The 141828-nt window shown below is 44.5% G+C and overlaps 6 protein-coding genes across 22 annotated transcripts; 2 read left to right on the top strand and 4 right to left on the bottom strand.

Annotated features, from left to right (window-relative positions):
- Nucleotides 1-6751: 6751 nt before the first annotated feature.
- Nucleotides 6752-34422, bottom strand: CFAP221 (cilia and flagella associated protein 221). Of its 4 annotated transcripts, none has more exons than XM_054070704.1 (24): nt 34231-34422; nt 29313-29497; nt 28761-28861; nt 27670-27756; nt 27468-27563; nt 26560-26660; nt 24130-24233; nt 21887-22046; nt 21243-21360; nt 21055-21166; nt 20725-20833; nt 20052-20139; nt 18262-18351; nt 16798-16893; nt 15254-15344; nt 13862-13989; nt 13340-13420; nt 12229-12336; nt 11909-12085; nt 10312-10470; nt 9785-9879; nt 9147-9236; nt 8829-8948; nt 6752-7481 (listed from the first exon to the last, which is right to left on the bottom strand). In XM_054070704.1, exons 2-24 carry the CDS (start codon nt 29449-29451, stop codon nt 7370-7372), a joined length of 2562 nt encoding a protein of 853 aa, XP_053926679.1. In that variant the 5' UTR covers nt 29452-29497; nt 34231-34422; the 3' UTR covers nt 6752-7369. The 4 variants fall into 4 exon arrangements, with proteins under 4 accessions (XP_053926679.1, XP_053926680.1, XP_053926681.1 ...); XM_054070705.1 differs by having other exon boundaries at nt 21055-21151; XM_054070706.1 differs by lacking the exon at nt 11909-12085.
- A 2603-nt stretch (nt 34423-37025) lies between these two features.
- Nucleotides 37026-58140, top strand: SCTR (secretin receptor). Its single transcript, XM_009571520.2, has 13 exons — nt 37026-37110; nt 40717-40843; nt 44972-45082; nt 49226-49329; nt 49612-49709; nt 50659-50791; nt 51497-51650; nt 51742-51802; nt 52342-52411; nt 55490-55581; nt 55676-55814; nt 56023-56064; nt 57080-58140. Exons 1-13 carry the CDS (start codon nt 37066-37068, stop codon nt 57254-57256), a joined length of 1353 nt encoding a protein of 450 aa, XP_009569815.2. The 5' UTR covers nt 37026-37065; the 3' UTR covers nt 57257-58140.
- Nucleotides 58141-61734: 3594 nt separating this feature from the next.
- On the bottom strand, nt 61735-67249 carry TMEM37 (transmembrane protein 37). Its single transcript, XM_009571517.2, has 2 exons — nt 66814-67249; nt 61735-65799 (listed from the first exon to the last, which is right to left on the bottom strand). The coding sequence occupies exons 1-2, from the start codon at nt 66832-66834 to the stop codon at nt 65227-65229; spliced, it is 594 nt and encodes a 197-aa protein (XP_009569812.2). The 5' UTR covers nt 66835-67249; the 3' UTR covers nt 61735-65226.
- A 13980-nt stretch (nt 67250-81229) lies between these two features.
- DBI (diazepam binding inhibitor, acyl-CoA binding protein) lies at nt 81230-85800 on the bottom strand. Its single transcript, XM_054070334.1, has 4 exons — nt 85672-85800; nt 85006-85123; nt 82255-82317; nt 81230-81520 (listed from the first exon to the last, which is right to left on the bottom strand). Exons 1-4 carry the CDS (start codon nt 85678-85680, stop codon nt 81447-81449), a joined length of 264 nt encoding a protein of 87 aa, XP_053926309.1. The 5' UTR covers nt 85681-85800; the 3' UTR covers nt 81230-81446.
- Nucleotides 85801-86036: 236 nt separating this feature from the next.
- C6H2orf76 (chromosome 6 C2orf76 homolog) lies at nt 86037-96276 on the top strand. 7 transcript variants are annotated; one of them, XM_054070330.1, is made up of 6 exons: nt 86037-86062; nt 87849-88001; nt 89690-89740; nt 92801-92838; nt 92966-93047; nt 96064-96256. In XM_054070330.1, the coding sequence occupies exons 2-6, from the start codon at nt 87869-87871 to the stop codon at nt 96138-96140; spliced, it is 381 nt and encodes a 126-aa protein (XP_053926305.1). In that variant the 5' UTR covers nt 86037-86062; nt 87849-87868; the 3' UTR covers nt 96141-96256. The 7 variants fall into 7 exon arrangements, with proteins under 7 accessions (XP_053926305.1, XP_053926306.1, XP_053926308.1 ...); XM_054070331.1 differs by having other exon boundaries at nt 86048-86070; nt 96064-96257; XM_054070333.1 differs by lacking the exon at nt 86037-86062 and adding an exon at nt 86082-86259 and having other exon boundaries at nt 96064-96257.
- An 11599-nt stretch (nt 96277-107875) lies between these two features.
- On the bottom strand, nt 107876-135221 carry STEAP3 (STEAP3 metalloreductase). Of its 8 annotated transcripts, none has more exons than XM_054069772.1 (5): nt 127283-129903; nt 117706-118189; nt 116718-117245; nt 114996-115160; nt 107876-108501 (listed from the first exon to the last, which is right to left on the bottom strand). In XM_054069772.1, exons 1-5 carry the CDS (start codon nt 127312-127314, stop codon nt 108211-108213), a joined length of 1500 nt encoding a protein of 499 aa, XP_053925747.1. In that variant the 5' UTR covers nt 127315-129903; the 3' UTR covers nt 107876-108210. The 8 variants fall into 8 exon arrangements, with proteins under 8 accessions (XP_053925747.1, XP_053925748.1, XP_053925753.1 ...); XM_054069773.1 differs by lacking the exon at nt 127283-129903 and adding an exon at nt 134974-135221 and having other exon boundaries at nt 107877-108501; XM_054069778.1 differs by lacking the exon at nt 127283-129903 and adding an exon at nt 130307-130397 and having other exon boundaries at nt 107877-108501.
- Between the last annotated feature and the right edge of the window lie 6607 nt (nt 135222-141828).

Raw genomic sequence — 141828 nt, 5'->3', positions numbered from 1 at the left:
AGAGAGCATTTAACAGCATTTAACAGCAGAACAAATTAAAGGCTTTCCAAGGAAAGCAGGCTACCGACGGGCCCCAGCCCGGCAGGATGAAGTGGTCTCTAAGGCACCAAGTTCCAATCTATCACCTTAAATATAGGGTTATGTCAATGGCAAATGTTTAATGTATCAAGAAACATCATTGCCTACGAGGGCTAATACTAACATCATTGATGTCAGTGACAAAATGACTGTTTTCCTCCAAGGTTGATCAAAGCCAAAACTCAAAACTTCCAAAGAAAATTCAGTATGCCACTTTGGCAAAACTAACTTTGCTATTATCTGCTTATTGGTATAAACAGAGTCTTCTAAATTATACATCAGGGTAATGAATCCGACAATGGCTAGATATAGCCACAATTATCACACGAGCCTAGATGTGATCAGGAATTTCTTCCGACCAACAGAATGTCCAAGTCTCCAAAGCAAATGGCACAAAAGTAGTTTTAATGTTAACACAGACTCTGCTGTTTACAGTTTAATTCTTATAGAGGTATTCTGCAGAAGTTTTCTTGAGGCCTGCTACTCCCTTATTGCACACTCTTTGCACCAGAGAGCATCAAGGATGACAGTCCGTAATTCCAAACAAGAATGGCAGCCAGAAAGAATCAACTGTATCTAAACACGGTGACTTTTCAGAGGCTCGATTATTGCCTTATAAACAGGATCAGAGCCTAAACCAGTCTTCAGGTGAAGCTGATTCTTCTTTATTGATATGATTTAGGACACCAGCAGTAACAGCCTGAGCTCTCACTCTGATGCTGTTAGAAATAACTGTTTTGCGGATGATTAAGCAAAACCTGGAGCTCAGAAACCAGAAGCAAAAGGGAAAGAAATGTAGGTTGATCAAAAATAATTCAGACATTCTGGAGATTCGGCTCAAGCTTTAAATGTCTGTGTTTGGCACCCTGGCTGAAGATCTGGCCAGCAGTCTTGCCTTTTGACACACATTCCCACTGCTGAAATTGTATGAACCTCTTCTTCCCTCACTTCCTAAACATGAACTACAAACAACACAACATCAAAATTCTATGTGTTCTCAGGAGACAGCCGTATCAGTTTACATTGGGTGAAGATTCATGTGGATACCCAAGGGTGCTCTTTGAGATCTCCACTTTTTTCCCTGCTGGTTAATTGAGTAATCAGGATTACTTATTATATCTAATTGTTATTTTTATTCACTGTTAACTTTTAGTTCCGAAGAAGTAGAGTTGCAGGATGTCTCTGCTGAGGTGGGAGGTTTGGTTTCAACACAGAAAAAGTCTGTCCATGCTAGTTTTAATCAAGGTGGATTTAGATGTGGGCACTGTGAGTCTCCTTGGATGCTGGACACCGACATCAGTGATGAGTTTGCACTAATGCCTTTTTTGCTACCAGGATTTGAACTCCCCAGTTTAGCTTAAGTCACTCCTCCCCGCAACTGGGTGAACACTTGTATCAGTAGCATGAATAGAAGCTCACAGCTTTTTTATCACCTGCTTTTAGACTATACTAAATTGATTGATAGCAAAATGATGGATGACGCATTGGAAATGGCACTGAAACCCCCCTGTTTCCATAAGCCAGTATTTCTAGTGGTGTAGATTAAAAGGAAAGGCTGCGGACAGAAAACCCTTGCTAGGATAGGACCCCAGCACTGTGTTTCTGGAAGGCAGGTTTGAAAGACAATCTATTATCTTCAAGACTTTCCTGGAGGAAGGATCCACTGAGGAAGAATGCATACAAGCAGCTGGAGAGGTGCTTGCAGAAGGAACAAATGAGTTACCAAGGCAGATATTGGTGTCATAACAGACATAGCTGCTCTGTTCCTTTTCAGCTGTTTGACTGTGTGACCAAACAGCTACAGCAAATTATGCCGTGTTCCAACTGCGGATGGAAATACTCCTCTCATTGACATTGTGGGGTTATTAGCGGGAAGAACTGAATTTCAGAAATTCGAGATTCCCTGTTCTGTTAGCTATGAGGGGAATCAGAAACTTTTCAGCTACCAGCTCTGGTGGTGGACATGGTTCATTAATAACACTCTGAGCAGTATCTGCCCTTCCCAAACCAATATATAACTGTCTGTGATTGCTGTCAGTACCTGCACGGGGACAGCTGTGCCTACTGTGTCACCAAAGTAGAAAGTGTGTTGAAACACAATGCTGCCTGCAGGGAAAAGTGCTTCAGAGGCAGAGAAGCAAAGAGAGAATTGTTTGAAAGCAATTCTGTCTTGATGCTTGCTGTCCATTTTTGGGGTAACACACAGAGAACTAATCATGCAAATCCAAACTCAAGGGAAATAAGCCTTGGTTTCTTCATCTGGTGCTCTGAAACTCAGCCAACGATTCATAAAACCAATATCCCTGAGGTGACAAAGTGCATTGTTGATTTTTAGGCAGTGCATATTGGATTACTGGAGACTCCACACTGTGAAACGATTATAAACTAGTAATTAGTTGGTGATGGAGGTATAATTTGGTTCAGAATTCTGAAGCCAGACAAAAATAATGCACTGTTAACTCAGCCACTTGTGGATTAAAAACTCATAGAAGCCGACTGAAGTAGTTAGAAAGGCCTTCTAACAGCAGCAAAAACTGTAGCCATTTAAAAAATGCTCTCAATGAACAGTAGAATTGAGTCTTGGAAAACTGATTTCTTTAAAGACTGAAGGACGTGCTATTGCTTTTCACCCCAGAGAGCGCTCTCTCATTTAGACACAGTTTAATCTTTGGATGGTAAAGCACAAACTGTGCCTGGCACAAGTGAGCAGCTCATCAGAAGATGTTTTCTGATGTATCAGTGCTTTGGAAAAATACTTCCTGCAGGTGTTCTGAAATCACCTGGAGTGTTTCAGGAGCTGCTTGATTTAATTTTCAAGTCCCTACTGTGGTCATACAGACATAATCTGGGAAGTTCCTCATGACTAATTAGCTTCTACAGGTGTTAAGCGGCACCAGATAGCCCTATCAGATGTGTCTGGCTTTTTAAGGCCAAATTGTGTGAATTTTGGATCTTCTTGAAGTTATTGCCATGATATTGCACTGATTTGGGTTTTAATGAATTCAATTTTCTTAGGGGGATATAGCCAACGAAAGGACAGCTCAGTACAGCTGTCTGGAATTCTGACAAATTCCAGCTTTGTAGAAATGACACGTGTTTCTCAATATGCCCATAAAAATGAAGAATCACGAGACAGTTTTGACCAAGTCCTTCAGAAGGTGGGAGCGGTATAAATGGGATGCATGCCTGGGAAGGGCAGGAGGTCTCTTCGGAACACAGGCTGAGACCCTGCTACTGACAATACGGAACACAGAGCCTGGAGAAGAATTGTATGTGACTGTAGCACTGCATTCTTGAGGGATCTCCAAAGCCCTGCACCAAGGCAGCTACTGCTGGCCATCCTTTGGCAGCAGGCAGAGCTAGAGGAGGTCAGAGAGGTTGCTCACGCTAGAAGAGTTGAATCCTGTGCCACCAGACCAAACAGCTGTGGACGCTTCTCACTGCTTTAAAAACCTGAAGTCTCTGAAGGCTTTTTGCATGTCAGAAAAATAATCCCAAAGATTTTGAGAAGGCTGTATAGCCACAACCACCTGAAGAAGAAGACTGATTCAAAGGAACCAGTGTTGTCTCTCGGTGCGCAGGATGAAGCAGAAAACAGAGGAGGAAAAAACAATTTTAAACCCGATTCTGCTTTAAAATAAGTTCTACGCAAAAGCTGGGTACATTAGTGACAGCTCTGGTTTACTGAGGTCATAAAAGCCCTCAGCACACCGCTTGTTGGTGTTTCTCCAGGAACTGTAAAAATTATGATTGCACAGCAGCACTTCACAGATTTACAAAGAAATTTACCCACACCACTGCACAGAGAAGTCCTCATTCTTTACCTTCATCCAGATTTCTAAGGAAAAGACACTGTTTGTGTGCACCTCAGCTGATAAATTCTAAACCTGCTGACTATTTCCAACCAAACTGAAGGAGCAGGAGAGGTCTCAGCATGAGTTAAAGCCCTCCTTGGTTCAATAGGTGGAACAAGACTTCACAGTATTTCCATAAGGCAAAGGATGCGGTGAGTGATGCAAGAAGTAGTTACTATTGCAAAAGTGGTTTGAGATAAGGTAGAATCAGTTTTCTAACTTCTTGCTTTCTAAAACTCCAAAATGGGTACCGGAGAGTTTATTTGCCAGTATTTTCAGTATCATTAGTGTAGCTCTTATCAGACACAAGAAAACCTGTGCAGGAGAGACATCAAAGAACTACTCAGACCACAAGAAAAACTTCAACTGGAGCTTGGAATTACTGAACCTTGCCTCACATATCCAAAGGTTTCTTTAGTTGTGGCTTATGAAACTATTCTTATAAAATGAAAATGCAATTTCACGTATTTATTTACATAGGCACATATTGCTGTTTTTCTCTCAGACTGCTTATAAATTATAATTAATTTACATTTTAAAGACTATGCTGGGTTTTCTCTCATCATGGAATGGTAAGTGAGATTAATAACCCAGTTACTGAGCACTTAAGCTCATGGATCATTTCCATATAAAAACATTAACATTTCCTTCATTGTTAAAATGTATGTTCAATTTGATTTAGAGGTTAATGCTAATTTCTTGAGTAATAAAAGAGAGAAAAGCTTAAGGGTGAGCCAGTGTTTATTAACCTTGCTAATAAGACGGGCTTTTTCAGGCAAGGTGGATATATCTTAATTAGTAAAACTGTTGTATCATCATTTAGCCAATTAATCCTTTCCAAACGAGGGAAGCAGCAGCAATCTTATTTGCAGTGAATGGAAATTAACTTGTCACATTCTGCATATCAATTTACACATTCTTACTTTCTCACTTAAATCAGCAGAAATGCATCCCTTTGATTCACAAAATAAAGCATTCCACAAATTAACATTAGAATGTATGGAAATATGGTTATAAATAACATATTAATTGATCTTAGTTTGCAGTCTGTATGTGAACTCGATCTGTGTATTCGTGGATATAATCTAGAACTGAATGCTACATTTCCTTCAATGGAGGGTGATTTGCATCTTTAGAAGAGGCATAAATAAGCACACTAAAAGATGCCTTAATAAACTCTTTTCCACAGTCTGTAAAAACACAGCCTGAAGACTGAAGTTTGCACTAATGCTGTTTTAAGTAGCACTGGTGTTGAATGTTGACATTTCACACAATTGCTACTAAATCCTGCCAGCTAATCTTTAAAAAAGACCCCTATAAACATCCAAGTGTTTATTAACAGATATTAGCAGTCTATTAGAGACAATGATATCTATGTCTTTTATATATAAAAACACACTCCGAAATTTATTCTTTGGCTCGATACATCATAAGCGATAATCCAGATCAAAACAACTGTCAGGAATATTCCAGTGCACTCAGTAATATTACACCGAAAGCACAATTTCCATTACATCATTCCTTTTTATTCCAATTTATTTTCTGACATACCCCAGTCCTTTTCATGAAACACTGAACAGACACAGGACTGTGAATAACCACCAGGTGCAGGTTATAATTCTTATAGTTTATGTCCCAGTTCTGAAGGTGTTCAACAATAAACGAGGAGAATACTGAAATGGCCTCATATATGAAAATGTAAGACCTCCAATTATTTAGCTAAATTTCGTGTTCTTAGACACAGCTGCATTTCCTCTGATGACCTTGAGAAGAGTCGGCGTCATATTACGAGGTATTCTGGAGGGATATAATTCATAGAGATTTGTGCACTGCTAGCTGTTCCTTTGGATTTTAGGAGCAATTTAGGGCTAGATAACAGCTTTTTCTTCCCTTCTCCACACATTGAAACCTGCCCCATAAAAGATACAGAAAGGAGAATCACTTAAATAGAAAGGAGGTTCATTTCTCTGAAAGTTGATGCCTGTCACTAAAGAAGGGAGAAGAATGACTGATTTCCATTGGGATGACCAGGAAACTGTGGAGGAGAAGGGAGACAAGGATACTGCTGTAAGAAAGAGAGCTCAGCCTTGGTTAATCACCATTGTTTCTGAACTCTTACTCCATCTTTACATTTAGCTGATGGATAACAGTTCCTAAGAATTATCTAAGTTTGATTTAACCTTAGCTGTGAATTATGAACTGCGAATGGTTTCACTGTAAACTGTGAGATCGTTTCTGACATGGTCATGTTAAGAAACTTGCTCAAGTCTTAGTGTGCCCCTTAAAAGATCAACTGCTTTCCTCAGGACTTGCGGAACAAAAAAGCAATGTGTACTCATTTAAGCAGTTGTTTGCAGGCAGAGAAACTCTGCAGATACCCGGACTGCATTCTGAACACTCTCTTGCCAATTTGACACTTCACAGAAACCTAACAGCTTTTTATTTCTCTGAAGTGATCAGAGAGAGTATGTACACAGGGTATTCTGTAGCTTTATTTTCACCCTACTTTTCCCACTTTCTAACTTCCTGGGCTTTTAACAGTTTGTTTACACTGATCTCCTCTCCCTAAAATAAAATTCTTTTCCTAGGGGTTTTAAGTATGTCTGTAAAGAAGTGTGGGTCCTGGGAATGTGGTAAGTATTGCCACATTCCCCATGCTTTTTAGGATAGAAGATATGATCTTTTCAGCACAAACAGCTTTGACCACTCTTCAAAACAAGCCATCAACTCACTATGGATAAAACCACATTTACCTGATGTCCAGCTTGCTCGAAAGAAAGGGGGAAACATCTCAGTTGAAAGGTGATATGCCACGAAATCTCCTTTCCTAGGGAATACACCCCCAGCATTACACATCTCTTACAAAGCTCTGGAACTCATCGACTCAATCCACTCTTTTGCCAAGAGAGCTGTGCATTGAATTAACCCCCTGAACAGCCAATGTGATCTGCTTGGACTTTCTCTTTGTGGACAGTAACTATGTTCAAGTCTTCACTTTCATTAAATATTTCAAGTGTGTCGTTTACAGTCAGGTCTGAGATTTAGTGATTTACCTGCAAAAAGTCAAGGACAGGTCACAACTGAAAAAAACAAAATCAGAAGAATTTGGTCATGAGGATTTTTCAAATTTTATTTGAAAATAGTGGACTGTAAATTAATTACCAAATTATTTACATAGGTAGTACTGTGCTTTTCTGGCCCTTCACTCCAGCACAAAATGAGCAGGTACGTGGCTGAGGATTCTCATTGGAGCAATTACTGTGCTCGAGGCAAGGGTCACAGAGTCCTTGACAGGCGTGGCACTACCGGTGATTCTCTTCTCTTTGCATAAGAAGTCGCTGACCTCACTGAACATAAGTACATGTAGCTGGGACACAGAAGGCCTCATGGATTAAGGGGATAAGCAGTGCCAAGGCATGGATTTTGTACAATTCTTCTTATCCCAGAATAAGGGTTTTATTTAGGGCTTTCAGCTTAATTTCTTCCACACGTTTTTGAACCTTCTCTCTGAGCTCACTGGTTTGGAGTTGAAAATGTCCATCTGGGTCTCTGCAAGAAGTTTAAATGTCATTTGTATTAATAATAGCCAGTGGAACTACTCAGGAGCACTGACCAAAGCAAAGGAAGAGACACTTGCACATAATTTCTCTGTTTTTTTATAATGAATACAGAGGGTATTCCACTACTTAAGCAGAACTGAAAAAGGAGTGAGACTGCGAAAGAACACTCACTCTTGCCTTGGGCTGTTAGGAAAGCTAACCATCTGATAGGTAAACATACATTAGACTGAGTTTTATGTTTTATTTGTGAAGGAACATATGCTGTAATGGCCGGAATGGGAGCATCTGCATGAAAAATTGATTTGCCTAAGGATAAAATTCTGAAAGTGCTGTACAGAAGCAATGTGTTCTCTGTCATCTTGTGAAACACCATCCCTTCAGTAACAACAAAGAACTTTCCAGTGACAGGATAAAGGATTGGGACATTATTGTTTCCTAGCTTTCTTTTTTTCCCCTTCTTTACAGAGCCAAAAAAGTAGGGAAGCTTTCAACAAATAAATATCAATACTCAGAGGTGTTTTATATAGAAAAGTATCTTAATTTTTTAAGAAAACACCTAAAACTTCAAAAACAAGAACCTTATGTTTATAAAACTACTTATCCATGAAAACCATCATCCAACATTGTATCTCTGCGGAGAAAAAGGTCACTCTTTAGTTATATAAGCTATCCTGAAGCCACATGTTCTGACAAAGAGATTGTCATAAAACGCAAAAAGCAGCACTGAGTCCAAAACATCTGTGTTTTTACAGCAAATTCTTTTCAATCAAAGCTGTAGTAATCACAATACAGCAATCAGCGTTTTGTCAGAGAGCTCATAATACACAGCACTGTTTTAAAGTTTAATGGCTGGCAGTTGCACAGGATTTCAATGTCAATCAAATAATTTCCCTCTAAAATTAAAGAAAATGAGACATTCAAATATCTTGATAGCTCTGAAAGTTTCAGGCTATTATGGACATTCTGACATCCAGGTCACAATACGACTAAAGAGGGAGCAATTGTTGACCAAAAGGGTCACTGAAAAGCAAAAGCCACTGGTCCAAGGACATTGAGTATCTCTTCAAAGGCAAGAAAACTGCCTCCGGTGTTAGATCATATTGATAAAACTGAAGTCAGAGCCATCCAGGCCTCTGTGCTATGTTCACAGCTGCTTTCCCAAATCCAATCCAGAGATTGCATTTGCAGTGCAAATTTGCTCAAAGTACCAGATCTGCCTCCCACTCATCATGGAGCCCCTAGAGCACCTCATTGTGACTTTCCATGTAACTCTGAATGGGATGCTTGTCTTCAGATTATTTTCCATTCTTCTCCCATAATTTCAAATTATACCTACCTTTCTTCTTTTGCTGGTTTTTCTTTGCCTTCTTCTGAAAGTGCCTCTCCAATCTGTGGAAATTCAGCTCTCACCATCTCTGGAGTAAGAAGCATTTCGAACTCAGTTTCGTCTGTCTCACTAAAAATTAGAAAGATGAAAAACAATTGGGCTTTATACTTTTAAAAGTATTTTTCAGCCAACAAAAACAGAAGTATGTCTCATGCAAGAGGGATGTTGTGCTTTTGTCTTTGAGGATTTCTTGGGACAGATTTAGAGACATCCATACACATGGTTAAGACACAAACAATCACACTGAATACAAAATAGAGGACTTACTGATCAGTTATGTTCTCCCTGTCTCTCTCAGGCAAGTCATGCAGCACTGGTGGAACATCTCTTGGAAGCATATCTAAACTATATGGATCCCTGTGATAGAAATAGCATCAGTTTAAGATGGGCAGTGATTAACTGCACTCAATGCTTATATTTTGAAGCTTCACAGTAGTTGTAGTTAAAATGAAGCTGATGTACTTTTAAATATGGTTGGGAAGTCTGACTATACCGGAAACTGCTCTGATATGCAGGAATGTGAGCCTGACAGATGCTCGCTGCCACTGGGTGCAGGTGCCCATATGTTAAAGGTTATATTATTCATATTTCTGTAGGACAGACAGAGTTTGTACCTCCCAGGGTCTTCTGGCAATGAACGAAAAAGCATTCAGGAGAGATGTTATTGAAAGTCCAGATTGGAACTCTCCTTTCAGGGCTAGGTATTCCCTCTAATGATATTGTACTTAACCAGTCTTTCAAGAAGGTCAGTAGGGGTTTTCCCCACTGGTTTTGGATTTCTGAGCAGCAATTCATTCCACTCATAGGCCCAGTTTTATTTGTGGGACTAGCTACTGGTCACTGTAGTTACAGAGAGCAGAAACTGGAGCAGGGTAGAGGTACTGGATATTCAAATTCTTTCTTACCTAGATAGTGTACTTGTCCGTGTGGGAGTGTTAGAAAAAGTGGAATAAACCACTGGTAAGAATCTTCTCCATTCCATTACTCCACAGATCACTTCCTGAAATGACAAGTGCTACAGTGATCAGACCAAGAACACATAATGCAGTGGAGAGAAGGACTTGCAAGACAGAGCATCTGACTTCCTGGCTGAGAACTGAATCTGGGGAGCTGCAGTTCTCTATATTTAAAAGATGATTCCTCCACTGCAAGGTGATGAAAATACAATAGACAACAAAAAGAAGGAAAGAGCAGGGAAATACTCAGAGATAAATAAAAAAACATAAAACTGAATCAAAAAAATCATGGATAAAGCCTAGGAAGAACAAGTTTATTCTAACCCACACACTGACTACTTAGGTGTCTGCATAATTTATCTTTGAAAATGTCTTCTGTCCAGGACAATTCTTCATCTTTTTGATTCCTTGGAGCAAACGCTCTGCAAGAACATACCCAAGCCAGGTACTCATACAATAAGCCCAAAAGGCTGTACCTCATGATGCAGAAATTTCTTCTGTGTGACTGGAATACTGGATCCTTTGGGGCATTCCTTGGTAAAGGTATATTTTGGATGAGGACAAAGATGATATTCAATATTTGTTTCACAATAGGCCAAAGGAGGTAAAAATGGAATTAATCCCGGAGTGGGGTTCTAAAAACAAAGAAGAGATTATTTTTAAAAAACCGTTCTGAGCACTGTAAAGAGCTAAACTGATGAAAATTCCCTCCTTAAAATTGGTGTAGTCTCTCAGATTCACACCTTTGTCTCATTGTGACTGTTCCGTTCAGTGTGACCCTCCATTTGCTGTCTCTTCCTCTCACCACAGACCCATTATTTGATGGGTTTATTCACGCTCTCTGCTCAACAGCAATTTAGGTGTTTGGGAGAAGAAGCTATTGCCTGTTTACTCCAAAATCCATTGCTGATTCTCTTACAGTTCGGAATCCAAGAATGGGAACTGGCCGTGCTGTGGGGGAAGCTAGAGAGCATTTTGCCATCTATTTCACTGCACCAGCATCTGTTTCTGAATGCAGCCTAGCCCTGGGTCATGCGATATCAGACTGTGCCTGACTCTTAAGCTGACATGACATGGGGATTAAAGAAATGCACAGAGGATCTTATCAATAAGTCCACTGAAGTCCTGGCTGCGTGCAGTGAGGACAAGTTTATGTTGTGTATGTCACGCCAAGACCACCAGATGAGTTTATTTGGCTCTGGGCCATTGCAACTAAGACATACTGAAAGACTGAGCCACCCAGGCAAGGCTCAGGGTCATGGTGGCTTGGAGATGCTGCCTGTACCCATGCACAGCACTTCACTGAGCTATACAGCTGTCTGCTGGCTCAGGGACACCTCAGGGTCCTCCAGGCTGCGCTGCACTGTGTGGGAAACACCTTCTGTAGCTGGCTCCAAGTAGCATAATTTAAGTGACAATTAAGTAATGTGTTTGTGAATTTTTTTTTAATGCCTGTACCTAGTAATTTGGAAATGTGGTTTGGGGATGCTGCGAGAACTATTGGAAACTCTAAGGCAGCAGGACACAATGTAAGCAAAGAGTTTGACTTTCCTTTTCTCAGTTTATCTACGCATCAGGCAGAACTGCAATCCTCTAGCTGAACATAAGAAAAGACTGCACCTGTCATACCTACCTGTGGGAGAGGAGGTTTTAGAAGGACCGAGATGCCAAGACCATGGCTTTTCTTTTAACATCCAAGGGATGAAACAAATGGAGAAGAAAGGAAGGGCCTCATGGTGTTTCAGGGAATCCTGGGATCAGTGACCATTTGTGGACTGTGAGACTGGAAGGGTCTCCAGTTCTCTCCCATCACTAGCAACTTTGCCTTGTTATCCCTCTCCTAAACTGACCAAATTCCACCCTGAAGTGAAATTGTGCCACTCTCAGTGGGATGAGCTCTGTGACTCCTACCTACCAGGGCCTGCACCTTGAAGGATTACTCTCACTTTGGATAGTTTTATACATCGATCTACTGAAGAAAATTGCCCACCAATTCCACATTAGGCTTCTGATGAAACAAACACCTTTTCCTATCCTTTCTTAGGTTCTTTCTGGAAATCAACTTCTACTTACAAAAATGCGAAGTGGGTTGCTCTCTGTAGGGTAGACTAAAGCTTGGGGAGGAACCAGTTTTAAAAGGCTGATATCTCTTTCTGCTACTTCTTCGGGGGATGTTTTGTGAAAATCCATCCTCTGGGAGGCCAGGTTAAGTTGCCCCACAGGAGAAGCAATTACTTGAATCAACTCATCCTTGAAAAACACAGACATCAAAGATTTTCAGAGTTTCGTAAGCCTTGTGATATAAAAAGCAGAGATAAAATTCATCAAATAATTGTAGGAATGTAGGGTTGGGAGTGACTTCATTACAGTTTGCATTTGAGATGATTTGTTACCTGGGCTCCCTGACGCAGTGGTCGGGAAAGTTTTCGAGGTTTGTAACTTGTGGCTGCATGGTGCGTACAAAATGGCTTGTACTTCATAATGCTGAAATGCTGAGGAACCTAAGCGCAAAGAAAAAAGTTTGCTGCAGGAGATGACAAAACCCACTTCTGATTAACCCACAGACGGAATGGAACATTCCAGCTTTGTCACAGGCAGTTTTCATCTCTGAGGTAAAAGATACTTGGATCACTATTCTGGAACATGGTATATGACCAAAACCTTGAGAAGCCATACCTCACCAGGACAAGCTGAAGGAGTGCATAAAGGAATATTTCCATTCTTGCTTTTCTGTCATCAATTTAACAGTTTCTTGATCAAATTCTTTGAACTTAATGGGGTAAAGAAAAGCTAGGTTAAGTAATATACATAACTGATAAATGAACCAATGTGTAATAAGGGGCAAAGACACTACAAGAAAGCTTCTAGACTTGTTACAGCACTTGGAGAAAAAAAAAAAAGTGAACATTGAGCCAAAATCTGCATTGACTTGAACCTGAGGATATATTTTCACTTTGATAGGGTGCAGCATTTTGACCTTTTTTCTGTCCAATAATTGGAGAGAAAAGGGTTTAGAAGTCAGGAGAAAAAAATGTTTCTATACTTACAAAGTTGAAAAAACACCACATAGCTCAATAAGTGTTTGCATGTCATATTCCAGAGTGAAGGAACTAAGCACGCAGAACTGGATGCCAAATAAACAGAAGACCACTATTACTTTCAAAAAGGAAGGACACTTTAATAATGTCACTCTTAAAAAACTGTGTGGTATGCAGGGCTTGCAGAACCCTCATTCGATGGATTTTGTTGTTTGAGATATAATAATTTCAGCTGAGGTGATTCATTCCTCGCTGAAGAGAGGGGACTATTGCAGATTATAAGCTTATTAGTTGTGGAAACAGGTGAGATTTGTTTTTAATAAAAGAATGCTGATCACACAGTCATATCAAGGCAACATTTCTACTGGGCCACACACTGAGGCCACTGAATCAGACAGAAAACGTGTCTAACTGGACTAGTGAATGAGAGAAACTTTATACAGCTGAGGGAACTGTACTGACTCACCTTCAAGTCATAAAAAGGAAGAATGTGTCTGACTTTCACATCTACAGATTCGATAGGAACTAGGCCAAGAGCATCAGGTGCCTGTAAGAATACAGTATTAAAAATCTAGCTGTATGATGGGCATTTTGTTCTGTACTGGCAACAATCCATCAGCACAACTACTTGAAAGCATACAGAAATAATTATGCAAACATCTTCTTTGATATTTCTCCTGTCCTTTCTTCGACTTCGGTATTTCAGTTATTTTTTATTTCTTTTCTTCTGCAAAATTATGGATGTTAACTAACACTGTTCATTAATGCATTACTCAGAATTTTAGAACGCAATTAAGAGAATGCGAAGATTTTTTTTACTGTTTTCAGCAGCATCCTTAGCAAATCTGAAGTCCTGAATTAACTTGTCAGAACCCCAGAACCCCATTCACAATGTGAAAGTTTAATAAAGGCAGTATCAGGCCTGGGGCCAATGTCTTAGGTAAAATTCTATCTTGATGTTGGCCATCATTTTAGTGACTATACTTACCAAATCACGGTGCAATTCATGGGAACTGCAAAAGGGGAATTCAAAAGGCAATAAACGATCTTCAGATATCCTGCCAGAAATGCCCTTATATTCTTCATTCTCCTCTGTTTTGCTGAAAGTCCTATTTTCTGTCATAAATGGAAAGCAAATATTAAGATTTTTGTAATGTATCTTAATACAATATATCTGTTTCAACAACAGAATCAAGCCACAAAATACATTCCTAACATCTTCCTAAGACAGAATGTATCTAGTAATTTTAATATAAAAAGTAAGGTAATATTTCCTAAAGGTTTTAAATGCCACATCTACAAAAGAGCAGGCACAATACTTTGACTAGCAGACAGATCTAATTTCCCTTTTGCTAAAAGGACATTACTGCCCCCTCATTCCAGCATGGACCTCTACCTCATTCTGCTCAGCAAGGCAGAGACAAGCCAGAAGTCCTCTCTTACAGCAAATGCCATTATGCCTTCTACTTGAAGCATCCCTGCAACTCCTGCATACTGGGAATTAAAAGTGCCCACTTGCAGAAGCAGGAAAAGGTTCGATATGGAAAAGTGTTTCATCAGTTCTCAAATGTGTGTATGAGGGGGTGGGAAATAAGAGACACAAATTCTCTTCTGTCCCCAGTATACCCAAATGTGACTCCCATCCAAGGCACAACTGACTTTTCAAGGCCAGCACTTTCATTTCCCCATAAAGTGATTTCTTGAAAGCACTTGTAAGGGGAAATGATAAGGAGGAGAACTCAGACCAGTACTGGATACTTAGCAATGTATCTCATGGTTCCTGCCATCCCACTTCACTGAGTTCAGATATCTTGCCTTGATCACATTTCGGTGTCTTTCCCTCTTCCATCTCCCATGTGATAAGCTCTTCTTATCCTATGTCTCTAACTTCGTGGGCTCCACCTGGTCTGTTTACACACGCGTGTTTTTCATACAGTCCCACGTGCCCTTTCCTTGTTCCTCAGGCCTATAGGCAGAACCACAGAATGGCCTGGGTTGAAAGGGACCTTTAAAAGATCATCTGGTTCCAACCTTTCTGCCAGGGGCAGGGACATCTATCACCAGGCCAAGTTGCTCAAAGCCTCATCCAACATGACACTGAACATTTCCTGTTATTAGGTACGTAACCTGCAAGACCCCTAGGGAGAGTTAATCACATTTTTTAAATCTGCTAAATAATGTGTGTGAAAAAATAGACATATATTGACTACAGCTATTTCTACCTTGTCACACTTCTCTTTTTTGTTTGAAGACTCCTTTGTAGGGGCTCCTTCTTTATGTTTACATGTCAATATATATGCAATGTACTTGACACACTGCAGTACAACCTGAATTATCATAATTCATGGACAAAACATCAACTTGTTCTTCTACTCCTTACCAGACACAGAGCCTTTCTCCAGACCCCTGGCTTCTCTGGTTAGCCCACGCAACAGAAGCAGCAAACGATTTAGCCGAATCTGCATCACAATCTGAGAGTATGATACTAAAGTTTAATATTAAGCTGAATACTCTAAGATTTACAGCCATAGAAACATGCATCCATTAAAACTGCATTTATTCTACACAGCTCACTCAGACATCTCTATTTCAGGTTTTTTTGCCGTAGTTTTCTGTTTAGGAGGGAGAAAATAGGGAAGAAGACATGTAGAATGGATCACAACTCCACAGTGACACTTCACAACTAAAACAGTTCAAATCTGCATTTAGTCTTAAAAGTTAATTAGATGCGTTTTGGCTAGGTCTTAGTGTCTACTGTGTCTTCACTTCACTTCAGCTGTGTCTACTGGCATATACGTATTTAACAATGGGTGAACAATCAGCTGCCCATATGAGTATGAAAGAGGAGAGTAAGTAGTAAACTGCACTGTGGAATTTGCCTGGTGCCAAATATCACAGGGCAACAGAGAAAAGTCCTAGATTTTAATTTTGGAAGAGCCCATTTAGCCACATCTTTTGTGCAAAACAGGAAAGAGCATGTTGTTTCAGGACCTGCATATCAAACCTAATATTGTGGGTTGTGGGAAAGAATAGATTGGAGAAGAATATCCAAACTTAACCTAGGAGAGCAGGAAAACTCTGTATTTCTTGCTGCATTTAGATTTGCTGGGAAATGAGCACTGAAGATGCAAGATGATATTTAAACTCAATGAGATGAATTATTTTACTGATTTAATCTTTAGCTTCCAAGCTGGAAGGGATCTTAGGAGGTCCCAACTTCCTGCTCCAAGCAAGGTCAGTGATGAGGTCAGACCAGGTTGCTCAGGGCTTTATCCAGTCTGGACTTGAAAACATCCAAGGATGTAGACTGTACAACCTCTCTGGGCAACCTGCTCCAATGATTGACTGTTCTCGTGCTGAAAAACTCTTTTATTATGAACAGCCCACACCTCTCTTATTTGAATCTATGCCCACTGTTTCCCATGTTCCCATCACGCACCATTGCAAAGATCCTGGCTCCATCAACACTAACTTCCTCAGAGGTGCTGGAAGGTGCTGCTCTCCTTCCACTTTCCCTCTCCAGGCTGTGTCTCTTCACTGAGATTCCTCACAGAGTAAATGCTCCAGACCTTGATCATCTTGGTGGCTCTACACTGAACTCACTCTAGCTTATGGATGTCTAGGGGCCACGTATTCTATATGCATTTTGAAATCTTCTCTTTTTTATGCAAAAGTATTTCTTACTTTTTAAAAAAACTAAATTCGTCTGGTTTTGTTTACTATTGACTGAAATACTAAGCACCACCAGAAGCACCAGCTGAATACAAAACTTACTCTTTATTTTCTGGTGAAGTAGGGAGGTATTTATTAAACTATCAAATCCCTGGATAGCTATGAAGACTCCTTACATTCTATTTTGCATGTTCTTTTGGCCTGTTTTCAAAGCATCATGCAATCACACTGCATTCTTGTTATTCACATTACCTTGTATGCTGCTTGTTGGAATTGCCTCAACATCCTGTTTCTGTTGTCCCAGGGGTCATTACAGAACAAGTCAAACGTGGGATGGACGCTTGGATGCTGCGTGGTATTTTTTAAAAGAAGAAACAGAAAAGAAAAAGGACACCCCTTTTACAACTAGACAAGGGAGAAATATTCTCCATCCCAAGCCGCTCCTTGGCATGAATCCATGTGATTTCTAAACACTGAAATCGAGTCAAAACATTCGCAGTATTGGCATTTAACCAGAAATCCCCGCTGTAAGGCTTAATGGGAGGTAATCACCACATATTTGCAGATGCAATGTGGGGAATGCAGAGATAACGTAGCATGGTCTGCATTCACACAAATGACAACCACATACTATGACTTAAGCGTAATACATGGGCAATCGGTGGAGAGGAAGGACTAGGTGTCTACCATACACTTCAACTTGCACAGATGTGAAGTTGAAATAGCTCTAAGGGCTCAAATCAAGGACCCAGCAAAGCAGATATCTTGTGTCCAATAATGGCTGATAGCACATACCTACAGAAGAAACTTACTAACAGAGTGGTAGTTTCCCAGAATAACCTCTCCATATCTAGTGATCTCTGGCTTCAGTCTTACTTGAGGCAGAGGTGATGCTTCTATAATCAATGCCTTAAATTGTCAGAATACTCTTTGAACACAAGTAAATCTCTTTCTTGATGCATTAATCTCTTCTTCAGTTTTAATTTGATACGACAGAAGAATGTAGCACTGGAAGAGACTCCAGTGGCCCCAGAGTGCAGTACCTCTCAGTAGCAGGGAAGCTACTCAAACAACATTTAGATTAGGAAGGTCTTCAGGACACTAGCTCTACACACCCTCATGCCAGGCCTCACCAAACAACTTTCAGCCCTTTGTAACGGGCATTAAGAGCATATAATAGCTTCCATAGCTATTATGTTCCTCAAGAAGGAGGCAGTTTATGTTGCTAATATTCAAAGTTCCTTCAGTATCTCTACCTATAGGAGGATATCTATTAAAGAAAGCTTCCAGTAGTTCTAGGAAATGGATTTTAGGAAATACCTCACACCACAGAGATGGACAAAACAATCTAAGTACCAGAAAGGTTCCTATCAATCTACCCTGTAGGTAAAGATTGCAAATCTTGTGATATGCTTAACCTTACCTTTAGGCATGAGAAGCTACTCCTGAGAGAACTTCCAGAAATAAGCAATATGAATCTGAGGACAGGCCTACAGATTTCAACTTGTTCTCTTATTAGATCAGAACATCATAAGATGAGTTGTACATGTAGCACAGTGCTTGCCCTACTGCACTGAAAGTAAAAAGGCAAGTAAGACATTCACACAGAAATAGAAATATTAGGAGGAGAAGTATTCAGTGCCAAATATCTATGATGTTTGTTAGCTTAGTAGGTGATAACAACACATAGCAGGTGATAATAACATATAAACAAACCTGGTCAACAGGCCGGATAACACGTCTGAAAGAAACTTCTAGTTCATTCCTTTGAAACTCCTGTTCTATGATAGGATCTCCTCTTTGGATCTAATTTGTCACCAGGAAGAACAATCATATTAGTATAAAACATTCAGTGAACACTTTCCTCCCTTACAATTAGTGGAACTCATTTACAGTGTAACATCCTGGACATGCTTAACAACACTCTGACTTCATTCCTTTCTAAGGAGTGATTATTGCAACCCTTGAGCAAGTCAAACAAAGTAAAATAATGTCTTCTGGGGGCTGAGTTTCAATCAGATTTCTGCCCTGAGGAAACATGGCTTGCTTTGCACAGCCACCATCAGCCAGAGAGACGTTACCAGAAACAACACCATAATTTAGCACCCAAACAGATCTTCACAGATTCCACTTACAGAAACTTCATGCAGCTTTCCCATGTTCTGTCATGGTTTCCAATGGAGCCAGCTCTTTAGTCTGTTCATGTGCAAACCAGTTTAGTACTGAAATCACTTCACTTCTCTGAGATCCTCTCAAAGTGTTCAGAAATGCTGGATGAACACGAGTGCTTCTTTTCATTACACCTGTTGCATCCTGGTCCTACTTACCTATTGTCTCATTACCAGGATACCATCATGTCTTAAACAAAGACCTTGGGGTTGTTTTGCAGAGTTAAATTCTCATGTTTTTCATGGACTGAGGTTTCAGTTAGCATAGAAGACCAACCAGTCAAAGGTCTCCAAGACAGCCACTCACAGGCTGTATGACATAGTGGCTATGTGAGCAAATGATGGAGGGATAATACATACTCTGTGCAGCCTAATGACAATCAAAGTGAAGAAATTGACAGCATGAGCTAAAATATTCCTTTGTCAGAAAGTCATGGGGGCAACTGTGAAACTAGCACAGATCTCCACAGACCAACAGATAAGGGAATAAATGTTTCTAAACAAAGTTAACATATATATATATATATATATAATTCAGTGATAACAACAGTTTCACAGTTTGCATCCTCTTTTTACTCACTTTGTCCTTTGTTAACATTAAATATGTTTGAATTCATTCACAGTGCCTAATTCAGTCTGTAAATTAAGCCTTTATCGTATCTATACATAATTTTATTCCCATAAAGAGCTCCTTGGAAGTCAGTGGGATGTCAGAAAATATTTGAATATCCATCAGGCAGGATAAGAGGGGCAAGTCTCACTTCTGGAGGGCTGTGCACATGGGGAAAACTATTTCCTGCCACCAAGTATTGCTGCAGTCACCTCCATGGAAGATGACCTGCAGTCTGGGGTGACTGGAAAAAAACAGAGTGGGAGAGTGAAGGTGTAGAAGAACAAACTGATGATCTCCCCTTGGCTCTGCATGAGAGTTCCATCTGGGTTTAGCTCTCAGACTGTGAGCCACTCAGGACATCAGCTCTTCAGAGAGGTATGATATAAACAGAAGGCTGGATGCAGCCATAACACTGACAGGATTATGCTGCAATATTGCACTGTGATGTGGCTGGGAGCAAATTTGCTAGTCTGGGCAAATATCTAGTTACATTTCCATTAATAACTTATCCTTTTCTCTGTGTATCTCCAAGATAAAATGACCTCAGAAATGGTACAGGAATAACAGAGACACAACTGCAGTAAGAAGTACAACTTGTACAGGTTTGTGTTGATGTATGAAGAAAACCTGAAGATGTAGAGAGCTCAATATAATTCACTATGCGCTGCATAATCTGAAAGTATAAATTTGTTTTTAAATCTATAGAAAAAACAGTAAAGACTAACCTTGTATTGCTCTTCTTCTCTTTGTCGGTGTTCAATAATCTCTTTTTTACATTCCACGGAAATTGGATCTTTTCCTTTATGAATTTGCCTGCATTTACAGTGGAGGCAAGAAAAATGCTTTACTTAATATACAGTTTGCTTTACTTAAAGGCTAACAGACTTATTTTTCTCTTCCTAAGGTACCTAGTGGTCCATAACATTCAGAATAAGAGCAGATCTGTGGATTGCAAATGAAGCCATGCTGTCCTTACACACATGACTATGTGTTTTGCTTTATTCTATTTGATATTCACATGCCATTCTGTCCACTCTGTTATATATTTTAGCTCTGATTTACAGACAACCATAACAAAAAGCTTCCTTTACCCTTAAGGGCACAAGATGAGATGCCTGAGAACAAAGTTAGGTGAACAAAGTTTTCAGCAGGTTTCTTTCTGAATGCAAACATAAGACAACCAAAGATCTCATTGGGTACTTCCATGGCTGAGTATTGAGACTGCGCTCAGGGAGAAGAGAGAAAAATAAAAGTAAAACTACATTAACTCAGCTGTAAAGCAAACCTATCAGGACATGCAATGGCAGTGTTATGCACTAATGGACATTGCATACATCATTCACAGAGGCCTTAGCTAAGCAAACCCCAGAGCTGTTAATGTGGATAACTGACACTTACCACTTCAGATGATTTGCTTCCTCTTCCTGAATATTTTGTTTAACTTTTAGTTGAAATATGGCTTCCTTCATCTGTCTTGTTTTTATCTCTTCACTGCCTGGGCAAAGGGCTGCAGGAATATCAGAAAGCCACATCACACCTCCAAATAGATTGAATTTTTAATTGGGAAATCCACCCGCTATAATAACTGAACTTATTAATACACAAAGCTAAGGTGAGATTTCTTACAGAAACTATAGTCACATCAACTCAGCAATTCTGAAGCCGAGTTCCTCATCAGAAATCTACAAATAATGCTAAGACCAAGTTTATCCTGCTCAATTACATTACCTTTTTTCAAGTCCTTCATCTTCAATTTGCCTGGTTCCTGGTTCAAAACAGTGGCTACAGCATACGGATTTGACAAGTCTGTGGGGAATCTGAGGTTCTGGTATTCAATTTCCTATGAGATATAAATTAATAGGAAGAAATAGAAACAAAAATTTTCAGCCCAGAAAGTGATTATTATCTCTTCACACCTTTACTTTCTGAATAGGCCTCAGTCGTGGTTGGATGAACGGGTCTCTTCGCCACACCATGGATTTTCTTGCAGCTTTTTTCTCTGAATGACTTCGTTGTTTGTCAAAATGTTCTTTTCTAGGTGTCAGGAGGACAGATATTGCTCTTGTAAGTACTCTGTAAGTGGCACACGAGTCTAGTACATGCATTTACATCCCCTTTAGATATGCAAGGAGACCGGAAATTTCTCTCCCAAATTACAACTGGAACCAAACTTTCTAATCTTGTCAGCTTCACAGCTCATGAAAAATCAGGTACAGCCCAAAAGACCTTATTGCTCAAAACATCCTGTATCGTGCAGTGCCTCGGCAACAACAGTAACATAAAGCAGGCATGATAGAAAGTCAGGATGTTCAATAATTCTTTAAGGATGTGTAAGTTCTTATTTTTACTTTGATATGGTTTCGCTTCATACAGATTAAGAGCATTCTGAGCAAATGATGAAAGAGAGCAGGTACATGTATTAACACTTGAATGACATTAATGCATTTTAAGTCTCCACAGATGCAAATGCTCAAAATGATTACAGCAAAATGGCATGAAATACAACAGTACTTCTATAGAAGCAAATAAAAACGCTCAAAGATCAGTTGGACGTACGTACATGAGACCCAGACGTGGTGTTGATGTTCCAGTGAACACACACATGTAGGGTTTTGAGTGAAACTGTAAAATCCGTAACTGCATTGTCATTCGTGCTGTTCCATACTCAGTTGGGGAATATTTCACAGTGACTTCCACTTTCCCGTTGCCTGGAATTATTCCTGTTAATAGAGGAGAAAAATAATAAGAATTCATGTAATGTGAGCCTGCTTAAGTATGCTGAAATTGATTCTGCCATACATTTCTTTCAAACGACATTCATGTTTGAAGAGGTGACAGTAAGCATGGAAAATATTTCAGGTCTCAAAGTACCTTTCAAGAACTTCTGGTTGCCAGATAATGGGAGATATTTTTCAACAGAAGAGAGTCAAGAGCAAGACTATAATGCTTGCTACTGATGTGAAATAATTGACTGTTTATATGTAGAAATTCTTCACTTGCATCTGCCAGTCTTAAGTCTCTGGCACTTCCTGCTTCCACGAGCAAAATATTATAAACATAGTCCTCTGTGCCCTTCAAGGTTTGGGGAATCATCTGGGTTTGATGCAGTACTTGTCTGTACTTGAACTTATTTCCTTATTTACCTATCCTATTATTTTTTCAATCAATTTAAGACCCTTTATATCCCCAAATATTCAGTGCAATCCCAGGATACAGACACTGATGCTCCTCGCCATTTCTGCAACAAGAAGCTTATTAAAATCATCAGTAATATTAATTTCTTAACTCTGCCTGGTTTTCTGTAGTTTTAAGCACCAGTTATCTTCCTTGAGAGTGGGGTCTTTTGTGTGTGTAATTTGTTAATAGCATGTCATCATTACTGATCTCAGCGCATAAGGGCTTGAGTAGGAGCTGGAACTTCTTAGTGCTTTTTAGACGGCCCTTGGTGACTCAGAGTCGCCTCTGATAGCTGCCACAATTTCTGACTCAACTTTTACTGGGTTGATGTTTTTTCTGGGGTATTTTTTTTCCACTCTCTACTAGGAATGAAATGAACTCAGAAAGCATGAAATAGTTCCAGCCACTTTGTCTATGACTGTGCAAAAGCCCAAAAGCTTCTTGATTAATTTTACACCTTCTTCATAGTTTTACTCAATTGTCATATTGTTCCTTTCCTCTCCTGATACATCAAAACCTCTTTAAGCACAGTTAGAAAGAATATTATTCTGAACAAAACAAGGCAGCAGGATGGTTCACCTCTGGGAACAACACATCTGATATAATCCAACTACTGCCTCTGAAGAATGAAAATCCAACTGACAAGACAGGGCAAATTCATAACAGTGTACACAGAGGAACAACAGGTACTTTTATTGAAGGGCCATAAAAATTTAAAGTTTAAATTCCAGTGTGACAAATGGCACTAGGCTCCAGATTTATGAAGGTTCTTATTTCTTTATTTAGATATTAATATATTTCCATGGAATAATTCCAAGTGACTTTTGCAGTCAGGTCTCACTCATTCACACAATTTTATCAGACTACCTGGGCACGTACATCCTTCTGCTGGCACCTGGCAAATGTCACAATGACAGCGGCCGACCTGTCAATAGTTAGGTCTGCCTTAAGATAGAGCCCTCTCCAGCATTAGGCATGAAAATAGCCGAGCCAAAAGCAGACAAAAGTCCCTGCCTCTTGTAAAGCCCACACACAGAGGTCTAGACTACATCTGACCTCCACTGGTGCCCCCCCATCTGCAGCGCTGTGCTTTGTGCCCACCACTGTGCCAGCTCCTGAACCAACAGACACAATTCTATCAAATTCTTCCAGACCACTAAGGAAAAACAGGAACAGGGATACGTTTGATACAGCAGAGGTCACCTTTTATTTCCTTTGTGCTCCCAGTCAAGTAACATCATGCACACTTATCCCACAAAGACAGATGCCTGTTCCTTCAATGGGGCAGGAGCCAGACAGTCGGCGGGGAAAGGTGTGATAAAGTGGTGAATTCTGGGCTTCCTCCCCCTCTCCTTTCCAAAGGAGCAGACAAAGGCCAGGTGAATTGTTTGGGATGCTCGATATTTTGCCAGAGGTCTGCAGCTGGGCATTGACAAAAGAAATCTACCAGTCACAGAGCTCTATGTGCCATGAGGCTGCATATGGCTAATAGTTATCAGCCTGTGCTTACCTGCAAACAGTCTGAGGCAAAGGCTTTTTCTGCGTAATACTGAATACACTGTCACAAATAACTACACTTAATAAATGCAGATTTAATGCTTAAAATTTTAAATAAATTAAATCTACCAGATGTTGGCTGGACAGTGAATGCTCTGTGAGGCTGAATAAAATCAATGTGGAATTCAAAATCTATCGGACAGCTGCACTGCAACAGGATAACATATTCCTTACTGAAAAGAAAGGACAGAAATTAATGAAACTACAGTTAATCATCAATTACAAGCTGGAAAATTACATTATACACAACATGCACTGAATTTATCTGTGTTCAGAGGGATGGGTTATTTATTAATATGAAAGCAGTCATTTCGCATCGTTCCAAAATAATATTTCAGATCTTCTGCTCAGTGAAGAAATGAGAGCTAAATCTTCATTTGAATGCTGATTATTTTACATCTTGACTTACTTCCTCCTACCCATACAGAAACTGATTACAGAAAAATTTATAAAAACTGTGTTTTAGAAGTTTCTTACATGTATCCTCACATTCTTATGAACTGCAATATCTAGCACAAAAAATCCAGACTGGAGGAACAGTAAGTACAGCACCACATATCAGCCTCCTCCCATGGTCCTCCTCATGGAAGACAATGAGAAAAGGCTGTGTAGTTTTCAGAATTGTTGAAAACTCCAGCACATCAGAATGACTGGACATTAACGACTATAGAAATAATGATATCATGGCCTGATTTTCATAAAAAACCTTTAAGTCTCATGTTGTGTGAGGGGTATTAGCATACATCTTTTCAAGCTGTCTTGCTTTTGTATGCAGCTATGTTCATGTATCAAATTGAAACACAAAAGCATTGGTGTACCACCATCCATCATCCTACAAATCAACACCAACTTACCCAAGCTTATTTCTGTTTCTTGTAAATTGTTTGACCGAAATCCTATCCCACTGATTATCAAAGAATGCACATTATACACAGTGTGCCTTTGGAAAGCACATTTTGAAATGCCTAAGGAAATAAACAATCATAGCAAAGTCCTTTTCTCTCTGCCTTAATATGACCTGTTCATGAAGAAGATGTACCAGCAGACTGGGGAAGTAATTTGTTTTATGGAATAGTGCAGCTTCTACAGTAACCACAGGGCCTTAAAAACAAGAAAACTTTACCGCCTGTTGCCTGATGGACTTTCTCCACACTTAAGGAGAAAGCTGGGTGGTAAAACATAGGTCTTATCCTACCTTATGGAAGCAAAAGGCGGCTTTTCCATTGACCTCAGTGGGTTATGGACTGAGCCCATAGTCCCTTTGGCTCTGTAAAGTACCAAGCACCTCAGAGAGCTTTCATTTTTAGGAAAGTATTTAATAGCCTAGTGATTAAAAATGCTGGTAAAAAATATAGTCTGAAGCCATCAGTTTTCTCTTCAGGAACTCTTCCAAATTCCCTCAGGGGCATCTCTAAGCATCCCTGTTGTGGTGAAAAACTTTCCCATTATTTAAAATTGTTTTTTGTACTCTATCTAATCTCTTCTCTGTATTCTGAGACTTTGACAATTGTGTACACTTTATCACTTGTTATAAAAATGGAGCAAATAAACAGAAACACATCATGTCTGGAGGAAATCAAGAGTTATACTCAGTCCTGTGAGAAAGTTGTAACATAACTTCTGACAGATTCACTAGAGTTTAACACATGAAGGTGGATTAAGACACAAATGTTCATTCTACAAAGCTGGCCTCTTTTTTACTGCAGAATTTTGCCTTTTCCTTGTATGTGCCTTGCCTATTCATATTTCTGTATTTCAGTAAAATTCATGAGTTAGTTACTTCCAACTCATAGGCTAAGACAAAATGCAGCTGCCAAGACCTTCAGTTCCTAGAATTCACTCAGATTTTTACAGTAACACAAATCACTATAATTACAACTAATAGTCCATATACTACAGAACTAGACCCTAATCAACACAATCTCCCATCTTGTTTTCCCCTTCCCAGTTCCTGCTAACAGTTACCACTGATTACTTCATAAGAACAGCCAGCATTATACCTATGCAACAGACAAAGTAAAGATGAAGCCTATGCCATTTAGAGCTCCAAATCAAAAGCTCACTTTAAATGAAGAAAAAAGAAGCAAATGTAGTGACTGATCCATCTCTAGACTGATGTTAACTATTTGCTAACGCTTATCTTTACCACTTCATAGCTTCATTTCCAGGACTATTCATCTTGAAGGGAAAATCCATTCACTTAGGACTATGAACAGCAGACATATTGCTTCACCATACAATGAATGAAGTGAGTCAGCACCAATATAGACTAACTGAAACCTCAGTTCCATCTAGGTATATGTTTAGTATGCACAACATTTACTTTCCTGTGAATGTGTGCTTTAAACGGTTCATACATGGAATTAATTTGCAGTCCAGATGATATCTCACTTCTTTAAAGCTTCTAAGACGTGAAGTTGCACAAATAGAGGAAAATGAGATATTTCAGATTTTATGCACGTCTCACAAAAAGTGGACAAATGTCTGTTCTTATCTCACCTCTTACCAACTGGTACATCGGGCAGATTTATAAATGATGGAAATTCCACAACATTCACAGCAGGGTAAGCATGTAAAGGTACAACTAATGTATCTTCTCCCTGCAGAAAAAGCGGGTAAATATTTCTCTCTTACAATGAATAAATGTTATGGAAAGAAGCTTCTGTAGTAGCAGGCCAGTAAGTGGGCATAAAACCAAGACCATCACTGTGTCGCCCCTTAAGATATTGATAGTCTACGTGCTTTCAGTATCCACATGTCTTTCCATACTTTCAGCAGCTATCTAGAGCTCTTCCCAGCCTGCTCAGCTATGACATTACACCAGTGTGGCACAAAGACTGATCTACTGGCAATGAATAACAGAAAAAGGAAGATATTCTACCCACAGCTCTGAGATGTTTAATTTTAAATGCTCCAATCCAGACTTCCTGGGAATAAAGCCATGTGGCTCTAGGAGATTAACTGTACCTTTACAATTAGCATTTCACTTTCTTATCACAGCAAGGCATGCTGTTCATATACTGGGCTTTACGTGTACAGTGTCATTAAATTCAAGGAAAAGAAAAGTCTTACGTGGAAAACTTTCAAGGCTTTTTCAGAAACCAATATTACCTGGTAAAGAGTATACAGGTTTTTGAGCCCTGTGCTTTCGTTTGTCCAAGAGCTGAGGCAACTCAGCACCTCTTGGGTGCTCTTTTAGGTTCTTTCAAAGCTGTCTGGATATGGTCCTGTGCAACTGGCTCTAGGCAGCCGTGCTTGAGCAGCCAGATTGGTCCAGATGACCTCCATAGATTCCCTCCAACTTTAGCCACTCTGTGATTCTGTGATTTACTTTCTCATTATCATCATGTCCTAATCTATTTTTCATTCCATTGTAACTGTAAATATATTTTATAATACATCCTCACCTGGCAGTGAATTCGAACGCAGTCATAGTAATATCGCCACTCATCAGGACAGAAATCGACACTAACCGTATATGATAAGCCAGGGACAAGCCGGTGCTAGAAAATGATTCAAAGTAAGATAGAATGTGTGTGAAAGCTGCTTATATGACACAAAAATCAGCGGTGCATGCAAAGAGCAGTGTGAAGGCTTTCTGACACTTACTGTTTTGTTGTATTTGATCTGAAAATATTTTGTCTGGGGTGGTATTATGTGAAGGTTTGCTACATCACCAGAAATATTTATCAGCTTCTGTAGAACAAAAGAAAAATAAAACCACAAAACACTTTGTAGTACAAGAAGTCAATTAAGAAGGCCAACTGTACTTTTTGTGTGACTATCTATAGCAAAGAAGCTGTATGAAACAAGGAAAGAATAATTTTTACTTTAGTAGAAATAATTCTGAATGTGTTCCGGGTTTAAAAGAAAATTATGTAAAACTTGCATTTTTATTCTTTGGAACCAAGTCTCAATTAATTCCTTACCTAGGAATAACAGTCTTGCTAAAGAAGACGCTACTGTTGAATCAAATTCTGTTCCTGTTTTGCTGTTGTGCAAAAGGAATAAAAAATGACACAACCTATGGACTTAACTTTCAGAGGTCTGACACAACAGGAATCATGTAATAGTCGATGGTTTTGCTTTGAATCACAAGGCAATAAACCCTTGATTAGTGACAGTTCAACCCATAAAGCATCCTGTATCTTCTTTACATTACATTCTTGTTTACATTACACCTGGAGGACCTAGTCCACCATAATCACCCAACCTCCACCTCAAAGCACCACATCAATAAAGAATGCAGACAAAGGGAAAGCAGAGGGAAGAAAAGGAAATACCCAAACTATACACAAAGAAAGGTAATCAAACCTGTGACAAGAATTGCTTTCCTTAGATCAAATTGCTCTTGGCAGAAGGCCAGATGTGCTTTCAAAGTTTTCCCAAAAGTGAACATATTTGCAGACACAGTGATGATCCAAGTACATTTTAAAAACAGTCTCTTAAGGAGTTAAAGCATGAATCCTTCAGTCATGACTTGCAAGTCACATATCACTAATAGGAAAGTAAAATAGCGACTAAAGGACAGGGATGCACACAGCATGGTACTCGTCTATTTTGGTACCACAGGGCCACTGGCTTTAAGTGCTGCTTTTTACAGCACTCCACAGAGCAAAAGGCCTCAAGACCACAAGCAGTCTACTTGGCTTCTGTCGTCCACTTACGAGCCCCCGGAGGATCGCTGCTCTGAGACTTACTAGTGTCTGTTGGTGATGTTTTCCAATCTCATATCCTCCATAGTGTAACACAGCAGGCTCAGCCTGTATAACCTTGCTCCTCTGATGTTCTGAATAAATCTCTACAGAGACACATAATAAAACAGAGAGACAAGGAGACCAGGTGAAACACACATAATACTTGCTACTTACATTGATTAAGTATATTTATGTTGCACCCAACATATAACAGAGGAAAAAAAATGAGAGAGAGATTATTTGTCCTGTTAAGCAGACATGATTCTTTAAATGGAAGGTTAAGACAGCATCCACTACCCCAGCAGATCCATCATCAGTTTATCTCTTGGCCCCATGGCTTCAACAAACCACCCCAAAACTTTAGAGTCACTCAGGAGCTGTACAGCCCCTATTTTTTCCCCGACTACCTCTCCTAAAATTTAGGTTCACAGGAAGATGCAATTTAAGCAACAGGATCGAAGTTTTGCCTTCGCGTTGTGAGGGATAAAAAAGAAAAACGACATGCCTGCTAGGATTGCTCCAAGGTTCGGGAACAGCGAGAGAACAGAAACTTACTTGATTCCAGCAAGTGATGAGGGACATAATGGCTTTTTTTAGGTTCCTCCACTAGGCTGTCCAGAAGGACACTGGGTATTTTCTTGAAGGATTCATTATTGATCGTGACTTCTGTGGACGCTGATTGAACCATGTCCATGTTAGGAAAGAAATGGAGTCAGAATGGTACTAAAATTCCTCAGTACCTGGGGGTGAATCAAATTAACATAATGATGATCAAAACATCTCCCCTTGTACTGGTAACATCTGTTGCATAATACTGCCTAAAAACATTCAGGTGTGGGAGTTACCTTCTTTTTTTACTAAAACAGATTATTCTCTGTGTGTGCTAAGTACAAGGACAGAGTGATTGCAGGAAACCTTGCTCCCACCACATGCCCTGTCTAGGCATGTTCATCTGTTCTAGAGCTTATTGGGGACATTTGGCTTTCAGGACCATGTAAAACATCTTTCTCTTCCTTCTTTCCCCCCTGTACAGAAAAGGAGAGAAAGTTCTTCTTATAACTACAGAATCACAGAATTACTTAGGTTGGAAAAGACCTTTAAGATCATTAAATCCAACCCCTAACCCAACATTGCCAAGTTCACCACTAAACCATGTCCCTGAGCACCTCATCTACCTGTCTTTTAAATACCTCCAGGGATGGTGACTCAACCGCCTCCCTGGGAAGCTGGTTCCAATGCTTGACAACCCTTATGGTGCAGTAATATTTCCTAATATCCAGTTTAAACCTTCTCAGTGCAACCTGAGGACATTTCTTCTTGTCCTATCACTTCTTACTTGGGAGAAGAGACCAATACCGGCCTTGTTACAACATCCTTTTGGCTGATTGTAGAGAGTGATATGGCCTCCCCTCAGCCTCCTTTTCTCCAGACTAAACAACCCAAGTTCCCTCAGACACTCCTTACGACACTTGTGTTCCAGACACTTCACCAGCTCCCTTGTCCTTCCCTGGACAAGCTCCAGCACCTCAGCATCCTTCTTGTACTAAGGGGCCCAAAACTGAACACAAGATTTGAGGTGTGGCCTCAGCAGCTCTGAGTGCAGGGTTATGATCACTTTCATACTCCTGCTGGCCACACCATTTCTGACACAAGTCAGGATAGGATACTGTTGACATTCTTGCCCACCTGGGCCGCTGCAGGCTCACATTCAGCCTGCTATTGACCAACACCCCCAGGTCCTTCTCTGCCAGGCAGCTTTCCAGCCATTCATTGCCAAGCCTGTAGCATTGCATCAGGCTGTTGTAACCAAAGAGCAGGTTGGCTGGCACTTGGTCTTGTTGAATCTCACACAATTGATGTCAGCCCATGGATCCACCCTCTTCAGATCCCTTTGCAGAGCTTTCCTGTCTTTGAGATCAACACTCCCACACAACTTGGTGTCATCTGCAAACTGATTGAGGGATCACTTGATTCCGTCATCTAGATCACACTAAGCCCTGGGGAACACCACTTGTGACCGGCTGCCAACTGGATTTGACTCCATGCACCGCCACTCTTCGGGACTGTCCATCCAGCCAGTGTTTCACCACTATCCAGACTGATTTCTGCAGAGATGTTCTTCTAATCTCTCTTGAATGTTTGAATTGTTAACTTACATATTTATTTTTAATTTTTAAATATTAATGTGAGGGGTAAGAAAACTGGCATTTGAATCTTTTGTTTGGATCGCATCATCTGGGTTATTTGTTTAGTGAAGATGTCTGGAAACATAGAAGACCACGGGTATTATAGGTCCTGTGTTAAGTAAGCACAGTTATCAGAACATAAACTTCTCTAATGACAAGTGCAAATATTACACAATAAGCAAACCAGACAGAAGCCACCTACAAGAAATTATCTTCATAAATATAGCACGTAGCCCTTGGCTCTCCTACGAATCAGACAACTGCATGGAGAAAAAGACAAGATACTTTGGGAAAAAGTACCAAGTTCAAAAGCCATATTAGATTTTTCAGCCTTCAAGAAGGGAGATGAAAACACCTCATTTAGTATTTGATCTTTTTTAATGGGAAAATGGGCACACATTAGCTTAGGATGGTGCCACATTAAGATCCGTGCACACTTGAACTGACTCAGTGCCAGACAATATACACCCTTCCTAGCAGGGTCTGGTCACAAGGCACCTTTCTGCTCCTGGAGCACCAGCACAAAGGCTGATTAGATGCCTAGAGTTTGGTTGTATGATCCACACTATGGCAACAGTTTAAAATTCAATAGTTGTGAAGTTGAATTCTTAGTACCAGGAGTGGTATTGTGTTTGTTTTGTTGTTTTAACACTCATACTGGCTTGTATGACCTTAAAGGGCACCAACCTAAAATGAGAATCATAGAATCATTAAGGCCAGAAAAGACCCCTAAGATCATCAAATCCACCTGTCATCCCTGCACCACCATGCCTACTCAACCATGTCACAAAGTGCCGTATCTACACATTTTTTTAACATCTCCAAGAAAGGAGACTCCATCACTTCCCTGGGCAGCCTGTTCCAATGTTTCACCACTCTTTCAGTAAAGAAATGTTTCCTAATATCCAATCTAAACCTCCCTTGATGCAACTTGAGGACGTTTCTTCTCATCCTATCACTTGTTACTTGGGAGAAGAGATCAATGTCCACCTTGCTACAAGCTCCTCGCATGGGGTTGTTGTGGCCCAAGTGCAGGACTTGGCACTTGGTCTTGTTAAACCTCATACAATTGATCTAGACCCACTGATCCAGATCAAACAGAGATTAACACTGATCAATAAAAGTTTGAGGGAATAAGGGCAGAGAGGAGTGATACCCAGTGTATGTGGATCAGCATTTTTGAGGACTGAAAAGGTCCACCTCCCCCATTATGTTTTATGGTCCCATCTCTGGTATTTGTCTGGTTTTCTAGTCTGTTTTAGGTCTTTTAGGCAGAAGCTGAGAGGTGCTTCTAGCGCATAAAGTGCTGCTTTGATTTATGGTCTTGTGCATTATTAAATAATAAATAAGTAAGTAGTTTAAACTAATGTACTACCAGTACCCTGGCCACAATAATATTTTCCATTTCGTGGCTCCAAGCACATATATTCTACCTGCCACAGAAAATCTGTAAGGACTGTGTTATTGTGCACAACAGTGAATTTCTCCTGAGGTAGTGAGACCACCCGACTTGGACAAAAACATGCTTAAGAAATGCTAAACGTAGGGCTTACATTCTTTCTACTTGTGCTGTTCAACTTCAATTTACACAACTGCTATCCTCCTTCTCTTGGTCAGCATTGCCCATCAGGAATGCAAGTTAGAAAAGCTGTAGACAGGTTTATATTAGCAAAAGATTCCTTGTGTAATCTTACCATCAATTTAAAGTGATGCTATCACTATCACTCACCACTGCAGTGTTCCTCAAAGGGCTAACACAGGACTAATGTTTACATGCCAAGGTCCTGGAATCTCCAACTGATAGACTGGTCTTCTTAAGCTTTACAGGATACCTGTGTCTATCTTTAACACAACTTTTTCTTTGTGCAAAGCCACAAACAGGAGAAGTCTGGGGCTGTAAAATCCTGCTTCCATTGGAGGCAATGGCAAACCTCACTCCAAATCCCCTCAGGCCAGGGTATCACCTTTGTTCTGGCTGCATGTGGGATTTCTGATCCCTTGGTGCCTCACAGTGCTCCTAGCACACCTCATCACCAGAAAGGGATGCAGTACTATGCCATTACGTACTGCATGAGATCTGCAACAGCATTGACGTGCTCTAGGAGCAACGGAAGTTGTGCTTTTCAGGTCCACTCTGTGTTAATTAATGTAATCCCTATTCTACTCAGTGCTTGTCAGGCCACACCTGGAGCACTGTGTTCAGTTTTGATCCTCACTATACAAAAAAAGATGTGGACAGGCTGAACAGGGTCCAGAGAAGGGCCACTAAGATGATCAGAGGACTGGGAAATCTACCACACAAAGTAAGGCTGAGAGAACTTGGTTTGTTCAGCCTGGAGAAGAGAAGGCTTAGGGGAGACCTTGTTACCATGTACCAGTACATAAAGGGTGTCTACGAAGAGGATGAAGACTCCCTTTTTACAAGAAGTCACATGGAAAAGACAAGGGGTAATGGGTGTAAATTGCTCCCAGGGATATTCCCATTGGATTCCAGAAGAAAATTTTTCAGCCTGAGAACAGTTAAACACTGGAATAATTTCCTCAGGGAAGTGGTAGATTACTCTACACTGGACACTTCTAAGGCTCCTGGAGTACTGTATCCAGTTCTGGAATCCACGACATAAGAAGGATACGGAGCTGTTGGAATGGGTCCAGAGGAGGGCTGTGAAGATGATCGGAGGTCTGGAGCACCTCTGCTCTGAGGACAGGCTGAGAGAGCTGGGGTTGTTCAGCCTGGAGGAGAGAAGGCTCTGAGGAGACCTTAGAGCAGTTTCCAGTACCTGAACGGGCCACAAGAAAGCTGGGGAGGGGCTTTTTACAAGGACATGCAGCGATAGGACATGGGGAAATTACTTTAAATTGGAACGGGGAAGATTTAGATTGGACATCAGGAAGAAATTCTTCACTATGAGGGTGGTGAGGCACTGCCACAGGTTGCCCAGAGAAGCTGTGGCTGCCCCATCCCTGGAGGTGTCTAAGCCCAGGCTGGATGGGGCTCTATCAACCTGATCCAGTGGGAGGTGTCCTCCCCATGGCAAGGGTGGAGCTGGATAGGCTTTGAGATCTCTTCCAGCGCAACCCATTCTATGACCCCTGAGGACCCTTCCAACCCGGCATGCTACGATTCTACGTCTCTAACCCCACCGACAAAGCTCCCCCCCGCTTCCCCCCCGCCCCCGCCACCGCTCTCCCCCTCCCCGCTGACCCCGCTGCTCCCCTCGCCGCGGCTGCGGGCGCTGCAACCGGACCCCCCCACCCCCACCCACCGTGGTGCGGCCCGGCCTCACCTCAACGCCGCGGCGGCTGTGCCGGTTGCCGGGCAACGCGGCGGCCTGACCGGGCGGCACCACTCGCGACTCGGAGGGGGGGGAGCATTCCCGCAGGGGCGGTGCGGGGACATCGCTGCGGTTCAGTGGGGGCTGACTGCGAAAAGAAGAAAAAAATACACTTATTTTTTTCCCCTAGTACGCTTCCTTCCCTTCCAGAGCTCAAAGGGGGCTACGGGAAAGCTGGGGAGGGGCTCTTTATCAGGGAGTGCAGGGGTAGGAGGAGTTGGAACAGTTTTGAGCTGAAAGGGGCGAGATTTACATGAGATAGTAGGAAGAATTTTTTTTGTCTTGGATGTCCCATCGCTGGAAGTATTCAGACCAGGCTGGAGGAGCAGCCTGATCCAGCGGGAGGTGTTCCTGACCGTGGCAGGGGGGTGGGGAAATGGGCTTAAATGTCCCTAAATAAAGATTGTGAACTAGGATTTAAATAGGTGATTCTCACCTCGGTTTTATCTCTGTTTTCCAAATATCAGGTGAAAAATAAGTGGCAATAGAGGCATGATAGGTAATAGAGGCATTGCAAACATTTTAATGATTTAGCAAAGGAGGGAGAACAATTAATCATTAGACTGAAGCACTGATGCAAATTTTAAGTATTAATAAACTCCTAACATCAAAGTTAGCGTTCGATAAGTAAACAATCCTACAGAGTAATACAAATTGGCTTTATTTACTCCTAAAGTTACAAGTAAAAGTCTGTCAAGATTGCATGAATAAATTCTGATGTTTCGTTTCTGGTTTAGATTACAGACTTGAAAGAAATTCCAGCTGTGACAAATTTATATTGGATATACTGAGAAGGAATAAAGGTAGATAGACACAGCCAAGTGCAGTGCTATGTTGTTTGATTAAACAAACAGCTCGTATAAGGATATGTGAATTCTTGCTAATACATCTCCACAGTCTGCTGGTGCTCTTAGCTTTCCCATCACACAGTGTCCGTCCTGCTGTGCCGCGAGTCAAGCTCTGCACAGGTGAGAATTTTCCAGGTTTTAGTTTGGATCTTCTTTCAAATGCTCAGCCTGCACATGAATATAATGGAAGGGTGACAAAATGTTAGGCTCTTCATTCACACCGTTGGTGTTTAAACCAAACATCGTCTCTCCAAAACTCCTCAGTAATCATTGCCTATTTCTGAAAACGCCACGGATTCAGAAGTACGTTCAGGGGTGAAGCTCCCTTGATGACACAAACAAGAGTAAGAGTGGTGGCTTTCAGGGGAAGCTGTTACGACGTGAATGGAATAATAAAATATTCCTTCAGCCAAAGGAAGAGAGAGAGAATGACTTGGCACCCCACTGAGATGGTGCAGCATTGCCAATGTGGTTTCTTCAGACTACTGTAATGACATTGTCTGGCTGTGTCTCAGACCCCATTTTAAGAATTTGTTTAACCCTTTGACCAATTTCGACCAAACTCTGTGGAAAAGCAGAGCTCTTCAAGAAATGAAAGTTACTACAAGTTTAGTGTAGGCAGGGGCAAGGAACACTGAAACTTCTACCCTTTGCTAAGGGAAATGAAATTCCTGTGTGAGTGTGGCAGCTGGGCAGTCAGGACATGCAAACTGGGTGGCTGGGTAGGACAGACATAGCATGGGGTTAGAGCAAATGCTGCTGCTTGCCTCAGTCCTGCTCTGGGGATGTGGGGAGAAACCAGGGAGATGTGTATGGAAACAGAGAGCATTGCAATTCAACTGTCCTAAGGAACGCGTATAGAGATGAACAAGTGTTACTGTGGTCAGACTGGGCACAGGAAAGGGCAGCATTCGCTAGCAAACCCAGATCCCTTCATTGTGCTGTTCAGTGGGTGACTTGCTTAATCCAATGGCTGGATTTTCAGTGCACAGGTATCAAGCCATATGTTTTATGGCTATAGTCTTTGATTTTATTGGTAGATCTGGAGCACACCTGCATTCTGGGCATTCATATTTGACCAGTCTAGGGTGGTGGGCTGTGGAAAATTGGAGTAGGTGGTAAAAGATGTTTTGTGACACTTTGCCAAGCTGAGGACTGCAGTGCTTTGAGACAGGGCACAAGTGCACAGAGCAAACTTTGGCTCTTTCTTAAAGCCTTATTCACTATTGTGCTACAAGTGAACTTGGTAAGCAGGCACCTGCTTGGCAGCTGGGAGCCCACACCCAGGGTAAGCACATGGGCCCTTCCCAGGCTTGGTGTGAGGCACAGGTAGCCAACTGTCCTGCCGCAGACTCTGCCAACCTCCTGATTCCTGGCTCTCAACAATGTTTACTTACTGCGGGAGGCATGTGCAAAACTATCGTGAGCAGAGGCAGTGCAGGCAGCCCGAATCACATTCCTCCAACCCTGTTTCTCAGCAGGGCACTTATTTCAGGGCTGTATTTCCCTTTGATTGATTACCTGTGCCATTATGGGGCTGACGTCTTGCATGAGAGTCCTGCTTGGTCATTTATCGTAGGAGCATGAGGAATTATCATTCCTCAGCAACACCCATCGACAACGGTGAAAAATAGCCAGGAAGGGAGCCAGACAATAGTAGGAACATGCTCGACAGAGGTGCTGTTATTCTTGGGACAGGAGGTTTCTGCAGAGGAGGAGGAGAGCTTGGAGGATGAACAGGGGTCCTGTCATTGCTGATGCTCTCTAGCGCTCAGCAGCTGGAAAGAAACATTGGCTAAAGACGGTCAAAGCTGGAAAGGAAAAAAAGTGAGGAGGGAACAGGATGAAGTGAAAGGAGCTAGGAGCCACACTGGAGAGCATACAGACAGACTGGTGACCTCTGGTGCCTGAGGATGAAGGAAACAGACTGTGACTGACTATGTGGACCATCTGGATGATCATCTTCTGGAATTCAACTGTCCTGGTAGGTGCACAGAGCTATTTATTCCCAATTGCATGGAATCACCTGTTGCGTGAGTAAGCACACCTCTATTCCATGAAGTCACGGTGTTTTTGTTTAAAAGGGTGTGTGTAGAACCAGGGATTTATTTTATTTTATTTTATTTTATTTTATTTTATTTTATTTTATTTTATTTTATTTTATTTTATTTTATTTTATTTTATTTTGTTTTGTTTTATTTTATTTTATTCTTGCTTCTACGGCTTCCTGGACTAATTGACAGGTGGCTAGATGGCTCAGTTTCCCCACGTAACTTATTCTGAGTTTGAAAGCGTATGCAATCAAGATTGAACTATGTCCAGCCTGGGTGTGAGAAATTGGGAAAGGATCAAACTCAGCAAATGTAAAAAAATCATTGTTTTGTTGCAACTAAAGGAAAAATCAGTCTATTTATCCCAATAGGCGATTTGGGACAAACTCCGAGAAAACCTGAGCTCTGCTTAGACATTTTAATCACAAAGTGAATACGCTCTGTAAACTTTTTTGCCTTTTGATCATCTTCCACAATAAAAAATATCTTTGTGGTGGTTTTCTTGTCATTTTGGTTTCTTGTTTTCATATTACCTAAAGGACTCTGTGAATAAATGTCATTGCTCAGAATGCCACTGAGAGCATCTTCTTCCACTTTTTCTAATCCTTCAAAATACCTATTTTTTATTTTACCAGGCATCTTCCATTGTCCTTTAAATCCTCTCATTGAACTAAACCAACTTACTTTCAAATGGCAGTGAAGTCTGTGACTGCAAATAGTATTTATATTATGTAGTGTTTAGATCAATTCGTACATTCATATCACAGGTTAAATACTATAGTTGGCTGTTGCAATCGATACCACAAACCGCAGCTTTCTGCCCTTTCTGGATAATTAGTTATCATGACTATGTTTTATGTCTTATGTTTTCTTTAAACAAAAGATGAGGATGTCTTGCCCTGTCATCAAAATCTGACTGCCCATGAGCTGGGAGCTGTTTCAATGAACTGTTTAGGGAGAGACAATGAAAACGCATATAGAGGAGCACATTTTCCTCCTTGATTTAAAAGCGTGAAGGCAGGCTGTTTGCTCCCAGCTGTGGAAGGTAAACATGAGCAAGACTGAGCACGGTTGGTAGCGGAGCGGGGTTATCTGGCTGTGGCATGGGAAGCAAAGTTTTGCATTGCTCCATAAACAGCTGTGATGGACCTGTGGGTCTCGCTCGCACCAGCCTGCCCTGTTGGATGCTAGTGTTGGCCAAGACCAACCAAGGGATGGTGTTTGTGGAACAAGGTCTTTCAATCAGCACCTAGAGGCTCTCTCCTTTCTTTGGGTTTAAATTCCTGTTACCTGCATGTCTATTACCAGGCAGTGGTAACTGATCAGAAGGATAGGGTGGACACCACTCAGTAAGGTAAAATAGTAATTGCAAGGGATTAACTATACCATATTCCCATTTTATGTAAGTCAAATAGTGCTGTATCAGATCATCAGGGCAGTCTCCACAGCTGAATGTTCTAAAAGCATGTGGTCTCATTCTAGCTATAAAGAAATAACATAGGATTTAAATCTCCTTCTAGAACAAAAGCTTTCTTAGGACCTACAAAGAAAGCAGTGCCGAAAGATGTATAGGCTTATTTATGAGAAAGATTTTTTCTGTTTCTGAGGTCATTACTAATGTGATTGCTAGGATTTATTTTTACTCATGTTTTGTATTATCTTGAATGACCAGCATGCAAACCAGATTCGTTCTGCTGGCCACTTCAAATGCTCAGCACTAATATTGTTTCTTAACATTTTCAGGGCAACTTTTGGACAGAGATACCACAGCAGAAGTATGTTGTAGGTCTTAACTGTCACATTTGTACTTGTGAACTCTGAAAATGTACTGAATTGGTTTACTTTTGGTACTCAAATAGATAACAACAGTGATAAATAAGGCACATTTGAAAAATCTGTCCATGTTTAGAAATTACCATATTCGGCCTTCAGCTAACAACTGAACTCATCAAATGCAATTGTATGTTTTACGATGTGTTGCTCTAGTTAGACATTTCTCTTTTTTCAAATATTAAATGGATTAAAAATGCTTTTAATCCTGACATCAGATGATAGTTTATTTTGTCTGAATTCTTTGCCTGTGTGATTCCAGCAAATTCATTGCATGACATAAACCAAAATGGTTTTTAGTTCACTTATTTCATTACGCACAAAGACAAGGGAGGAAGATGCTGTAGTTAAACACAATCGACCGACTAGATAAGGCATGATGAAAAGATCAAACTTCGCTCATAAGTACAATACGCAGAATACGTCCAGACAAAATCGGTAGAGTGTAGTCACTGATGTCTGTTAGGCTAAAATTTAATTGTAGAAAAATAATAGTTCTCATTACAATGTTTTTCAGGGATCATTCTCTCTCCTAAATCTAATCTGAAAGTGATCAGCAATGTTACAAGATTGATGAGGTTGCGTAGTAATATGATGCTGTGGGGTTAATTTTTCCTGCACAAAGTACATTAAAAAATTCTACCGAATACTTCCCAAATAATACATCTTCATGAGTTGCTTTTAATCTTTTAAGTATGTGTGTGTGTATACTTATGCATAGGTACATATAAGTTTCATAATGGTGTCCCTGCCGAACCCAAACCATTCTACGATTCTATGAATTTATAAAGATTTTTGAGTTTGTTCATGAGAGAGGAATTAACTAATCTGTTATAATGAGAACTCGCTTACATTCAGTATTTTTCTTGTCAAAAAATAATAGAAACTGGTAAAATAATAGAAATGGTAAAAGTACTTTTTTTACTGCAAGGCGTAACAACTGGGACCTTGTCCTGCAAATCATTTTGCAATGATTTTTTAATACATGCCATTTTCATGGTCAGTAGCTGTTTTGTACATTCATTTTGGTCCAGCTTCATATAACAAACTGCACATTTAATTGCTATATCAGGATTCAGTTAAGACTAACATTTCCACACCACTTGGTGGGAAAGGCGTATAGGCCAAGATGAGAAGGTGAGAAAATGACTTTAGGACAAATTACCACTAAGATTCTTGCAGAAATCTAGATGAGATTCTGCTTTCAGGTTGGCTCCTGCAGCTTCCTGATCAATAGCAGTGAAACAGGCTTGGGTGTTCTGCAAACAGTGGACATATTTAGATCACTCGTGCCTGGGGAAGTGACCCGTCAGGTCTATGGTTTAACACTGCCACGGGCAAGTAATTAATTCTCTGTTGCTTTAGGAGAGTCCAGCAGTGTCCTGGATGTTTCTGCAGTCTTTTGGAGGAACATCCTGCTTATGTACTTAATTTAGCAGAGCAATACGTTCATTTTTCTCAATAACAGTAATATCAGCAAAAGGGAGAAGGCAGAAACTCAGTCTGTGCTTGCCTGCTGCTACCACAAAAAAACAGATTTAATTATGAAATTTGACTGTATTTCAAGGAAATTGGCTGTATTTCGGGGAAATACTGCCCGTGATCAGTTGATAGCACTGTGTGGGGAATACGAGCATAAGGAGGGTAAATCCTGTCAAGGGGATGTAAGTTTTAAGAGGAAGTGATTCTACTGCTTTTAAAATTTGCAGATCGGAGCTGTCCCACCTGTCTGTGACCTCCTGAGCATCCTGAAAAAAGAGGAGGAAAATTGTGCTGAGACTCTCTCCCTGGAGGCAAAGAACAGAACTCCTGAAAATGATCTGTTCTTCAGCTCGGGTAAGGGATGAATGAATGTGCACAAAGAAAACTGCTCTCAAGTGAGCTGGGTGACCCATTGTTTCCTATAGGAGGCATGCACCTTGTATGTGTCTCTCATTTAGGTGCAGAAAACTAGGTAAGATCTGTTATAAGGCTCCAAGAGTGGGATTTTGACCTAACTGTGACAGCAAGAGTCATAGGAGCCTTCTACCTCAGCTGCTCAACTGCAGTTCTCAAAGCTGGGGAGCACTTCAGCAACAAAAGCTTGCAAAATGCACAGGATTTAGAGTTCTTCTCATCTTAGATAAAGATCTTTCATAAAGCCAGCCCAGTATGTGCAAATTTACTTAACTATATTTCCCTTCAAAATCAATGAATACCAGCAGCCAGCATTTAAATCACGTGGCCTGAAGGTCCTCATTGCTTCCTCCTTGCTCTAACTTACAGTCACATAACAGAACTATTGCATTTCAGAGAGAGTTTATCATCATATAAAGGAATTGTTTGGCCTGGGAAGGTTTTGTGGTACTGAGTCGTCGACATGTTGACAGCGTTCCTCTCACAACTGAGCAAGTGTGTTCATGTGCAAGGAGTCTCTGAGAGGTTACTGCAAGCAATTATTGAAGCTCGCATATGAACTGAGTGTTAGCTCCCCCCAGGGCAGCAGCTGGGTCAACAGCTCACAGAGTATGCTGGATGGAGGCAACAGATATGACTATTTTTTGTGTATGACTAGCCAGCACCACTATGGACTGGGTTTGTGTCATTCACGACATCTCACAGACTGAACTGTTTCTGGGTGACTTTTGAGGACCACGACAAGGCAACATCCTCACCAGTTTTGAACGTGAAGGAGTTGCTGTGAGATGTGCTGTAAGCAGAGTGTCTGGCCAGACATAAGCTACAGCAGGGAGCAAGAGTTGAGGCTTTTTCTTAGTTTCAAAGCCTTCCTCTCTAGCAGAGAGCATGGGAAATACAGAACTGTTTCACTATGACCTGGCCCTAAGGTAGGACTCAGAAGGGAGATGTCTGGTTGCTTAGCATGCCTAGCGTTTTTCTCCATATCTGTTTTATCCCTGTGATCCTTGCAGACTGATAGGTGTGAGCACAGCTTCAGGGCATTACACCCATGTAGCAGTGACAGGGTATACCATATGGCAGGTTGCCAGATACTCTAATTGCATATAAGAAGTTTGATTATATAAGTAAGTCAGTATTGTTTCCTTCCTTCCTCAGTGCCCTTCACAGAAGAGGAGAGTGGTTTGACAACCTCCACCTCTATTCTTCTGCTGTGATCCTGTGACATGGCTCTAATGTTGAATTCTGCATTCTTCTTTGCACCAGGGCTCCAAATATGCAAACAAGTTAAACTTCACAGGACCGTGCAGCTGTGGACCAGCACTAGCATGAGCAGGCAGTACCATTTACAGATGGTCTTATTTTATCTCAGTCAAATAGTAGGTGCTCAGCAGAGACTTAATCTAGTTTTATGTTGGATCCAGATACAGGATAATTCTACCCCCTGTGCCCCTCTCCTCAAATCTTTGAGAAGAAAGCATTTCCAATGGCTGTCAAAATTGCCCTTTGAACTCTACAAAACAGATCACACCTGGCGTACTGCCATGGGCTCAAGGATACCCAGGTAGCAGAAAGCTTGGAGTGACTAAACCCCTCCCTGTCTCTGTAACTCTGCAAACACACTTCCTCCTGGCAGTGAAACCCCAGAAAAATGAACAGTGGTAAATTGCACATCTTTCCTCAAGTAATGTTTCCAAAAGATAGCCCAGGAATTTCTTCTGATGGTTTTCACTTGAAGAGGGTTTGTTACCTTGGTAAACTATGGAGTAATACTTTTATTCTGGGAAATAATGCACCTGAAAATACCTCCAGCCTTTGATTATCTGCATGTGTGAAGTCTGTGTGCAGAAAATCCCATACAGGGGCTTTAGTTTGAAGAAGAGAGAAAAAGAACTCTGGGAATTCAGTGCATGCCCATGGTGATTCATGCCAGGGAGAGAGAAAGGTGGATTTGCAGGTTTGGGTCACCTTTCATACCCCATCTGTCCTGCACCAACCCCAGCGGCTTTGACTGCTGCAGGCAGGAAGAAGGGCAAAGCAAGGGGAATTCTTCCACAGTGCCATGTCTGCTGTGGTGCTCACATCTCTTTGAAAATGGCACAAACACACAGGACTAGTTGCAGGTGAATCAGGTTACATTATATAACCCAAGTCACAGTTACGCTCATTTTTGTGAATGAACAAAGATGGGATAATTCTCTCAGGGGCAGGGAGCAGGGGAGGGAAGCCGCTGGAGGTCTTTGACCTCTGGTCATGGTGACACCGTGTATTGCTGTGAGGAGAATGTTCTATTTGCTACTTGAGGGAGGTCCCAAAGAATACAGGGATGTCAGGGAAGTGCTGCCGTGCTCTGCCTCCATGAAAAAGGCTGTTTAACTAGATGGGGGTGGGTGGCACTGTCTTTGCTCCATGAAGAATGACAAGAAGACCACCTGCAGGAGGAATGGCTCAGACGGTTGTTTTCTCTCCCTGGGTGGACACCATCCCAACATAATAATTTTGCCAGGTTTTTCTCTGCACCGAGTCTGGCTTAAGAGGCTTTATGCCAATAGTGTTGGCATAAAGGTTTGATAACTGAAAAAAAATGAAGCACAGCTAGGCATAACTGTCACCCAAGATGAGTTAAACTGTTGCTTGGAAGTAAATGGTTACCAAGTCTATAAACATTGGCACAGAGAAGACACTAATGTTGAGGTGCCCTGGCTGTGAAAAGCTCTGTATTTCCAGGTGCTAGGACTGTTGTGCAGGAGGAAATCAATACATTTCTAGAAATGTAAACATTTTTGTCAGGCTAATGGAGGCTGGCCTTATAAAGCATGGAGCGTTTGAAGAGAGTGCACAGGATATCCTCCCCTCCACTTTCAGTAAGTGTACTGGGCATTCAGCACACATCAGGACCCACCAGGCATAAGGTGGTCCTGGCATGTTCCAGTGGCTTCTTTTTCTTGTCATGTTACAAAACTCACAGAAGAAGCTTTGTTAAAATGGTTGAGAGTGAGTGAAGGCAAAAGGTAAGCAGACTAATTTATTTCAGCCTATATCTGGAGAAGAGCAAAATAAGAAAGGCCAGGACTGCAGTTTCTCTGTAGCATAAAAGGTATTAACTGTAGGTCTTCTCTATTAACGCTCTGTACTGCAGGCCAAAATTCATCCATGCCAGCGTCTGGCACCTAAGCAACACATCTAAGTTGAGATCTCCATCACGCTGTGCACCATTGACCATTGACTCCTTGATGCATCCCTACCAGCCCTGCTAGAAGGCAGCGTAGCTAAGGACACAGCTGGAAAACTCCCCTTGTACCCTGACTGTAGGAGGTGACCATGACAAGCTCAGCCTCAAAATAAGTGGCCCCTGCACCTAACTAATGGCTATTGAGACCCGCGGCCAAGCCCAGTGAATGCTCTGTTGGTGCTACTCACTCCAGCACAGGCTTGGTATAATAACAGAGATTAACAAGCAGAGGAATATTTATGGTGGTACAAGGATGATATGGATACTATTCCTCTCTGCCCTTTCCCCAGTATCATTTTGAAGCTGTTTAAACTCCTAGTCAAGATGTATCTTTTTCTGTTTACAAAAGGATTCTGTAAAGAGAACATTTAGAGTGACTCAAAGTGAAAGCTTTAGAAAGACTGGAAAGTAAGCTAAAAAATTAACATCTGGTTTCCTTCATCTTTCCAGAGCCATTCAGTAGTTACCAGAAGACTGATGGGTAGCCAAGGACTTGATGCAAAATTCACCATGGCCCAAGTTGTTCTTTGGCTGGCTGACCAGTGGAGTCAAGGACCAGAAGGGAATGGGCCTGGAGCTTGCTGGAGCTGAAGCAAGCAGAATCTGTTCTGTCCTGTCTAGGTCTCAACCAGTCTCAGTAGGACTTGCTGTGTCTCATCCAGCTTGCTTTTCAGAGTACTGAGCGTCTTTATTCCTGTAGCTGCCTTGGTCCTTGGGAGATATTTTATGGTGTTTCATTGCTTGGAGATGTTTCATAGTGTTTTGTTGTTGGGAGAAGTTTCACGGTGCTTCATCACTGGGAGATGCTTCATGGTGTTTTGTTGTTGCTTCCCCAGGCACATGCACTGGAATGTGGGATAACATGAGCTGCTGGCCTTCGTCTGCTGTAGGACAGACTGTCAATGCTCGCTGCTCTGAATTCTTTCAGATGCTGACTGGGAAAATAGGTAACACTAAAAATATGCTCTTCTTGCTCAAGTGATTTTATCAAATGTGTTGTTTGCAAAGGTGCCACTGTCAGGTTTGAACTCAAAGTGAAATTGTGTCCCTGCTTCTTTTAAGGACCAGTGGTCACTTATCAGCATCAGTTCCAACACTAAGCTAAACGTGGGGAAACCTGGAATTAAAGTAGCAAGATGTTTTACATGTTTATTTTTCTTAGCAAGGTGGAGAAAAGTGCAGCAGATAAATGCTAGCCTGAAAAATAGGGTTTATAAGCATCTTTTCTTAAGGGAAAGAGTTTTCTCCACTCAGGCTCTGTGTTTATGTTTTTCTGTCTCCTCCCCCTTCTATTAACTCTTAAAGCCAGTGGCTGATCTCAGCTGAGTTTGGTGGAGACAAAACTTCACACAGTGTTAAGTTCATACAAAACAGTGAACCAGGTGGGGGGAAAAGTTAATTTTTTTTGGCTTCCATTGAGAGGAAATCTGCATTGGGGGTTCATCCATTGGCTGTGACAGGCTCCACACAAGTGGCACAAATCCATGGGAACTCAGATTTCATGGCTCATCAAGAAACTCAAAAAGAGATAAGCTCAAGCAATGTTTATTGTCCTTTACCGGGGGTAAAAGTGATAGAAGTGAAGTGAAGTGAAATTTATTCCCAGTAATTATGAGCCATTAACAATGAGTTTCTGCCTGCTTTCTCTTCAGTTCTGCTTTTCAGCAGTGCTCAAGAAATCTGCTTACATTTCTCTTTAGCGAGTTAATGATTCAAATCAAAAGAGGGTTTTGCATTCTTCAGTTATAGGACACAGATTAACGAGATCCAGCACTTACAGAGAAGCAGACATTCATTTTATGGAGGGAGCAATGGGAGACAAAGTATTAGATTGTCTAATAAAGATTAGATAAGTCAGAGGAGAAGACTTAGTACTCTTTAAATAAAATCAGACATGAGCCATTCAGATGAAAATAAATGCCGTACTACTTTCTGTACACACAAACAGTAGCTGCCCACCAAATCCTATAATCTGGTTTAAAGACAGGGGATAAATTACACAAAGACAAAGATCACTGAGGAAATAATCCGTCCTGCATGCACTCATGAATCTTCAGCGTTGTGATACCAGCCTTTAAGTGTATTAAATGAAATTCCTGCTGGTACAGCCACTAGAGGGAACTGCTCCCTACCTCTGGCCGTCGTATCAGGGGCAAACCCAGGAGTTTGTACATCCAAAGGTCGTAATTACATCTTAAATGTGCATTACATTATCTTGGAGATAGTCTAATAGCTTTAAACTTTAGTTGCCCTCCTTATCGAGCTGAGAGCTGAACCACTTCTGATAAGCGATAATCAGAGTGACTGTGTTCCAAAGAGAAACTCAAGACATGGTCCACTGGCATTTGCGTCTTATTTTGATCTGGCATTTTGGGTCAAAGTCAGCAATAGTTTCTTCTCATTCTCATAGCCACATTCTGCTCTGATTTTATACTGTGGTTGGCTTGTGACTCGTGTTTAATTACTGCTACAGCCCTTGCTCTGTTTGAAGCAATTTTGCAAAGGAAAACCAAAGATCTGTTTGCTTGAAAAAAAAGCAAAAGTTTTCTCTCCTCACCACTTACAAAGCAGATGGGCAGCCACAAATGCCAAACACCCATACATTAAGGGATGCAGATCCCTCTAACCTCTGATCTGGTCTCCCTGATGTTGAGCTTTGTGCCAACATCTAGATTTGTGCAGCCCAGACTGTCTGGCCCCTTTCAATATAGCAGACCAAAGAAACAAAATAATCTGGAAACAAGTAACCTAAATTCACATCCAGACCTGCCCATTGTGTCTCAGACAAGGAATGAGGAAAGCTGTAAGGACTTCGGGGATTCAGAGTCAGAGGAGAAGGCCACATCGAATGTCCCCAATTACACAGGCCTTTGCCTAGGCAACTCCAAAAGACTCCAAGGCACCAGCAAACACCAAGCACCTTAGACAGACTGCAGACCCTAAGTCTGCTCTGAGTGCGCCATGCTGCAGTTTCCTCAGCGTCTGTCACCCATAGACAAGTACCATTGTTGAAATTGTGCTCACATCCACTGATATAATATGCCCTGCATAATCTCCCATGCTTTGTATATAACGCAGTCGCACGCACACAGCCACACAGAACTTCAGTTCTTCTTGTATGATCTACTTTGACATAGAATCATAGAATCATAGAATCATAGAATCATAGAATCATAGAATCATAGAATGGCTTGGGTTGAAGAGACCTTAAAGATCATCCAGTTCCAACACTGTTCGCTAGACCAAGTTGCTCAATGCCATGATCGTCCAGCCTGGCCCTGAACATCTCCAGCGATGGGGCATCCACAACTTCTCTGGACAATCCCAGTGCCTCACCACCTTCGCAGTAAGAAATTTCTTCCTAATGTCTAATTTAAATGTACTCTCTTTCAGCATCCTCAGGAAAAAAAATAGTTACAGACATCTTTACAAGCACAACAGTCTGCTCTGAGTTAACTACTTGTGTCTTAATAATTTGAGCTGAAGTAGAGAATTTGCCACCATACCAGTTCCTTGCTGGCTGCTATGGCAGGTTGAGGAGAACTGTTGGTGAAAGTTGTTTATCTCCTGTTCTTGCTGCACTGCAGCATAGCATAGAAAACCTGGCTTGAAAAGCAAGGCTAGCCCTTCCAAAGATGCTAAGCTGGAACAAGATTTTCTTAAAAGCATCAGAATAGTAGTCTGCTACTGATACACCCAGAGCTCTTCCCCCTCTAAGATCTCAGCATGTTTGCTATGCCTTGCAGTTTTGCGGAGGTGAGTTCAAATCAAGTGCAGACATGCTGTCAGGTCATCAGAATTAGCCCAGAGGTAGCAGGAACTGACTCTGTCCTGACAGTCCCAGCAGGGCTCCAAAGAGCATAAACCAAGGCCAAACACTGCTCCACATGCATCTCTCTCTGTTCCCTCTCCAAAACTTTGGGGAGGTTTTGCAGGAACTGGATGCCCTAGTGTCCTTATGACTAAATGTGTGGGCAAAAATAGACTTTTATGATGCCTTCAGGCAAAGCTTCTGCTAAGAAGGATTGCTGATTTTATGTCCTCTCCAAGTCCATGCTAGTATTATTTTTACTGCGGCAAAACCAGGATTTTATTCCATGTTTCTGAAGTGTGGCTCCTACCTGACAGATGAATGTGATTTGGGCAGTGGGCAGTGGTTTTACCTCTTTGGAAAAGTTTCTCTTCAGCACAGGCCTCCTAGGGTCATTTTCTTTGTGTGAGTTTGTAACGTGTGTAGAGCAGGACTTCACTCTTCCACTTCAGTGCCAAACATGAATATGGACATGTTCAAACCTGTCCTGTTGAACCATGTGTAACTTGCTGGGGATCTACCTCACTCAGCTTTAGAAGTCTAAGAGTGAGATAGCCCAGCAGAAGTCAGTCAGACAAACTGCCCTCTGTGGATATCTATCTGAAAATTAGATGAATTCTGCAAATGCCTCTTTCTCTACACTGACTAGAAAGACAGCCGTGAGGGACATGGTTGGACTCAATCATTTAGCTTTCAGAAGAATAACTTAAGTGAGGGGAATCCCATCCTAGCCTTTAATTTGCAAGTAAGCAAGGAAATCAACAGTGTAAGATAATCTCCAGACCTGGCTGCTGGGACAAAGCTTTCAGTTTTCATTTAAATCTTGCCAAAAAACTGTGACCATCTGAAGTTTTGTGTTGTCTGCAGACCATGACAAACCATAGCAAGGAGGGGGAGCATTCAGGAAAGTATCAGGTTTGCATAGAGTATGAATCTGTGACTGAAAAATTCATGTGTTTGCTGATCTTGGAATACTGGCCAAGAAACACCAGATGTACCAAGCAATATTATTTATATTGCAATTAATAAAAACACATTCATCACAGTCATTCTTGAGTTGGCAAACAATACTATGACCCAAACAAGTACACTGGGCAAGTATCAACATAATTAGCTCAGCAGTATTTCACCTCCAGCTATGCAGATTGCACTGCCTGGGGAAAATATTCTTTTTGCTCTTGGAGCAACGCTACACGTTGATAACTAAGCCCCGAGGAGACCACAGATACAATTGGAAATGATCACACCTGGTTTTGTCTTCTTTGTTGTTACCACACAGGTTTTGTCTACCGAAACTGTACAAGCAAGGGTTGGTCAGACCCATATCCAAGACCCGATATCGCCTGTGGCTACAATATCAATGATACAACCAACGAGGCAAGAGTGAGTCTGAGTGCCTGTGACCACAGGTCTGCTGGTCTGGGGCCCTGGGGGAGGAACATGTTAAAGAGAGATTGAATGATGTTGTGGGGTTATTGTTTCAGGTGTTTTCCAGCATAAATGCTTCCTCGTAATGATTAGAAAGGGTTGCTCAGGGTAAAACTTCAGTAGCTGATTTTACAAGAAAATTTATTTGTTAAATAGGAGGAGACATCTTTCTCTTGGTATGGTCTGATTTCTAGCAGACAGTCAATGGTAAAAATGTGAATGTATGTTCCCTTGCAGCGTTCCTATTTCATGACTCTGAAGACCATGTACACTATTGGATACTGCACCTCCCTCGTGACGCTGACGATAGCCTTAGCAGTCCTAGGCTCTTTTAGGTGAGGAAAAGCATCTCTGGTTTACATTTGGCCAGGACTTCTGGTCATCTCGGCTGACAGAGATCCTTCTGTTGGCTTTCAGGGCAAGTTAAAAATTGAAGTATTTCTGAAAACCTTCACAAAAATTCTCTCTGAGTCTTGTTTCCCAGGAAGTGTCAGGGCTGTTCCTCATATCATGTTCTCCTGTCCTTCCAAGATGTAGCTGGATGTGCTTTGCACACTAGTGTTTGCACCACCTCCCTGATGAGTTCTCTCCATGACTTCAGTGTTCCTTGGGCAGTGTCTTTCCCCCTGTTGTTCTTTTCCCCAGTTGGGACTGTGGCTAAAACTTTGCCCTAAGTGCTGCTGCACTGACTTCTGGGAAGGTGTTTCAGATCTACAGCAGCAATCTGACAGCTTATCTTCATGCATTCTTATAACCTGGTATTTGTACTTTGCTGCTTATTCAGTGAAAAGAATTTCCTTTACAGTGTCAGGGTGGCATCTCCAGATAGAACGAACCCAACTACTTTGCAGATTCATCTTCAGACTGCACAGCCTCTGGACTCAGACGTTTAATACAGAAAAAGTTGCAGGCACAAGTGCACTATGCAAGCAAAGCAAGTAAATCCATGTAGGTGTGGCTAAATACCTTAGGTTTGTATTATTCCAGAAAGAGGGAGGGAGGCTAGACAAAGCATATTGGTGTGAAATAGCAGTTCTAGCAATATTCAGCTTGTTTTAGTGCCTGAGAGAAACAGATGTGACTTAAGCTTTTTGAGGTCCTCTGTCCTCTCAAGAATATCCCTCTTTGGAAATGCATTAGTCTTCCTTTCACAGAGAGAAAACCAGTGTTCTTAATTTGTCTGTTTAGCATTAATAAGGATTGAAACCTTCTGTTTACAGCCACGAGCTACCCACATTGGCTAGAAATGTAACTTCACAGGATCTCTTTCTCTTTTTGTAACAGAAGACTTCGCTGTACAAGAAACTACATTCACATGCATCTCTTCACTTCGTTCATTTTGCGAGCCTCATCCAACTTCATCAAGGACGCTGTTTTGTTTTCCTCTGAAGACACGAATTACTGTGGGGCATATACGGTAACTCTCTGCCTTCCCGCTTGCCCCATGTTTCAGGTTCCCAGCAGGATCTCAGCAGTAGTTAGTCTGCAGGAAAGCAAATCTCTGTCCCAGCCTTCCATTCAGCTTGAGGGGTTATTAGAGAGGAAAGGTATGACTGGTTCCTTCATCGCTTGATCCTGCATGTTGGTTGTTCCTGGCTCAGATTTCCCTGTATGGAGGAATTCTGTGACAGTGACAGTGGCATGAAGACACAATAGCAGCCCAGGCTGGAGCATACACACAGAAACCCAGGTGCAGTTCCTCCCTGCTATAGATGCCCTTGTAGGTGTTGGAGAAGAAGGCATTTTGAGCAAATTTTAACTTGTCTTTATCAACCCTTTTTCTCAGGAAAAAAGACTGACAAATGCATCCATATACTTCTCTAATATGATGTTAATGCTACTGACACTAATAAGGTAGTAAAAGTGGAACTCCGTTAAGTGGGACAGTAAGCCAGACCCATGTGTCCGTGACACATTTAGTTCCTGCTAGTGAGGCAGTTGATTACTGCATTTATGAGAGCCAGTGCTGTTTTCTTGTCATGTGAACACCTGTCTCAAGATCACCAGTTTAGTCCCCTAACTGTTATAAAATCTCTGTTTGCCAAGATTTATTGACAACTCACTCCCTCTTAGAAGGTAGATACAAACTCAAGCAAAAGCTAATTATTCTCTCTTTCCTCAGGCTGGGTGTAAGCTCACCATGGTCTTCTTTCAGTATTGCATCCTGTCTAACTACAGTTGGCTCCTCGTAGAGGGACTGTACCTCCACACTCTCCTGGTTATTTCTTTCTTCTCGGAAAGGAAGTTCCTGTTGTGGTTCATCGCCCTCGGATGGGGTACTGGTTCTCCTTTCAGTAAGAATAACCATGGGTATGTTTTGTCTTTGGGATGGACTTGTGGAGCAGTAACCAGCTTTTCCAATTGCAGGTGCTCCCACTGTGTTTGTGGCTGCATGGGCGACTGCTAGGCAACTCCATGAAAATATTGGGTAAGTTGCATGGAGGGGAGAAAGATCGCATGCCAGGGGAAGCATGCAGCCCCCGTACAGGCTACCCCACAGGGTCCTGCTCATTCCTAATCACTGGCAGCTAAGCAAGCCAACCACTACCTTCCTGTGCTGCAAGCCTACATCCTCCCATGGGTAGGAGTAGAGATCCAGCTGAGCAATCTGAGGAAGAGCCTCAAATTTCATTCAAGCATTTTCAAGAGTACGGGGTAGCCTTCAAGTATGAATTTGGCCCTTGATGTTTTCTGCATCTGTATTCTGCTTTCTGATCAGTGAAACTTTGTTCCTTTTCTTCTTCTTTCCAAAACTTTGAACAGTGGTTGTACATCAAGGGCAGGATGCACTTTTGTCCTGTGCAGGTGGGCAGATTTCTGTCAGAAATGTTGTGCAGCTAAGTGAGAACAGAAATGAGTTTCATAGAAGGGAATAGGGGCCTATCTGAAGTACAAAACACACTGAACTGCTTTGAAAATACACCAGTGTTTTGATAACTGACTGCACCTTCTCTTCTATTTTCACAGGTGTTGGGACATTAATACTGATGCCAATACCTGGTGGATCATTAGAGGCCCTGTAGTTTTGTCTATTTTTGTAAGTCTTTTCTGGGACAAGCAGATTCAAACTGTATTTTCAAATATTGTGAAGTCAGAGATCATCTACTCACTATGCCTTAGAAGTGTGTTAATGAACTGATCTTAGAAATGTGCCTGAACTGGTGTGACACATGAATTACTGCTTAAGCAACTTCTGCTCAGCAGGATTTAGTCACTAGCTAATGCCCTGAAGCCAAGTTCACAAGGAGAGCTAGAGTGTCCTCCCAAGAAGCAAGAGCCTGAAGAAGATCAGGTTTCCGCATCCTGTTGATTTCATATGAACTTGGCTGGCTTGTGGAAGCTTGTTTTGGACTGTTTCAAGGAAGGCTCCAGAGGAGAAACAAAGTGGCTGTACATGTCAGCACAATCGCTTTTTTGTCTCCCGGTCAATGCCCCTCTCAGCAAAGCCAAAACCAACTTGCCTTACATGACCATTAGCTTTTGTTTTCAGCAATGAAAGCAGCTCACAGGCTGTAGCATCGTATGTTCATGGACTGCAATTACACTATTATGGTGTTGCGCACTCAAGTAAGGTGTAGGCATTGGAGCCCAGTGTGAATCTGCCCAGTACAGGGCAGCAGCAATGTAAGGTATGGTCTAGTACAGAGAATACTGAACACCTATGGTTTGAGCATTTGCTGGTGCTCACCTTCAGAGCCTTAGGTACTAAAGGGCTGGAGCTGCTTCTTAGAGACAGTTGTACTGCCCAACTGAGATATTCTGGGGCAGATCAGCCTGCAACGGTCAATCTGATACACTAGTACAGAAACACTCGAGTGGCTCTTTACCTTCAAATAACCTACTGACACTCTGAGTGAGAACCTAAGAGTTTGTTGAGGTTTTTGTTTTGCCGGTAGGAGCCATTATATTTGCAAAATACAAATTGCAACACTTGCACGCTGTCTTGGAAACCCAAGCAGCAGAGAGGGTGGGTTAAAGTTCTGCTCCCGTTTACCACAGAGCAATCCCTCACCTCCTCAAGACAAGCAGAGGACCGCACGAATGATTCCCGATCAGCTTAATGAGGCCACAGCATTTATTGTTCTTACTGAATCAACCCTTATGCTCCAGGAGCCAATATTTAAATAGCAACAAGGCCCTGGCATTCTGCAAGGTGAAAAGCCCAATCTTATCTTTTACGGGCCACCCTCTATCCCCTTCCAAGTTTCCTCAAAATCCTGATCACATCCTGCTTAGCCAAGTAAAGGCAGGAGACGCCTGCGTGACTCTGCCTCTTTACCTAAAAGAGGCTTTTCTCAAGGCCGCAGCCACAGACAAACAGCCAGCCAGTCCTTCACAACTCAGATCTAATCTCTTCATCCCTCACAGCGCACAGTCCTTAGCAGTTCAAAGGGCAGAAAATCAACACCGATAAACCCCTTTGTGCTCCTAAACTAACATTGCTGTGCTGCCCTCGGGCAATCCCAGCAGGAATCACCAGCCTACACTGCTCATGCCTGGCCTAGTGGGTTAAAAAAGCAGAATCCCCAGAGCTGAACCTCCTTTTCCCCCTCAACACAACCAAAATATTTCAGTCTTTCCTTTGTGTTCCTCATCCCTACCTCCTCCCAGCTCTGCTCCTTTCCTCATGCTGCCCCAGCTCCCCTAATTTCCAGACACCCGCAGCAGCACAGACCGCGCAGCCACAGTCGCTCCCTCTTCATCCAATAATTTAGGGAACCCAGGGACATCCTGGGTCTGTCCCATCTACAGTAGACCCGCTTCTCTTAGGGAAACCCACCCGCTCAGCGCTCTGCTCCAACACCCACGGGCACGTACAAGCCACCATGAAGAGGGTGCACGGCTGCGATGGTGTTTCCAGGTGCAGAGTGTTGCAAAAGGACTGTGGGTGCAGGAGAAGCGCAGGGTGATGTTGGGAGCCCTGATGCCAAGGGCGGATAAAACCAAGGTGGTTCCCCGGTGCTGTGCCCTGGCTGTGGGAGAGAGGCACGCTCAGGCCGGCTCTGCCTCCCATGCTTCTCCAACTCTGCCGGAGGGCAAAATGAGCAGAAACAGCTATTGCTTCACTTTGCCCAAACTGAACAGCAGATCAGCATTTTGATCTGATATCCACCCTTGGAGAGGGGGAGAATGAGAACTTCAGTGTAGACTTTCTCCTATCCCCACTTTTAACTACTTTGCTTCCATCATGAGGAGGGCTATAAAGATGATCGGAGGGCTGGAGCACCTCTCATATGAGGACAGGCTGAGAGAGTTGGAGTTGTTCAGCCTGGAGAAGAGATCTTGTAGTGACCTTCCAGTACCTGAGGGGCTACAGGAAAGCTGGAGAGGGACTATTCATAAAGGCTTGTGGGGATAGGACGAGGGGGAATGGGTACAAACTGGAGAGGGGCAGATTTAGACTGGACATGAGGAAGAGTTTCTTCACCATGAGAGTGGTGAGGCACTGGCACAGGTTGCCCAGGGAGGCTGTGGCTGCCCCATCCCTGGAGGTGTTCAAGGCCAGGTTGGATGGGGCCTTGGGCAGCCTGAGCCAGTGGGATGTCCTTGCCTGTGGCAGGGGGGTTGGAACTAGATCATCTTTAAGGTCCCTTCCAACCATAACTATTCTATGGTTCTATGATTCAGTGAACATCCTAAACCATGCCGTGCCTTTTGGCAGGGAACAAATGGCATTTGCAGTCCTGTTTAGCAACTGGTAGCTCCAGTGTTGCCCCTTTACTGGCATCCCAAGTGGGACCAGACTGTCTAAACTCCACAGTCAGAAGAGGTCTTAGCCATGGGCCTGGTCTCCCTGCCCTTTCATGATTACTCAGATAATAAGCCTTGAACTTCCCCATAACTAAAGCTGCAGCAAAATGGCAAGGAAAGCAGCCAGCACCCAAGCCCAGAGTGGCCAGGCAGGCTGGAAAGGCAGGGACTGGGACTGGGATGGGGACAGGGACGCGGGCAGGCCAGCCCAAGCTCCTCTATTCTTCCTGCTCAGCCAAAGCCCCCCAGACTGGATCTGCTGATACCTGGCAGTTCGTGGTTACTGGGCATTTAGTTTTGTTATTTGCTTTTTTCCTTTGTTCTTTTCTTCATGTCCTTACTTTTGGTTTTGGGTTTCTTTCAGATTAATTTCATTCTTTTTGTCAACATTTTAAGAATCTTGATGAGGAAGCTTAGCTCGCCTGAAGGACGGAGCAGTGATTTCAATCAATACAAGTATGTTCTTTATATTGTGACTTTATGGCACATGAGCCCACCCAAGCTCCTCTTGCTTCTCTACACCAGCTTTCCCCTCTGTTTTTGCTATCAGGAGACTTGCAAAGTCAACGCTTCTCCTCATCCCTCTCTTTGGGGTCCATTACATCATCTTCGCTTTTTTCCCTGAAGATGCCAGCAGCGGCACAATGGAAATTCAGCTGTTTTTCGAATTGGCTCTTGGATCATTCCAGGTAATATTTGACAAGCTCTTATTTCTTTAAAATAAGAAAAAAAGGTAAAACTCTGCAAAAGAGGCATAACTCTATAATACAAATCTCTGCAACAGAGCAGTCCCAATGGCAAAACTAACCTGTCTGATTTTCCTTGAGATGCCTCATTCCCATTCAAAAGCTGAAATTGCAGTTCTAATTTTGTGACCACAGTTCTTTTATCTTTCAGGGATTTGTCGTGGCTGTACTTTATTGTTTTCTTAATGGCGAGGTGAGTTTTGTGTATATAACATTCTTCTCTATTGCTCAAGCATGCCTCATTAATCAGTAGGATACGTTCTGCAATGAACAGCACATTTTATCTGTGTTTTTTTTTCTCAGCTACCTAACGTCACTCGTGAAATGTCCCCTAGACTTGGCAAGCCTGAGTAATTGTATGCCAGTTGCAAACTTCACCTCTTGAGTGTTGCAGCCCTTTCATAAATCATTTAGCATTATTACTGTCTGGGAATGGAGGGTGGGAGTAGCATCCCACAAGGGGTCACACTGACAATCAGTTGGTTCTGATGTGCGGTGCTATTATCTGCCATCCTGTGGCTGCTTGCTTTGCTTGATCCTTGGGAGGGAATTTATCAAAAGCTGTATCCAGTCCAAGTTTATTAGGACTCTCATAAGGCAAAGCTTTTTGAAGAGGGAACATTTCCTTTGTAATTGTATAACTTCCGGCCTTTTGGGCTACAATTTGCTCTCTGAAATGCTGCTGCTGGTAGAGGTGGTGGTGGAAATGGTATTCAAACCTGGGAGATCCTTAGGTTATTGGAAGGAAAAATAAAAGCCAGCAGTGCCTAAAGGTTGAAAGAAAAAGTCACTTTGAAGTGGAGGATGGCTTTGAAATACTTTTACTGATCCTTTAACAGGGTTCAGAAAAAGTTGTTTTGAAAAGAAAATCTGCATTTTTTTACATTAGAGTGCCAAAATGTCCCATTTTTATAACTAAAATAAAAATCTAACCCAAACTTACTAAGGCCAGCTAGACTCTGTGAAGAATTCCACTGCAAACAAACAGAAAAAACAGATTAACAGAAAATTGTGGGGCTGCAACAACGGTATCACTAGAAGTGACAAGAAACAGGCCCTACCCTAAGCCCTTAAATTGGGCGTTAAATAAATAGATCCAAACCTTGGCAAAGGTAACCCACTCTTCTTTTCCTGTTATACCACTCTCCACAATGCAAGGCTCCAAGATAAACTAGCTGAACTAAGTGTTTTCTGACCTTTCTACCTAGGTTCAGCTGGAAGTTCAGAGAAAATGGAGGCAGTGGCATTTAAACAAACACTTTCGTCAGCATCTCAGCACCTCAGCAAGTAATGGAGGAAGTGGCTTAACTCAAGAGATGCAGATGGTGAGGTCAAGCCCATCAGAGCACAGGAGAGGAACCCTCCAAAGATCAAGCGTGCTTTAATGCTGTATGCCTGGAGGATACCTCCATGCTCAGATGCCCATGGCTAAGTCCCATGGTCCGTGCTGGGAGTCTTGTGTATATATCTGAAAGTGAGACTTGGCTGTAGATCAATGGTTCTTGAAGCACATCTGTTCATCTATATCCTGTGTAGCACCAGAGTTATTTTGCAAGGCAAAATGGGCCAAAAGATTATGCTCTTCCTCGCATTTCTGGCCACCACCATTTGTCTTTCTTTCCACACCAGTATTTTTCAGCTGCTGTTTCTACCTTTAATGTGACTTTTTGTTTTCCAAATGGCTCTCCAACATGTTCCTGTCTAAACCAGGCTGCTGAGGAGGGTTTAGATGTTAGATTTAGATGTTCTCTATTTCTTCTGCTGTTGAAGCTGGGAGGACATTCAGATTTGTATGATGAAGGTTCTGTGCCATCCTTTAACACAACTCATAGATTTGAAATACAAAATTAATTCTTCCTTAAAATTTACCAAGATTCAAAATCTTTCTGTTGTGGTGATGGATGATGGACACTAAGAATATAAAGCATGGCTGAGCAAATGCTTCCTATCCAGCTGCGTATCCATTGCTCAGGTATGCTCCAGTGATGGTGGCAGGTTCAGAGTTTTCTTCCTTTGCCTCTTCCAACAGTGGACATCTCAGAAATAACATTGGTCCAATTTGGAGTTTTGTATGGTTTTTTTAAATGGTAATAAAAACCATTAAAGAGTATCCCAAGGGTGGCCAAGAAAACTCTAGTGTCTGTACTTCTGAGACTTTGCTACTAGCCTTTGAAGGGAAGCAATGAAAACCCTTGGGACATTTAAATCTCAATTGAAGTGGATAGTACAAGGTATCTTGTGAAAAACACCACCATTGTGGCTAGCAAAAATCTCTTTACAGTTGATGATTGCTCAGTGTGCCGAAATCTGCAAGACTGTGCACTACAATACACCGTCACAAGGTATCCAAGCTTCTTTTACAGCTTTATGTTTTCAAAGATAAAATTGCTAAGCAAGTATCTCTAGTTTGATTTCAAAAGGGATGAAATGATTCATTCCACAAATGCAATCAAGCCTCCTACTTGGTTTTGTATCTGCATTTCCCTGGCTGGGGCAATTCTTGTCTGGTTTTCCTCAAGGGCAAATATGACTCAACAGAAAGCAGGTGTCGTTCATCACACTTCTCCCTCCCGCTGGTCCCCTACAAGACATTGGCAAAACGTGCATGGTATGTCAAATGCTGACTGATGGGCATTCCCCAACCACTCTGCCAAAACTGCTCTAAAGAACTTTAATTCACAGCAAACCATTATGGTAGACTTCTGCCATTTTACCAGAAGGCAAACATGGAAAGGAATTCAAAAGATGCTTTCAAAGTTAAATTCCCTGTGCAGAAGCAGGGTTTTGAGTGCTATTAGCACTGTTTCAAGCCCCAGCTTTCCGGAAAACTGCCTTTTTTTCTCTGACAGTGCCAACAGACTGCACAGTTTGTATCTCCCCTGATAAAGCTGGCATTGAGGGCAGCAGCACCACTGATGGCAAGCCAGGCGATGAAGGGCATCTGGAAGGGCACCTCGGAGGAAGGTTCACTCTGGCCTCCCATCCCCAGAGTCAGTTCTGTCTACTGATGCAGGTCACCCAACAGCGAGAGAACTGAACCCCCTTTCAACCAGGCAACAAAAAAAAAAAAAAAAAAACAAAACGGTGAACTGGCAAGGGTTTCCAGAAATTAATTTTAAACCCATGTTTTTTAAAATAGCAAGGTTTTGAGTTGCCTTTGTCCTATAAAACTCAGCCAAAGGAGAAGTAGGATCAGTCCTATAACCAAGGGAGGAGTGAAAGCCCCTCCATGTGCATTTGGTTGAGAGATCTCACTTTTTGCTCACTTACCCAAGGCAAAGAGTCTCCAACCTTCTCGGGGTGGGGTGGGGTGGGGGGTGTCAGTCTGTCCTGGTGCATTTGGTAAGTCCAAAAAAAGCCATTTGGCTTCCAAAAAAATAATAACCATTAGCCTGATTTTCTCTACAGCCTTCAAGTAAGACCAAGAAGAGTGCAACAACTTGTATGTTCCCCATCTGAGAATTAAACATTTATCATCCAAACCAAAGCAGCTGTTTTGTTTTAAATGCAAGTGCCTTCTTCCGGCATAAATGAAGAAGTACAGATTCAGAGATACAATAACATGGCATTAAATAGATCTGATGAAATTATTTGCTGTCCCACGAGTCAGTGTAAGAGCTCAGCTCTGGAGTGTGTAGTTAGGACCAGCATCGATGGTACAAGGTTGGGTGGAGCCCAGACTGAGCGCAATACCAATTTTCACCAGGGAGGCCTGGTGAAACAGGGGCAAACCACATGCCCTGAAAAAAAATAGCACTCTTTCTTGTATTTAAAAAAATATATGTTTTACATGGCCGTATTGATATTTTTTTTCTTGAAATAACAAAAAAGGAACTATTCCCAGATTCTGTATTACGTTTGCTTCAGGCATTGGGTACTGGCCTGGTTTGTATTAAGAGCTGAAGCTCCATAAAACTCCTTGGATGTCAACTGGTGCTTGAAGTCTTCTACTCTTTGGGAAGAGCAAGTTCACTGGGGCAGGTGTCAAAATCAGACAGCCCCGAGGCACTGCAATATTGTCACCTGGTCATAGAAAGCTGCTGCCGAACACCAACACCATAGTGGGATGGGTTCTCACCTTGCCCATTTTCTGCATGGGTGATGCAACAGCAGCCTTCCCTGCTGGGGATCTCTTTTGATTAACTGTACTGAAGAAAAGAGATACTTAGCTCTGGGAACGCTGACATGTTTATAAGCAGATGAAGATGAAGAGGGAAGTAAAGCTCAGCAAACAAGCTGGAGCTGAACAGTCAGAAGGCACACAAAATTAAGCACCAGTGGCCTGAAAATACTGACACAGGCAGAACAAAACTCCGTATCCAGAGTTCACCAACTTCCCCTTCTCTATACTTGCTCCCTGGTATTCAATGTAAAGCAGGCATTTGTTATCAGTAAACAGGACTTCAGTACCATCTTTCAGACAAGTGGTTATCATTGTTCAGGGGCACTGGTGACAGCTTCTGGCTATTCACTCCAGGTCCCTGAGAAGCCAGCTGCGACTCTGCACGCCAGCATCTCCTGCAGCTTGAACATCAGGGGTCTGAGACCTCAGGCTGAATATTAAGAGGAAGTGATTAATGGATTTTCTCTCCCAACACAGCAACGAGGAAGTTCCCTGCAAAACAGTCAGAAGCAAAAAGCAGTATTTTTGAGCAGCGAATAATTACATTGTGCAATGCTTCACCGGGCATTTGGGAGCTGACATGAACTGTTTCGGAAGGGGGTGCTGCCAGTTTGAGGAGTTGCATCCATGTGAAGGTGAGAGGCTCAAGGAATCCAGCCAACACCCCTCTCAGGACAGTACCCCATGGCAGAGCTTTCTCTCACCCAGAAACAAGGCCCATCTTACACGTGCAAATAGAGGCTGGAAAGTTTAGAAGGGCCATTACTGGCCTTCCACAGGCCCCAGCAGAGGGAGAGAGAAGGCAGGTGAGGGCAAACACCTTCCTGTAATCATGTTCTCCTGACTGACAAAAGCAACCAAAGCTCAACCCCCAAACCAATGTCCCTTGGAGTACTGCTGTTGAAGGTACTGTGACAGTAACAATCCAGGACCTCCCCTAGCTAGCGTGCCCTGTACCATTATTTCCTTTTTCTTATCCGCAAGCAATGGTTTGTGCACAAGTTTCCAATTAAAGTTAGTGACTAAGCAAGTCTAAACAGCTCATTAACAAGAGGTGATGTTCATTACCCTGCTTTTAAGACATATTAAACCATCTGAGACAGGCCAATGACCTCTCCCATCAGAAAGAGAACACCAGGTGCTAATTAACTTGCTTGAGATTACATAAACTAATTCAACGGTGAAGCTGGAAATCTGTTTTCCTGACATTTAACTGAAGTTTTTAGTACAGTGAGCTCAGGGGAAAAACTGTATGAATAAACTTGTACCCCTGCAAGCCAAACAAGCAAAGCTGAGGAAAAGAGCAAGGATGCTTCAGACACAGGGCGTGGTGTGGGAAAAGGGAGGTGAAGGACACAGGAAAGAGCTCTTTAGCTGGTAAACAGAGCATATGCAACAGCAGGAAATCATTAAGAACCTACAAGGTTATCTCTAATTCCCACCAAGCAGCACAGCTGACTGCCTCTCTTGTTTTGCAAGACAAGAAAGCTTGTTGGCTGCTGGGGCTGGTGTGGACATGTTGGAGGGGAAAGGAGGGGGAGTATGCAGTGGTTATGCAGCCTCGGCTCCCTTGGTCAGAGCTTGGCAAAGCACCAAGCAGTCATTTCTTCATTGGTCTAGCTGGGTAAACACACAGAACTGGTGCCTGGGAGATTACATAAACCCCACTCATCCCCTTAAACCAGCTCCCCAATATCTAAATATAAAATGAGAGAATTACAGTTCTCATTTGAAAGAAATTTATTTAACAAACTTCAGGAATATTGCTTGACACTTCCGCAGGATTCAGAAAGTAAGAGTTATCCACTGCTGCACAGGTTGCTGTATATAAGGACACCTCTGAGACAATCGAACTTGTTTTGTAGTATTCTGCCATCAAACCCCATCTTCTCCCAGCATTAGTAAGTCAAGCAGTACTATACAAAGCCAGCTGGAAAAAAAGTGACAGTATTTTCCCTAGAGGAGTCACTAATCCCAACAAAGGGCCTCTTCTTCAGCTAGCAGAGGGCATCCCAAAATCAGTCACAATTGCACCAAGTCTTGGGTGAACTCAATGGCCAATAGTCCCCTTCCTCCCTCTCACCCGAGCTGGAAGCGCAGCCTGGGACTCAGTCTGCCTAGAGCTGCCTTCCCCCAGGGAAAGGGCTGTGGGCACAGCCTCCCGTTAGCATGAGGGAGGGTACATACAGAACTGATTTCCACTTTTGGATGTCACCACGAAGGCACTCTGTAGTTAATCTCCACGTTTCTAGACAAGCTATGGACAGCCTTGACTTCATGTACGAGAACTGTCCTGCCTGGCACAGGCACCCCTAGGCACCGTAACTAATTTATTGGTTAGTTAAGGCACTCTACCATCAGGTAACACCAAAGTGCAACAGTTTGGGACTGGATCTTGCAGACTCTTTCTGGACTAAGTAGTTCTGCTAAAGCAAATAGCACTGTTCACACAAGCATTTGCAAGTTCAGATCATTAGAACATCTTTGACAGTGCAATTCAGCAAATTCAAAGCACCTTCACAAAGACAGGCACAATCACAGTACAGTTTTCCAGAGGTGGGTTAAGGGCATAAGTCCCTGTCCTCAAGAAATGGCCAATAAACCCTAACCAAGCCCCAAACATTTCTTAAGGACTTTGCTGGGCAGTACAGCTCCATGCATTATCTCACCAGAAAGATGGGCACTGTCCAGAGCAAGCCTGGTCTGGAGCTGCATCACAAATCAGGCGCTTAGGAGCATTATCCTAAGAAGTTATGGAAATCTGAGTGGAAATGGAAATTGTCCTCATGAAGGCAAGTGAGTCTACAGCAGCACATTCAGCAAGCACTCCTGTATCATAGCAGTATGATAGTATAGTTAGGGTTGGAAGGGACCTTAAAGATGATCTAGTTCCAACCCCTTTGCTATGGGCAGGGACAACCCACTAGATCAGGCTTCCCAAGGTCCCATCCAACCTGGATCAGGCTGCCCAAGGCCCCATCCAACCTGGCCTTGAACACCTCCAGGGATGGGGCAGCCACAGCTTCCCTGGGCAACCTATGCCAGTGCCTCACCACTCTCATGGTGAAGAAACTCTTCCTCATGTCCAGTCTAAATCTGCCCCTCTCCAGTTTATACCCATTCCCTCTCGTCCTATCCCCACAAGCCTTTATGAATAGCCCCTCTCCAGTTTTCCTGTAGTCCCTTCAGGTACTGGAAGGTCACTACAAGATCTCTCCTGAGCCTTTTCTTCTCCAGGCTGAACAAGCCCAACTCTTTCAGCCTGTCCTCGTAGGGAAGGTGCTCCAGCCCTCCGATCATCTTTGTTGCCCTCCTCTGGACTCGTTCCAACAGCTCCATATCCCTCTTACACTGAGGATCCCAGAACTGGACACAGTATTCCAGATGAATTCTCACAAGAGAGGAATAGAGAGGCAGAATCACGTCCCTTGACCTGCTGGCCATGCTTCTTTTGATGCAGCCCAGGATACGGCTGGCCTTCTGGGCTGCGAGCACACATTGCCAGCTCATGTCAAATCTCTCATCGACCAGAAATGCCTGTATGATCAGGGAGGACTTGCGACTCTTGGCTTTCAAACACAAAGCTGTTTACTTGTGGCTCGCCTACACGCCCTTCTTGGCCTTTGTGTTATGATGCTTTTATTTCAGGTGAAAAATTGTTTTAAACTGGCTGCACAGGAAATGAAAGCCTTGCTCAAGAGCTATCATACAAACTACAGAGATGAAAACATGTAGAAACATTTGTCCTAAAACAAAGATACAAGCAATTTTACCAGCAGATACAAAACAAACATTACACCACAAACCCTGAAATACGCTGAAAGACATTTTTATCTGTGGACAACTGAGTGCTTGTATGTTGGACAGGGAGGATACACGTAGGACAATCAAACTCTGAGGTTTCCTGCTGAAGTCTTCTCTCTTTTTGCACCAGACACAATGGGGGACTTCAAAGCTGCAGCAATTTTAGAGATCTTGACTTAGGCATTGGCAGGAGGAAGACCAGCCTTAATAAAATTTCATCCAAGTCTCTGTATTTCCACTGGCTGCAACAGATTAGAGCTGCCCCATCAGCTCCTCCTTACATAATCATGGGTGGCTTCTCCTTCCAGGCCTACTGTTAATCCAGGGATGAAAAATACTTGGACTAGTCAGGAGGATTTAGAACTTTCTCCTCCCAGAAGAAATGCTATAGGACATGCTTGGCAACAGCATGAGATTTCCCATTGCCTCACCAGGAAACTCTGACAAGCAAAACAAACACTGGAAGGTGCAGTTGTCTCAACAAGGTCCACCCAGACAAAATTCCCACCTAAAACCCTTGCAAGACCTTGTCCTCCTTGCCCCAACAAGGCAAAAAAAAGAATCCTGGACAAGCAATGCCCCATTACAGAGAACTTTGCAAGGGCTATGAGGGAGCCAGTTTGGGTGGCTGATTGGCACGTGTCCTGCAAGGGGTGGCAGAGGACAGGCAACAGCAGGTAGGTGCCATGAAAGTGCAGGAACATGCACTGCTACCCACAGAAGGCATCACAACCCTTCCCTGTACACCAGCATCACCCAACACCCATCCTTGGCCCCAAGACAGCTACATCTCCCTGTGCCTCTGTCAGAGGAGCCTCAGAATAACTTACAGAAGAAAGGATGGGCCCAGAGAGTGTGCCAGCAGGAAACAGAATGGGTGACCGGATCAAGACCTGTGTGCCTTCTCTTTTTAAAGGGAAACAGAAGAGTGAGATCCAGTAAGGAATTTCAGTACTCCATGCCAGTGAGCATGGCCAGGTACAAATCATCTGTCCCTGAGACAGAGCAAAGCCCTACGACACACCACAGTTACATCACTCTTCACAGGCTCCAAAGTACGGGGAAAAGCCCAGCAACACCAAACCCACAGGAGTACAGGCTTTGTGTAAGCCTCAAAACTGAGCTTATGCGTAGCTCACAGTCACCCATTTAATGGCATACCCTCTTCTTTAATCCACTTCTCCAGAAAAACACATTTCAGTGGCAGCCAGTCTCAAGTCTCTACTTTGTTCGCGTTGCGCAGCTCTTTATGCTGACCACTGGGTGGGTATGTCTTCTACAGGAATCAAGACTGACTCATGCTTCCCCTCCTTGCACACAATTTAAGTCACGGTGTCCTGGTGTCCTTTTCAAACTTCATTAGACTCCCTTTTTTCCAGTCTAATTGGCAAAGCTGATTACATAAAGGCAGAGGTACACCCTTTGCACTTAGATTTTGCCTACCCTGTTCCTGGGGTGCGTAAGGCTATTGATGTGAAGTCCACTGATCCCGTTAAGGAAGAAGAGAAAGGCAGCAATGAACTCACACCAGTACGTCAGCGTGAAGCCTGTGAAGCTGAGGTGATCTTTCACAAGGATGGAGAAGCTCAGAACCCCAGTAGCCGACAGCAAAAATGAGACAAGGATGAGAATCGAACCCATTGACCATTTCCGCCTTGCGTTGGCATCCTCGCAGACTTGGGACACCATCAGCAGCTCCAGGCCGAATATGGCAACCACAACAGCAAAGGACACCAGGCTTCTTATGGGGATCACCCCTACACTGAGCCCCTCCACCTGGGCCAGGCTGAGGTCCGTGACGCACTTCAGGATGCTACTGTTGCCAATGGTGCAGAAATGCCACAGTCCAAAGAGCTGCCCCTTCGCGAAGAGCCAGCGCCCATCACAGATGGAGATGGACGACAAGACCACCGCTATCGCCACACACAAGATGATCAGGCTCCTGATGAGCGTCTCAAAGAAGGATTTCTGTGGCCTACGCTGTGCCAGCAGCCTTTGCGCCTTAAAACAGAGCGGGAAAAGAGAAAGAATTCCTGAGTTAGCAGCATTACTTTAGGGTGAAATGAATCCAGGGGGACAAAGCTGGGGGATTCCAGCATTTGAAGTCAGCTTGTGCAAATCAGCGGCCTTGGGATTTTGAAATGATCTGGATGATATTCCAGGTGCCTTCCAACCCAAACCATTCTACGCAGGAGGATGAAACCCTTAGGAGAGATGGTGAAGAACTATTCATAGAATCATAGAATAGTTTGGGTTAGAAGGGACCTTAAAGATCATCTAGTTCCAACCCCTCTGCCGTGAGCCGGGACAGATCACTGACAATAACAGATCTGAATCTATAGTTTCAATAAAATACAAACATTGACAGCGCACGACAGAAAACTGAAGGTGCTGCTCTCCTCACTAGGCAAAGCCCCACATCGTGGAGCTCACAGGAGTCAGACCCGCAGCACTCCTCGGTCACTCACCCACCTGTGGTCTGAGATGTCTATTCAGTGCTTTAGATGTTCTACATAACCATAGAGACAGCAGCTCGGGACATGAACTGATACAGGCGGACTCCGAAGCGATCCGGATGATCTTTAAGGTCCCTTCCAACCCAAACCATTCTACGACTCTGTGCTTCTAAACCTCCCCCCTTCTCGCGGGGGAAGGCAGGGCGGTTACAGGCTGTGCCAAGGGGAAAGGAAGGGTGGGTGAAACTTTCCCGGTTCCTCGGCTGCACCAACAATGCCTCCACGTCAAGGACCGGGTTCGGGATGGCGAAGGCTCCGGGCTGAGCAGGATCCGCGCGGCTGGGGCAGGGCTGGAGGAGCCACCCGCTCCCAGCACGGCTCTCCGGCTCCTCGCCCCGCAGGACCACCTTCCCCGGGCTGGGGGCTCTCCGCAATGCGCCCTCCTCCCCATCCTAAAACCCCTCCGACACCGCCTGAAGTTTAATCCCAAGCCAAGCCCCGAGTAGGCGGCGGGGAGAACGGCTGCAGCCCCGTGGCGGGACGATGGGCGCGCACGTACCTGCGCCCCGAGGGCGGTCATCGCTGCCGGCAGCGCCGAGAGGCTCTGGCGAGCTTCGGCAGCCCCTTTTTATCGCCCCGGAGGGCGGCGGGCAGCAGCCACGCCCGCGGGGCAGGGGCGCCCTCCGGCCTCCCCGGCTGAGTCAGCGCCGGCCGGCGGGCGGAGCCGCGCGGCTCTGCTGCCCGCGGGGATGCTCTCCACCGAGCGTCTCTGCTCCCCCCGGCGCCGCTCCGCTCCCCCGCGGGGCTGCTGCCACCCAGGCTGCTCTCTACGGAGCTTCTCTGCTTCCCTCCGGCACTGCTTTCCTCCGGGCTGCTCCTCGGGACTGTTCCTCTCGGGGCTGCTCTGCTCCCCTCGGGGCTGCTTTGCTTTTCCTCGAGCTCTCTGCTCCTCCCCAGGGCTGCTCTGACCCTCCAAGGGCTGTTCTGCTTCCCCCCAGGGCTGCTCAGCTATCCCCAGGGCTGCTGCCACTCAGGCTGCTCCCCACCCCCAAGCTTCTCTGTCCCCTCCCCTGGGGCTGCTCTGCCCCTCCAAGGGCTGCTCTGCTCCCTCCGGGTCTGCTGCCACTCCGGCTGCCCCTCCTCGAGCTTCTTTGCTATCCCTACCAGCTGCTCTGCCCCTCTAAGGGCTGTTCTGCTTCTCCCCGGGGCTGCTCCGCTATTCCCCGAGCTCCTCAGCTCCCCGCGGGGCTGCTGCCACCCAGGCTGCTCCTCCCCGAGCTTCTCTGTTCCGCCCCCGGGGCTGCTCCACTCCTCCCTGGGACTGGTTCCGTCCAGGGGTGCTCTGCTCCTCACGAGCTGCTTCCCCCGAGGTTGCTCTGCTGCCCTCCCGGGGCTGCTCCTCACTGAGCTGCTCTCCTCCCCACGAGCTGCTTCTCCCCCGCAGCTGCTCTGCTCCCCCACGAGTTTCTTTGCTCCCCTCCCCGAGCTTCTTCGAGGCGGGTGTGACACGGGGTCCCGGCGCATCCCCCCGTGCCCGTACCCACCCGCAGAGAGGCCCGTGGGCGCAGTAACAGCCCGTCCTGCCCTCCCCCTCCTGCTCCCCAGCGGTATCTGCTCCTGGTGTTTGTGTTTCCGAAGCCCCTGGACACGGGCTCCCCTTGGCACCCTTATCTGCACCAGCCTCAGCCCCAGGTACCGCTCCTGGACCGTCAGCAGAAACGTCTGCTCAGAAAGTTTTATGCCCTTGCTCTTTTTCTTGCTCATGTTTTGCCACTCTAATTAATTACTAATTGCTTTAAATTTTTTGGTAATAAACAGTTCTAAAAAAAAAAAAAAAGCCCAAGGAAGCTGAGTTTTGCTGTGTCATCAGAAACTCTTGTTTCACTGCCAGATTCTGGTTTTGATTCCAGTGGAGAGGTCTGCAGTGACTCCACAGGCTCCAGGGGATGGATTCATGGGTCGTTTGTTCCTGAGCCTCCCTCCTATGTAGCTGGGGTCACAACTGAACCAGTCCCTTTTGCGCCGACAGGAGTTGGAACCATCTTCTTCTCCAACGTGGGGTAGTAGAAACGATCATGACTTTATCCTTTGTCCAGCTTCCATTTCTGAATTAATCAGTTGTCTGTACAGATTGTCTCATTGTTTTCATCTCTAGGGAGTGTTACAAGGGCTTTCCATTTTTCCTTTAAAAATTCATAGATATCCATACCTGCTACAATTTGGCTGGGGATGTTTTCTTGCAACACTGCTTTTTGTATTTTTTTTCTGGAGAAGAGTGAGTGTTCTGAATAAAACAGTTACTTAAAAACAGGAGAGAAGCAGATTTAGTCTTGATATAAGGAAGAATTTCTTCACCATGAGAGTGGTGAGGCACTGGCACAGGTTGCCCAGGGAAGCTGTGGCTGCCCCATCCCTGGAGGTGTTCAAGGCCAGGTTGATGGGGCCTTGGGCAGCCTGAGCCAGTGGGATGTCCCTGCCCGTGGCAGTGAGGTTGGGACTAGATGATCTTTAAGGTCCCTTCCAACCCAAACTATTCTATGATTCTATGATTTTAACAATAAATTCTGACCTTTTTCTTTCTCTCCTTCTGCAAAGTCTTTTGCTTAATTGTTTGCCTTCAAAGTCGCATATATTATGTTTATATTTCTATCAAACACTGAATTGGGATTTTCCACTTTTGCAACACATGGCAAATTTTTGCAAGATCTGTTGTTAATACTTCTTTTCTGGTTTTGTGGTCTGCAGCATTTATTTTTTTTCTGAACACATTATCCAAACTCACAAACTTGATGCTTGCCACATTCTTTTCGTTTTAGGTTTCTCAGATGATAGAATACTATAATGAACATCCAGGGCTATTTATTCCATGGGTTACACAGTATTTCTGTCTCACAGCATTCAGACTGATCACAGGCATTTGCTGTTACACCCTTCCACTTCTAAGTTCCAAATTTAATAATATTTATGTGTTTTTGGCTCAAAAAGCACAAGCGGGTCTTGTTTTCTCATTTGCTGCACAAACTGAACAAGCGCTGCTTGCACCGCGCTAAGCAAACGTAGGCTCGGGCCAGACAAAATACACCAGCTCTTATCTGGCAAAAACCTCACATGACTTACGCTTTCTGTAACATAGGCTCAGTCCTGCAAAGCATTAGGCAATTTGGCCCCCAATTAGCAAAATTATTAAACATCCATCTGCCTTTAAAATGTGTGAGTCATCCTCACGGCCTCAGCGATTTGAAAAACGTGACTTTTGAAAGTGAGATGTATCCTGCTGAACGAGATAATTTTTTTTTTTTGCCTGTAAAAGCCTGTGGTAAGGCTCACATGAGTAAACACGTGCATAAAAAGCTTCATAGAATGAGGAACTTAAAAGTGGTTACTTTTGAAACCAAAACTGCTCCCTGTCATACTTGGATCCTTTAGCAGATACACAGTTATCTGCCAAGCATGGAAAAGGATGGTTTGGGGATAGTAATTTTGCAGCAAATATAGTTGCTTTAATATTTTGTAGATAACTTAGTTGTCCCAAATATAAAAGATAAACCAGAATTAAACTTGACCTGTAATTAATGTCAGAATTTAATGGATACTTTCAGATTCACTCTTTACTAAATCACAGAGTCATAACCATTGTGTTAATCAACCAGATACCGACAGTGGATGAGCTCTTTGTTTCCACTGTTGCTTGGCTGGAGACACCTTCTGGTAAAGATGCCTGGATTTATGAAGTCTGTTAGAATTGTGCACCTCTTTTAAATGGAAAAACGAGTTTATTTTCACTGTCCCATAACAAAACAAGCCAAATATATTTTCTATCTTTTTAATTTAACATAACATAATTGATTGAAGAAAAGACAAATTGTGGAAAAATGCCTCAAGATGATTATTATTTTGGAAAATTCTATGTGAAAGCAGTGTTTTACAATAAAAAGCTCAGTACTTTAAAAGGAAAAATATGTCGGGCTTTTTGCCTGAAAAATGTTACCTACATCATAACAACATGGTAACTGACCTTTGAAGCACTTCAGATGTATTTTTGGTTCAGCTGTGTTAATTCAGAGTTCTTGGTATATCGCCAGTTTCATTATTTTATTTAGAAAGTCCCTTTTCTCTATTGTTTAAGTGGGTATTTAACATCCTATCCCTGGGGAGAAAGTTTTCAAGGAAATGTGTTCATAAATAATGGAAATTACCAGAGACTGTTGTGAAACATAGAAATAGTTTCATGTGGTTCTTTTAAAAACGTAAGAATTTTAGCACTGAAGAATCTGTTCCAGCTTTTCAGAAGCTCAGAGAAGGTTCAGGACTGAAGTTGGAGAGTCACCTGGGGCTTAGGGAACAGTTATCAGATGAAGTATTTCAGTTTGAGGTAAAGCAGAACAAACGACTGAGTCACCACCAGTCCAGGTTTATCAAATCTCAAAGTTGCTTACTTCTGGAAATGCATTTGTGTGTTGAACGGAATTCTTTCTGATCACATCTGATCGCATCACAACTCATCTGGCTACGCAATTAAACCCTCATTTTTATCAGATCCCTGTTTCAAGGTGGCTTTCCAGACGGAAGTTGACCTGATTTTGGAGACAAATAGATCTTCAGCATCTTGCAGACCGAGACTTTGGGAGGTGCTCAAGGCCTGCGTGAAGTGGAATATGATTTTCTTTGTATCTTCCCCCAGTCTCGGTGGCATAGAAAATGTAATGAGGAAGGGGCTAGCTGTCTCACGTCACTGTCCTCTGACAGGTTTTTTTTTCCTAGCAGTAGATTAAAAACCCAAACTGAAGAAGCTGCATGTGGCTCCAGCTGGATTCAACCTAGCTGTACCGAAACAGAACTTCTGGAATGGGGCAAAAAGTCAGCAAGTTGCTGACAAGCTGCTCAAGACAGGCAGCTTCTGGGAACATAGAAACCCTCAGTGAATAGTGCCCCAGGCAACATGTGTGACATAAGGTGGTTTTAGGTTATATGAATGCCCTGCACAGCTCAGACCAACCCCTTGTCACAACTGCTTTGGCTCACGATTTTCCTCCCATGTCTGCAGTAACCAAGTGGACAGCCTCGTCCTAGCATGTAAAAGAGATGCTGTTAACCAGTAAAGTGGAGACGGCACCTGAGCCAGATGGTTCACTTTGCCTCCTGCCTGAACACCTCTCTGGTTCAACTGGAAGGCAGACTGCTCACCCAGCCAGGGGCCACCACACGTCCCTGCGGCTCCCGGCTCTCCCACCCACTGCTGGACGTGTGCAGGGGAGCTGCTGCACATGGCAATACCTGCTGCTGCAGAGGTCTGGGATCCTTTTGTTCATCCAAATCAAATGGCATTAAGGCACTCATGGATGGGTTAGAAACATGTTTATAACGTGCCAGTTCATTACAGTGACTTTACCCCCTGCTCCAACTAACTCTAAGAACTGGGAGAGAGACTTTAAGCAGAAGGACAGGTTTAAAGGAATTCATTTGGTATCCTGAAAAAATTGGGTTTTTTTTCACTTCTGATCAGTTTCTGGACCTACCTTTGCATCTGATTGCAGTGTCCCTAGGCATGGTAATTGCTGGTTCTGCGTTGGATTCAAGCCTTTTCAGGGACCTCTGGCAATAGTTACACTGGCTTAAGACTTACCTTGAAGTATTTGCATCCATCTATTGTGACAAATAGATGCTTTGAAATATGCATTCAAAACAGAAGATAAAACTTTAGCCCCTTTTAGAACTACTAGAAAAATTTGGGTCTGTATTTCAACACTACATTAGCTGGGGGAAATCCTGTTATTTTCTCAGCTGTCATGTGTATGTTTCTTCTCTTAGTAAAACCACAGAACAATGAGGCTAAATATTCAGATTTAAAAATAACAAGTACTTTAAACTGGCAAGTGCACCTTTTAGATTCAGAACTTACTCAAATGAGCGGTGTTTGCTAGGAGATGGCATACCACCATCTCAGCCTTTTGGGGAGCATGGTACAAGTTGGTGTCTTGTACACGTTGGCAGAGACAAAATGTGTCCCTGGCTGTGTCAGCCAACTAATGTCATTTGCCTTCTTTCCAAGGTGTGGAATCACCTGACCAAAGCAATCTGGATCTGCAAACAGGGCAAGCTCCCGGCTTAGAACTGACTGTGCACAATATCCCAATGTGCCAGGGCTTTGGGCTCTTTTACATAACGATAAAGAACATTGCGGTTTAGTCCCAGCTGGCAACTAAGTACACACAGCTGCTTGCTTGCTCCTTCCCCTGTCCTGTGGTGGAATGAGCAGGAAAATTGGAAAGAAAATGCTAAAACTCACGGGTTGGGACAAAGACAGCTTAATAGAACAGCAAAGGAAGAGAAAAATAACAACAACATTAAAAATAAAAGAATATACAAAGTAATGCACAGTGCAGTTGCTCACCACCTGGAAACCAATGCCCAGCCCATTCCCAAGCAGTGATCTCCCAGTCTATGCACTAAGCAGGACATTACATGGTATCAAATGTGGCCTTGGCCACCCTGGGTCTGCTGTCCCAGCTGTGTCCTCCTCCAGCTTCCCATGCAGTCCCCACTCTCTCCTTGGCAGGCCAGCATGAGAAGTTGAAGAAAATAAACTCTATCCCAGCTAAATCCAGGACAGTATCCACCCCCTATGCCATCTATGTCATGCCCAGATTCTACACTTTTCAATTAATCACCACCACTTTTCCTGTCTTTGACACATTCACATACAGACATCATTCCTTTAGTCCATGGGCCGTCCTTCTGCAATGCCTGTTGAGTTCATTTAGTCCATGACTTTGGGCTCCACCTGTCATAACAGTCTTTCAAGGCAGGAGGGGTGGTGTGGGTGGTGATGGATTGTTGCATGCTGCATCTGGAGCTCGCATCTGACATATCTGGTGCAGCCCATGGTCTGTGAGCTGAAGATGTCCATTTCAAGGAGGCTGCTGGGCACTGGCTGCTGAAGCTAGTTCTGGTGCCATCACTGCTGCATTTTGGCCAGTTTATCAAAGTTCATTATTCATTAATGTGGGTGATTCTTACCGTAATACCATTGATATGGCACATAGCAGCTGTAGTAGTGACAGAGAGTGACAGGGTTATTTGGCACTTAACATCTTACACTGCCTATTCTCACACAAAAATCAAATTTCCTTCTTGACTGCAGAACATTTCACATTCATGGATAACCTCTGCAGCGGTGTCAATGATCCACCTCTTGATCATGAGCCCATCTATATGTTGTGTCTCTTCCTTGGTGGCCTGAAGCGTCATGGGCCCACCGAGCTAAAAATAATTCACTTTTATGCTCCCAGTCCAGATTCACCTGAATCTCTTCAAGCTTAGCAACCTCATCCACCTGCTGGTTGCTTTGATGTTCTTCAGTGGCCCAGCTCTTGGGTATGTGGGCATCTACCTGACGTACTTTTACATCGAGATTCTCTAGCCGATCAGTACTACCCTGCCACAACCTGGCAGCTCAGACAGTTTTACCCCTACCCTGCTGGTTGCTCTGCTTCCATTGCTGTAGCCACCCCCACCAAGGCACTTGCCACCATCCACGAGTCAGAACAGAGATAGAGCACTGCCCATTTTTCTCCATCAGCCATCTGGAGGGCTTTCACTTCTGCAAATTGACTTGATTCACCTTCTCGTTCAGCAGCTTCTGCTGCACGTTGTATAGGACTCCATAGAGCAGCCTTCCACCTTCGATGTTTCCCACGATGTGACAGGACCCATTGGTCAGCAGAGCGTATAGCTTCTCATTTTCTGGTAGTTCATTATGCAGTGGGGCCTCTTCTGAACACATCATCTCCTCTGCAATATTCTGAAATGTTTACTTTCCGGCTAGTCCGTCATCACTTCCAAAATTCCTGGGCAATTGGAGTTTCCTATTTAAGCCCATTGTGTGATTAGCTTACTCCATCAGTGGCACGATGCATAGAGGGGACCCTTCCTTTGAATGTCCAGCCCAGGACCAGCAGTCAGGGTGCTAAGAGGAGCTGTGCTTCACTACTAACCACTTCTGAAGCAGCTCAAACTTCTCCACGTACTGCCGATATCTCTTTGGAGGCCTTAGATCCTCCGTCTCCCTGACTTCAAAACTCTAAGTGTCAGCCTCAAGTCGCCCCTGGTGCTTTCTGCCAGGGACTCCAGGTGGTGGAGTCCATTCTCCCCAGCTGTGGAGGAGTGCACATTTTCAACATCTTGTCCTGCCTGGACTGGCCCAAGGGCTGCTGCATCAACTATTTCCTGTTTAGTTTCTTCAAAGGCTTGTGGTTGTTCTGGCTTCATTTAAAATCATACTTCTTCTGGGTCACTTCATAGAGACAGTTTACCGTTAGACTGTGATTTGGAATATCCAAACCCACACAACACCTAAAAAAGCTTGTGTTTCTTTTTTGGTGGTTGGTGAGGACATAGCTGCTATTTTTTTTTCCCCCTAAAAACTGGATCTCCTGCGCAGGTCCTTTGACCTTGCTTCATTTTAAGGCAAAACCGGCTTTCAGAAGGATTTGAACTATATTCTCCGCTTTCTCAAAAATGTCTTCTACTGTGTTTCCCCATACAATGATGTTGTCAATGTACTGCAGGTGTTCTGGAGCTTCACCCTATTCCAGTGCAGTCTGGATCAGTCCATGAGAAATGGTAGGGCTGTTTCCACCCCTAGGGCACTCAAATCCAGGTGTACTGGATGACCCTCCAAGTGTAAGCAAACTGTGCCCTGCACTCTGCTGCCCAAGAGGATCATAAAAACATATTAGCAATGCCAATTGTAGCACAACACTTGGCTGCCTCTGACTCTGCTTCATGTTGAAGTTCCAACATGTCCTGCATGGCAGCACTCAGACATGGTGTGAATTCATTCAAGCCATGATAGTCTACTGTCCGTCTCTGCTCTCCGTTAGATTTTCACACTGGCCACCTGGCTATTAAAGGGTGACCGAGTCTTGCTGATCATTCCTTGGCTCTCCAGTTGATGAATCAGCTTATGAATAGGAATCGGAGAGTCTCAGTTGGTGTAAGATTGCTGCTGATGCACCATTGTGGTGGTGATCAGCACCTGTTATTCTTCAACCCCCAGCAACTCCACAACAGAAGAGCCCTCCAAGAGACCAGGCAAGGCAGACAGCTGTTTAATTTCCTCTGTCTCCAAGTGGAAATCCCAGTGGTACCCTTTTGGGTCCTTGAAATACCCTCTCCTGAGGTAGTCTATGCCAAATAGGCACAGTGACTCTGGCACAGTCCCAGTGGGGTGCTTTTGGCACTCATTTCCAGTCAGACTCACTATAGCTTCCAATACAGCTAGCTGGTGGGATCTCCATCACTCCAGAACTACAGATGTGTTCTGCCCCTTGGAACACTTTATCCACACAGTCCAATAAACTGGATTATACTCTTCCTCCAGGTGGCTGGAGGCAGAGCCCTTCTAATCCCGGTCATAGTTACTCACTTCTAAATATGAATCAGAACTCCCTCTATGAAGAGCAGAAGTAAGGTCAGCTCTGGCAAACTGCCCCCTAGAAGCTGGTGTGGCATTTTTTTCTGGAAGAATCCCCTTCTGTGTTTGTTTTTCCTTGCAACTCATGTGCCTGCGTCTCTAGGATCAAGGCAGGTTTTTAGTACCACTTCCTCATGTCCTCTCCACAGTCACACAGGTAAAACCACAGGGTGCCTTGTAGTATGTATGCTCTATATCCTCTTTCTTGAGCAGAGGAATGCTTACTCCTAGTAGCCGAGATACTGGTCCATACAGGCATGGAGCAGAACTTATCATTGAATTCCTAGAACTCTTGAGACAGTTTCATGACCGTAGCCCTAAACAAGACCTGAAACATATTCAGGAGACACAGCGATAAAAGCATGATGACTTGAACATCCCAAGGGTATCAAAACTTCTCAAGAGGTATTGTAACACTCCTGAAGATGAATGGGAAGGTGAAAGAGCAGGGGGAAAGTATCCACCTCTATCCTCCCCAGAGACTGGGAGTGATTATTAATAAATTCCCAGAGATGCCACCTGAGGCACAGACATGACATTAATGCCACATGCAAATACCAGCTTAACCTCATGACCAGTGATGTTTCTGTATAATAAACCATTATTACACAGTATAGCAAAATTATGATCCTGATCCCTCTCTCAGACACTATAAACAGCACCACAGGGAATATACACTGCCTGTGAGGATTTAATATAACACAACCCTGTGAACAAATAATACAACACTGTGACCAGCAACTATTCAACTAACAAAATGAATGCTTATAACAAATTTGTATTAACACACTCTGGTCAGATCTGTCATTATCTCAACCCTCTGAGCCCCACATTGTGCACCAAAAAAGACTGTCATGGTTTAACACCAACTGGCAACTAAGTACCATGTGGCTGCTTGCTCGCTTCTTCCTACGACCCTGTGGTGGGATGGGGAGAAGAATTGGAAAGAAAAAGGTAAAACTCGTGGCTTGGGATAAGGACATTTTAGTAGAACAGCAAAGGAAGAGAAAAATAATAACACTTAACAATAAGAGAATATACAAAGCCAGTAAGGCAGAGTGCAGCTGCTCACCACCTGGAAAACAATGCCCAGCTATTCCTGAGCAAGGTGTCAGCAGAGTCCTGAGATTCTCAGTTTATACACAGTGTAGGATGTACATGGTATCAAATACCACCTTGGCTGGCCTGGCTCAGCTATCCCAGATCCCAGTGCACTCTCCACTCCTCCCTGGCAGGCCAGCACGAGAAGCTGAAGAAAATTAACTCTATCCCGTGGGACAAAAGAGCTTCTGATTGCGGTGGCAGTACTTAAAGCTAAAGTAATTCTTGCTAACATAAGCATTGGAAGGGATACATTGAGCCACTCATTCTGCTTCCAGGCAGTTTATCTTATCACCTCTTTCACAAGCTTAACAAGCTCCAGGAATTTCGACCAGCTGTTCCTCCCCAGGCCCATGCTCATTAACGATACTGTATTTTTTAATGGCCTCTCCATTAGTCTAGACAGTCTAAAGTACAGAAAGGTTTTCAAACACCAGAGGCAAGATGTATTCAGTGATTTTGGGAACAATTCTGTACATCTTCAGGTAGCAAAAGATCACTCTGAAACTACACCAGATGGCACGATGATTGTAAGAGATGACAGCTTGGAAGACCGCATAACCATTTTTGGGTGACAGCAGTGGTATTTATAACCATAGAATCTTTTGGTTAGAAAAGACCTTTGAGATTGAGTCCAACTGCACCTGCCCACCTCGCTAAAACCTCCTTTTGGCTGGTTGTAGAATGTGATAAGGTCTTCTCTCAGCCTCCTCTTCTCCAGACTAAACAACCCCAGTTCCCTCAGCCGCCTCTCATCAGGTTTGATCTCCAGATCCTTCACCAGCTGCGTTGCCCTTCTCTACACATGCCCCAGCACCTCAATGTCCTTCTTGTAATCAGGGGCCCAAAACTGAGCATAGGATTTGAGGTGCAGCCTTACCAATGCCAAGTACAAGGGAACAACAATCACTTCCCTGGACCTGCTGGCCACGCTGTTTCTGATACAGGCCAAGATGCCATTGGCCTTCTTGGCCTCCTGGGCACACTGCTGGCTTATATTCAGCTGGCTATAGAAACTGATCCCAGCCAAAATGCATTTTCTTTTTCATTTCCCACCAGTCCCACAAGATGGCTCAGATGTCCAGTCACCCCAAAGTGGTATTGCCCAATATTGTTTGCTCTGAACTCTCAGGGAGCAGAGCAAATATTTTAAACAACAGCAAAGACAATTGTCACTTATTTTTAGCAGTATCATCGGGGTCAAATAAGTTCAAAGGTTAAAATACTTGCATTGTGAAACAAGATCAGTCCAGATGAGAACTGAGGAATTTTGACAGAAAGGCTGTTGCCCACTTCACGCAGCCTCGTAGTGCTTTTTAGTCAACCAGAAAACTTAACTTTGCAGGGCTGAAAAGTCTGTTTTGGGCCTTAAGCAGCACACCAGTAAAGATCCGTTAAATCTGTGCTAGGGATGTTGCACCTTCACATATGTTTGGTAAGAGCAAGCAAAACCTACGAAAAATCCTCCAAGGAAAACAATCTCCCCTGTCCAGCTTATCTCTAATTGCACTGGGAGCCAATTAACTAGTTTCTCTGTGTAAGAACTAATAGCAGAAGTGCAATAGAAGGAACTGTCTTATCACAGATGCAAGTTAACATTTATTATTGCCATATCCAAAGTCCAGATTCCATCCTGCACACTTTGCAAACTCAGCAAAACAGACCCAAGGGTGTGTGTGCCAGCTGGCCTCTGACCTGTGTGTTGGGCTTGTTTCAGCCCACGTCAAGCACTGCGAGGATCAGGATGTTGATGGCCTTTCTTTGATCTAATACAGAGGAAATAGCAGCAACTCCCTGAACGCATGTCAGAACAATCCTCTGTTCTGCAGCCTTGCCCAGGCATCAAAAGCATCTGTTCTTCCATCAAGAATGCCTTGTTGCAGACAGAGCAATGGTTCTGAAGTTATATTTTGGTTTGAGGCTTGCTGCTGCAGTTTCAGAGCTCAAGGCTCTATACCTTAATGGTTCTCTATTATTAGTTCACTTTATTAGTTTAATAAAGCTAATTCACTTTATTAGTTTAATAAAAGCAATTACCTCTGCCTACAAATCTGTTTGTAGGTGTCTTTAAACCACCAATGCCCCAGCATCACCGCTGCAGAAGTTTGATTTATGCAAGCCAAGAGTCTGTTCCTCCACGCCAGCAAGCAATATGCAGTCAGTAAGTCAGCAACAGTTTGACAGCCAAACATCTCATGCATTTACAGACATTCACCCTGCTGCTAAACAACCAGCCCCTAACTTGGTTCAGCCTTTTTCAGCCCTCCCCCTGCAGTGGCAGTACCCACAGTTAACCACTGTGCAGCCAGCTTCTGTGTTGCTGCTTCTCGTCACAAACACTGTGCCCAGACATGCGTGCCTTTGTTTCATCCTCACTGCCTTTTTTTGTGCAGTCTCTTACTGCATAGCTGTAACTTCCACAATTTGAATTTTTCAGTTTACTCCTGAGATGCAGTTGGTTGCCAAAGTGTAGATTCAAAGGTTGCCAAAGGGCAAGCTAAATGGCAAGATCACAGACGGCACTTTCCCAAGAAAGGTGAAGCTGCAAGCAGTAAGACACTGTTACTATCGTAAAAATGAAGTACCCAAATAAAGACATCTACAACAGAGTTCTCAGGCGCTTGTATAGACTGGCAAATTGCATTATTTATAACTACAAGGCAACGTATAAAAGCCTGGCCAAGATCATGCTTTCTCTGGGATAAGCACTGTGTACGCACCAGTATTTTCCTAATGCCAGACAGGTATGAGAAAGGAGAGCAGTGTAACACAGGGGAAACAAATTCCAGTGAGGGCTAAGATATAGAAATTGTTACTCCAGCCACTCTTTAGACAGAACCCAATTCCATTGCTTCAGCCATCAAAAATTCTGATAACACCTGTTTTGACAGAAAGCACATTAGTAAAGCATGGCATGCTCCCAGTACATCAGCTTCCAGCAAACAAGAGCAGAAGTGGAAGCATTTGCCAATATGAGCTACACTGCTACAGGCTGGCAGAATCCTCCAGGGCCAACCAGCTTCACAAAATACAGCTGTGAAGACAAAGCTGGCTGTGGAATTTACGGCTAGCAAAGAGCTAAAATTGTCTCTTAAGCTGAACATCTGCCCTTACCCCTCTTTTGCAAGGTAAATGTAATTAAAAACCTCAAATAACTAAAAGAGGATACGAAAGGAGGCAAAACCCTCAGGTGGTTATAGGACTTACCTGGAACAATGGTGAAGAACAAGAACAGGCAACATTTTCCTTGTGAGAAGAGGGATCTTCTTTATCCTAACACATTTTAAAGTGTGAACAAGCAGCTCGAAGACCATCCCCCATTTAAAGTAGCAAAGGGGAGAGTTATAATTTTTCAAAGCATGCAAAGTGAAAATCGCCTCCCTCTCTTACCAGTGGCACACAAAAATACACGCTAGATAATGCACACAGGAAAGCCTGTGTAACCTGGTACAGAACTATGTATTTCCCTAGACAGAAATGTAATATATTTCATCCCTATGTGTTCCTACAAATCAACTGCTCATCTGGAGACAGTTGGATTTGAGGTCCTCACCTGTTCAGATGCTAACCAGCACAGCAGGAATTAGAATACCTCATTCCTGTGTAAGGCTGCCACTTCATTCTCACATGCTCTATGCTTGAATAGTTTAGCATCACATTTTAAAAGCAAAGCCTCTCTTTCTAGCATCAGCAGCTCCAACAGACGACACCAGACAGACCAAAACAGGTAAAAGCCAGCTAGAGATGGTCACAACTGTAGATTTTGTATAGAACTTGTGCTGATGGTCATTGCAAGTCTTCTTATTTGAACAGCCGTGTAAGCTTAAGCCAGTTTACTCTTGATTCACCCCTCACTGCAGCCTCAGTACAAGGCCACACCAGTACGTAGTGTTAACAGCAATACAGTATCAATGGCATCAACTACTCTGTAGAATCTTTTCTTTCACAGGGAAGGTTTTGCATCCAGCTGCTGAGTATTTGCCTTCTTTCCAGAACCCTAACATTGCTGGTGGGGAATAACATCTCCAGGAACCGTTTAATTAGTCAACGATTTGACAATTGTTGACTAAGTCTCTCAAAGGCCCAGGCAACAAATATCAAGCATATTGTTGTTGGCATACACAGCATTAGACTTAGCCTCTTCACAATTATCGTTGTGGTGCTCCAGCTTTTGTGAGTTGCCATTTATCTACATGGGAAAGGAGGGAAAGTAGTATCACACATGACGGGTTTGGCTTGGACAAAAGTCTGCATTGCGAGAAACAGATGACAGAGCCCCCTCTAGCGGCACAATGACTGGAGAGGTCGCCTTGTGCCTTACTCGGCTGTCAAACACTCCCAACAGGGCAATTTAGGGATGAGCTCAGAATACTCTCCAAGGGACGACCACCACAACAGCTAAAGTAACAAATGCACTTTAATGAGTTCCATCTTTTGTTCCCAGAAGGAATTTATAACGTGTCAGTACATTAGGTAGGTACACAACTTCCCTGGACTACAGGCATGAGGAGAACCGATTAGAATATACTAGGTATGCAAAATTATTTTCAGAAATTGGTTTTCCACAGTATTAGAAATAAGGCATGTTTCAGGCAAGTGGCTACTATGTCCAGTCCTCAGATGCCATATTTGCCCTTTAGTTCTTCCACTTTTGCTATGTAAGCTTTCATTGCATCTTCTTTGGACATCCCTGAAAGACAGAACACAGGAAGCAGTCAGATACCTTTTACATCCAAGTCACAACTTCTTGCAACAGCATGGAGCAGCACACTACCAGAGAACAAAGAAGCTAAGGAGGTCACCTGGCTGTGAATCGAGAATTAAAGTTTTAAACAAATGTGTTCAGCAATCATGAGAAAACAGTGCAAACCAACATTTCTATAAACTGCAACTGAACAGTGTGTTAGTTCCATTAAGGCCATTCACAGTATTCAATCAAATTAGACTATATTTAGATGCAGTGCTGAGTCCTTAAGACATCTGAAAAATCCCATTTTCACAGACATGACAACTTATTTGGCTCTTCATTTAATGCTCAGAGCCCCTCTGCCTCTTCTAGTTAGGAAAGATTTAGAAGAAACACAGTAACTGGAGGGACAGCTCAGTTTCTGGGGTACCAGGCTAGGATCTGGAAAAGAGATTTAAGGTTTCTGCTGCTGTGACATTTGTCCTTTGTGTAACATCTTGGGCTCGTTGGGCATTTCACATCTTAATTCCCTTTCAGACAGGCTACATTTTTGGGGATTACTTCTACCTTGCAGTGGTAGTCAAAAGTAAGAGTTTATTATCATGGCACTCTGAACTCTTAGAACTCTTGTCTTACAAGTTGACACTATTTTATTTCTTGCTGATTCACATACAATTTTCTGAAGAGTTTGCCTGTGGTGTTATTTATTAATTTTTAATTTTTAAGCAGATGCTTACCTTTCAATGCATTCCAGGCATCCCATTTTGCTTTGCCTTTGAAGTCCAGCATACCAGGGCGATCTAAGAGAGACAGTACAAGCAGCAGAATTAGTTGGTGTGGTCTGGGTGTAGGTAACTGGGATTGTTTAGCCTGAACAAGAAGAGAAGGCTGAGAGGCCACCTTATAGCTCTTTACAACTACCTAAAAGGAGATTATAGCAAGGTGGGTGCTGGTCTCTTCTCTCAAGTAAGAAGTGACAAGACAAGAGGAAATGGCCTCAAGTTGCACCAGGGGAGGTTTAGAATGGATAGTAGGAAAAATTTCTTTATTGCAAGAGTGATGAAGCATTGGAACAGGCAGCCCAGGGAAGTGGTGGAGTCAGCATTCCTGGAGATGTTCAAAAGGCACACAGACCTACTCTTTTCCTGAACCTACTTAGCTCTTAACTACGATAAAATACAGTGCTTCACCACTGCAGCATTAACTTACTAACCCATAGCCAGGAGATCACCTCTGTTGCTGAAGGGAGCGTGCTGGAATGCTATCAGCAGCAACAGAGATATTTGCTATCGAGTTCCCTTAAGACAGCAGCATTTGAGCAGAAGAGCACCAAACAGCGTAATTTGGTTTTATTGTACTTTCTGAAGACACTGCTGCCACATGACGGCTATCTGATTAAAGAACATCATCAGCTGTAAAGTAAAGCAGGAATGCCCTAAGGTCCATTACATGCAGAGACATGAAATCAGAACAGCATACAGCTTAGAACTCATAATTGCCAAGTTAATGGTATGTTTCTAACATACAGTTCTTCATTTGTTCTGCCATGAGGGTTATAAGCACTGCATTCTAACTGGCTTCGTTACAGGCCACATTGTAGCCAAACAAAGAAGAAATGAATGAGATATAGATGTGTACCTGGCTATGCTTCACCTAAAGTACCCCTGTGATTTTACTTCTCTCTCTTCTTAAAGACAGTTTTTAGGATCAACAAATGGAACTGGACAGTAGCATGCACAGCAGCCACAAAAACCTCTTGTGCTGCTCACATGGGAATGTGATTTGCAGAACTAGTTGGCAGCTCCGCTTCTCTCCAACAAAAAGCCCTATTGGCTCACACTTACACAGACTGCTCCTCTAGCCATCTACTGTTAGCTACTGCTTCACAAGAATGCAGCGACTTACAGAAATGTTGCTGTATTAGCTACTCTACAGCACTATTTCACCTAGGAAACACTAGCAATTCTAAGGTCCAGCCACACCAAAATGATCATATCTGAAAACCAAAACTGGTTCTTTTCTCCCTCTGTTCTGTCTATCTTGGGAAAAGGAGACTGCACGCACCTATACTCACCGTTTCCCATACACCTCACTTTCAGCTTTAAATTCAGTCAATATCCAATACACTTCACCAGCAACTGTGTCAGGAGGCCAGCACTCCAAACAAATGACCTTTTTCCTTTCTAATTCTAGTTACTCAAGTGTTACACAAGGTCAACAGAGGGAGGGCTTAGTTCTCAATGTTATTCCTAGCTTGAGCTACCAGTGACAGAAGTGTAGCAACAGAAGTAGCAGTACAGACATTGTGTAGTATACCTACAGAGATATTTCTGGTTCAGTGTTCCAAGATGTGATATTTAATTGCAGCTCCTATAAAAGTTTCTCCTGTTACACACATATGCATCTTTTTCTTCTGTTTCACTCGCCAACACTATTTTTAGCAGCCAATCCAGTTTAAACAAACTGCATCCCTCCACCCCCCCGCAAAGTATTGCGTTGCCACACTTGTATAGTTTGCCCTGCTGTTAAAGCCAGTTTAACTGAGAAGTGTTTGCAATAAAGCAGCATTCCTTGACCTAGGCAGGTCCTTACTGATTGAGGTCTCCAAGAAGCTGGACGTGAGCTGCCAATGTGCACTTGCAGCCCAGGCGGCCAACCATATCCCGGGCTGCATCAAAAGAAGCATTGTCAGCAGGTCAAGGGAGGGGACTCAGCCCCTCTGCTCTGCTCTGGTGAGACTTAACCTGGAATACTGCGTCCAGCTCCAGAGCTCTCAGCACAGGAAAGACATGGCCTGTTGGAACAGGTCCAGAGGAGGGCCACTAAAATGATCAAAGACCTGGAACACCTACCCTGTGAAGAGGGACTGAGAGAGTTGTGGTTGTTCAGCTTGGAGAAAAGAAGACTCCAAGGAGACCTTATTGCAGCATTTCAATACTTAAAGCAGCCTTCTAGCAAAGCTAGGGAAAAACTTTTTAGCAGGGCCTGTAGCAATAGGACAAAGTGAAATGATTTTAAACTAAAAGAGAAGAAGTTTAGATTGCATATTAGGAAGAAAATTTTCATGCTGAGGGTGGTGAAACACGGGAACAGGTTACCCAAAGATGTGGTGGATGCCCCATTCCTGGAAACATTCAAGGTCAGGTTGGATGGGGCTCTGAGCAACCTGACTGAATTTAAGATGTCCCTGCTCACTTCAGGAGGGGTTGGACTGGATAACCTTCATGGTCTCTTCCAATCCAAGCCATTCCATAGTTCTGTGATTCAGACCACTGCAGCTGGGTTAATCTAAAAACCACAATTGCACAAACCCTTATCATGTCAGCTTAGCCTGCCTATATACCCGTGCCAATTCGGTGTAGAGTCATTTTTTTTTTGCTAAACCGCGGGATTGCACAAAGCAGAGGGATGCAACGGAGGGTGAGGCTTCATCTCTCAAAGTGCCTCTGGCTCAGCCTCAGGCCCGGCTGCACCAGGGCAGTACCCACCCGTGTTCACGTCACCCACTGTGGCCTGTTTGTAGTGGCTGTACACGTCCAGCATCTCCTGGTCCGTCGGTTGGGACTTGAGCTGCTTCACCTCCTCGGCGGCTTTCTGGAACGCAGCCTGGGGTGGGGGAGAGCCCCGGGGTGGGGGTGAGAACCAGCAGGCTGGCCCTGCCACACGGGAACGGGGGGAAAGACGGGGTGGAATGGAGGGAGATGGGTAGAGGGGGGTGGGAGGATGGAGAAAAGGGGGAGGAGGGGGAAGAGGGAGAAATAAGGAGGGGGAGAGAAGGTAGGAGTGGGGAGGAGGAAGGAAAAAGGGAGGGGAGGGGGGAAGGGGAGGTGGAAGGGGAGGTGGAAGGGGAGGTGGAAGGGGAGAAAGGGGGTAAGAGGAGTGGGGAGGAGAGGGATGAGGGGTGGAAAGGAGGGGGAAGGAGGTAGGGAAGATAGGGTAGGGGAAGAAGTGAGTAGGGGGTGGGAAGGATGGGGGGGAAGGATGCGGAGTGGGAAGGGAATAGGAAGGGAGGGAAGCGGGCAGAAGAGGATAAGAGAATGGGGGGAGATGGAGGAGTGGGAGGAGGGTGTGAGGGAGGCAGAAGGCGGAAGCAGGGGGAGAAGGAAGAACAACGCGCCGTCTCCTGCGTCCCGCCGCCCCTCGGCTCCCCGTACCTCAGTCATGGTGGCAGCCCCGCCGCGATCCCGATCCCTATCACGATCCCAATCCCGATCACAGCCCCGCCGCCGTCTGCCGCACCACCCCCGCCGCCCAGCCGCCTCACCCCTGGGGCGGTGCCGCCGCCCAATCACAGCGCCCGGGGGGCGGAGCAAGACCGGCGCAGGCCAATGGGAGCGCGGGGCGTGAGGGGGGAGCCGGGCCCTTAACCAATGGGAAGGTTTCTAGGGGCGGGGCCTCAGCGAGACCCGCCCAGCCCCGCTGCGGCTCGGGGGCGGGGCCAGGGCGCCTTGCAGCCAATCGCGAGGCGCGGCGAGTGGCGCGGGGGGGATCTGATTGGTGAGGCCGTGCGGGGCGACAGACCCGGAAGTGGTGGCGGGGAAGTCGGTAACGAGGTTGCGGCGGGAGAGCTGCTGTGGGGCGGGAGAGCTGCTGTGGGGTGGGAGGGGCTGGGCAGGCCCGAGGGGGCACTCCCGGCCCCCGAGCAACTGCCTCTGGGGACGACCCGCCGTGCTGCCCCCGAGGAGGCGCTGGGAAGGTCCCGGCCGCACGTGGGATCAGCCTGCTGGGTCTGTGCAGGGGAGGTGAAAATCGGCGGTTGGCAGCTCTCTGTGGTCTCACAGCTGTGTTCCTGCACTGCTCTTCCACGCTGCTCAGGAGAGAGCGAAATGAATGCCTTCCCCGCTTCTTTACTCTGTACCACGCCCTCCACATATTCATCCCGTGCGGAATTGCATCAGGAAAATGGGTCTCTTCACTGTGTAGTGTGAATCTTGTTGGTTTCAGATGCAGAGGAATATGCTTTTCTTGACTGGCCTCTTTTATTCGTTTATCGCGGCTTTACATGGAAAATGGAGTTAGAGCTATGGGAATTACTAACCAAGGGGATGTAAAAGATCCCCCTGCCGTGGGCAGGGACACATCCCCCTGGTCTAGTGGAATGTGTCCCTGCCTATTGCAGGGAGGTTGGAACTAGATTGTCTTTAAGGTCCCTTCCAACCCACTCCATGATTCTATGATTCTAAAAGCAAGTTGCATTGTGATGTGGGAGGTCTGTGTCCCCATTCTGCAGAGAATATTTAAAGAAATACTTTGCCAGGATACAGCCAGGAGGTGTAGAGCAAAGACTGGGAGGTAGCTGGGTACCTGCATGATGGTGGGGCGCTTCAATAATCTCCCCCTACAGCACAAAAGGCACAAAAAAGAAAAAAAAAAAAAAGGATACAAGAAAAGAAAAGAAGGTGAAGGTATGTATAGGTAAGAGAAGCCCTTGAAGGATTGGAAGTGGTGATTGAAATGGCTGCTAAGGGAAAGGAGAAGCAGAGGTCGTGCTGTGCTCCTGACTGATGTTGCAACACTTCGACTAGAGTCTTTGCTCACTGCTACAGTAATCACAGCAGTGTAGTGTGTGACCAGAAAGCAAGGCTATTGAGGAATACCTGGCGCCAAAAATAGAGAAGGCTTCTGAGGTCAGAAATAGCTCATTTTCCTATGGATAGAAAGAACCCAACTGAAGAGTACGTGGGCTTGCTTGCAAGGGGTCTGCAGTTGATAAGGCGATTCCATTGTAGGTTCTGCTCTCTTTTAAAGTAGTATAAGCCCTGCAGAGCTGTTCTAGAAACCTACTATTATAAATTAAACCCCATAATTGTGTAGTAGTAAACCAGGAGGATTATTTGCATGTGTATGGGTGTAAGGTTTTTCCACTTCCTGTGTGGAGGTGAAAATGAGCATTGTGTAAGAGCTTAGGCATTCTTCAGGGTGTTATGCTCCCTACGGCTTAAGTATATTAAAAAGATTTTGGTTTTGTTCATGCTAGTACATTCTTGTAGAGCAGCAGGTTAAGCTTTCAGTCACTTAAAACCCAAATGTCACGCTTTCATTTATCGATAATGTTTCTGTGTGTTTGATGTGGAGTCTGGTGCTGTAGTACACAGTACAGGCACAGAACTGGACTGCTTGGTGTGCAGTACTAATAATATCCTAGGTAAACCTTTGTTTGTTTTGAGGACCTGTTACTTTTTCTGTAAAAATACTACAAGTGAAGTCCCAAAAGACATAACGGTATTGAATTTCTTGCCATGTTTTAATCTTTGCATGAGGCCCGCCTGCACTTTATTTTCTAGCTGTACACAAAGGAATGACAATAATTCCTTTCTTTACTTTTTTCCAGGTTATTCAGAATCAATTCTCATGTCAGCAGAAAGCTCAACCGTCACGGTCCGTCTTGTTCGCTCATTTGAACATCGGAACTTCAGACCTGTCGTGTATCATGAAGTTAACTTGGATCAGACAGTAAAGCAGTTCATTAATTTTGTGCGGAAGGGTAAGGGGCCATTGTCTTCTTTGTTTGTTTCAGTCCCATGTGTTGCTGTCTCTGCACAAAACAGTGAAGGGGAGCAAATGAATGGGAATGCTGTGGCTTTGGTAGAAATGCCAGGTTTGTGTTTACATCCCCTCTGTGCTCTTCTCCCATAGATGAGAAGTCTGGAGTTACTAAGAGCTTCTGTGGTCAGGGTGCCATGCCTAAATTTGAGAATACTGCTACCCCTGCCCAAATCCCCAGGCTTAGTCAAAAGAAGACAAGGGCATTGTTGCATTTGGCTCAGTGCCTCAGGCTCTTCGAGTGGTGCTTGGTGATGTCAGGCAGCTATTCATAAATTAATAGGAGTAAATTGATAGAATTTAGAGTGGCTTTGATCCTTAGGAACTATGCAAATGTGTGGAATGTGGGAATGCAAGTCTGTTTGCTACTTGTGAGAAGAGAGGATCTTGGAAAAATTGTTTTTGACACTGTGAGGTCTCACCGTGTGCACTTGCTTCTGAGTTTCTGTCTCCATCTTGAGCTTTGTGGTGCAGATTTACTCATCTGTGGGCTTTATGTCTTAGAAGCCTGGTTGAAAGTGACAGTGTATCTAAAAATTAAATCCTGTAGATCAGCCCACACAACGCCTCAGGAGTCAAGGTGTTATCCTGATCTTACAGGTGTATTTCTCCACACCTACGTGGAGACATTCATGAGGTGCAGAATAATATAATTTGATTTTTTGCGTGAAGTCAGCTTCAACAAGTCTCAAACTGTTACAGCTGATAACATTTGAGCAGCTCCTAGGACATTGCCCTGGGACTCGCAACTGTATTGTGTTTTCAGCAACTTCTGTGCTTCTAGGCAGTGAAAGGCATGGCAGGATCTTAGGATGCTGCTAGAAAACTACAAGCACTTTCAGAGCATATGGTACAGCTGCTGTTATGAAGAATAAAATAAAAAAACAATGCCAAGATGCTTGTTTTGGATGTGTGCAGTATTGCAGCTTGCTGTTACTTGAGACAAAGCTAGCGTATTGAACACAGATGGATGGATAGTACTGTTCCTGGTGCAAAAGGAGCTGTGTTCCTTCCTTTACTGTAATATGTTTTGAAAGAAGAGTTTGACATAAATTGTTAAATTACTCGTAAAGTTATGGTTTCAGCCACCTTGCTGCTGAGCGCTTCCCAAGTGGCTGGGCCTTCCAAGGGTGTGGGTGTCACTTGGAGCACTGGCACTAGGGAAGTTGTAAGCAGGCTGTATCCTGCATGCAGGTAAATATTTGATTTTCTACAGTTTAGTTCCCTTTTTGTGGCTGGTTGCATGGCTGTGTTTACGGAGCAATTCAGTTATGAATGATAGCTGTTTGTATAGGGTATAGAGAGATGCTGTGCAAACCATCAACAAGATGTTCCTGGTAGATTTCTGAAGAGTCAGACTCCTATTATCATATCCTAATATCATTGGCTCCCCGTCCTCATGGATTATTTTGTTCAGAGGGACTTCATGCTCAAGTGAAGTTAATTGGATATGGAGGCACTATAGAATCTGAGCCAAAGGTTGTGTTTTAGTATTTAAGTCTCATGTGTTGTGGATTTATTTTGATATAAAGAATGTCCAGGATGCACGCGTAAAATAACAGAGAATGAAATACGGTAAATAAAAGAAAAGGACAACTTTGTTTTAACCTGGTGTATTCATTTTAATAGATGTGCCTTCAAGAACAGGGCTTCCTCCTCCTTTTAGAAATTACAAGTATGGTACGTGAGTTTTTTTTTTCTTTTTTTAATTCCTGTAAAAATAATATTTTATACCAGTTTCTATACTATTTAGAAGACAACTGCTGTAGAATACTCATGCTGGTGGCAGTGCCCACCTACATTTGTGACTCTACCCAGCTCCTGTAGCCGGGGTTATGCCACTGAGATCATGCTTGCAGAAACTGACCATTATTTTGAAGTTCTATGTTAATCTTTTAATTAGGCTGTACGTTTTACATTATTTGCTAATTGATACTGATAGCTTTTGGTATCATTTTTTTCTGACTTTTCTAAGTACCTTTTAAGTCTGTTTTCACTCTAGTGAGCAGCTTGTGAAATTGCTTTGAAATTGTAGTTCTATGTGTGCTTTTGTATTTCAGTATCTATTTACTGATTGTGAAGTCAGAAAGGATGGTGAAATGGGAGCTGAAGGCAGTAAATGGCAGATCCTTATGACTCGTATAATCAAACAACTTACATGATGTAAGAGAAGCAGTGGTACTTTGCTTAAAGTTGAAATGAAAGCTTTTAAATACAAACTGATGGAATGAAATAACTTGGTGTGAAATTTAGTCTGGCTTTATCTTCTAATGTAAAGCTATCTGTATATTGACATGAACATGTGCAATTCATCTGTTTGGGATGGAATGTACTTACAAAATAGAATACATTACTTCCTTTCTTGGAGTTTGTTAACTTGGATGGCAGTAACATCTTTTCCTAGATTTGGCAATTCTGAAAGTTCCCTTGGAGTTTTGTTGCAAGTGATCCTCTGTCTCCTGTGTTCTTGGAGCTGACAAACTCCTTCCTCTATAGTGATCAAAATAATTGAATAACGAACCTACTTAATACGTGAATGGTAATAGACCGGTGGCGAGGACTTGGATGTTACTGTTATTTTTAATGTATTACTTAAGGTTTTAAAATCTATGTAACTCTAAGATTTGATTTGGAGGTGCCCTTCCTCCCCTCTGTGGCTTTGATTAGATGAGGATTCCTGTGGAGGATGGCTGCTATCAGTTGTGTTCCTGGTGCTGCCAATCCCTGCTGCCAGTTCTTTCATCACCTAGAGTGTCAGTGTAGTTTTTCCCAAGGCATATACTGTGTCTGAGCACCTGATTGTGCTGTGTAGGAGTGAGCCTAGCGTGGGTGAAAAACGCTGCAGAACTTCAAAACCTGTTACACTGGTTAAGTGGGGGCCTAGTCTTAGTAGGATGGTGCTGGCTGCATGGAAATTTTCACACAGAAAAATCAAAGCAAAGTTCCTCACCTTCCCCTCTGGCTGTGAGTCATCCAGGTTCGTGTTTTTTTGGCATCTCTTGTGTGCTCTACTATCTGTCTTGTATTTTGGTGATGAAAGAGCAGCAAGACTTCTGCATGAAAAGTGCTAGTAAGAGTCAGATTTTTCTTTCTGCTTTGTGTGGTAGTGCCAGAAATCTCAGTTGGACCTGGCTCTCTCTCACCTTGTGCCTGTTTTGGTTTCCTTCTCTCTAGAATCCAGCACTACTTTGTTCCCTCAACATCATACCCGATGCCACAATCCTCTTGGCTTGATGCTCTAGCTCACTTCTCAAAGCGTATGACTTCCATTTTCTCTTAATTTCTTTCTACACGTCATTCTTGCCCTTTGTCTAGAATTCTTCTCAGCCAATCTTTTCATCTTCCTACGATTGCCATCTTTTCCCTGATGATGGCAGCCTGGGTGCCAACTTGTCTCATAAGCAGCTTCTCATTTTTTCCCCCCTCCATGAACATGGAACAATATGATAGGTACTTCGCACTGTCAGTCTTAGAAAGTGAATTCTTATCTATTGTCATAAAAGATCTGTTACTGGAAAAGAAAAGATAAAAATCTGTGAATGTGATTGAATACTATGGGGATGAAATAGCAAAGGCAATTGAGAGGACCTAAAGCTTTTTAGCTAGGATGCGAAGGGACTGTAGTTTCATCTCTGTAACAGAGTTAGGGGAGCATTTAATAGCTCAGATAAAGACACAGAAGTCTGTATTTAACTGCTTTAGCCTATATTTAACTTTCTTGCATCCTCGTCTTACCAGACTATTTTGATATGTAGTGTTCAGTTAATGCAAAAACACAAGCTAGCACAGAAAAGGAGCAGGCAAACAGAACCCGGTTTTGCTTCTGTGCTGGAAAGGTATTGATGTGTTATTCTGAATTTCTTTAAACAAAGAAGCTTCAGACTTTGGTGGTTTTTTTTTTTTTGTTTTGATTTGGGGTTTATTTGTTTTTTGTTTTGTTTTTTAGTGCTACTCGGGCATCTTCTGACTTCCATTCCCTCTAGATCTTTGCACTCATCTGGTTGCCTTAGTGACCACATTATTTTCTCCTGTTTTTCCCTTCTGTTAACAAAGCCCCGCCCACATTGCCGGAAGAAAGCAATATTTCTTTTCTTTTTTTTTTTTTGTATAGCATAATTTCTTAAAGTGCTACATCGCACAAACAGGTCAGAGAGAAATATTATTGGTATAGGATTAAAATATTGGGATGGGGTATGGGATTAAAAAGTGGAGTGGCTGTACATGTTCATGGAAAATGGGCTTGCTTAACAAAATTTCTACCAGGAGTGCTTCCTTCCTGAGAAGGAAAAATTTGAGAAATGATCTGAAGTGGTGGGGTTACTGTGTCAATCACTTCCTGACTATCAACTTAACTGTAGTAGCTGACAGTGCATAAATGCTGTTTGTCTGGCTCCAGTTGCATGTGTAAAACCTGTTAGGTTAGAACACCCTAACTGACATTTAAATTGATGTGTTTTGACTGGCAGTGGGGACAGTCATTAGTCAGTTATTGTAATTCAGCCAGCGGATAGAAGCCAAATAGGATATGGTACCTTAGTGTTGGATTGATGAGTTTAAAAATGTGGCTGTGGACTGAGGATATTAAGATGTTTTCTCCTCCTTTGGAGTAATTACACAAAATTGGTAATAATAAAAGATTTTGAACCTTATGTTTCTGTTTTCTCTCCTTCCCCAAGTACAGTTTTGAGTGTTACCTGCCTATTAAACCTTATTTTACAGAAAAATTGTATTTTATTTCAGATACAATGAAGATTATTCACCAAGCACACAAATCTAAGGTATGGTTATTAGTTGTATTCTTCTCCTTTTACACGCTTTAATGCAGGCAGATCTCTGCACTGTCAAACAAGACTGGGGCAGAGACAGTAAATTCTTCTCTTTTTATTCTGGTTCTCTGATTTGTAGACTGGTGAACTTGTAGTGAGTTTGGAAGATGATGACAAACTGATTTTGAAAGAAGACAGTACACTGAAAGCAGCTGGAGTAGGTAGGAGTACATTTGTATTGACTGAAGGCGCTATTCGTGGTGGTTGTCATTAAACTGATAACTGGCTGATTATGTTTGGATAGCCTGCTGAAAAGTAAATGCTATTCCTGATGCTCTTTACACTACTCGATAATTATTCAGGGGAGAAGGGGGGATAATGTGCATTCAAATCATTGGACTGAGGGCAGCAGGTATCTGCACTCCAAATGCTCAGAATGCAAATTGTGATTTTTAAAGGGTATGCTTATAATTTTGCTGAGAGTAATTTTAAATGATTGACAGGTAGGTTATTAGTACCATGTCTGCTTAGTCTTATCAGTAACATTTAAACTGATGTTTTGGTTAGAAATATAAGTAGTGGAACCAGCGTGGAATAATGAAATAAGATTAGATTTGTTTAATGTGCAGCATACAGTGCCTGATAGCCAGATTGCTCAGGAAAGCTCAAGCAGTATCATTTAGAGAATGTGCTGAACATGGCAAAGAGTTGAAACTTGACCTGATTTCTCACGTTATGACAGGGGACTACATATAGGGCATGTCTTTTGGTAATAATGTAAAGAAATGTCTGTCATGATAAAATTGATGGTCCCTGAATGTCCTTTGGGCTTCTCATAAATGTGGCTGAATGACTTTGTGGCAGCGAGATACTTCAGGGATGTAGTTGCATTCCACCTTGATATGGACATTCGCTCATTTGAATTTGATTTGCCTAGCTGGAACGCTTAACTGCCTGCACTCTAAGTGCAGGGGTGTCGCAGAGAAAGCTCCCTCCTGTTCCTGATGCCCTCTGATTGCTCCCCAGCTAGTGAATGGGTTTTCTTTCTCGGAGGTTTCTTGGCTCTTTTGTTTCCTGCCATTTACTTTCTGGTTTTAAGTGACTGGGGATGTCTCTTTAGTGTTGTTCTGTGGGGTGCACTGCAATTGGCTTCAGTATATATTTCCTAAAGGTCTTTGGGCTTTCCTATAACATGAGTGATAGTTATTCTCTAGCTGTTTGTGCTAAACCAGGTCTTTTTATGTAGGGAAAAAAATCCCCCCGATGTTCCTTAGGAAGGAGGATTACTGGTGCTCAAGTCTTCAGTTTGTAATTTAGTTAGCGGAAGATTCATTTAAGCATGATTCTTACATAGCTAAGACATAAGATGCAGTAAAGTTCAGGAAAGAGAATGATGATAGTGCCAAGTTGGATTAGAAGCAGGATTGTCCAGAGCTGCCAGCTTTAAAAAAGACATTGGTAAATATTTGTATACTATCTGTCTTTGAAGCTAGGTTTGTAGCTACAGTAGTGAAACAGTTGGACACAATCTCAAAAAGGGTGACAAAACATCAGAATAAATATTACAGTGAAAGGAAATTGGAATAGATCAGTCTGTTCTGTCTCCACACAAAGAGGGGGGTGGCTTATTCAGGGAAGAAAACAAAACTGCTTTTTTTATTTAATTCAGAGGAAGTAACAGCACTTAGGCATTAGCACGTAGTGGGTATTTGTGACAGAAAAGAAAACCTCTTCTCTGTAAAAAGCAGTGTACCATTAAATCATTTTGAAATTTGTTATGTTCCAGTGTCTCTTGATATGAAAATCAACAGAGTTAGGAGTAGTGTCTTTCTAGTAAACTCTTGAAGAAGTCCTCTTTCTTCAAATAGAAGCAGAAATGGGTAAACCAAGAAAGTGAAGTATGATAGCATAGACCACTACTCCTTATTTTGTACATTTTCATTTACATCGGTAAGAAGATTTGAAATCTCCCATTGACTTGTTATGTTTTTCCAATCTAGTTTGGACAAGATTTACTAGGATAAAACTGAGAATTGGTTTTAGAAAGTATGGGAAATTCTGAGACACGCAGAACATATTTTCTAAGCTGCAGCTGATTGCCCTTGGCACTTTACAGAGTTGGGCTAGAGAGTTATGAATTATGAGGACATTAGATAAGTATCCTCGGGAAAGCCTCTGTGGTAGTGATTATTATTACAGCTATTATCTAGTCAGCAAAGTTAATGCTTGCCTGTTTTTTTTTAAGAGCAGAGTGTATGTTAATAAAGTGTTCAGTATTCATTGCAAACAGTCTTGTCTGTTTTCTAGTTGAGATTCTAAAACCCCTTCTGCTCTTTTTTTTCCCTTTTTTACAAGACAGGCAGACTTCATTAACTTCAGGTTTAATTTAAAAAATGAATGTGGAACTTATTGGCTCAGCACCTTAAAGAATTCCATGTTTAATAATTGTGAAGGCTTTCCATCAGATTTGTCTCTGTTCTGAATTAGTAATGTTGCTGACTTATTGTTTTAGAAGAGGAAGTCCTTGACCTACTGGGTTGAAAGAATTGTGACTGCTCTGAACCTTTGTGGGTCCTTTAGCTCTGCCATATCCCCTGTGAATAATTAGAGGTATTTGAAGGTATTGCTGGAGAAGCCAATTTGTGTCTTTCACTTTGCATATTGTTGAAGCCTCATGAATTAATCATCAGCAGGGCAAAAAATTAACTTCTTCAGACACGTATTTTGATGGGTCATGAGGGAGAATGTAAAGTGATCTGTAAAATATTCTACTGATCCTCTAAGTATTACATTATTATACCTACAGGCTAATTTAATGGAAAAAAGTAGTTTCTTTTCCCCTTTCCTAACACAAGAATGAGCAGAAAAGCGAAAATCATGCTTCATTATTTTTCTGGCATTTGAAGGTGTTAGAAATGCAATCACTTAATTTGCTGAATGCTTATACAAACAATTCAGGAGCCTGTGTTAAACAAATCTTGAGGGGTCTTGTGTACATATTTACTTCTATATATTCAGGTTCTTGTTTTGGTTTGTGGTTTTTTAACAAGTTTAAGCAACATCTTTAATACTAGAATCTCTTCAGTAAAAATGAAGGGGATAAAAAAAATTGTGTAGTGCTTTATAATTGTCTTTGACCAAAAAGTTGCCAATTGTCTTCTAAGATTCTAAGTAGCTGGCTGTTGGGTGGTTCATATACTGCCGTGCTAAATATTTCATTTTTTATATTCGTTCTAGCAAATGAGACCGAATTAGCATTCTTCTGTGAGGAAGATTACAGAAACTACAAAGCTAATCCTGTTTCAGCCTGGTGAAGATCCCAAGAGATTGTTTTGTTTTCCCATACCTGTTGTAAATTTTCTTTATTCTGCTTAATGAGATTTTTCTTAAAGATCAATAAATCCTAGAGGATTGCTTTGCAAACAGTGTGACTCCCTTCCTATAGAAATTAATTTCTGCCAATATGGGAACTGGGAGACATAAATGGCTTTTTTTCTTTCTTGCATTTCTTCTTTCTTTGCTTGACCCTTGCGATGCCAGCAGTGCAAACAATCTCTGGCCTGTGACACCCATCCTTGGTGTGATCCGGAAGCAGACATCACCTACATATGGAGATAGGTCGAATCAGTTTGCGAGATCAGTTGGCGAAGGCAAGGTGTGCAGGGAGGGCGCAGTTCCAGCGCTCGGGGCAAGCTTGGTCAACGAGAGGGAGCCCAGCCATGGGGTCCACCTGGTGAAAGGCTGCTTCCTCCACACCTGCCAGAAGGGACCCACACCTGAGGAGATGCAATACTGGACTTTATGGTCACCAGTACAAACGAACTCATCAGTGGCATTAGGATTGGAGGCAGCCTGGGCTGCAGTGATCACGCACTGGTGGAGTTCAAGGTCCAGAGGGATATGGGGACAGGTGAGGAGTATAGTCAGGACACTAAATTTCAGGAAAGCAGACTTCTAGCTCTTCAAGGAATTACTCGGTAGGACCCCCTGGGACATGGTCCTCTGAGACAAGGGAGTGGATCAGAGCTGGAAAATATTTAAGGAAGCTTTCCATAAAGCGTAAGAGCGCTCGGTCCCCACATGTAGAAAATCAGGCAGGAAGGGGAAGAGACCAGCATGGCTGAGTCGAGACCTGCTGGTTAAACTAAAAAAGAAGAGGGAACTACACAAGCAGTGCAAGCAGAGACAGGGAACCTGGGACGTGTATAGAGATGCTGCCTGGTTGTGTAGGGATGAAGTCAGGAAGGCCAAGGCGCGCAGCTGGAGCTGAACTTGGCAAGGGAAATGAAGACCAACAAGAAGGGCTTTTACAGGTATGTCAATCAAAAGAGGAAGATCAAAGAGAACGTACCTCCACTGATGGTTGGAAATGGTGATCGCGTATCAACAGATGAGAAGAAGGCTGAGCTACCTAACTTTTTTGCCTCAGTTTTCACTGATAACTGCTCTCCTCACCTCTCCTGGGTCATGGGACAGCAAGATGGTGACCAGGGGCGTAAACTTCACTCTCTCCCACAGTAGAAGAGGGTCAGGTTTGTGACTACCTGAGGATCTTGAACATATATAAGTCTATGAGACCTGATGAGATGCATGCCAGAGTCCTGAGAGAGTCCTGGACAGGCTGGAGAAGTGGGCCTCTGGGAACCTCATGAGGTTCAACAAGGCCAAATGTAAGGTCCTGCACCTGGGTCGGGGCAATCCCCGTTTTCAGTACACAATGGGGAATGACGTGCTTAAGAGCATCCCTGCAGAGAAGGACTCGGGGGTGCTGGTCCATGAGAAGCTCGACATGAGCCGGCAACGTGCACTCACAGCCCAGAAGGCCAACCGTATCCTGGGCTGCATCAAAAGCAGCGTGGCCAGCAGGGCGAGGGACGTGATTCTGCCTCTCTATTCCTCTCTTGTGAGACCTCATCTGGAATACTGTGTCCAGTTCTGGAATCCTCAATGTAAGAAGGATGTGGAGCTGTTGGAATGGGTCCAGAGGAGGGCTACAAAGATGATCGGAGCGCTGGAGCACCTTCCCTACGAGGACAGGCTGAGAGAATTGGGCTTGTTCAGCCTGGAGAAGAGAAGGCTCCGAGGAGATCTTATAGCGACCTTCCAGTACCTGAAGGGGCTACAGGAAAGCTGGAGAGGGGCTATTCATAAAGGCTTGTGGGAACAGGACCAGATGGAATGGGTATAAACTGGAGAGGGGCAGATTTAGGCTGGACATTAGGAGGAATTTCTTCACCATGAGAGTGGTGAGGCACTGGCACAGGTTGCCCAGGGAGGTTGTGGCTGCCCCATCCCTGGAGGTGTTCAAGGCCAGGTTGGATGGGGCCTCGGGCAGCCTGGTCTGGTGGGATGTCCCTGCCCGTGGCAGGGGGGTTGGGACTAGATGATCTTTAAGGTCCCGTTCCAAACTATTCTGTGATTCTATGATGCACAGTAAGGTCCCATCCCTTTACTGATTTCTAATGAAAATTGAAACGTTTTATGGCCAAATCACTGGATATTTTAGAGTCTGAGAAAAGAATCTCTGTTTCAAGACATAGCTTTACTTCTCTCATTTTATATTTGGTCTCTTTTGTTTAAATGGTGCAGACTGGCAAGTGTTTCATGCTCTTCACTGGTGAATGCTTTCCTTTATACTCTCTTCCAGCCCTCTTTAGCATGCTGAAAAGCACAAATGACTGTTGGGAGGCTTTTGTGCTCAAAGACCAGCCTGCCTGTTTCTAGCTTTACTTCATGGACACCTTCATGCAAGAGGTAGCAACCTGAATTCTGCTGGGACATCGGTGTGCATAAGTAGGAATTGAGCATTTTCCCAAACGGAGTGAAAGCTCATGGTTTCAGTTTTAAGAACAAAACCTGAATGATTGTATTTTTGTGAGAAGAGGTCCACTCTGTGAGCTATATGTGTTCAAGACTGGAATTGATTCTTCCTGCTTTCCAAGAGCCAAATACTCTCTTGCTATCTGTTAGTTCTTGGTAATTCCTGGCTCTTTTACTACATTAATGAAATCAAGAATAAGAAAAATTAATTATGCATCCAATAAGGTACCTTTAGATAGATACTGCTTATGAAACTGCCTTTTAGAGGTCACCAAGACAGGGCGCTAGACCTTTAAGACTCTCTTCACTGAAACAGAAGCAATGGTGGCTTTCTGTTTTAGCAGTATTTTTTGGACATAGGTTCCGCTAAATCAAATGAGACCTGGTGTGCAGTAGCGTTAAACCCACACATTTACCCTCAGCTCTGGGTGAGTGCTGACAACACCAACTCCAGTAGAGAATTTCCAGAGCAGTAAGCTTTACCATTTCCTATAGCTTTGATTTTTGTTTTTTCTTTTTTTTTAAATTGTTGACAAGTGATAGTGAAAGCAAATGTGTGATTTCCAGAGTACCTAAATAAAAGTTCCCTTTGCTTTAGATGTAGAGTCACAGAAACCTCTATGTATAGTTCCCATCTCATTTTCCTCATCCTTCCTGGCAACTTTCTGGTTTAGGCTGGTTTCGATAGCTGGTTTTACTCACTGACAGCTTTGCTTCAAACAGAGTTTTATTCTCTTGTGAAAGTAGTCTACCGTACTGTCATCTGCGATTAAAAGGGTGATTGCATCTTTAACTTGTAAGGAGCCAGGAGTCACCTGTGTTATCTCGGGATTTAGATGCTGTTATGCATGAATTTGTAGGGAGAACTTACCACTTCCCTCTTTCTCTCCAGGCCCCTTTTCTGTTGCTGGCACCTGCTCCCCGGACGCACGCCCATGGCTCAGCTACCTCCTTACACAGTCTGTCATGTTTGTCAGATTAATCTGGCTGAGTTTGTGCTCATCTTCTCAGACAGTTTAATCTAACGCATTACGCTCCAGAGTACACCAGCTTTGTTCAGCCAAATTTACAGTAATGAAGGTAACTTTGTAAGAAGTAGGTTGTGTACCAGAGATCAGTGTCTCGGGCTGTCCTACCAAGGCATCTAGGTGACATCCATCAGCACGCTAGGGCTCTCAGATTGTGCAAACACTGATGTTCTCATCCTGTTTTGGGGGTTTGAATTTGGTTTCCAGCCCTTTCAGACAGATTTGGATTGATTTATGATCTCAAAGGCATTTATGTTTGAATGAGTCACCAAATTTTAGCTCCTGTCCTTTCTGGGCTGCTGCAGTTACTAATGTTCAGTGCTACGTAGTGCACAGTGAAAGATCACTTCTGTGGCCTCAGGGAGAAAATGATATATGTTCTAATGCAAATATTCAAGAATGATGTGTCTGGCAGTCCAGATTCTCTTTCCAAGGGAAGAGTTAAACTACTGCTTTGTGAGCTCTGTTCATCCTGGCAATGGCACTTCATGGGCTTCTTTCTGCAGCAGCACAGTGGAGCCTTTTATAGTGCTCTCAACGGCCATACTTGTAAACTGTATTCTTCCTCAAGTGTTTTTCTACTGTGTTTTTTTTTTAATTGGACCTTTAGTAATGCTTCTTTCACCAGCCTTTTTTATAAAACAAAAAGAACAGCATCCAGAGTGGACACTGAAATAAGATGCAACTTCTACTGGGCTATTGCATTGAATAGCAGGGAAAGGCAGTCAAATGGGAAGCTGGAGGGGTGTGTGGGGCTTGGGTGTTTCTTGGAGAAAGAAAATCCTCTCAGAGTGACTGGAGTTTTGATTAGGAGGTGTGGAAGAATAGCTACAGAAAGAGAAAAGAGAGATTAGGAAAGGAGCTACCAGGAAGAAGGAGAAGAGGTAATAGTGTAGCTAAATAAATGGACAAGATATGCACAACACTCCTGGCACAGAAATACTGGAGTAGTGTTGGTTTTTTATACCACTGAAGATATGAAAATAGTGAGTTTTAATAATTTTTTGATTTAAACTCATACACTGTGGAAATAGGCATCTTGGTTTTTCAGGCTCTGTCATGTTATGCTCTCTGCATGCAACAGTTTTTGTGTATTTTTCTGTCCAGAGGTATTTTTGTTGCCTCTTGAAGAAGAGCTAAGAAAACTGCCAACATAGATAGCTGAGTTATATGTGGACAGTTATCAGTGGCATAAATGAGTCCTCAAAAATCTGATATGCACCACCCTTAAAGTTCGGGAACTGCTTTATCTGATGCAAACTTTCTGTCACAGAGGTGATGTAGAGATAAGTTGTAAGCTGTGGTGTTTCTCTTTCACTGCTTGGGAGATTTTCAGCACATCCCTTGACAGATTATTTACTTAAAAACAAGCTTGGTACTAACAGTCCAAGAATTCCATAGCCATGACTGGACGTCTGTGGGTCCTGTCCTTGCAAGCTAATAGCCACAGAAATCCTGAGCATCCCTGAATCAAGAGAGAAAACAGAACATGCAATACTCATTCATTTTTTGTCTCATATGACTGATACGATCCTGGAAGTTCCAGAGGAACTTGAGCCAGCTGGAGGCATTACAAATGCTTAAGGCAAGTGCACACTTTTGCTTATTGAACGGTTTGGATTGAGCTCAGTCTTGCTGGTTGGCACCTGATCTTCCTTCCATGTCTTCCTTTTCACAGTACTGCTTGGCACAGATTTGCAGATGATTACGGAATCAAGCAATGATGCCCAGCAGACAGCTTTGCTACTTTTCATATCATCGGGACATTGACTTTTCCCTACCACCCACTTTTCTATTGAGTTAGAGGAAAAGACACATCTGTGCCTGTTTTCCCAGCCACTTCCCTTTGCTTCTTGTTGCCACCTCTGCCGTTTGGCAATACTTTAACAGTTAGGTTTGCACCTCATCTGATATGCAATAGCAGCATTTCCCGTGGCAATGAATGTACTGTTTTTTTGTATTCATGAAGAAATATGCTTTGAAAGAAAGGTGAAGCCTTTCCTATGCTCACTAGTAGTGTGTAACAACAGATCCTTTGTTCTACAGGAGAACTTGTACAGGACAGCCCTGTCTGCTGGGCAGTGGAAACAAAAATGTTTTTATCAAAATGTATCTTGGAAGAAAATGAGAGAAGTTACGTTGGGAATGCAGAAAAAAAAAAAATGCAGTGAAAAGCCAAGACCTTTTGCCATAATCCGTCTTTGTCTGCAGAGAAAGCCACCAGATGTCAGCACAGCCTGTTCTTTCATTCTCCAGAACCTGTGTAAGCCAAGAAATGTGTAATGTTTATGAAAAGTGCTTATCTGTGAATTGGTTTAGCCTGCAAAGTCTGTACTAGGGTTGGGGTGATGAAAGCTGAATCCTTCCTTGCAGAAAGTATTTCTTTTTATATTAAAATCAAAAAGCGGCAAATTGAACTGGTATCAGTGCTTAAATTCCTCTTGTTAGAGAGCATCCTTTGTGGAGCCAGTTCCAGCGTATCTAAATCTCTGCATGCTGTGAGGAGGCATTTGCAGAACATTCATTTGAAGAATTGTCTGGAAAAGATTCAGTGTTAATTTGCTGAGCTTTTGTAAAGCAGACTTTAAATACGCCTATTTTTTTTAATACAAGGAAAGCCACCCAGAACAGACACACATGCAAAGCGGAGCAAAACATCTTCAGCAACACAGCTTAAACACACAACAAATGTGTCTGCCATGCTTCTGACCCTAAGCTCCTACTCTTTCCTCCTTGCAAGCAAGGGCTGACGAGATCCTCTACACTCTCTGAGCTGTGATGAGCTGAGATGGGATATGAGTTTCAGAGCCCAAACCCAAGTACTGTGCACAGCTTTACACTGCGGATGATTGAAGTGTGCCTGGGTGCTGACTGGTTAAAAGGATAAATTTGAATTGTTGCACAGGGATGAGATGCGACAGAGCTTTCTGCTGAGATTCCTGTCATTTTCTTGCAGTAGCTTGCAGATGCCCAGAAAGCTATCAAAGAGAGAGAATATAAGTGATGAGTAGGTTACCTGAATTCTTCTGTTCCTCTGATTTTCGTTGCTTCTTCAGTTCCTTTCTTCTGGCCTCATAGTACTGGTGTAATGCTAGGAGTTTTCCACTGCTTGCTGTATTTAAGAACTGCTTATTGATTCCAAAATGTCACTATAACCCTCAAACACCATTTGCAATCCAGAGGTGATGCATGGAAGATTGCGGCTGTGCAGTCCTGTGCTGCCTGTGGGAGAAGACTGCTCTGTGTAGGGGCGCAGGTTATTGGGGAGGTGTTACTCTTGCTTCTCATCCTTCTGCACTGCACCCAGTTTTGCTTCACTGGGGACCAGGACCCCATCTTGAAGCATGGCATGCCTGGCAAATAGCTGAGAGGAGAGGTGTTTGGGCTGGTGGTGCAGTGGGGGGAGAGGATGGGACACAAAGCTTTCATCTTCCCTTAGATAATGAGACCTTTGATGAGATATGGATCGTATCTTGTGTTACCTGGCATCCTCTGTCTGATAGCAATAGATTCTTTCCTTTGTAGGGGGCTAAAAGCGGCTGGCCAGAAGCGTGAGAGTTTCATTTGGTAGCCAATATGTTCAGGAGCTCAGTATGACAGACTAATATAAGAATTTGCCTTTGTATGATCTCTGGCAGGTGACTTAGTGTGGTGTACCAGGAATGTCAGCAAGTACTGTAAGAACTATTGCTGTCTGCTCACATTTGACATCTTGAGAAGATTAAATTCTGCTTTCTAACCTGAAACCCAGGGAACGTATTCCTTAAGGTCAGTTTGAGAAACCCCTTTTCTTCAGTGAACAGAGATTTTTAAAGTGATAGGTGTGGTATCGGTCTGTTTTTCACATAACTTCGAGGCCGCACCTTTGGCTCTATACGTGTATTTGTGTCCATCCAGCTGGAGGACAACAGTCAGTTTTAGAAGTCAAAGCAGCAATCTGGAGATTAAATCCTTATACCCTAGCAGTTAATATCACAGAAATTTCTTCACATTGCTCCCCTGTCCCACTCCTCCCAAATCAAATAAACCTGTTTTTGCAGAAAACAGACTCGAATCTTGCACAGATAACTATGTTTTCTAGAACCTTGAATGAGACAGCTACTTAAATGCAGATGTCTTATTGAAGCTGGCTTTTTAAGCCAGCCGGCTGGCACGTAGCAGCAGCAGCAGCAGCTGAAGCTGGTTCATTGCAAATCAGATATAGGAAACTGATAACAAGAGCAGCTAACCAGCTGAACAGCAGCTGTGGTGGATCCTCCAGTGCTGATGTTTCTAAATCTAAAGCAGATTATCTTCCTAGGCTGACTGTAGTAGTGCTACTTTAAGTTTCTGAAAGATTCCTGTAATACTATGGCTTGTAAATGTGATCCTCCAGACTGGCCACACACAACAGTTATTTTTAGTCTTTAATTAGGAAAGTTCTGCACACATTCTGCTAACAAGAACTGTCCCTAATCGTAGATGGTATCTTCCTGCTGTGTATTTTACGCTCAGCTTTAAAAGAAGCATGGTTCTGACTTGCACTAACAAACCTTGTGCAGAAATTCTTCAAAACCAATGCTAGTTATTAAGGCACAATAAACATAAAAGAAAACTCTCCTAGTGTAACAAATCTCATTCCTCAAACCCGAGGCACAGTCTGCAGATCCCACTAGCTCAGTGTGTGAAATTTTGAGCTCAAGGATAACACCAGACTTTTGTTGCTGATTGTAGGAGGTCATGCAGCTGCGCTGGTCATCCTGGAGAGACTGGAGAAAATATATGAGACAGAGGTGCTGAAGCAAGTGTATCCCCCTGAAGATTTAACTGTAGTTTGATATATCACTTTGCAAGTAAGTCCCTGAAGAGTAAGAAACCAATTGAACTGCTAAAAGCTTTGTATTATAAAACAGAAGGAGTGAGGGAACTGTACCTGCAGAGGTTAATCTTCAGCACAGGAATTTAAATGAACTCATTAAAATCAACTTACAAATTAGCTCATTAAAATGCAATGCTGCAGATCCAGAAGTTGGTTGATATGGTGTGCCACTTCTATGAAGAAGTGACTTAAGAAATGAAGAACATATTGATAGTGTTAAAACTCTTTCCAGTCCCATACACTCTCATCCATAACTCCCTCTTCCTTGAACTCTGTATACACCAATAGCACTTCTTGTTTAGTGAATTCAGCCTGTTTGTTCTTGTGCTACAATGGCTGTGTAATATCACTATCTTCCCGTAATGAAATGTATGTCTGTACACACTTGTGCCCTCCCACGTGCATAGGAATTCTGTAATTGGAAGCCCTGGCACCATGTTTTACAGCAATGATCGTTTTCACTTATTACTTTGATAATGAGACCCTACCAGCTGCCGGCTATAGTGGGTTTTATTTCCTAGTGGTTAAATTCTAGATAATCACACAACTACATTTATGTAATAGTATTGTTTAGGGTTAGGAGGGAAAAAAAGACCCAACCAAATCTGATATAATTATATAGACCAGTTCAGAATATCTTTATATAACTACAGATGCCAGTGATTAAAACTGGCCTTACTCTTACAGCTTTTCAGTTGGTTCTTCTATGTCTCAGAGGCACATGGTAGGCAATACAGAAAATAAAAATATAAAGAATTTACATTCCAGCTATATATTCTGCAATAATATATATGTTTGTGTACATATATACAGAAACTCCAAGTACAAAACCAGTTAATAGGTAACTTCTAAGCAAACCTCACCAAACCCCTTATCCACATCGAAAAATGCACAGGGAAATGATAATTGAATAATTCCTCACACTACTTTTCAGTGTTTCAGAATCAGAAGAAATTCCTCAGGCTGTTGCGTCCAAGAATTTAAGGACCAGATGCCTACAGAGGGTGCCATCTGAAGTGCTGCATTTATAGGAATTGGTTTCAGTCTTCAAGAGGGATGGTAACTGGCTGGACAGGATGTTGGCACAGGCATTACCTGAAGACACTTGACCAGCCTTCTTCTTGGTGCTGTGGAAATGCAGTAACTGCAGGGATTTTGAGCTGGCTCATGTGTCCACCTGGGCTTATGTCCGTCTGAAGAGCACCGTGCTGACTCAGTAGCAGAGCCAGCTCCTTAGGTAGGTCTGAGTGCCCGACTTTGATTCTCATCATGAAAACTCACCGATGGGAAAGGGTCTGTGGCCGTGAAAGTCTTGTAAACAAAGCAAAGGTGCAAGCCTTGCTTCTGCTGGATGGAAAAGTGAGTCTTTAATCGTGCAGACTCACAATAAAACCACACATTTCCCCTTGAAGACAAAGCCTGTGAGCTTCTTTCCCTGTCTCCTAATCCCATTTTTTGCTACCAGGCAGCAGTCTTACCTAACCTAAAGATGCGAAAAGAAGCTTAGATGGGAGAAAGAGGCATTGCAATACGCTATTGTAACCAGAAAATGTGTAAACTGTTCCTTTTATGTTGACTTTGCTTGATGATGAAATGGAAGAGAAGACTGAGAAAACAAGCTTGCTGAATCTAGTTTTCCAAGGATGAGTTAAACTGGAGTGGGTGGCACTTTACTCAGGCAAAACTTGTCTCAAATCCATGTGGAAACTTAACTGACTGTTCAACAACAAATAAACAGTGCCAGGTAACCAATTTGCTTAGTGACTGATTTGATCAGATGCTGATCTGGGCTAAGTTGTGGGGTTTGATGGGGAAACCTGAACAGATTTCTGAAGGGGACATTGGGAAAGACTGATACCTTCCCTGTGTTGCCAAAATCAAACCAAACCAACAACAAAAAAATCAGCTGATTAGGAAATCTGGGCATTTTCCTCATGCAGATATGCTTCTGTTCAGTGAAAAGAAGTGTTGGAGACTTTACTGTAAGCCTTTGGCAAGAATGGAAATCCCTCAATATCATCACTGGCAACATGAACGATATTGAAGAAAATTACTCATGGTAGTTATTTGAGGCTGAGGAGGAAATTCTTAAGATCCGTCTTTGTAGAAATCATCCAAGTTACAGAAACAATGTTGTCTTGTAGAAGGGCTTGTGTGCCCCAGAGCTGAGCATTCCTCCCCTCCAACCTTTCTAATGACCGGTCTAGTAACAAGTACTTTCTTGTCCCACAAACTGTACCTCGTCTGATGCTGACACTGACTACTGTCTTCTACTTAACTGCAGGAAAATGAGGCTGTTCCAGCCACGTCCTTGTATGTGACCTTGCTGAGGTAGTCTTCTCATGTCATCCTGATCGCTTGCTTTTAAATGAGTCTTTGTGAATGGCTGTCCATTCCCTGTTTGGTGATTTGGATGTCCCAAACCTGAAGAATTATTCTGATAAACAGCAAGAGCTTGAAGGGATAGAAAGTGACAGGTTGAAAACAAAATTAGGACAGAAATCTTCATTGCCCTGTACCTTGTCCAAAGTGAGTGTGAAGTCAGAAGAGCTGCTTTGTGATCTAGCCAAGGGATTTTTGAAGGTGCAAGGCAATGAAGGACTGGGCCAAAAATGCAGAACTGCTGTATTTTCTTGCTGATCCCTTTACAAGATGGTTCAGGGATCTTATTATTGCTGGTGAAACCAATGGGCTTAGAGCCGCCATTTGTCTGGGTAAATGGGCATGTTCAGGTGACAATGATTTCTAAAAGCTTCACCCTGTTATTTGATATAAGGCCAGCTGGAAGGCCTTAGTTTTCTCTCTGCGATTTTGTGAAGCAGCAGGTCTTTCTGATAATTACCTTCACTCTATTTCCATCAAATACTGTCTAAAACTTTGGCTTAGGAAAACAGAGAACATACAGCAGCAGCAGTTGCCACCTCAGAAACAGCAGAGCAGACCAGATATCTGATGTTAAGGATATCCTTCTCTTCAAATGCTTTTATAATGCTGGAAAAGGTACCTTATTTTTGCAGCTTATAAATGTGAACCAGGCACAACTTGCAGGACCAGAAGTACTGTCTGTATTTGAGAAAACAGGGATACTTGGACTTACTATCAAGTTTGGATGCTGCTAGTAAAATCTGCAGATAGTACATAACATGGATATTGCTGTTCTAACTTGTCCACAGAGTTCACTGAGGAGACCAAAACCCGGGGCAATACATTTTTCTAAACCTCACTGCCTTGATGGATGCACACACTCCAGAGGCAGGGTGTCTTTGCTGTCACAAAGCCCAGAAAATCTGTGCAACTTCATATTAAGAAAAAAAAAACAAAAAAAAAGGAAAAAAAAAAATAAAGAGAGCAGCTGGGGAAGCAAATGAGAAGGACTGGTCTGGGAGCTGCCAGCCAGCACCGCAGGTGACTGATAGGACTAACAGAGTCCATTGGTTTCCCATGTATATAAGTGCTGCTAGCTCAGCTTTCATGGTCATTTTTAAGGCAATATCAACATTATAATTTAACTACTACTGTCTAAACTAGTTTCATGGTCATCCATTCTCTAAAGTCACCACCTCTTATTTTTTACCCACAATACAATCATACCGAAACATACATCTATTTAAGAAAAAGAAACACCTTTATAGAAATGTTGATAGTGCTTTGAAATCCTTTGTCACAACTGGGGCTCCTTTAGACATTGCTAGAGGTCTCCCCACTCGAATATTCCCCTGTTGCGCTGGGCAGAATAAACTTCACATATCTCCCCTTCTCCCAGCCCCTCCTGATTCGCAGAAGTCTTTGCTGGATGCAAGGCAAATTGAAGATGACTTTTGCTAGGATCACAGTACATGGGACGAGCAGTGTGAGGGTGTAGGTTGGAGGCAAGTAGAATTTGTACTGGTTCTCATCGAAGGCCCTCGACCAGCCGTACGTGAGTGTGTGTAGAGTGCTGATTACCAAGGCGACAAATCCAAGGGTGGACTAAAAGGAAGGGAAACACACATCAGTTAGCAGAGGATCTCGTGCTTGTCTCATTTGTAATCTATTCTTTAAGTGTACATAGCACAGAAAAAGCAATCAGTATTCCTGCATTTCTTGGACAGAATAAAACACGACTGGAAACCTTTCCTGGGTAATGTGCCAGACTGCATTTTTCTTTTTCTAATCAGAGGTTAAGTGTGATATTAGAAACTCAGCAGGAGCTTCCCAGAAGATGCTGCCAACTCTGCTGAGAGCTGGGCTCTTGCCTCCATGCAAAGCAGCAGCCCCCCAGCCCCTGCTGAGCACGTAACCGCAGGCAGCTCACAAACGCTCCTCCCAAGCCGCAGCTGCCAGCTCCACTGCCTGCCGGTCCATGGCTGGCGAGAGGCTGCTGACCAGCGGGGTGAAGCATCAGCATCGTGGCTCTGGACCAGCAGTTGTCTCTGTCAGAAGCCGGTGAAGCTGGAGCTTTGCACAGAGCAAAGACACCTTCACGTAACAGCCGTCATCTACAGGAAAATGAGATTGCAGAGACAGAGAAAATGTGGTCTGAGGTGAATAACAGCCCCTACCGCTTTCATTCTCTGTCCTAGAGTTCTGTGTGGGTTGCTGAGCCAGACCATCCAGTGGTATGACAGACTAAGTCCTTGGTATAGAGAGTCAAGAGCCCTTTATCCACCTGGGGAGGCCACAAGGACCCAGTCCCTGTTCTGCAGACAAGAACTTTCCCTATTTTCATGATTTCCAAGCATTTTGCATGCATACTTCCCTGTGAGGGTTGCTCTCAAGAGGGGTTTTAAACTGTGGTCCTCTCTCCGGTGGTTTCATGCCTCTATCAGAGGTGGTGGCTCCCCAGTTTGCCAGCTCCTGCTGCCCGCTGGCACTGGGCGGGAGCCGGGCACTCACTAGAGGTGTCCCAAATGCACCCCTTTGCTGCTATGTTTTCAAAGAAAACCATGGGTGTAGCATATTACTTTGATGCCCTATTTTGAATGCTTGGTCTAAGCCTGTGTTAACAGCCAAATTTCAAGGTGCCCAGACAAGAAAAACTTAGGTGCTGATGTCCCTAACTTAGGGCAGGAAGCCTTTCCAAGTCAAACTATATGGCTAGGGGTAGTGGGTCAGAGATCAGCAAGAAACATGGTCTTCCTGAAGGTATGTTCAGGAAAGAGGGCACAGCAGGGAAAGAAGGGATGAGGGCAAAAGAGGAGGAAGGAGTCATCATTTTCTCTTGGGAAAAATAATCTTAGCTGGAAAACTACTCAATTCAAAGCATCCCTTCCTATTTTTGGTTGTTGGGAAACTATTTAAAAACCCAGACAACTTTTTAAAGTGAACCAGATTGTTATCAACAAACTCGACCAAAGCTCCTCTAACCTTCAGAGCCGATGGTTTAGGCAGCTAAGAGGACTGTGCAAAGGAGGAAAGGAGAGCTGTAAAATGTGCTATCAGGTCCAGGTACTTTACTTTTACAGCACCTATCAGGCAGTCATGTGGGTGTCACTGCCAAGGTTTCACCTGTACGACACCCTGCCAAATTAAGGAACTCTTCTGTCTGTGTTACACATGGGCATTACTCAAGGTCATGCCAGGAGTTGGGAGCAGACCTGTGAACTGATCTTCAGTCCTGTGTGCACCCCTGCACATTCCAGGGACAGCCGTCCTTCTTGCCAGAAGCCACATACAATTCCTAAGCCGGAGTGGTAACAAGCAGCAAACCCAAACAGTGTCAAGATTAGTTTCACTTGGAAAATCAAGGAGGAGTTTGCTGGAATACGCAGTAGAATCTATTAGCAGGAACTGACTGATAGCTCATGCATCATTTCCCAACACTGAGCTTTTCTCGAACAGGGAAAAAAATCCCTGGGTGGCAGAAGGTTGGAAATACCAGCTTGAGACTCATCTGTAAAGCAGGGCAGGGGGAAGGGAGACAGAGTGAAGTTCAAGGGCAGCAGATGCTTTCTGCCCTGGGTGGAGGGTGCTTTCAGAGTCAGCCCGAGTGGGGCTTTATGCAGAGAGTCAGAGCTAGAGATAATTAGTTTGTTCCTCTACAGTTTCTCTTTCAGCCACTGCTGGTACCAGGGGGAGAGCAGGACTGGAAATTAGTAGTCCAAAAGGTGACAAACCATCACAGGCGCTCAGTGACTCACCTTTGTGTGCAGGCAGTGGGGGACAAGAAACAAAAACCCTAATTGGCAAAAAACATGGGTAAGCTGCCGGTGGCTGGAAACAGCACTGGCAACTCCTCAGACTGCAGCAAATGGGCTGAGCTGCTTGTAACACAAATGTGGGGCTGTCTTGTGAGAACTTGGGTGCTGGGACAGAGCAGAGTCCCTGGGGGAGGGAGGATTCCTAATGCCATTGTCTGGCTGAAGGACCTGTGGTCAGCAAGGTCCCATGGCTGCACCCACCAGACAAGCTGTCAGCCAGGCAGAGGTTAATCAAGTGCATGAAAACCAAGTTTTTCTGATGGCAGCTTCACTCAGTATGTATAGCTGAGTATATATTCACCAGAGGAGGCTTAGATGGGATATCAGAAAAAAAACCCTTACCAGAAGAGTGGTGAAGCATTGGGACAGGCTGCTCAGGGAAGTGAGGGAGTCACCATCCCTACAAGTATTAAAGAAACACGTAGACACGGCACTTCGGGGCATGGTTTAGTAGGCACAGTGGTGTTGGGCTGACGGTTGGACTGGATGATCTTAGAGGTCTTTTCCAACCTCAATGATTCTATGAGTACAGTACAATGTACAGCCTGCTGAGCACCCCGCAGGGCGTGATTTGCCAAGATGCTTAGCCCTGATACTGTGCTGAGATTTGAAGCTCTGCTCTCATTTATACTCTCAATGCTGTTACTGGTTATGGAGCTTTTGGGGATTTTTTTTTTTGTGTGTTCTAAATACTGGCAGGGTTTTTTTCCACTGTCACAGCATGGGGAATATGGGGTCACCACCCACATAGGGTAATGTTAAAGCCCTCTGAAAGATGGCTGCATGAAGATGTTGTCTTCCTAATGCAGACTTTGCATCTATTTTCTCTTCTCATATCTCCCCCGTCACTCTGGTGTCTGTGAGGTTCCCTGTAACACATCGGTGAAGGTGATTCAATTGCATGTGGCTCATTTACAAATGTCTGGGCAGCATCCAAAGCAAACAGCCCCTTCCTGACCCAAATATGTTTCTGACTTCTGCTGCCGTCAGTCCCATGAAATCATTAGCTCTGTGAAAGCAGCTCCAGCTCGCACTTCATCAACAGGAGGGTTAGAAAAGGTCTGATGACAGATTCTTTGCATCTTGCGATATATGAGCTAAGAAAGAAACCAGGTCAATCCAACCTTCAAATTCCAGAATACTTCTCAGGTTGGGAAGGTAAAGGCTATCATACACATTTTTACTCCTCAGCCAATTAGAGTTGACCTGTAAATCACAGGGGAACATTCAAAATGTTTCTGGTAAGTTGAATTACATACAAATCATTCCTGTTATCCAGTGTCTCAATCCTGTACACTTTTTGTTAATCAAATCTGGACATACAGGGGAATTGTGTATCCAATTTAACTGCACTTAATTGAAAGTTGTATATGTGCAGGAACTACTGTAAAATTAACTGTTCTTTTTCCTAAAATCTTAACAATAATCCAAACTGGATTTTCAGCCCTTCAGGCAACAGATGTGTATCTTCAGAGCATGGCCATATCCCATGACACTAATACAGGTACACACACTGCTGCTGCTAAATGTCAGATTTGGGAAGCTCCAGGTACAAAGTGGCTCCTGTACTTACCAGAAGCCCCATCCCTCTCTCAAATATGGCTTTTGGTAGAGTGTCTCTCAAACACAGACAGTTCAGCTGAGATGGCAACAAATTCCTGCATTTTCTGGGTGACATCTGGCTGGGGTGGCTGCACTCCCCATTTTCCCTGTCTTTCATTTTTCCCAGGCACAGGAAGCCCTGATGCTTCTGATGCACTGTAAAAGGGTCAAGTGCTAGATGTCTCAATATTTGAGAAAGCAGCCTCGTGCTTCACCCCTTGTATTTACATTGTGCCGCTATGCATTAATTTAGGGAAGATCACATTGCACTACATGAATTTTAACATCTGGAGCCTGGGAGCAGTAGCTGTATCTGCTCCTAATCTCCCCAAGAAAGGCATGACCAACTTATTGAAGAGTAAATAATTTCAGAGAGTCCTCAAAACCAAAATCGGAAGCTAATGCACCCAGACATCTGTAACCTGCTCTTTTTATATGTTATTTCCACAGTAGGGCACAATAGCAGACATGCCTCTCAAGCACGTGATCAGCTGGGAGCTCGTGTCGCACTGTCATGCTCTATCCTACACGGACAGAAATAGGTGTGAGTATCTTTTCCATGAACTAAGCCAGCCAGTTCCCATATGGGGCAGCCAAGAGCTATTTTGGAGCCGACCATCACATATTTGTCTGCTTCCAGTGCTGACAAACCCTTAGTTCTGACGCGGGAAGGGGTCCCAAAGGGTACATGCGACAGCCGTGTTACATGCGCTGGCAGAAGACAGCAGAAGGCAGCACTACCCGCTGTGACAATGTATATACTACATGACACAACGCCAGCACCCTCCAGGAGAGCTGCCAGGCTGCCTGGGGAGCCAAAGGGAATGCAGAGGCTATCAAAGCCTCCTTCCAGGCTGCAAGGGAATATTCCCATTATTTGGGATTTCTGGTAGGAGACGCCTAAGCCAGGATGGACCTATCAGCCCTCCTCTGATACATGGTGGCAAGAATTAATATGCTCCTGCTTGTCTGATCCGAAAGAGAGATTTAAAGCCAGGTCTCCCTTCTCCCCGAGGGACAGTCTCTTGGGGTCAAGCTCTCCTGGTGAGGCTTTTCTACTCAGTGTAAATAATTACTCGCTAGCCCATTGCAGGAGAGGAAAAAAGACGAACTGACTTGCTCACTTGGTGATCGGGGCGCTTGTGGGGGAAGCGAGGGAGCAGGCTTCAAACTCCTGCTCTAATGAATATTGAATTATTTATATGCTGCTGAAGAGCTTCAACAGGACAGACTGGATGATATTCATCTCTGCATCCCTGAACCCTGTCCTCCCCTTTTGAAGGGTTAGAGGTGATGTAGGGGGGAGGCTCCGCAGGGGAGATGCAGGGGGACGGGATTCCACAGGGGCTCACGTGTGTCAGGTACCACGTGGGTCACTGCAGCGGGACTTGAAGCCTGGTGCACACTGTGCAGCAGTCATGTAGGAAGCACAAATAAGGAGGGGTTTTAGGGATATGGGATACAACAGTGGCATGATGAGTGGAATTTGGGGAACTGAGCCTCAAACTGAACTCTAATGTGCAGGGAATACTTGAAAGTTCACTCCCTGCCATCCCCAGTAGTTACCCTTAAGCTCGGCTCCAAGTGCTGATGCTGCAGCCCCCAAGTTTGGAGTTTGTGAATGTCCTACATGGTCAACGCAAGTCACTATGGGAATTTGGCCTTTGGGAGCTTGGACATCACTGCAAGTGGGAAGAACGCTCCTAAACCACTGAATGAAAATTACCCCTGCACTCCTAATTCATCTTTTAGAATCAGACACGGACTTTTCATTGAAACCACGGCCATGTCTCTGTGCTTCTTGAGCTCTGGCATTTTTATGGACCAGTCTAGGTCTTTTCAAACCTGTTTGCTGCACATTTGGGTGCACGCAAGCTCTGCCAAACCTGACCTTCCACTGCACTGTCCTCCCAGGTACCTTCCTAACTGTTGTTTTTTTCAAAAGCTCACTCTGACTGAAATGCAAGGACAGATCTGTGTCCCACAGTGGGTTACCTGCCTGCCCTCCCCAGCCTGCTGCAAACCCCCAGACCATCTCTGACGTGTTCTCCATGACTGACATGTGACCGGCTCCAGGGGGATCTTGCCCATGGAAGGGAACAACCCTGAGCTCTCAGAATGACCCCAAGGCTTTCTGCCTTTCTGCCTTGCATGACTTCAGGTTTTTAGCTGTGAACAGCAGTGCTGCCCACGGGCACAGGGGAAAGGACTTTCCAGGGGATGTCATGCTGGCAAAGCCCAGGCTGCTTTTTTTCTCAGGATCTCTAACTAATGCTGTTAAATGCAGGATGGAAAAGAACTTCAGCCAAGACATTAAAGACTCCCTCTTGCAAAGCCTGCTGCTAATCCTCACGTGGGTGCCCATGACACATTCCATTTTCCCTTCCACCTCCCCAAACATCAGCACAAGAGCAGTGCAGCACCCCTGGGACACACCACATCCCACTGCCTCACCACTGCTGCTCAGTGTCACCTCCCAGGTGGGGGATCCACAGCTCCAGGGTGCACAGGGAGCTGCGGAGCAGCAGCATTTGCCCCCAACACTGGTGCACAGGTTGCAGTGGCTGTAGCAGACCAGGGCCATGCTGGGACCACAAATAAACCTCTGCCCCCTGTGGTCTTCGTGAGGGCCTGACTCCAATGGCAGAATCACTCTCTGGCATTGGGAAACGTCAACTTTACCTGAATGAAACTGAATTCCCTCCAGTTGAGAGAGTTTGCGATGGATGGAAGTGAAGTGATGGCAAGTAACGACAGCAAGCCCAGGGCAATTATTCCAACAGAGATATAAATCTCCATCCTCCAGACTTCCTCCTCTACCCAGATATTCATCTTCTTCTCCACAGCCTGGCATGACAATGAAGGTTTGTTAAAATGGAGCACTTAGGAATAGAGGAACTCAGTTTCATCTGTACTCATTTTGGTTTTGGAAGCAGGTTTTCTGGATGGACACTGGGTCCTATTCATACTTCCAGCACTACTTGTTTGGGAGGTGTGGAAATGTTCTTTTATCCCACTGCCATTTGGCGAAAGCTAGACCTGATTTGAAGCCTGCTGGGAATAACTGCTGAATCCTCTCAGCTCCCACCGCCCGTAAACACAGCAGCAATCCCCCAAGTCGCGTTTGGAAAGACAAATACAGATGCTTGAATATGCAGTAGTCTCCTAATAACCTTCATTTTAAGTGCATTTAGGGGGGAAATTGTTCATGCTAATGGAAGGGAAGATGGGTTTTATGCTGCATGGCAAAGAACAACATTTAGAACTGTCCTCTTTAGCCCATTAAATGGATTTAATTTACTAAACAAAGATGTTGCTAGAAAACAGGAGGCAGAGGGGAAATGAACCCAGGATGCTTGTCTGAGATTAATGTGCAACTATGGCACTCGAGAAGGACCAGCTCAAGGCTGGAGCTGAAAAGCTGGGGATGTCATTTGATGGATGCTTTGAACAGCACTGTTGCTGAAACCAGCTGTCCCGCTCTCCAATGCCCCACGGCCCCTTCCCTCCTCTGTGTTGTGACAAGCACTTGGAAACACTCGGGCAAATATCCCAGTGCAGAAAGCAGACTGGTGGTGGGACAACTCCTTGTTCAGGTTCCCCACTCAGCTGCACCAAGCTTGTGCCATTCCAGGAGGGAGCAGGGTGAGCAGCTAGAAGCCAGGGCCAGGAAAAGGGCAGAATCACATTTTCTTATGGCACTACCAAGTTACAGAGCTGGCTGAATTGCCCAAAGGCAGCAATCTCACACTGGATAAACACCAACAAGGTTTATTGTCTCAATAAGGCAATAAAGTCCTTTTCCATTTCCTCATTCTCTTAGACTATGACCAATTCTTCACCATCATTTTGTTAAACCGGAGGCACATTGTGATGAGGACACACGTTCTACAGAACATTCCCCCTGGGTTATGGCTTGGTCACCTCAGCAGGCACCTGCTGTAAGCATTAGTGTGAGCAAAGAGGCATCTACCAAAAGCTAGGGAGAAAAGTTGAGGGGAACTCTGCTCCCTCCACCGCTGGATTTTTCCCCCTCTTGGCATTTTTCCTGCCTCTGCCTTAGTCTCAGACACACCTGGTGCTGGGCAAGGGTGGTTTCAAAGCCTTTTCTGAGCTTCTGGGGAGCAATGGCATGGAGGAGTTTGATCCTATAGCCCTGGCTGTAAATGCAAGGCCAACAAACTGCTAAGAAGGCTGATTCTCAGCACGGATGGGTGCATGCCCAGTACACGGTGTGTGGTTGCTTCGTGGAAGGAGTGCTCAGATGGATAACAGCTTATTCCCACTGTCCCACAAATGCTTTGGCAAGGGAATGCAAAGGCCAAGATATTAAGCCTGATACTCAACATCTGGATGCCCATAGAAGACTACTACAGGTGCTGACATGAAAAGTACCCACATTACCTGCTTGACAGCTGTCTCAATTAACTGGTAGCGGTGGGAGCGGCGCATGGGCAGACAGAGGCTGTACATAGCATGCAAAGCCGCACAGAAGAAGCTGAGGAGACCAATCTGCTTTCGGTGCTGGAGCCACTGGTCGAGCCAATCTGGAAAGCGCTTATATTTTGTGCCATAGTGGAGTTGCAAGCAGGCTGCCAGCACCCCGGGCAGGTAGACGAGAGACAGCATGACGTAGGACACACAAGGCAGTGTTGTGTTGACCACCTCAATGGGAATCTTGTACAACTTGTTCTTCTGCTCCCTGATGTAAGGGTGGATGACCTGCCGGATCAGGTTGTAAGTGAAGAAGCAAAGAAAAAGCCCCAGAGCCAAAAAGATGGGGATTTTCCAGGCTGGCAAGAGGCGCAGGGGAATGTTCTCAATCTCACGGGCTGATGACATGCAGCCCATGTCCACAGGGGTGAATCCCATGACTTGAGCAATTTCTGCTACAGTGCGCTTGGCTTCTTGGTTATTTGAGCAAATCAGAACCTGCAATGAACAGAAAAATGCACAAAAGGAAAAGAGAGATCAGGGTGCTGGGAACAAGTGCTTCAGGAGGGATGCTGTGCTAAAGGAAGCCTACACTATTCCACTGAGCATCATGCTTCCTGGCAGGCTTTCTGATGGGGATCACCATGGCTGCCAAAGCCCTCCCTCCTGGACAGGTTTCCTTTCATGTGTGCACCACCAGTTTGTTTTACTGGCTGCGTTTAGATAAACAGACAATTAAATAAAACTTTTCAGCTAGGCAGAGACTCCAAGGACTACAAAGCATGAAGTAAGTGGAGGTACTACATTTCTGAGCAATGCAGAAGCTGTGAGGTGGTCTCTAGATGCCACAGCCAGCACTCAGACACCTTTTCCTGGAGCCTAAGGCCATTTGCTGATACGGCCAGACCTCAGCTGCTGAAACAACTGGGATTTGGCCCTTGTTATAAGAAAACAATACCTGCTTATTTCCATCCCTGGCACCTGACTGCAGCGTCCACGCAGAAACCACGTTAAACCCCTTGACCACAGTGCAGGCTGGGAACAGGGAAGCCAAGTGCTCAGCATTGGATTCCTTGTGATGGTTGATCTCGGTGTTGTTACTAACATCCACCAGGATCTTGCCCTCCAGCACATCAGCCAGGTCACAGAGGGTGGAGTAATGTTCCCTGAAAACCGCCACAAAAATGACATCTGTCTTCTTCACCGCATCAGCCTGGAAGGTGACTTCTGCTGCAGAAGGGAAGAGGCCGGCCTTGCGCTTCGGGTTGCGGCTGCCAACCACCACCTTGAATCCGGAGCACACCAGGCGGATGGCCAATGACCGTGCGAAGTCCCCACTCCCTAGCACCCCTACGGTGCGTCCCACTGCTGGTGTGGTGCTCGGGTCACCCTCTATGCTCCGATGGGCCAGCAAGGGCTTGGCCATATCGCCTCCAGACATCCTGGAAGGAAAAACAAGGGGAAATTGCAAGTTCATTGTGAAGCTCTTACAGAGACCCAGACCACATCCCCAGTCATGAGGATACGTGCCAGTTAGGCCACTTGAACAGAAGTGCGTGTGGATTTGGTCCCAGTAGTCCAGGACCCATCTACCAAAGCCAACAGTATGTGTGCAGTAATGTACAAGCACCATTGGAGGGGGACAAAACACCACACTGAGTTGAAGGTGAAGGGATTTAGGAAAGTTTCGTGTGTTTGCATGGTCCAACACCTGCTGGCTGCATTCATCCATCCTTTGCTGTTCTTCATGCTGACATCTCAGGCTACCAGAGCAATCTTAACAGAGACTAGGACCAGCAACTCTCAGAGCCCCATGGAGCCAGCAGGCATCTTCTCAAAAGCCCAGGACCAAGGATTCCCTGGAGACCCCCAAGCCCACATTTGGGAAAGCTGGGGGTGGCTTCTCATCTTGAGAAGCAGAATCAAGGCAGGAAGTTAAAGCTGAAACTGTTCTAAAAGTGGAAAAAGAAGAGAGTTGCAGCCTCTCCTTCTTCCAATATTTGGGTCTGGTAAGCACTGTTTGCTTCAGCTCTTCAATGAGTAATGAGAATTTACTCGTGACATTTAAAAAAATATATTAAAACATGACGGGATTTGGTCATGAAATATCTTGATGAGCTTTACAAACGTTAATGAATTTTGCCCCGTAACACTCTGCTCTCTGTAACATATTAGATATTGAGGCCATGGAGAGGTTTTAAGCAGATCAATAAATTCACAAGCAGCACATCAGCCAGCCCTGGAGGATAGATGAAACTCTGGCAGGGAACTGCCAGACGGCTCACAGGCTGTGCCACTGTCACTCAAATCTGCCTCCCAGCTTAAGAAACGGCAAATTTGCCCTTAGGGAATGGCAGATTCCTTAAGGGCAGATTTTTAAGGGGTTCAGGATGTGGCCCAGAGAACTTGCATACCAGGACATCTGGCATTTGCATTGCACACAGTGGTAGAGATCATAATAAAGACCATAAATAACAAACTCATGATATATTAGGGACCAAGACAACCTGGTTTTGGTGGAGTACAGTCTTGCTTTATAGCCAGTCATGTTCTTTCAAAGTGCAGGTGACCACTCTGATCGGGTGATCTGATCCCTGGCACAGGCTGTGTTTTTCACAGGCTTTTGGAAATGTCCTTCACCCAAGGTTTTCCTGGGATTGGAGCAGTAGTGGTGCAAAGGGGGAGGGCACTCCTGCATGAGGAGTTACCAATCAGAAACAAAGGGTAAGAAGCAATAAATTATTTTCATAATGGGAAGAGGTTATCAAAGGATTTCCCTGAAGATCTGTGCTTTTCAACAAACTCATAAGTAATCTGGGAAAGGGAGTGAATACTGGGAAGATGGAACTTGTGGGTGATGATTGTTTAGCACAGTCAATCTTCATGCAGAAGGATCTCTTCATTCAAAGTGCCTGAGCAACAAAATTCACTACTGAGACATGGCAAGACCTGCCTATGGGCATAACAACCCCTGACTCCACTTACACTTTAATGAGCTGTAAATTTGTTAAAACCACTCAGAAAAAAAGATCTGAAGGTCACAGTACTTTGAAACTACCAGTTCAGTGCTCCCTGGCAGGCACGTACCAAAAAGAGCCTGAGTTACTGGGGGAGAAGATCTCTCACAAAGCAACCACCATCTTCCAGTGCTTCTCCTCATGGAAAGCATAGAAAACATCTTCAGCAGATGGACCTTGAAACTATAATTCACTGCTCTGGATACAAAAAAATTGTGGCTGTGGTGACAGTACTGTTTCTAAGGCAGAGGTCTCTCTGTCTCTCTGGGATAAGCAACCCCCTTGTCCCAGAGACCAAAGATGTGCCTTCATGGAAGAAGTGCTCTCAGGAGAAAACAAGTGCCAAAGAAAGGCATGATGACTTCTCCCCCCCTAATAACATTGTTCCTATGTTACGTGGGGAAAGAAAGACTTTCTTTCATGCTCTAGTTAAGAGAGTTCTGGTAAACTCAGAAGTTCTCATACCTCACTCTGAAGGATTCTGCTTCTGTTCTAAACCTACAGAAAGGTTTGGATGCAGCAAGGCTGATTTGGTAACGCTGGCTGTGTCAGCTGGGTTAATCCAGGCTCCTGCCTGTGCACACACCCCTGCTTTAGGTCTATTCCATGTGTATCACAGACACTAAGATGTTTCATCCAGTTATTAGAAAGAAAGACATACAAAACAACACAGACAACACTACCATATCACTATAAATCCATACACTGAACCGCACAGTGCAGTTCTCCTCACTCCACTGCAAAAAAAAAAAAAAAAAAGAGGGAACAAAACTATAAGAGGGCCATAGAGAAAGAGTGAGAAAGGTGACAAGGGCTGCCTGCTTGGAAAAGAAATACATGGGTGAGGCGGGACAAGGGAATGTCTGGGATTTCTTCAGGTGAAGAGCAACTTCACAAGTGGAGCTCAGATCAATGGGGATGCTGGAGAGCAGGATGAACAGACCAGTCCACAGTCTTCATTCACAACCGGCCATACTGCAAACCCCTAAGGCGAAGTAGAGCAGCTCAGTCTGAGAAGACTGTGTTTTATTTCCTGGCCCCTTCCTATCAGAGGCTTTATCAAAAGCTTACTGCTTCACTTTTTAGAAATGTGGCTCCACCTAAATTTATTTGTGACTAGAACTATTTGTTCTTGAGACAACGCTATTGTTCAGCCTAACGAGCTTTCTTTCCTACACCCCCCCTCCTTTTTTCCACCACCTGTACGAACAAAACCTTATCCTGAAATAGAGAGATGCATCGCTGGCTCTCAGCCAAGGGGAGACAAATCAACATTCAGGGTGACAAAGCGGTTGCTACCAGCACACTCATTTTATAATCAATCTAAAGCACCTCAAAAGCTCTCTCTGTGCTCCCTCGGGGATGAGAATTTTGCTGCAAGCAAATTTTCTTGTAGTGTGTTTTCTCTGTCCTGTAACTGCCACTGAACATGCGGAGAGATGTCGGCAGTGTTTGGAGATAAACAGCTTTGCTGTCTCCAGTTATTTTGATTAAAAAGGATGATAGCATTAAATGGCCTTTGAAGTCAGCAGGAGAGTTAAAAAGCAAGACGCCTCAAAATGTTTTTTTGTGGATTTTGATGTGATTATTTTAGTTGCACTTTGACTCTTGGGGCTTTGGGGCCGGACTCATCCCTGCTGCACAGCCTTTGGTGGGAGGGCACCTTGGTCCCTGCCACCAGCTGCTCTCTGCCACTGTGGGTCGCATTGCCGTCACTGCCACACACTGAAATCCTCCTGAGGAAGGAGGAGAAAATCCCTCTATCACCATAAAGGCATTTCACCAAGACAGTTTTTTTCCACTTCTGTATCTCTGTGGAGCACACAGACCCTCCTCTCCCACTTCCTCTCCTGTCTTATCCTGTCCACACTGCTATTTCCTGCACTTATGAACAATGTGTTACCTGCTTAAAACTTGCTCTCCAAAAGCTAATTCTTCACAGCAAGGTCAACTTGCCCAAAGTCTGTGCAAAGCACCGTGGCAGGAGGCAGAGGAGACCAGGAGTGAATACCATGGCACTCAGACATATCTTTAGCATGCTGCAGCCTTAGACAAACCTCATTTATTGATCTTGTCTATCAAGGAAACTCTAACCCTGCTGAGTTATGGCATGTGCAAGTCAAGGAGATCGGTTTCTTACTGAGGAAGCTACGAGATTATTTAAAGCACAGCCTGGTGGAAGTAAATTAGTTTCAATCCTAACCGGGAAGCAGTTCTCTAATTAAAATATCTAACACAATGTAAAGCTGCCCTTCATCTAGACTATTAATGACACCCTTATATCACTGCGTGGGGATGCTATGTCCAGCTCTATCACATTTTTTCCTGCGTGCAGTTCAACGACTGCATTGCAATTACTGCCATTATTTGCAGGACAAGAGCAGTGATGGGCAACGAGCAAAGCGGGGAGCTCCACTCTGCCAGGCACCCTACCAAAACTGGCCAGAAGGCCGCTCCTGCCCCAAAGAATAGGATCAGACAGACAAAAGCTGGGTGAAACGAAGCAGTCAAATCTCTGTTGCCCAGGCAGAGGGAGGGAGGTTCTCTCATAGAAGAAAAGACATGGATAATTCAACATATTTTGCACCTGAGGCTTGGCAGAGGCTGTTAGCTTAGGCTCAATGCCAGGCAAATAAGTTTTTTCTGCTTCTCCACCCACACTGAGCGGCCTCACTCAGGTTTTGCAGCAGGACAGACGTTCTGGATGGAGCCAGGCTGCAGGAGCCTGCTCAGGTGTCTCTGAGCTCACAGCAGAGTCAATCTGCCAAGCAGATCATCCCCCATGACTAACAGGGAACTAGCTCAGCCGTTATCCTCCGTTATCCTCGTTCGACAGACATGGGGGACCGAGATACTAATGATAACAGGACTACAGCAAGTTTGCCTGGGAAGACCCTGATATCCTTGACCAAGTGTTTAACAGCAAGACCACCTTTTTGGGCCCCTTTTGTTACCTCTGATACAAGAAGATAGCCTAACTAGTTCCCGTAACTGGCACTCTGGTTGTGTTCGAGTTGCAAACCCTGAGGAAGGAAGAACCTGTGGCAGCAAGGCATGGGCACATGTTCCAGTTCTAGGCAAGAAAATCAAGACCCATTTCACTGCCTTGGTATTCAGATTTATCAGATAAAAGACAACTTTGTTTTACAAGAATTTTAATTTAAAAGAAAATGCCTTAAACATACCATTTAGTTGAACTGTGCTGAAAAATAGGGCAGCAATATCATAAGGAGCCTGAAGAATTGGTCCTGTCCAGTGCAACCAAACTGGTTTCTGTTTGCACAAAGGCTCAGCCTCATGTATGGAATCTGAGCCAGCAGTACCTTGGCTAAAACAACCACTTTTGTATCTTCCCCTGAGGTCAGGTTTTGTTTAGACAGACCACAACTGAGTCTTGAGTAGCTGTGGATTCAAACCACTGCAGGTCATCACACAGCCTATGCTTCAGCTTCTGCACTGGGGGTTACTTGAGATAAAGCATATGATTATTATCTACATGCCCTAATGAGCATGTAGGTTGAAAGACCAGCAAGCTGCAAGAGATATCAAATGATGTAGCAGAGCCCTTGGTCAAGTCATTGCAGAGGAACGTCCTGCTTTCCACACCAGGACAGTCCCTTTGGGCTCTGCCAGCTGTAGTGGGGGCCCCACGAAGCATGGTCCCATATCTGCATGATCTCTGCCCCCCGCGGACTTTCAGTCTGCGCTGAGGGACCTTTGAACCACGAAGCTGAAGCCCTACAGCTTCTTTTTTGCAGAGCCCTCTGTTCAGTGCCATGCCAGCTGGTTTCTCCTGCTGCGTTAACCCTCAAGAAGCTCCAGCTGGAGAGCAGCATTCAGCACCTTAAGTCTCCATTCAGGTCTTGCTCTGAGCAGAAATACTGGTTTTTTTTTTTGCTACGGCCATTTTCTTCCCAGGGAAAAGAAAACATTAAAGTAGTTTTCCCCACACCTAGAGCATCCCTCTGAGAAGCACAGCGAATACCAGTACCTGTTGAGACTGAACAGATTTAAATAAGAAAAAGGCTTATCCAAAGCTACTATAATCCCAGCTCTAGTGCATACTTCAGGAGACCTTTCAGTCCTGCTCAGGCTGACTGGAAATAAACCTTCTGCTCTGCAGGCAAGAGAAGGAGCAAGGGGAAACCAGGCTTGCTGCCTCTTTCCCTCGTTCTCCTTCCAAAGCAGAGTTAACTCCCAACAGCACAAACCAGGAACTGGAAGAAGAAATAAAACACCCCTTGGTATTACTTCAGCCAGAAAAGCCATGTTGCAAACCTACCTGGGATGCCAGCCAGGCCACGAGAACGAGGAAATGCCAGGAGCCAGGACCCCCTCGGAACCGTCCTTCGGTCCCTTCGTCTATGGGGCACATGGGGCAGGGAGCACTGATGGGGCACGGGGATGGGGCACCCTGTGCTGCCACTGCTGGACTGGGGAGGTGGGACAGGGACCTGCCCCTTGGGGAGACGGTCCTGCCTCAAGCCAGCATTGTTGGGTGCTGTGGCTGTCCCCTGCGATACGGTGGGCAAGCCCACTGTGGGCTCCTGGGCTGCAGTGACCCTGATCCTGCTGTTGGACCTGTGGGGTTTGCTATGATCCCAAACCTGCCACAGGGCTCACAGTGGTGCTGCTCCATGTCCCCCTGCCACCATTCTCTATCCCACTGCACTTTGCATTCACAGGTCCCCATCCCTCCCCCTGCCCCAGGGTAGTGTTTATCTGATTATCTCATTTGTCAGGTGTTTCTCTGTTCAAAGCACTTCTATAAGCTGCAAGAGCCTAGCTTTCTCCTCTCTATCTCTCAATCCAATTAACCTCACCTCTTCCTCTCTTACTCCCAAAGGCAAATAATTTGCCCTCTCCTTCTCTGCAGATACATTATGCATTTGGAGAACGGGTTTCATGTCTCCCTTCAGTTTTTCCTGCACAAGTGAAACCCAACTCTTTCTCCAGAGCTGTTATTTGCCCAGTGTCTGACAACTCAGCCTCTCTTCCTTGCTCTCATTTTTCTTGGAGGATGCCCATAACTACATTTTCCAACCAAGCCCCTAAAAAGCACTGGCTGGATCACAGACACTACTCCCCCAATGTGCCACTTCTCTTTTTTGATCCCAGCAGGCTGTTTACTTTTGCACAACTGCGTGACACTGTTGACTCATGGGCCACAGTGCCCATCACTCCATCCTCTGCCTCCTCACAGCCACTGCCTGACTGGTCACTCACCCGTGTCCACAGGGTCAGTCAGTCCTAATACACAGGACAAAGCATGTGCCCTGTTTTTTTTAAAGCATCTCTCCAGTTTGTCACAATCTCTAATTCCTAGTCTCTCCTCATCTAAAACATTTCCAGTCCCTCCTAGCTCAGTGTCACCTACAAATTCAGTACGTGCCTCCCAACACCATCACTCGCTAATGAAAACACGGGGTGATGGGCCCTGACTCTCCCACTCAATGCAACCTCCAGTTTAAAAATTAATTAAATATCAAGTATGTTGTTTTTGGAAGCCAGCGGTGAAGCCAATGGCATGACCCTGACCACAGGATGTTCTTCACCATGACCAAAACTCAAAAACATCTTTCAAAACAGGGGTAAGGAAGGAGAAAGGGCGACCAGAACCTCCCACAGGGGCAAAACAGTCTCTTTCCCACACAGGTCAGACATTTTGGCTACAGTTTTCCTATAGAGATACATCAGCCTGTGGTCACTTTGCAGGGACAATTTCCCTTCCCAAGGTTAAATGAGCAACATCAACGCTAAGCAGAAAAATCACCCACCTACAATATGGAACTGGAAAACAAACTTCTGGCTTGTTCTTTTAATCAAAACAATGTACTTTTAAGCACAGTTACCAACAGGTTCTGTCACAAGTAGCCCCAAACTCTCCTCTCCTAAATTTGTCTCCAAAGGTAAAGGGTCTCCCTGTGCAATTACCACTTCTCTGCAGTGAAGTCCTTGTTCAAAAAGCTTCCTGTGCTCTTCTGTTAAAGGATCTTACTGCCCATGTCTGCTGTGTCGATAGAGTAATGAGAGGCCTGGGAAGGACCTGCCTGGAAATAAAACATCATAAAATGGGATCCCGAAAGTCTGGGAAACCCAGAGGCTTCATTTTAAGAGTGTGGAGAGCACAGTCCTGAAGCAAGACAGAGTTTTCGTTGTGTAGTGCTGATGCTGACATGGCACACGTGACTTCATACGGCTGACGTGGCTATAAATAAGGTTATTTTCCCTGCTTGTCATCTCACAGTTCTTAAGTGGTGTAAAGGGATGGTTTACAGCAACTTCAGGTGCTGTGCTGAAGTCCTTCATGGTTTCTCGTGCCTCGGTTTTGGGTGTTAATTTGCTTTCTGCTCTTACCAAGTTAACAACTATCATCTCACTAACTCATCCATTTCTGAGCCTTCCCTTCCCAAAGTTCAGGGAGAGCACAGAAGCAGCCAAAAGCCTGGATGGTGAAAGCTTCTCGGGTACATCTAATAACACCCTGTGGCCAGACACGATGGGAGAAGATGCTCTTGCCTGAACTAAACTGGGGAAGATCTCTTCCGCTCTTGTCTAGGCAGCATGTGCTATTCTGCTAGGAGCTTAAGGGCTTTGGATATGGTGAGACCTGACTCCAGCACTCACTGCAGGGAGCCAGCAGGCTCCAGCTGTTTAAAACCTCTTTATTTCTTTCCAGGAAAGATGCACAGGAATCATGCTGTGTGTGCATGAAAATATTTGGATTGGCTACTCCCACGGTGCAGTGCCTGTTAGAAGGGTCTCCAAGATCAGCACTCCTTCTCCTTTCTGACTTTGCCTCTCATGGTGACTCAGAGGATACACAGGACCACACGGGGTGAGAAGACAGCCTGGAAGGGATCTTGGGGTGGAGGGAAGACACAACTGATGGCATGGGGTAACCTCAGCTCCTGCTGATCTCTTGCTTTTCTCCCTCAAAGCACAGGCACTGCACACAGTGCACAGACGTACCTCTGAGCCAGGCATGAAAACATACACACAGCCATGAAAATGGGGTTTTCTGCCCAGGAAAGGCAATGAAGCTGGTGCAGGGCCACACTCTGCCTCATCTGCCTTTCCCAGCAGCTCCTAGGAAGCTACAGGGAAACATGGGGCAAATGCAATCGCTGACCAGGTGGTCCTGTTCAGAGATCCAAATGGGTGGGAGAGAGATGCTCTACACCGAAGGTCAACTCACTGTCCTGAGATGCTGGACCCCCCAGCACTCTGCTTCCCCCTTCCTGCCCTTGCCTGTTTGCCTGTGTTCGGCACAAACGTGTCTTTGGTCCAACATCTCAGAGAGCAGAGCCAGCTCTCTTTGCTCAGGGAGCACAAGGGTCTCGCGAGTCAGCCCAGCGAGGTGAATTCACCTGGTCCCTTCTGCTGAGAGACACCAAACTGCGAACATCTTGCTATGTGTGTGCCGTTCTTGCTGTCTGATTTACATCTCCCTCTTTACTCCTTCAAGCAGGCGATGAGATCAACAGGAAAGGAGGAAGAAAAGGGAGTGTTACTGACCTGAGAGCTTGAGGAAAGGCAAGAGAAGGCATTGGGAACAGATCGTGTAAGGATGATGACTACAGTGATCACGTTGCCTTGTGAATATAGCACTTGTTTTGTCTGAGCACACTGTATTCCTGAGGGCATGTTCAAGGCATGCCACAGACACACTCGCTCTGCTGAGCAGCTATCATGGGCAGGAGATGAGTCTGGGAAGAACATCTCAGTATAAAGCAGCAGATGAGGGAAGTGCGGTGCATGTGTGCACACATGTGCACGTGCGGGTGAGCAGAGCATGCCTTCCTCTAATGACTCCAGTGGCTTAGAAAGCACCACGTGTGCTGGACGAGTACAAACCTCACGTATTTCACCACCACTCAGGAGAGCCGTCCTGTGCCAAGCTACGCTGGTTGCTGCAGAGGGAGCTGATGCTACCTGCCTGATTGGTTCTGTCCATGTGGGAGCCTTCTTTAATAGTCTTTAATGTGTTTTTTAAAGCCAGCTCTGCTGGAATACTGCCTCCTGCACCCACTATTGGCAAGCACACCCTCGTGGTGATAAGTTATTTTATTCTGAGTAACTAAAGTGATGTATGCTCGTATCTATTAGTGCTTGCACATGACCAGTAGCTGGTATCAGTGTACTTTTGTGGTGGACATGTTATCTACAGACCCCGATTCTTGAAGCCTGTGGTCCACGAGGAGCTCTTAGAACACTTTTTCCAAAGACTACAGCGATGTATTGATACAAATGGAATGGAAATGCAAGTGTTACCAAAATCAAGGCTTTAGAAAGACTCACTTAAAATCTGAGAACCTCGAAAAAAGGATGGGGGGAATTTCTGTCTCAGTTCCCTAAATCTTGGGCAAATTTTTCAACATGCACAAGTGATTTAGGACCTGAAGTACCCAAGGGCTTTTGGAAATGGGACATAAGCTCCCACATCATGCTTTCAAAATGTCATACCCTTTCAGTAAAGCTACATTTCCCTTATATGAATATGGGAAGGTGCTTAATCCACTGGAGGGCTGTAGAGAAAACTACCTGATGAAGAAGCAGTAACTTAAAATTGGGACATAATCAGCATTTGCCTCCATCGTAAGTCTAACAAAAAGCTACTTCTACAGTAATGGTAAACTTAGAGATAACAAATCAGTGGGTTTAACTGCTGGTATGTGACATCTCTTACCACAGCTGCCAGTGCATTCCCCACCTCTTGCGAGAGCTGGCGTGGCTGGCCTACTTCTTCCACCATCGGAAAAAATGTGTTTCCCCTGAATCTAAACCTGCTTCTATTTATGGGTGTGATGTTACAAGGTCACAGTCCAAGCATAATTCCTAACAATAAAAATCAAAAGAAACCAAAAACAAAAATAAAAAGCAAAGCAAACAAAAAAAAACCCATCAGGCTTTCAAAAAGCCCTTTTTCCTGGGGTTCTGGTATGTTTTTTTCCAAACAAAAGCTTGTTGAGTCATCAACATTTTCCTCTTGACAATTACGGAGAAAATCAAATATGTGCAGTGACTACAGGATCTCCTATTACCGTACATTTGTTTCATAGCAAATGTGATTTTAAAAGAGGAGAAAACTTGATATAATATTTAAATCTCATTACCCCTCCATCTCCTGAGCCCATAGGAGTATTGATACCGTAGTCTATGGCCCTTCTCTCCCGCTGTCTCTCAATTTTGGTTTCTTGCCACAGGTGTAGTTGGTTTTATTTAGACTATACTGAGGGAAATTATCTGGGGTCCTCAGTACCCTTCTGTCCTTTGCTCAGCTCTCCCCAAGCTCCCTGTTACTCAGCAAAGGGGCCGTTATGGCCTCAGACAGATGTTACACCCTGGCCAGGGTCACAGGATGGGGACCATCCCACCGCAGGTCACATCACCTGTGGGACAGTCCTACTACAAAGTCACCTTTCCTATTCCTTCACAGCTTTCAGCCTTTGTCACTCCAACATGGATCAAATCCTTAAGTCCCCCCCCCATAAAGCATCCAACCCTTGTCCCTTTTATAAGCCCCTACATCAGTACGGAAGCCACACGGCTGCTTCCTGCTCGCCTCCAGGGGATTGTGGGCCAAGATTCCTCCCAAGTCTTTTTATACCTCATTGCTGATTTCACCCTCTCAAAGTATTTGTAGAGCAGAGAATGAAAAAATGAAACCAAAGTGCAAAGCACTCTCTGAGAGACAGATGGACTTGTGCATCCATCTGCCCCTCAGCACCCTCAAGAGTACCAAATCCCAAGCGGACAGGGATAAGGACAGCCTGCCCTGTTCCGGGCGGGTCTGTGTGTGCAGCACCTGGTGCCAGGGAGTTTCCCGCACCTGCACAGGTGTGTCAGCTCGCTCCGGGCACGCACCTCCCTGCACCCCTAGGGACAGACCCACCCCGGACACGCTGGACCTCTCGGAAATCCCTGCCTGGGAACCGACCCGAGCCCCAAACCCAACCCCAGGGGTCCACAGCCCAGCCTGGCCTGAGGCTGCTCCACTGAGTTGAGCCAAACCCAGCCGAGCTGAGCCTGGCCGAGGCGAACTGCGCTGAGCTGTGCCACACCGAACCGAACCGAGATAAGCTGCGCTGAACTGAGGCAAGACAATCCGAACCAAGTCAAGCCATGCCAAGCTGAGACAAGACAAGATAAGCTGAGCTGAGACAAGACAAGCTGAAACAAGCTGAACTGAGCTGAGCTGAGACAAGCCGAACCAAGCTCAACTGAGATGAGCTGAGCGGAGCGGAGCTGAGCCGAGCCGAGCTGTGCTGTGCTGAGCTGAGCTGAACTGAGCCAAACCGAGCTGAGCTGAGCCGTGCTGAGCAGAGCCAAGCCAAACTGTACCAAGCCAAACTGAGCCGAGCTGTGATGAACCGTGCTGACCCAAACCGTGCAGAGCCCTGCCGTGCCGTGCCGTGCGGAGCCGAGCCGAGCCGTGCCGAGCCGAGCCGAGCCGAGCCGAGCCGAGCCACCCCCGCCCGCGGGCGCAGCCCCGTCCCCGCCGGTCCGAGCCCCGCCGCCCCCGTGCCCCGCGGCGCTCACCTCTGCGCGGCGGCGGGCGGGCGAGCGGAGCCGTCCGGTGCGGCGGGCGGTGATGTCAGCGCTCCGCCCTCCTGCCCATGTGCCCGCCGGCCGCCGCGCTTTGCTGGGCACCGTGCGGCACCACGGCACGGCTCGGCATGGCATAGCCCGGCACGACACGGCACAGCCTGGCCCGGCATGGCACAGCCCGGCGCGGCACAGCACAGCTTGTCCCGGCTCGGCACAGCATGGCACACAGCCCGGCGCGATGCAGCGCAGGCAGTCCCGGCTCGGCACGGCATGGCACAGCCTATCCCACCTGGCTGTGCACAGCCGGGCTCACCATACAGCACGTCATGGCCCAGCACAGTGCAGCCTGTCCCAGCTCAGCATGGCATGGCTTGGCATGGCATGGCACAGCCTGGCATGGCATAGCATAGCATAGCCTGGCTCAGCTCTGCACGGCATGGCACAGCCTGGCCCAGCTAGCTCTGCACAGCCAGGCTCACCACATGGCACAGCACAGCATGGCTCAGCAAGGCACAACGTGGTTTGGCATAACCTGTCCCATTATGGCACAGCCTGGCATGGCACAGCCTGGTCCAGTTGGCTCTGCATACCCAGGCTCACCCCATGGCACAGCACAGCATGGCTTTGCATAACCCAGCCTGACATGGCCCAGCACAGCCCAGCTCAAACTGAACTGAGCCAAGCTGTGCTGAGCCGAGCTGTGCTGAGCTGAGTCGAGCCGAGCTGTGCTGAACCAAGCTGAGGCGGACCAAGCCAAGCCGTGCTGTGCAAAGCCAAGCCATGCACAGCCAGGCTCCCCATGGCCAAGTGTGCCATGGCTCAGCAAGGTACAGCACGGCTTGGCATAACCCAACCTGGCTTCATAGAATCACTGGGTTAGAAAAGACCTATTGGATCATTGAGTCCAACCATTCCTGTCTGCCACTAAACCACATCCCTGAGCACCTCATCTACCCATCTTTTAAATACCTCCAGGGATGGTGACTCCACCCCCTCCCTGGGCAGCCTCTGACAGTGACCGATGACCCTTTGTGTGAAAATTTTTTTTCTGACATCCAGCCTTAACCGCCTCTGGCGGAGCTTGAGGCCATTCCTCCTTGTCCTGTCCCCTGTCACTTGGGAGAAGAGCCCAGCTCCCTTCTCTCCACAACCTCCTTTCAGGTAGTTGTAGAGAGCAGTAAGGTCTCCCCTCAGCCTCCTCTTCTCCAGGCTAAACAACCCCAGCTCTCTCAGTGGCTCCTTGTAAGACTTGTTCTCCTGCCCCTTCACCAGCTTTGTTGCTCTTCTCTGGACACAACTCCAGAGCCTCAACATCCTTCCTGTAGCGAGGGGCCAGAACTGAACACAGGATTCGAGGTGCAGTCTCACCAGTGCGAGTACAGGGGCAGAATCACCTCCCTGGGCCTGCTGGTCACGCCATTTAAACACTTGGCATAGCCGGGCCCCACGTGGCTCTGCACAGCCAGGCACACTGCGTGGCCTGGCATGGCATAGCCCAGAACAGAACCTACCCAGCTTGGCACAGCATGGTCCAGTCTGGCCCGGCGTGGCTCTGAACAGCCAGGCTTACCATACAGCATGGCATGGCATGGCCCAGCACAGCACGGCCTGGTCTGGCTCAGCACGGCGTGTCCCAGCATGGCTCTGTGCAGCCAGGTTCACCCCATGGCTCAGCCTGGCATGGCCCAGCCTGGCCCAGCACGGCTCTGCACAGCGAGGCTCCGCAGGGCCCAGCGCTGGGTGGTGGTGCGGGTGCCCTCTAGGCCTGGCCCCCTCAGCCCCCCTCCCTGCTGCGCCTGCCCGGGTGGCACTGCCACACCGAGATCAAATACAGTCGGACGGGAGGGCATCGCTGCTGGGGTTGAGCGAATGCGGTATCCCTTACAGACAGGAGTCCGAGGCAGACTTTAATTCTCTATTTGTAAGTACATTTCAGAACCAGCCAGTGTTTCATTTTAATAGGAGGGTGCGGCTCGGTGAGCCTCTCTGCGTGCTATCAGGGGCTGTGCACTTGCTCTTAAAAGCTGTGCCATGGGGTGTGGAGCAGATAATGGTTCTTAGCCACACACAGGGAAGGGGTTGTCCTGCTGCCGCCACCCCTAACACAGCCGCAGGGCCCTGCTCCGATACACCGGTGGTAGTGTGCTCTCAGGCTGCCTGGAGCTGGCACTAAAATTAGTCTTCAGGCACAAACTCTGGGTCAAACCCGCAAGGATTTGTAAAAATATCCCTCTGGAGCTTTGGTTCACTCGCTCAGCAGAGAGGACCCTGGAGGGGAGGGACCTGGAGGAATTATCTCATCCATCCCAGAACCATGACACAGTTTGGGAGATGCTGGTGCAATCTGTTTTTGAAGCCTACGTGAAGGGATGTGCAGCCTCTCTGACCTGAGCCTGATGTGCTTCATTGCCTCTGGAGTCAGGAGGGTTTTCCTAATCTCCTGATCTTCTCTGACTGTTGTCCTCTCTCTGTCTGCCTTGCACATGGGATGTGTGTTCTTGGGATGGAACAAGCCCCATGTCTTTCCCCTCTCCCAGGCAGGCCGTGGTTTTAACCATCTCGGCTCATGCTCACGGCCGTTCTCCGTGGATGTCCCCTGCCACCTGCCTCTGTGCTGCTTGCAAATGGGGATAGCTGCCAGCTGGGACCATCCCTGCCTCTGGGATGCCCACTGCCTCTCACATCCATGAGGTGAGAAATAGAGAAAACCTCAGATATGGAAATAGGGCAAGGCTGCAGCGAAGACGTGGGATTTCTGGGCAAAGTTTGCACTGGTGTTTCCTTGCACTGGGACCTTGGATAAGGCAAAGCTGCAGAAGCTGGGAGCGTTCAAGCCGCAAACTTTGAGATGCTGTGAGTTCCCTGGCTGTTGAGGAATACTGGAGAAGTGAGGAAACCTGTTGGCATGGTTAGGAAAAGGAGGGTCATTGTGATACCTGTAATTCATCGTGCCTGCGTGAATTCCATCTGTGAATGAAGGCAGCTGAGAGACCTAGATTACTCCTTACCCTTTTCTTCCCTGGTGTGGCCCCTGCCTCCTCATGCATATCGTAATGATAATTTATATGCCACAATCAGCCCTTTGTGGAGATGGAAAGAAAGAAATTGTTGAACTCTCCTATGTTTTCTGTATCTTGTTACCTGCACTCCTGCATTACATAAAGGACAATTTTTGCCTTTTAGTTTATTTATAAAACTCGCACTTATTGCCTTGTTTGCCTTGTTTGCCTTGGTCATTGTAAGTAATTTTGCCTGGTCCTTCTTTGATCTTTCAGGTCTCTGTAGATCCATGGTTGCACCTCTGGTTCTCCCCCTGTACCTTTCCCTTAGATGGGGTAAGGCTGCCATTATGGGTTTGCCATCATTTCCTTGGGTAATGACCAGTCTTCTAGGGTTCGTTTCGCCCAAAGCACTGAAATCTGCTTTTTTTTATTTTTTTGAGATTTTTCTTCCTTTTCATAGGTAACAAACTTTGGAGGTTTTTTCCTCATCATTTTCACCAAAATATCCCATGCTTTCCCACATTTCTGTGCCAAACAAGCACCTCAAAATGAACTCATTTTAAACTTGTCTCCTTCTTCTCAAACCCATGGCCAGCCCTGTCCAGGCCACCCATTTGCTGGGTCGTTTAAGTCCTGCAGCTCCATTTTTCCTGAAGACATCTCAGTAAGTAGCTAAAGCCTCCTTGGCTCCCAGTGCTTGGCTGGCTTTCTTGATTGCTCAATAAACCGCTTGGGAATCATCTTCCTGCTGAGGTGGCCTGATGTGGGTTTGCAAGGTGGCACCATTTATCTTCTACCCAGAGATGCTCAGTGTGCCAGGCTTGTGCTAAACTTGGCTGGTGGTTCTGTGTATTTCTGGGTTTTTTCCCCCTTTCTCCTTGCTGATCAAGAGTTTTCCCTGTGTCAGCTGGACCCTTCTTGTCCCAGCAGTCATCTTTCCTGGCCTATCACTTGGTGGTGAGAACTGCAGCTCTCCAACAGCACCATCTGTGTCCCCATGCCCAGCTGGCCGTGCCCCCGCTGCCCCCTTGGCTGCGGTGCCACCTGCACTGCCTCCTCCCCATCCTTCCCCCTGCAGCGCCGGGCAGCCTCTTTGGATCTGCTCGGAGCCAGAGCTGGCAGGCTCCGCTAGTGCCCATGTGCCGGCACAGCGTGGAACGGGCAAGCAGATGAACCTTGGTAGCTCCTGACTGCCAGGCCAAGGAGCAATGGGGGGCCTCCTCCTCCCACACCGTATCTCAGGGCTCTTGCTAGGATGCTCGAGCCATTCGAGGTGGCCACATGGAGGGGTGCACTGGGCCAGCTTGCCTTCTGTCCCACACCTAATTGATAAGGTGGGTGACCCTCCCCTGTCCCACGGCATGCCTGGGCATCACTGTATATAGACATCAAAGTGGTGGTCCCTAACCCCCCCTGTTCTTCTTCTCCCTTGCTGGCTCCCCTGGTGCATCACGGAGGTGTACGTGCTAGCTGGGGCTGGTGTGCACCGGAGCCCGCAGGGGATATAGCAGCACTGGGCAGCGGTGGCTGCACTTGAGCAAATATCCTGACAAAAGCAGAGCTTGGGGACACCATCTCACCCTGCCACCCGCAATGTCATAGCAAGGGAATGGCTCTGCTTTCCACTGAAATCCAGGAGTGATAAATGACACTTACCGTTTGCAAACCAAACCTATCTGGCAGAGCAGTTGGTAAACGTAACTTCTCCTTGGGCCTTTCCAGAGATGTGGTTTGGGCTGGAAGCTGCTTTCTTGTGGCCCAGCGATACCTTTCAGACTGCGAAATTGGGTTATAAGTACAAAAGGACCGTTAAGCGGGTTTCCCAGCACAGCACTTCATCTGGGCACATGGCCTGGCAGTCCTGAAACTGCCGAGACCAGATAGGAGCCGAGAAACTAAAAAGGTGCTTGTACAATGCAGGCGAGGTAGAATTGATAACGTGTGGTTAATTATTGCCAGCGAGCCAAGGCCAGAAATGAATTTTTTGAAGTTGTGAAATAGAGAGCATGCGCAGGGAGAATGAGCGGGCGGCTGCCAAGGTGGGCACAGGGGGAGTTTTAATGCCTCTGTGAAGCTGTGGATGTTGATGGATGCTGTGAAGCCAGCATCTTTGTTGAGTGAAGAAGTAGCTCATGTTGTCCCTTGACTCTGCTCTCTGTACTTCATCTCGAAGTACAAGGGGTGATGCTGAGTCCTGACAGTGCTGGGGACAGACCTGTCTGTATCCTCATGGAGCTGCAAGGAGGGAGCAAGCAGAGGGGAGCAGCTTGCAGGCAGGTTAATGGGCAGGATAAAGCACTGCCATGTCCCTCTCAGGGTATCCTAGGTGGGGAGGGATGTATGATAGCCTGCAGCCCTCCTCCTACCCACGAGCTGTGCAGCAGGGTTGGTGGCTGTACACTGCTCGAAGTCGATGGGGAATCCACACCCATGCTTCTCCCTGACACTGGCTGCATGTCTCCTGTGGGTGCTCCAGAAATGTTGGTGAAATGCTTGGATTTTGGACCAGGCTATTGAAATGAGATGTAGCTGAGAGCAAATGCCTGCACAATCATGCTGGACACTTCCAGCCTGAGCATCCTTCTGAGCACCTGAGCACAGCTGTGCTGCCGGGGTGCTCAGAAGAATGCTCAGTCTGCAAGTGTCTCTGAGGGATTATGCACACCCAGGGACTGCAGATTCAGTTTCTGGTTCGGACCCTCCGGATACAGCATCCCCCAGGGAAGTTGGTCGGAAAGCACAATTAATACGGTGCTGCCAGAAAACAGCCTCCTGCTGCTAATCAGTTCCTGGCAGGTTATCGCTTTTGCGGTTGCCTCTGTTTTCAGAGAAAAATGTCATTTATCACAGCACTTCACGGAGGAGACCTGGTAGAGATGCTCTGTGCTGATGCTGCCGGGCTCTTCCCAGCCTCTTGTGCAGGCGCCATCTAGTAGGAAAAAGAGAAAAAGACCAAAAAACGGACGAGGATAGATGTTGAAATACAGTTTCTTTCTGGGAGAACACATTAAGCCAACGCAGAGCTGCTCCGGGGCATGGCTCTAGTGCTAAGTCCATGGTTTGGGAACCTGCAGCAGAATTCACTACGTGGGAAATGATACTGCATGGAGATGCCCCAAACTGGAACATGGCTTGTCCAGGATGCATCCTGATTTATTGGATCTAAACCCAGACTTTGACATAAAGGATCATTTCCAGGAAGTTCCTTGATAACATTGTCAGGGCTGAATTTGATTAATTAGCTGTGTGGCTTAATTGCAGTATACTAGCTTGGGCTACCACCTTCAGCTCCAGTGGGTGGCAAATACTCCTGTTTCCAGCATCAAGATTGTCCCACCAGCTGGAGGCTTTGCTTACAGCTAAAAACTTCTCTCTGCCATCCATGCATGTGTGATTTCCTGTTGTGAGGGCATCCGCTTTGGTCATATCACATGATTTTACCACAAATTCCATACTGCTATCATTTTCTGACAGTCACATGGATTTCCAGTGTGATTTCCCAGACAAAACCTCACAAAATCAACCCCTCCCAGGGCAAAACAAAGGGACCTAGAGCATGAATTTGCTTTAAACAAAAAACCAAAAAATCATATACCAAACCTATGATTTCTACGCAGCTTGACTCGCCCTTTCCAGTGTGGGGAGGTGATAATGCTGGGTGTTCGTTATCTGCTGTGCACGAATTCCGGCTGGTAGACTCTCCTCTGCTGTGGATACATGGACGCATGCCGCCATACAGCAGGTCCCTGTGATATGTGTGTGACGTGGCAAGCCCTGCTTGGGGCATGTAACCCCGTGGCCTTTCCCCTTCATTTTCCTGAAGTACAGAGAACCAAAGGCCAGGGATGAGGGACATTGCCCAAGTCCTGGAGTCCAGCGGTTTCACTCTGCCAGAGCTGCACAAGCAGCATTGCACTTTGCCCAGAGCAGAACCTTAATTCATCTCCACTTCCATAGATAAAAGCCTGAATTAATTAAAGAAGAGAATAGAAACCACTTTGATTTCCAGAACACCAGAAACTCCTAATTATCACAGCTCCCATAAGCACTGCTATAATTAAGGGGCTATCACTGTTGCCACTGTAGACCCAGTTTTTGCAGGGATTTACAAATGGCGCCTAAATTTTTTGCTTTCAGGGAAGTACAGCAACTCAGGGCATGGATTCTGGCTTCAGGTGCATCCCTGTAAATCAGCCACAACCACCACTGAAACAGCATCTAATTCCCCCATGGATTTCTTATTAAAAATCCGGAGTCCCTGATGGCAGCATGCTACAGACAGCGTCTGCTCTCCAATTATATTCTGATTATGTGAAATAATAAAATTGAGGGCCTTTTTTCTTTGCCTTCTGGTCTTTACATATTTGAAATGCACTTGGGGCTGCTTCTAGTTTTTTATCATAACAAGAGAGACTAAGTGTTTATTAGTATTTAAAAAAGGTGGTGGAAACTGAATTTCTCACCTGATCACTGGTCCTCTGGTTCCTATAACCTTTCCACAAGCACTGAAAGCATCATGATGACAACGATGGTGAAACAGCCAGGCTTTGCTACAGCATAAAAGCAACATAATGCCCTTAATGTAGTAGCCAAGCAAATCCCACAGGAGCATCTCCTCTGTAAATGCCAGGCGTGCTGGCCATTGGGCAGGGCAGGGTGCTCCCAGATGCCTTCTACACTTTTACATCAGTGAAGCGGCTGACAACACACATCACTTCTACATATTGAGGTTTATCCTTTGATTGCTGCACCTTTTCTGACTTTTTCCCTTTCTAAGTGTTGTCCAAAGTAGTAACAGTCTTCTTGATGGGTGATACTTTCATCACCTCCAAGGGAAAGGCCTTACAGCATCGCCTCCTCACTCTGCTTCATAGGTGCTTCACGGCTGTGGACAAAACTGTCCTCAAAATTCCGCTTCCAGCTGACAGCTCCTTTTCCTCTGTATTGAATGGCTCTTGTTTTCCTCAGGTCCCCTCTGATCCTGACCAGGGGATCTGACTGCAATGACCCACATAGGACTTCAGAGATGGTGCATGGCTTGCAGGAGGACCTGACCTGTCTGGACCCGACATGGGGCAGTGTGCTGTGCTCATGTGTCTGGAGTGCTGGGTGTCATAGGGAAGGCTCTGTGAAAGGGTTTGTTGAAAGAAAAACATATGTAGCTTGGAGCTACCCTGCGGCTCCATTGCAGGCATTGCAAGGCAGTGAATATTGGACATTTAATCAGGAGTCTGACTCCGTCTGAACTCCCCCACGTACTTGTAACCCACGTTTAACACCATGCTTTGCATGAAACACTTCATTTTATCCCTCCAGAAAGGATAAAGAAATAAAAGCCGTGATTTCAAGGGGCACTTCAAAAAGCAGAGAGACACTCCTTTTCCCCTAACCCAATGCTGGCCGGTGAAGGGGGAAAGCCTACTCCAGCCTCACCACCTCATAGCTCTGGGTTTTCTCCCTGCCCACTGGGATCATGAGCATCCCAACGTCAAGCAGAAGCAGCTGGATGGTGGAAAGCATATTCCCCCTCCCAGCAGCCCCATTTTAGTAGTCATTGCTTGTATATTGGCATCGCAGCTGTGCTTCAGGATTGCAGTGAGCCATTGCTCTGCTTTTACCTGGCTGTCTCTGCTGGAAGATGGTTTCATTAAGCAAAACATCACCAGCCTGAAAAAGAAAGGGAAGTAAAGGGAACAAATGCAAAATTTGTCTATGTTAGCCATGTAAGGAAGCATAGGAAATTAAGAAGATGAGAGAAAATTGAATTTAATTGAAAAAAGATTAAATAAAATGAAACTTGAATCCAAAGAGCTAATTTGAGCTAAATAAACAAGCTGATGGCCTGAAGAAAAAAAGTTAGAGGATGAAAATGATTTTTTTTGCATCTGGATTCCAATTCTGTTTATATCAGAATGGCTTAACTCCCCTCAAGCCCCCAACAACCATTCCCTCAAAGTAGTTTTATGCTTGAAATTGTAATTTTTTTTGGAGGCAGTCACAGTGCACAGGGAAATGGGGCTCCCGTCTAATCTCATGGGCTTAGGAGGGAATTTGAGTCATATGCAGTAAAATAGGAGGGCTTGATCCAATGCTCACGGCTTCCCAGCATCACCTCAGGTTTTGTAGTGAGGTCTGCAGCTGTGCCCTTACAGAGAGAGGAGCAAAATCCAGACCATGGGGCCAAACCAGAGGTTTAGTGACAAGCAGGCTCATATTTTGGGAGCAGCGGTGGGTAGGAATGTTTCCAGGCCTATAAAACCCTGGTGTAAATGACTCTGAGCAGAAGCCCCAGGGGAGGGCAGCGCTGGTGGCTGATGCTCAGTGCTCACAGTGGGGCTCTGCTCCTGCACCATCTTTTGGAGGCAAAATGGGTAAGAAAATAGTTTTAGGTAAAATGAATAGTCTGTATTCACAGCATAAACAGAAATATTATATATAAGCAAGCAGCACAAATGAGAAAAGTAAGGACTTAATTTAAAGCATTTTTTAGGGTTAGAGACGTCTTTATCCCAAGGGAATTCTCCTGAAGGCAGCAAAATGGTTTAGAGCATCCCTCCCCTGACTTTCTTCATTTCCAAGGGACTGCTGCACTCTCTGCTACAGCACATCCAGCCATCTCCATCCTCTCCTGCCTGAAGGTCTCATTGGCCATGGTGCCATGGTCACGACCACATCCCCCTGTGTGCCGCGGGTAGGTATGAACCAGCCTCAGCAGATCAGGCCTGTCTGGGAGTCCAAGTGATACCACTGGCTGGCTATCATGTGGGGAGCAGTCAAGCATGTCAAGTGCCACGGCTGAGCCCTCAAAGTTCACTTCCAAGTCTTCCAGAGAAGAGCAACGAAGCTGATGAGGGGGCTGGAGAACAAGTCTTATGAGGAGCAGCTGAGAGAGCTGGGGTTGTTTAGCCTGGAGAAGAGGAGGCTGAGGGGAGACCCTATTGCTCTCTACAACTACCTGAAAGGAGGTTGTGGAGAGGAGGGAGCTGGGCTCTTCTCCCAAGTGACTGAGGACAGGACAAGGGGGAATGGCCTCAAGATCCGCCAGGGGAGGTTCAGGCTGGATATCAGAAAAAAATTCTTCATAGAAAGAGTCATTGGGCACTGGCAGAGGCTGCCCAGGGAGGTGGTCGAGTCACCTTCCCTGGAGGTGTTTAAGGAAAGGGTTGATGAAGTGCTTGGGGACATGGTTTAAGGGAGTGTTTGGAATGGTTGAACTCAATGATCCAGTGGGTCCTTTCCAACCTGGTGGTTCTATGATTCTATGATTCCCTGTGGCATACCTGGCCAGGGACAAAGCTGTGTGCATCCAGGCTGACATGGCTCAGCACAGAGCTCGGCTGTGCCCTGTGGCATGTGATCCAAGGAACCTTTCAGAGCCCATGGGATGGGGATGAGGAGGAGGGAGATCTCAGGGGGATGGTGAGATTGTTGGCTCTTTTCCAGATGATAATTTTAACATTTCATCATCACTTGAAAATTTTGCAGTAGGAATAAATGCAGTGGTGGTGCTTGTTCGTACTGACTCCTGCTGCGAGATTGGAAGCTGACCTAAACGTGCTTTTAATATGTATTTAATGTACACACTGATGGCTTGTGCAGTGGTACTGCACATCTGCACAAGCATGAGCTGATCACAGTGTGTTTATTGCCTGCCCACTCTAACCTATCCCTGCCATGTGCTTCGTCCCTCTCCCCTTGTCTTCTCTGGTCCCTGCATGACTGACATCTGCCCCATACCTCTCCCATCCCCAAAAGCCGGACAGGGATGTGTTTTCTCCAACTGTCTATGGAGGAGGGCGAGTGTGGCAGTGCGCCTCCTGCAAGCTGGTCCAGTAGCGCATCCGGGAGCAGGGCAATAACGTGCTCCTCACCCAAGAGATTATCATCTGCCCCAATATTGCATGAGGATCTCATTTCTGAGCAAAATCCAGCTGTGATTTCATTAAGGAGGCTCTTGCTCCTTGTGCTCAATATTTAATTTAGCACGTGTGTGTGTTGAGTTCAGGGTGTTGATTAACCATGACTGCGAGATAGAGGGAAATTACTAATATGGGAAAGTGCAGTCAGTATTTCATACCAAAGAGTAATTGAGCTAACAGTTGACATATGGAGTTGTGTGGGCAAACTAATTAAATTTTACATCTTCCCAAGCATTTGTGAGTTTTATAAGAGTTTGATTTATATATTAATTAAACCTCAGAGTGAAATAAAGAGGACATAACTGTTTATACTGCAAATGTGTCCATCAAGAGGAAGGGCTTTAATGTATTTTCAAGCAGATATCGAAGCACCTCAGTGAGTCCTCAGCTCAGCAGTAGCAGAGCAGACAAGCCCACGAGGCTGGTCCTGCACCAACACAAGATCCTGAACACACAGCTCTTCGACATGCTGCTGGACATCCTTTCATCCCCTAGGGTGCCTATTCCTCCTCTTCCCCATCAGGAATGAGCTCTGTGTGGTCCAACAGGTTGGTATCTCCCTGGTGGGCTGCAGAGCCCAAGTTTCCTCCCA

Source organism: Cuculus canorus, chromosome 6 (genome assembly GCF_017976375.1).
Source record: "Cuculus canorus isolate bCucCan1 chromosome 6, bCucCan1.pri, whole genome shotgun sequence".
Lineage (NCBI taxonomy): Eukaryota > Metazoa > Chordata > Aves > Cuculiformes > Cuculidae > Cuculus > Cuculus canorus.
Note: the sequence above shows the minus strand (reverse complement) of the source record. Positions and strands in the feature narration are given on the sequence as shown.

Coding starts and splice junctions, on each gene's coding strand:
- TMEM37 (XM_009571517.2), bottom strand. CDS start 66,834: ATGACCGCCCTCGGGGCGCAG. Junction 65,800..66,813: donor TGACCGCCCTCGGGGCGCAG/GTACGTGCGCGC, acceptor CTCTGTTTTAAG/GCGCAAAGGCTGCTGGCACA.
- STEAP3 (XM_009571514.2), bottom strand. CDS start 118,479: ATGGATGAATGCAGCCAGCAGGTGTTGGACCATGCAAACACACGAAAC. Junction 117,246..117,705: donor CCAGGGATGGAAATAAGCAG/GTATTGTTTTCT, acceptor TGTTCATTGCAG/GTTCTGATTTGCTCAAATAA. Junction 108,502..114,995: donor GGGAATTCAGTTTCATTCAG/GTAAAGTTGACG, acceptor CCTTCCTTTTAG/TCCACCCTTGGATTTGTCGC.
- DBI (XM_054070334.1), bottom strand. Junction 82,318..85,005: donor AGTGGGTGACGTGAACACGG/GTGGGTACTGCC, acceptor TGTCTCTCTTAG/ATCGCCCTGGTATGCTGGAC. Junction 81,521..82,254: donor TGCCTGGAATGCATTGAAAG/GTAAGCATCTGC, acceptor TCTGTCTTTCAG/GGATGTCCAAAGAAGATGCA.
- CFAP221 (XM_054070704.1), bottom strand. CDS start 29,451: ATGGACATGGTTCAATCAGCGTCCACAGAAGTCACGATCAATAATGAA. Junction 12,337..13,339: donor TTCCTTTTTATGACTTGAAG/GTGAGTCAGTAC, acceptor CTTTGCGCTTAG/GTTCCTCAGCATTTCAGCAT. Junction 9,237..9,784: donor CGGACAAGTACACTATCTAG/GTAAGAAAGAAT, acceptor TTTCTATCACAG/GGATCCATATAGTTTAGATA.
- SCTR (XM_009571520.2), top strand. CDS start 37,066: ATGTGGACCATCTGGATGATCATCTTCTGGAATTCAACTGTCCTG. Junction 52,412..55,489: donor CTGTAGTTTTGTCTATTTTT/GTAAGTCTTTTC, acceptor GGTTTCTTTCAG/ATTAATTTCATTCTTTTTGT. Junction 56,065..57,079: donor ATTGTTTTCTTAATGGCGAG/GTGAGTTTTGTG, acceptor CTTTCTACCTAG/GTTCAGCTGGAAGTTCAGAG.
- C6H2orf76 (XM_054070327.1), top strand. CDS start 86,826: ATGATGGTGGGGCGCTTCAATAATCTCCCCCTACAGCACAAAAGGCAC. Junction 86,923..87,848: donor GAAAAGAAAAGAAGGTGAAG/GTATGTATAGGT, acceptor ACTTTTTTCCAG/GTTATTCAGAATCAATTCTC. Junction 89,741..92,800: donor TTTTAGAAATTACAAGTATG/GTACGTGAGTTT, acceptor ATTTTATTTCAG/ATACAATGAAGATTATTCAC.